This window comes from Aulonocara sp. 'chitande type north' Nkhata Bay, linkage group LG18 (genome assembly GCF_057382095.1).
Source record: "Aulonocara sp. 'chitande type north' Nkhata Bay isolate Kocher_YH1m ecotype deep benthic linkage group LG18, A_spYH_male_GT1.1, whole genome shotgun sequence".
NCBI classification, from domain to species: Eukaryota; Metazoa; Chordata; class Actinopteri; order Cichliformes; family Cichlidae; genus Aulonocara; species Aulonocara sp. 'chitande type north' Nkhata Bay.
In genome coordinates this window covers 2,858,097-2,967,101 of record NC_141361.1, presented here as the reverse complement: position 1 = coordinate 2,967,101, position 109,005 = coordinate 2,858,097, and the positions used below count along the sequence as shown (strand labels likewise).

General features: G+C 40.7%; 8 protein-coding genes and 1 pseudogene across 10 annotated transcripts; 2 read left to right on the top strand and 7 right to left on the bottom strand.

Moving 5' to 3' along the window:
- Positions 1 to 3,261: 3,261 nt before the first annotated feature.
- vcpip1 (valosin containing protein (p97)/p47 complex interacting protein 1) lies at positions 3,262 to 14,812 on the bottom strand. The gene is made up of 3 exons (XM_086271677.1): positions 11,475 to 14,812; positions 7,743 to 7,829; positions 3,262 to 6,212 (listed from the first exon to the last, which is right to left on the bottom strand). The coding sequence occupies exons 1-3, from the start codon at positions 14,122 to 14,124 to the stop codon at positions 5,422 to 5,424; spliced, it is 3,528 nt and encodes a 1,175-aa protein (XP_086127803.1). The 5' UTR covers positions 14,125 to 14,812; the 3' UTR covers positions 3,262 to 5,421.
- A 9,902-nt stretch (positions 14,813 to 24,714) lies between these two features.
- Positions 24,715 to 31,728, top strand: LOC147307635 (signal-regulatory protein beta-1-like). Its single transcript, XM_086271905.1, has 5 exons — positions 24,715 to 24,880; positions 24,973 to 25,288; positions 28,758 to 28,828; positions 30,649 to 30,954; positions 31,062 to 31,728. Exons 1-5 carry the CDS (start codon positions 24,838 to 24,840, stop codon positions 31,235 to 31,237), a joined length of 912 nt encoding a protein of 303 aa, XP_086128031.1. The 5' UTR covers positions 24,715 to 24,837; the 3' UTR covers positions 31,238 to 31,728.
- A 3,393-nt stretch (positions 31,729 to 35,121) lies between these two features.
- LOC147307634 (uncharacterized) lies at positions 35,122 to 37,292 on the bottom strand. Of its 2 annotated transcripts, none has more exons than XM_086271932.1 (4): positions 37,157 to 37,292; positions 36,090 to 36,164; positions 35,460 to 35,711; positions 35,122 to 35,394 (listed from the first exon to the last, which is right to left on the bottom strand). In XM_086271932.1, the coding sequence occupies exons 1-4, from the start codon at positions 37,290 to 37,292 to the stop codon at positions 35,174 to 35,176; spliced, it is 684 nt and encodes a 227-aa protein (XP_086128058.1). In that variant the 3' UTR covers positions 35,122 to 35,173. The 2 variants fall into 2 exon arrangements, with proteins under 2 accessions (XP_086128058.1, XP_086128059.1); XM_086271933.1 differs by having other exon boundaries at positions 35,122 to 35,322.
- Positions 37,293 to 47,192: 9,900 nt separating this feature from the next.
- Positions 47,193 to 50,289, bottom strand: LOC147307633 (uncharacterized). Its single transcript, XM_086271924.1, has 4 exons — positions 49,770 to 50,289; positions 48,107 to 48,418; positions 47,900 to 47,974; positions 47,193 to 47,546 (listed from the first exon to the last, which is right to left on the bottom strand). The coding sequence occupies exons 1-4, from the start codon at positions 49,909 to 49,911 to the stop codon at positions 47,398 to 47,400; spliced, it is 678 nt and encodes a 225-aa protein (XP_086128050.1). The 5' UTR covers positions 49,912 to 50,289; the 3' UTR covers positions 47,193 to 47,397.
- Positions 50,290 to 55,365: 5,076 nt separating this feature from the next.
- LOC147307631 (immunoglobulin lambda-1 light chain-like) lies at positions 55,366 to 72,559 on the bottom strand. 2 transcript variants are annotated; one of them, XM_086271893.1, is made up of 6 exons: positions 72,244 to 72,559; positions 71,833 to 72,151; positions 57,993 to 58,039; positions 56,374 to 56,685; positions 56,167 to 56,241; positions 55,366 to 55,813 (listed from the first exon to the last, which is right to left on the bottom strand). In XM_086271893.1, exons 1-6 carry the CDS (start codon positions 72,284 to 72,286, stop codon positions 55,665 to 55,667), a joined length of 945 nt encoding a protein of 314 aa, XP_086128019.1. In that variant the 5' UTR covers positions 72,287 to 72,559; the 3' UTR covers positions 55,366 to 55,664. The 2 variants fall into 2 exon arrangements, with proteins under 2 accessions (XP_086128019.1, XP_086128020.1); XM_086271894.1 differs by lacking the exons at positions 71,833 to 72,151; positions 72,244 to 72,559 and having other exon boundaries at positions 57,993 to 58,257.
- Positions 59,398 to 60,105, top strand: LOC147307632 (uncharacterized; annotated as a pseudogene).
- A 2,077-nt stretch (positions 72,560 to 74,636) lies between the features above and the next one.
- On the bottom strand, positions 74,637 to 86,092 carry LOC147307630 (immunoglobulin lambda-1 light chain-like). Its single transcript, XM_086271889.1, has 6 exons — positions 85,814 to 86,092; positions 85,389 to 85,721; positions 77,239 to 77,286; positions 75,650 to 75,961; positions 75,443 to 75,517; positions 74,637 to 75,089 (listed from the first exon to the last, which is right to left on the bottom strand). Exons 1-6 carry the CDS (start codon positions 85,854 to 85,856, stop codon positions 74,941 to 74,943), a joined length of 960 nt encoding a protein of 319 aa, XP_086128015.1. The 5' UTR covers positions 85,857 to 86,092; the 3' UTR covers positions 74,637 to 74,940.
- A 3,681-nt stretch (positions 86,093 to 89,773) lies between these two features.
- LOC147307629 (immunoglobulin lambda-1 light chain-like) lies at positions 89,774 to 101,201 on the bottom strand. Its single transcript, XM_086271887.1, has 7 exons — positions 101,021 to 101,201; positions 100,620 to 100,928; positions 92,355 to 92,423; positions 91,116 to 91,199; positions 90,710 to 90,979; positions 90,503 to 90,577; positions 89,774 to 90,149 (listed from the first exon to the last, which is right to left on the bottom strand). Exons 1-7 carry the CDS (start codon positions 101,061 to 101,063, stop codon positions 90,001 to 90,003), a joined length of 999 nt encoding a protein of 332 aa, XP_086128013.1. The 5' UTR covers positions 101,064 to 101,201; the 3' UTR covers positions 89,774 to 90,000.
- A 2,377-nt stretch (positions 101,202 to 103,578) lies between these two features.
- Positions 103,579 to 106,079, bottom strand: LOC147307628 (uncharacterized). Its single transcript, XM_086271929.1, has 4 exons — positions 105,815 to 106,079; positions 104,576 to 104,659; positions 104,169 to 104,438; positions 103,579 to 104,029 (listed from the first exon to the last, which is right to left on the bottom strand). Exons 1-4 carry the CDS (start codon positions 105,954 to 105,956, stop codon positions 103,872 to 103,874), a joined length of 654 nt encoding a protein of 217 aa, XP_086128055.1. The 5' UTR covers positions 105,957 to 106,079; the 3' UTR covers positions 103,579 to 103,871.
- Between the last annotated feature and the right edge of the window lie 2,926 nt (positions 106,080 to 109,005).

The following is a 109,005-nucleotide window of genomic DNA, read 5'->3' as shown; positions in this document are numbered from 1 at the left end:
ACAATATATACTATTATACAGGTGGATTACAATTCATGTCATTAGTACAGCAGTCACAAAGAAAAACTTCAAGTCTGTTACAGCAGTGTCGTCTGATCTGAGCAAACTCTCCTCCTGATTCGTGCTGCCGACCTGCTTCCTCTCTGACTGATGATGATGATGATGATTCGGCTATGGGCATGCTATGCTAACATTCCCCGTTTTCCTCAAAGTGCTAAAGATTCATCTGAACGGCAAAAACAGAAGGACCGTGATTCTGAAACAGACTTTTTTTTGCTAAACCAGAAAACAAAAAGGCCAAAAAAGTGAAAATACAAAGACTCCAGTTCAAATTAAACACAGTCGAGATAAAAGAGTTGAAGCAGAACCTAAGTGTAAAACATTTTATGCACAGTTTAAGGCCTGATGATTCATTACAGAAGTAACATGCAGAGGTGGAGAAACATCTGTGTTGGCGGAAACTGCCTTCCATGTTTGTGATGGAGCAGAGATCGGTGCCACTCGCAGGTGTCCTGTTTTACATTTCACACGGATTTAACAAACGCGATACAGCGTCAGTGAGATTTAGAGTTCAGAGTCATTTCCTTTGTTAATGCTAAACTAACCAGCTGCTCCAGAGCACAATGAAAAACATCTGCACATTTCTACATTTCTACAAAAGCATCGAATCAGAGGACTGTGAGCAGAAATGACCCAGTTTGTTCCTGTAAAAATCAGATGGATGTTTGAGACCTCTGGTTTGATGAATCATGAAAAGAAACTGCTGTTTTTCTCAAGAAGTCCCTGAAAAATCAACATGCAAAATAAAAGTACACAAACACACACACCAAAACACTGTACACACCAGTGTACATCTCCTGTTAGAAAACACAGGAAACTCTAAACTGCTGCTGATGCAACAGTTTAGAGTTCACACTGAACGTGGACGTCCCGTCAAACAGTGAAGACGAACCTGCTGAAAACTGTGCCATCAGAGAGGATTTCAGGCAGCAGCGCCTCTGAATAAAAGTCCTAATTTTTAAACAAATCTTCAGCCAATCACATGTTTTTACAAATAATTCAGTACTACTACCCAAGAAAAGACTGAACCTCTGATGAAGCTCAAAGCTGTACAAAGGTTATGAAAACACCTCGAGTGTGTGGCCCAGAAATGATCTTGAACTTCTTGTTTTGGTGCCGAGCTGCACAAACTTTGCCACAGCTAACCTTGTTAGTTAGCTCTGTTAGCTAGCTGCATGACTAGGTTTGTTACTATAACGACGCCAGCAAAAAACAACAACAACAAAGCAAAACCCACCTCTGAACATCAAGCACTGAAGAAACACATACACGTGAAGCCTCCCTTATAGAGCCTGTCCATATGTGACAGTGGCAGCATTTGCATTAACGTGCTCCTCTGGCTTCAGTCTGCCTGCCAGATGCTGAAGAGTGAGCTCTAACATCTGGATCTGTTTCACTGTTTCATGCTGAAAGAGGGAAAAGTTTCCTCTGCAGCAGGAAGAGCAGACACTGACTGAACGTAGAAACCACAAGCCTGGAGGCCAACTTAGAGTTGTAAAACCCTTTCTGCAGTGTGTGGTGAGCAGCTCTGAACGAGCTCCTCGTGAACTAAAACTAAGATCTGCATGTATAGGTGACAATAGCTGCTTGTAATTCACAACTAAGACGTCCATCTTCAGTGAAACCAAACACTCTGTGTGAACAATGAAAACATTTAAAAATGTCCAAAATCATCTTCATCAGAAACCTGGGACCCTGCTTCTGTGAGCTTATTCAGCAGCTGCATAAAGAGCTTTATGTGATAATGCTTTCTCTGCGGATTTGTCTTCAAACACACATTTACTTTCAGGTAATTCTGACAAAAACAGCAGCTTCTTTATGATTCATATAGAACGAGCAGACATGTGGACAACAGTGTGAAAGACACATGAAAAATGAGAAGAGTCACATGCTGCGACTCTAACCTGCCTGATGTTCCAGACGTGGAAACACAATCCACAAAAGCTGATTTGACACATCTAAAGATACTTTTTCTTCCTGCAGCGTTACAGGAATAAAGGAGCGGTTAAAGCCTCGGGGAAATAAAAATAATAAACTCTTGTTCTCTAATCTGGTGTCGCCACACTGAGGGAAGATTTAATTAAATCTCTCAGTTCCTGTTTGTGGTTTGGTTTTTACAGACGAGAGCTGAGGATCGACGGTCACTTTGTGTCCCGTCGATCCTCAATTTGTACAAGTGAATTCTTTCTCATTCAGAGAGTGAAAAACTGTAATATATGATTCCCAAAAGCTGTTGTTTTAAAAACAATAGTTTAACTTGATTTCCACAATCAGTGCATCTCTATGAGACGCCTTCACTGACAGCAGGGCCACCTGGTGGTGAGTCTGGGAGGTTCAGCTGAAATGTGTAGGTGGTGTTTAGACCTGGAAGTTCAGTTAAGATGTTTGCATAGGACAGAAGCACAGAGGCCCAGCGAGGACTTCCTCCAACCAAAACTTAGATCAATCACGAGAATTTAAACTCCAGTGAAAACTTGAACCCGGTTTTTCTTTGGCTGTGTTCTGCTTTTGAAAAGAGAAAAAATGAAGCGAGAACCAAACCTTAAATGTTAGGAAGGAGCAGAAGGTTCATCTTCAGAGCAAAGAAGAAGAAGAAAGCCTCCCGAGGCCACACCAAAGCACCACTGAGACATGAATCCCACCTGAATGGAGCTTTAGGTTTCTTACTTTGATATTTGGGCCTTTTATGAAGTAACCTGATCAGCTGATGAGCACATGTTTAACTTTTGGGATGTGAAGATCAACTTGTTCACAAAGTATTTTCAGAGTATCTCCATAAGGAGGAGCCGTTCGCTTTAACCTGCACAAACCTCCGCAGCTCATTTTGGATTTTCTATAAATTCTACAAGCTAAACGCTTTTTGATTTCGCTGACTCCCATAATACTTTAACTGTGCTCCTGTGGCTAAGACTCATGGGAAAGGTAGTTGTTGAGCATAAGATAACAGTCCAGTGCAGAGTTATTTTACAGTGTTTTCAGGTAAACCGAGGAGAAGCTTCGACCTCCAGGAAGTTCATTACTGCTGCACATTCAACACGGCGCCACCTGCAGGCAATAAATACAATTTCTCTTCGTTGCACTGCACTCAAGTTCATATTCATGCTCACATCTCAAGGCATTTCATCTTTAGCTTCTAAAGCACCAGATATTTGCTTCATGTTTATGTCCCTCTAAACCTCAGACAAAAGTCTTTTCAGGTACTGATTTCAAGAGTTTTAATAACAAACACAAAATAGTCCAGAGCAGAGTGGATCGTAACATTTATGTTCAAACACGTCGTGTCGAGGTCGTCTTGGGAATTTTATAGTAAAAAAAATCATAAGTGACTCTTGTTGACTACATGTGCATCTCTAACACATCTTTGGCATTTTATTGCTACATTTACACAGATTCTCATGAATCTGCAGTGTTTGGAGATCAGATGAAACTTAAATTTAGGTGTTAAAAATTTAAAATATTTAACCTGGGATACATAAGGTGAATAAAAATACAGCTGGAACAAATATGTGAGAAATAAATTAGTTCTTGTTTTTAACACGTAACACTTTTTGTCAAACCCACATTTACACACTGGCAGTGAAGTGGGGTACACAGGAACCCAAACTAAGATCTTTTAAGAAGCCCGACCAACCAGAAACATCCATTAATGAAGCTAATGGCCACTCGAGCTTAGCCTTTGCAGACCCGCAAGTAAAAATATTAAAAATTTGATGAACTGTAAACAATGTTAATCGTATTTAACTTATTCATTTGGACACTGATAAGGCTTAAAGTTTGCATTAATGGGGGCGTGGCCCTGACAGGTGGGTGGTGACACAGGCAGGTGTAGCTGTTAGGCTTCAGCTAATCAGAGTCACTGAACGGGACCTCTCGACTGTGTTTGTGCTGTTGGAGCATTCTGGAGAATTTTTTAATGACGTTTAAAATTGTGACGAGCGACCCATCAGCTAAGAGACCGTTCCAGTATTTTATTTGTCTGTTGATTAGCATTAATCACCAGACATCTGTGCCTGTGTGCAGCTTATGGATGCAGCTTTCTGCTCAAACCAGCTACTGTTAGGTGGTAACTGAGCAATAAAACTTCTCATTTAAATATGGTTACACTCATCTGATGCTCAAAAAGCCATAAAAAGAGCACAAATACAACAAGGCCGTCTTTTCCATACAATCAACCTAAAAAGCAAATCAAATGTCAAGTAAACAACAAACAAAACAGAAGAAAAAATTAAAAGTGCAAAACACAACGGTCCAAATGGGACGCGGACCACCAAACAACTTGTACTAACAAACCAGCTCATGTGGACTTTGGAGGTCTCGCACAGCACATGTTCAATACTGCTACAGGCACAGATATCGACAGACGCCTTATTACTGATGTTGAGGCGCAGGTGGCATCACACAAAACTGCAATATGTCACACGTGGAGATGAGAGCGTGCGGTTAAATTTTAGATACAACAAATAGAAACTGCAGTTAGTTCTCTGCCTGGAAGTTGTGAGGGGCTTCATTCTGATTTTTCTAGAATATAAACCATTAAACTGGTGATGGTTAGAGGGGCAAAAAGGTAAAGTAAAAATATAAAGTCATCAAGGAGGATTCAGACAATCAAGCAAACACAGATCAGAGTTCTCCCTGCAGAGCTCAGACAAACGGAGGGTGGAAAGCAGATTCTGAAGGCGTTGATGCGTACGGAGGCCGGCGCACTTTTCAGAGCGTGCACTTTGACGGAAGCATGTTTGCAGGACGCGACGCTGGCGGCGGCCAGCTACTCTCCTTCCTGGTGGCAGATTAAGACTTCTTCTATCTACAGGAATGCGTCTCACCGGATTTTCCTCCTCGGAGATCCGTAAGTGTTCACAGCGAGAGGATTAGACGTCTGCAGGTGGGAACCGCAGGCCTAACGACAGAATCCCGTCACCTTATGGACGACTCTGCGATATACTGTGAGACAGTTGTTCACGATACATCATCAACTTAAGAGAAAAACTTATTTTGAATCAACGTGGGGATCACATCGTTGTATTTATTCATTACTGTGTTAAATTTTCATAGAGCGGTGCTGACAGGCGAGCTACAGTGGATACAGTGTAAACACACATGGCAACGGCTTCTGCAACAGATCTGTGAAATGGGTGAATCGATGACATATCGCAGACAGCGCGTCACAATATATCGCTTCATCGACGGCTGTCCCACCTGGAGTTCGCAGCGGCGAGGACAGTCGGCCCGCTCTTAGTCATGCAGTAAAGACAACGCAACACGATGAAGACCAAAGCTTGAGGATCCGACCTGAGGTGTTATGACCCACAGATGCCGGTCAGGCGGGTGCGGGGGTGGGGCGGTGCTGGGGCTCAGGCGTGATCAGGAGTGATCCATGGGTTCGGTGGCGTTACTCTGCCCGGCGTCCTGGCTGTCCATCTCCTCCGGTTCCTCCACCTTCTGCTCAGGTTTGATGGCTGCCGTTGTCGACACTGCAGCTGGCGGTTTGTGGTCGGCCGTGGACACCGACTGGTCCTCACCCGCCTGGCTTCCGGCCGTCGGCTCCTGGGCAGCCCTACCCCCGGAGGCGGTGCTCTGCTGCTCTTTCAGGTGCCGCTCCATGGAGGCCTGGATGGAGGACACCATTTCCTGCAGCTTCCTTCGCTGCTGCTCCATCAGGCTGGGGTCGAGTCCACGGCCGTCCTTCATGGTGACGAAGCCCGGAGCCATGCGGACCAGCTCCCTGGTGGTGTCCTCGGGGATGTCCGACAGGTCCGGGGGTCCTCGGGACACGCTGGCACTCAGGTCCACGCCACTGCTGTGCTGTCGTGTGATAGGGCGGTGTTCTGGTGGTGAGGAACCTCCGGCGCTGCCCAGAGAGTGGCCTTTTCCCTGAAAGGCTGTGACACTCTGCAGCTGCTCCTTTTTACGAACAACGCCACCGCTGCCCAGCCGCAGCACGCCATGAGAGGGACTACCCTCTCTACTGCCCCTACCGGATGCCTCAGAGCGTAGCTGCACCAGGGCCTCCTTCACCAGTTCCTCGACATCAGGCCCAACAGGGAAGTGACCGGCAGCGTCCACGCAGAGCTCCAAACGCTCCTCTGCTGCATTATAAACAAAGGTTTTCCCTGTGAGGTGAGGCAGCGTGCAGTGCTTCCCGTCCATCAGGCCTGAACGAGAGAGAGAGAGAGAGGTCATTCCCAGCTTGACATGATTCACAGTCTAAAATAATCCTTATTAATCTCATCCTGGGTCTTGGTCTGAAACAAGCCTTCAGCTCTGCCAACTCTGATTGGCTGCCCCTCACAAGAAAAGGTTTAAATCAGTAGGCAAGAAACTTTTATTCTCACATTCAGACACAATTGATATAGAAAAAAAATCTGAACTGCAATTTATGGGAGACTTCTCAGATACTACAGATGGCCAGTGTCCTCCGCCTTCCCCCAAAGAGCCAATCAAGTTGAAACAGGAAACATATTCGTGTTATTGCATTGATGCCTGTGTATAAGCTCACAAACATTTCAGCAGCTGTAACGTTGTGAAACTGTGCAGTGCAGTGGGAGCAGAGCATGTGAGGGCTGTCAAACTTTATTGTTTTAGATTTAACTTGTAATTTTGTTTTTCTTTAAGCTCTCTTATTATCAAACTAAGCTCATGCTTTTAGTTACGCGCTCTGAAACACCTGCAAAGATTCAAATGACCATATTAGCGATATCCCCTCTTAGCGCCGTCACACAGATCCAAGAGTAGAAAAACAGTGTTTGGAGAACTGCAGTCGGAGCGTTTGGCTCACAGCGAGTTCGCGGCTGACTTGACTATCCACCATTGTAACAATATATCTATGACAGGTAAACAAAAGCACAATAGGTCAACTTTAATAACACAGCTGTTCTCCCTCCCTCGGGTGGGATGTACCAAATATATTGACAAAGGTTCAAGGGTTTGCTTTCATTTATGCTGCGGTTAGCTCCAGAGCATCAGATAGAAACACAGCAACAGTCTGACAATCTGATAACAGGAAATAAGAAGTCGCCATAAAGGATCCTGTGTTATTAGTTTTTGGTTTGCAATAACTTACAATAAAGAATATGACAGATAAAAACAAACTGATCCTTTAATCACACCAATCTGCTTTCAGACATGTCTGAGGAGTCACGTGCATGTGACAAGAATCGATATATTTCAATCAAACTTCATCTGACTGTAAACTCTGACATATATTCCTCTGTGCTGCAGAGGACCAGAGCTCAGCACACATCAGTGAGCCACTCCACGTTCCTTTATTTACCAGAAATCTGGGCACTATCATCTAATCGAAATCCTCTCCACATGTTTACAACAGACCCCGTTTTCTTCTCTGGGAAGGAGTTCCTGTAAGGTGTGTGCTGGGAACCCGGAATATGGCACAAATGTGGACCACTGGGAGAGCGCATTGATCATCAGGTCTGGGAAGAAACATTTCATTTCCTGCAGCCTCGTGAATTTTATTCACTGAACTTTTCTGCTCTCAGGCGTCACCTGATCAGTCGCGTGTGTTTCTGCTACATTTCTGCACATGTTTAAAATCTGTCTAATAATTAGTTAGCAAAGAAGCCTTTAAAAAAAGTAGCTCACGTATGATAAGCTCCGGTTCACAGTGATGCAGACACACAAACGCACATGTATAAATGTACCTGCTCTGTTACACAGAGCCTGCTTACCCATGTCTTTCTTAACGATGTTGTAGAAGACGCCGCCCTGCTGGAATAAGTGTGGCAGCTTCTTTGCGTACGACCAAACATCCTCACCTGAAACAAAGACAAACATTTTAAAAGGATCCAACGAATGAGACGAGGTCCTAAACACAACACAAGGTTAAAATGTGTCTGTGTGAGCAGGACGCTACACAGGACAGCACAATGTAGGACCACAGAAGTCCTCGGTGTCAGAGTGCAGAGGCCACAGCTTTGGCAGGAACGTGAGCGGTCAGAGCAGCACAAAAATAAACAGAGACCGAAACATCTGAATGTAAGACACAAGAGTGGAAATACAGTTGATACTCTGACCTCGCCATTGTTTGGCGTACAGTGAAGCCGCTGATATGTAAAAATATATTTAAAACTGAAAGCAGTGGTGGACAAACCTACGAAATGTTTCTTGATAAAGGTGTGACATCACATTTATTTCTACATGATGAATATGAAGCTGCAAGCAGCAGCTATCGTCAGTCATTTATAGAAACCTCTGTGGTTCCAGTATGTTTGCTTTCACACTCAGTGAAGCTCACACCACATACAACATCTACAGCTTTGATGCTGATGGTAAAGCCAGGCTAGCGATTCCCCCTCGTTTTAACCTCGCACTGCTGCTCATGCTGCTGCTACTCTGTAGGAACATTCACATTTTTATATTCTACATTTCATCTACATTTACCGTCTCTTGTTTTAGAGGTCCTCTAATAAATGCCATTGTCCTTCAGCTGCTTCATATTTAGTCTCAACAACCTCGACAGAAAATATCAATCCACTTGTACTCTCCTGCTGTGATTAAAATGATCCATCTCATCTGAGACATAAACCCTTTTTTATTGCAATAACAGTCATCTAAGCCAATAAATAAATGTCCAGTCTGTCACTGATCATTGTCTCCATTAATTCCCAAATCTAAAACTTAAAGTGGAATGTGTCGATGTGGGTTTTTCTGCTGAGAAAACCTAAAACGGTTCATTAATGATTCAGTTTCAGGCAAAGTTATTATAGTGAACCAAGAATAAATTGGCTACAGTAAAAATAAAAACTAGACTTTGCAATAAAGCTACTGTAAACAATATTTTTTCACTTTATTTTTCAACACAACCAGCCTGAGGAACATCTGGTGCATCTGTTTAATGAGTCTGGGACTTGAATGTGTATGAAGTGTGTTAACCTTTAAAATTTTGCACCTGACAAAACCTCCAAATATATAAGAACAAAACTAAAACTACCACCAAAACTCATGAAAACTAAACTGAAACTCATCATTTCCAGACAATGAAAATTGAAAGTGAAATGAGCAAAAACAACAACTTAAGCTTAAAATGAAATAAAATCTGGTTTAAGGTTAAATTTTATTTGGTGTACAAAACCACTGTCAATAAATAAAGGCGATAAAACCATATTCAGGTGTTTATTTAGCTTCAAATATCCTGTCAGTAAAACAGGGACTTCAACACTGCACTGATGCACTGAGTCCATTTGAAAGTGCGTGACGGTGCATTTCCTTTTGTTTGTGTGTTTATATGTAATGCACGTCGCACATATTCAGCTACAGGTCTGCTCCATTCAGCTGTGTGAACTCTGAGCTCTGGGTTGGAGGCACTGTCTGGTGAGCGGATGCTTTGTTTCATCCTGGCCGGGGCCGGGCGGGGGGATTATTGAACACGAGCTCGGTGCTGACAGGAAGTGCAGCGTCAGGCCTGCGGAGCGCTCGGAGCGCAGCCGAAACCTTCCTGAATATCGACAGACGCTCTGTGTGTGTCACACGGCCCGATCTGTTTATCCTAACGCAGTTGTGACCTTTGACCTGATTGGCAGGTGAGACGGGGAGGGAGCGAGTTGCTCGAGTCAGCAGATTCTCACACTCACACACAAAACAAGTCTCTTGTTTGCTCATGGCAGCTGATCAGAAACCTGGGAGCTCAATCAGCTGCTGAGAGCAAACGGCAGTTTTTTGATCACCTGCCTGCACCAGCCAATCAGAAACCAGCAGGCATGTGCGCTGCACACCTGGAGCTGTTCTCTTTATTCACACACACACACACAAACACACTTCAGCTTACTCTGCAGTCTTAAGCAAGCAGCAGCATCATTGCAAGAAGACAATAAATTAAACACGACGATGATCCATCATCATCATCACCACATTCAATAATATGAGTGAACACAGAAAACAAAGACATCCCCATGCTGGAGAAACTGGAACAGGAGATGTTTACTGTACAAATCGTTATCATTCTGACTGATTATTAATCAATAAAATAAAGTGCTGTATGATATTAACCTGACAGCACTCTCTATAAACACACCGTCAGCCCCAGCACAGTAGGTTTGTATCGTCAGGAGCTCAACCTGTGAACAAACATTGACTATAGAGATGCTAATTATAATGAAAATATAAACAAGAGGTCAAATTAATGAAAGGGCAGACAGCAGAACGAGTTCAATCGTTATCTTTGAATGATTAATGATCAAAAGTTGAACTTTAAAGCAAACTGAAGCACCAGCACTGTCATGTTTGAGGAAATGTTATTTTTTCCATACCAGGGTTTTCTCTGCATGTACTAAAAACACATTTGACGCCAATCGAAGCTGGCTTTCAACCAAAGGAAAATCACTGCGACAGAAGACATTAAAACATACGTCGGGTTTAGTTTTACTCAAGGTTGAAGACATCTTTGCTAATAAAATGGCCAAAAAGACTTAAAGTCAGTCGACACATTCTTTGCCTCAACTACAGTCATGGATAATTGCATGTTCACCCCCAGAAGCCAGGACACATTTTTATCATATTTTATCCTGCTTTTATTAAGTCTAATTGAACCTTTGTGCTTCTTTGTATATTTACCTGTAAATAACTCACTGCTAAGTCACAGATTAACTCTGTACAGTAACAAGCAACAGCCAAGAGCCGGACTGAATGACTGATTCAAGTTATTATAACTGAAATACACGTTTCCTTATGCAAGCATAGGAAAAAGAGGACTGTTTTCCTTTAGCTTTATTGTAGAAAGGAATGTTTCTAAAATCAAACTAAGAAGTGAATTATTAAAATAAGAAAGTAGCAGCAGCCACTTGGCTCTGTTAAACCTGACGAGCGGGTTTTAGCTCCTGAAGTGCAGAACAACACAGGAGAAAAATAGTTTTCTCCTGGCAGCCTTCAATCAGACCAACAAGCTTTTATATCTTAGATCAAATGTGACAAAATCAAAGCCTGAGGATCAAATCTGGCCCTTTGCAAAATTGAATCCAGCATGGATTTCATTTAATAAGGCAGACGATTTCAAGACAGGCCCACTATCTGCTGAAAACGGAGACGATCACTGATTTCAAAGAACGTAATCAGTGTCTCGGCTGTGATATTCGAATCCACACGTCAGCAAAGAATTCAGGATTCACAGCATCTTTAAAGTGAAAAGAAGCTGCAGCTCCAGCACAATAACTTTCCTCTAGTGACATCTCAAAGTGACACAGCTTGTTTTTATGTGCAGCCAGTTTCGCTTCAGAAGGCCGTACAGTACAGGTAAGCTGTGCGACCAAAGATCTTTTGCTCTGCTTTATATCAGGATGGATCTTATGCTCTGAAATATCCTAAACTTACACTTCCTGTCACATTCAGTCTTGTGGCACAGGTTGCTGTGATAATACATTACTTTGCTTCACTCACTAACTTACTTGGTACCCTACATGTAACCTTACCCATCAACGTTGCTAGGAGACAAAGGGAGGACATCTCAAGGTCGATGCTGTCCTGGAGTTCCCGGCTGCTCATTCTTCCGGGCGTCACGGCGTCCTCGCTCTTCACTGAATGCAGGGCGGAGTGCGAGCTGGAGGCTCGGGGAATGGAGGCCGCAGGGCTCTTGTCCTCTGGGCCTTTTAGGATCTCCACAGTCACCCTGTCACCATGCTGCAGCGCCACTGGCTCGTTTTCCTCGCCATCTTTTGGTGGGACCAACTCCTTAGGTGGGAAACCGTAGCGGATGCATTGCTGCGCCGGCGGCACGCTGAACTGGTTGCTGATGCTCCTCTGCAGCTCAGAGAAGGTCGTGTGGGCCTGCAGAGTCAGCATGGCCTGTCTGCCGTCGCTCGTAGTCACACGAATCTTTTTCTCCTTACTGGACGAAGACGGGGAGGAGGACTTGGTGGGTGTGGCTGGAGCTGAAGAGGAGGAGGTTTCTGGAGAGCCTCCGGGTGAAGAAGTCCGGCCCTGGCCTTTCTGCTCCTGCTTCAGTTTGTCAGTCCGACGCTTCTGGGTGACGAAGGCCTGCTCGCTGATGCTCTGCTGGATGCTGCGCTCTGCTCGGCTCATCGTTAGCTCCTCCTTGTGCAACGTCTTCGCTTTCTGTCCCGTCAGGATGATCTTTGTGGGCGGCTGGGGGTCCGCCGGCTGCTGAGACTCTGAGGCATCAGTGAGGCGCTGGACATGAGCCCCGTCGATGGACACGGGGTTGTATTCGTCCGGGTTCTTCTTGGCCGTGTGATGGAGGATAGTGTTGACCACTTTCTGCACCAGGATCTCACTGCCAAACTCGCCCGGGAAGTGCTTTGTGACGAGCTTCATGGCCACGTCGTACACGTTGCTGTTCAATGAAGGGTCAGTCTCATACTGGAACCAGTACACTGTCTCTCGCACCACCCGACCCCCCCACTCCAACGTGATGGGGAAGGCCTCGGGGAGGTTGTCATACTCCTTCCCCTCCCAGTAGTGTTTGAAGCCACACCCACACTTCCCTCCCTGGGAGCGGGTGTTGGTTCTGTCCCCATCCAGATAAACCACCGAGCCGTTTCCACGGATATGGCGGACTGACGTGCCGTGACACCAGTTGCAGGTGTTGAGGGAGCTCAGTTTGTAGTCTGGGAGGAGAACATCCCTTTGGGGGTCGTAAGAGCAGACCACATTGTTGAGGGGGAAACTGTAGTTCTTATCCGGCCGCAGCTGGCCGTGTGTGGATTTGGCTAAGTTGTAGAGCTTACCGCCGGGAATCAGCCACTCCGGTGGGATGTGGAGCTCAGAAAGGGCGCCACAGATCAGGCAGCGATGCAGCCGATTTTCCATCACTGACTTCTTTGCCGCCTCTGTGACCTCCTCTGGATGGATGCCAATCACGCCAGTCCTCCTGTAGACATACTGGTGAACGTCAGCCACCAGCGACGGGTGGATGCTGTGCTTCTCCATAAATACCTCCTCCATGGCGTTAACTAGCCTCATCAGATATTTATCCTGCAGGCTGCGATCTCCGCCAATCACGCAGCTCCCATCCGCTTCTAACTTGATGTACTTCTTGATGAGGTCCTGAGGGACGCCCCAGGCCTTTGGCAGCAGACGGGGTGGCAGCTTTGGCAGCACCGTGTTCTTGATTCCCACCAGAGGGATGTAGTGGTTCCTGCTGGAGCTGCTCCAGGCGATACAGATGGGTTTGTTCAGCTTCCCATCTTTCCCCTTGCACTGCTCCTCCGGCACCAGTCCAGGCAGGAAGGTGGCAGAATAGTCCCCGGAGCTCCTCATCCCACTCAGGGAGTCCAGGAGAATTATGGGTCGGTGGAGGACGTTGGCTAAGCCAAATATGTGGATGTTGCGTAGTCCAAGGGGTACGCCTTCTGGTGGGATGAAAAGAGGGTCGCACTCGTTGATGATGTCCTCCCACTCTGCAGCATCTATAAAGTCCTGAAAAAGTGCCTTGTAGCGTTCCAGATTCTGCTTGAAGTTCTGTTTGAGGTTTTCACGGAGAGCATGCCAGAACAGTTCTCTCCCCACCAGAGCTCTGGACACAGCGTGGACCAGGCAGTGCCCGTCTCCGTCCACATGCACCGGGATGAGACACTCTCTGTTGCCGTTGGCTTTCTTCACCTCCTCCAGAGTGTCGTGGAGGTATATAAGGCTGCCTGACCTATCTTTGCCATAGCCTATGGTGGAAACATGGTCCGGCTCAATGAGAAAAGCTCTGTCTCCCAGGATGGAACAGTCAAACATCTCCCCTTGGTTCATCTCCCTCAGAAGCTTGGCTTTGCCGGTTTGTTTGTCCATGCCATACCTGGTGAGCACGGGCGACAACAGCTTGCAGTGGTAGTTAGAAAGCCCCATCACTTTCACCAGCTCGGTCCCCTTCTTCGGGGCCCCGGTGACGCCGAGCAGGGCGTTTCTGAGCAGATTGTGAAGCACGACATCGGGGTCGGTGACTTCCTCAACGTTCTGCAGGTTCTTCTGCTCGTGGCGCTGACCACACTCGGTACACTCGATGCTAACGGAGCCGTAAGCAGGAAAGAAAAGCCTCGCCTGACATTTCGGGTCTGGGCAGGTACCAGACAAAATACGCTTGTCTTTTTTCTTTGAGCTCTGCAGCAGCGACATTTTGGCTGAAAAAAGGCTGACGCTGTGTGTCAGCTTCACAAAACCATGATATTCACACTCCGGCGAGGCTGTCAGGCGAGCTTTGACTCCGCTAACGACAGTTATTTTACAAAATAACACAAGAACAACACGGAAGCGGCTGTTTTTTCCTTTAGCTGTTCGCCGTTGCTAGACGTACATACGTAATGACGTCAGTTACTGGGATTTGTAGTTTTTTTCTCTTTATCTATGTTTAAACAACTACGCACCAGCATCAAAATGACTGCATTTTTATCTTCTCCCTGTTCGAACATTAGCTGGAAACGCGAGAAACTCAAACAGTAAAACGCGTATGTCGGGTTAAGTCGTGTACATTTACGACCTTAAACCCAGGTTAACTGCATTTACCAGAATGCAACGCGTCACAGTGACGTGTGTTGTGTAAGGAAGTCAATTCGGCAGAATCATGTCAATTTGGACTGACTGGGTTTGCTTTTCTTCTTCTAACGTATAGTTTTGGTCCCCACAAAATCCAGTGAAATACAGTTTTCACTTACGTTGTTTATAGACTTTTATTGTGCCCTGTGGTTTGCACGATCTGGGGCACAAAACCAACAGAGTTTGGATTAAAGACACTGACAACACGAGTTTACCGGTTAGCTTAGCCGTTAGCCATCTGGGAAAATTAGCAGGGTGCCGAGCAGGGCTCGCATTGAATATTTATCATTCCATTTAAATGTCGTTGCTGTAACCAGCGGTAACTGGATCTGGGACGTTTAGAGAAACCAACCGTCGCCGAACTCCATTTAGAAATATGTGGATTTAAGTTTCCTTGTGCGCCGGTCAATACACTGAATTCACAGAGCTATATTAAAAGCTTTGTACACATTTTAAGCTAGTTGTGACCAATGCGTCTTAAATGCGATGCATCAGAATGCACTTTATTTCAGGGAGAACCAACGCAGGCTTGATGCTGCCGCCTGGTGCGACTCCCTGGCAGGTGACTCGGGGAACAATGACATAATGGTTTTGGAGCAGTGACCAAGCAAAACAGGACCCTCTGAACACTGAAAGGACAGAAACACAGTTCATCTTCTGAATGCTAACTGTAATATTTAATAAGACTTAAATAAGATTGTCTCAGTGTCACGTTAAGCACAAATGATTAAAATGATCGTAGATGTTTACAAAATCACCAGTAGAGATGATGCATTACAGTGTAGCCCTGCAAGGTAAGGAGCTTTGCATTGTAAATGAGTTGTAAAGTATGTTTAACTCAAGTATATCAGAGTCTAGCTCAACCCCCTAAATAAAAAACAATGTTGAGCTTTGGAGCTCTGAGATGCCCGTTTTCTAAATAAGGTTGCATGAACTCCTGCACTCCTCTAAATGAATCTATTAAACCAAAGAGTGCCTGTGAGATTGGACCCAGGGACATGGCTAGAAGGGGCTGGGAACGGCTTTGCAGGTGAACCACAGTTGGACAAATTGCTGTCACTGAAGGGAAGCAAATACTAATATAGCGTACTAATAAAGAAAAATTCTATATGTCCAATTTGAAGGCACATCTCAAGGTGGCTTATGAAAAACCAGACCTGTGATCCCGTTTAAGCCAGTGTGACATATTTTTATTAGTCTTTCCTGTGTGCGTTTTGTTGTGCTTTTCCTTACAACACAAAGCACCTTGAGGCGACTGTTGGTGTCAGTTGGTGCTATATCAATAAAACTGAATTGAATTGTGCTGTATCTATCAATGTGACCTGCCCAGGGGCGTCTAATGTAAATAGCAGTTTACTTAAATTTTTTATATTGAGGTCCAGTAGGTACCGTACTTGTTAAATAAACAACCAGAACCAGTGCAAACACTCATCCACCCTTTGTAAAGCAAATAAAACAGAAGCTTTGCAATTTGGTGTAGTACCTGCGATACTATTTGTAGTATTACATTGTACTATATTCGTATTACTCTCTCCCACAGTCTAATTTTTTCACTCCTCTTTAGCACAGACTATGATGAAAGATCTCTTACCTGAGTGGGCGCCGTGTGCACATTCAGAGCAGTGGGCCAGTCTGAATGCTTTTGTGTGACATCAGGAGAAAATATCCAGCGTGAAACTTGCCTTGAACAGGTTCATCTGTTTTCAGTTCACAGTAGATTGTGGGCCATGTAAGAACTTGAGTAGCTTCTGCAGCAAAACGTGAGAGAAAGGTCATTTTGACTTATACTAATTTTATAAAGTGTGATTTTGGTGCTAAAGAGAAGGCGTCTCTTTGTGATCATCTGCACACCAAAAACATCTAAAATAAAAATTTCACACCATCTTTTGGCAGTAAATTATTCTTTGCTTTAAAAATGCTGCAGAAACAGTTTTATTTTTGTGAATTCGCAGAGGCACTGCCCCTGGGACTGTATCAGCATGAGCGCCCAGTTCTGTGGTGACCCCTTGTGGCAAGAGCTGAGAGTAGCTTCTTTTTTTATTGCATGGTTGAATACGGTTTTGTTTTTCTGCTTTTACTGTCAGACGTAACAGAAACCTGACACCATTTTCTGTGCTGCTGCTGTCCGGCCTGGCTTTGGATCTGGATTTAAGACTGCTAAATGCATTTTTCTGAGAAACAGTATACTGACAAGTGTCAGGGTTTATTTATTTATCTCATTCAGTAACAAACAAACAAAAACACACAGATATGTTTTGAAATTCTGTGAGATCCTCTACATGCCAAATAACTTTGTCAAATGAGAAGTGTTCATGTTTATGTAAAACATTTGTACATGATAATAAATGTCATATATGAGTAAAGATAAATAAGTTCTCTACGTACAAAGAAACAGAACAAGACCAAATCTTTTTCTTTGGTTTCAACAGTTCTGACCACAGACGACTGGATCTTTTTAAAATGCTATAAATCCAGCTTTGGCAAAGAAATGTCACCTTACTAATTACTGTAAACTACTCCCCCCCAAAAAAAGACCAACACAGAGCACCATTATATGATTATATAATTCACCTTTGTTCTTCATAGGAATGCCCTTTGATTTTGAACTACTTAGTTCTTTTGAATAACCACATGATGGCGGTCTTATCCTTTTCGTTTTTAATCTCAGCACTAGCAGCAAACTCAAATCCACAAAACTTGTCATCATATGTTTGTTTCAAACGAACCACAGAGACCTTATTGAAACTTTTATTTACTGTGGTAAGAAAGAAGGGAAACAAACTGCCAGACAAATGTGGAAATCCAGCATCACCTTCAGAGACGTTACTTAAGTTTAAAGCAAAAAAGGAGACACTGAGGTTTTAAAATCTTTAGTTGTTAATATTTTTACAAGGCAAAAAGTCACGAAGACACTTTGCAAATGTAACATAATTGTGAAATTGACCAAACTATTAATTAAAACATTAAAATATGAACAAAGTTATCAGTAAGCTTTAAATGAGCCCATAACCTGCTGTGTTTATGTTTTGAATTAACAAAACTAAAAGGGGCCAATAAAAATATTGTTTTAGATGATAAAAGCTTTTACCAAAGGAAATGAATAAACTTCAGCCCAAACATTCAGACTGCACAACAAGATTTTAAGACTTTTTTATTAAAAATAAAATAGTCTGATCTGTTTAAGAGTAAATCTACGTATAAACATAAGATACACTAAATTATAATGAAAAACTGGCAATACACGATTATTAAAGGCCTTATAAAAACACTGTTTTCACTGTTTACTTGAAAGCACAGTATAGAGCCTTTGTTAATTTTATTAGTACCAACAGTCAGGATTAATACAAGATGCATACACAGTATTTCCACTCACAGGTAAATATTTGTATGCAGACTGACTATTTTTTCCCAGAAGTACACACTGTGTGAGTGTTACGAGTTTAACAACACTCCGTCTACTCACCTGTAGTCACACAGAAGCCTCTTCTGTGAAAGCCCATTTGAAATGGTGCTTATAATCAGCAAATACACTAAAGTGTGCTCAAGTGCACAATTACCTCTCTGGCTTTGCAACAACATCACTGATCTCTTTATAACTTTTATTTTATTTTGGAAGCACAGTGTGGATCTCCAAAAGATCGGCTGCTTTGGCTTCAAAATAAAAGTAATAAATCAAATTGTATGTGGACTGTAGGGGCTGTTGGGAACTTTAAGGATATGTTAGAAATCACGTGGCCCTCAAAATATATAACACCGTCCAGTCATTTTTAGGATTCATGGGTTTGCAGCTTAGCACCTTTAAACGTGTTAACAGAAGAACTTTCAGGTCAAACATTTAACAGAAAGTCTGAAGTGTTTCAAAATACTTCATCCTCTAGCTGGGTTTGAAAAAACAGACAACTGATCAAAATATTGCAGCAAAAATAATAAAACAACATAATAAATGAAATTGTACGAAAGGCTTTTTAAACATGTCTAATGTGCCCACTGCAGGGGCTGATGGGAGCTTTGAGGACCTGTTAGAAACCACGTGGCCCTCGTCTGATCTCACAGCTCGTCCTTGTTTGGCCTCAGCTGCATCAGAGCGCCACTTCTCCCCAGGTTCACCAGAGGAAACACCACTGCACAAAATGCTTTTCCTCCCAGCTGCTGCTCTGAGCTGTCTGTGTTCAGGTGAGTGTTTCCAGCCAATCAGGAGCCAACAAAGTCAACCTGTAACAAACACTGTCACACTAACCTTCATCTGTCTGTCTGTGTCTCTACAGCACTGGTTACCATGGCAGCAGAACAGCTGATTCAGGAGCAGTTATCGCAGACTGGGAGAGTTGGTGAAACAGTTGCCATAAGCTGTAAAAGCACTGACCAGTGTGACAAAAAACAGATTTACTGGTACCAGAACACAGAAAAAGATCCTCTTAAAGTGATTCTGCGCATTGATCTGGCTGATGGGGCAGTTAACTCACGCTACAATCACCCCCAGAAACAAGATTTCAATGCTTTAAGAAAACCAGGTGGCTGTGAATTGGTCATCAAAGATATTAAACCCCAACATACAGCCACTTACTATTGTGTTTGTTGGAAAGGTTCCCACAGTGAGAAATGATCCCTGCAGCCTGAACAAAAACCAACAGATGAACAGATGTCAGACAGTGTGACAGGAAGAGAGCAGTAAACCACAGCCAGCCTCTATGTGATCAATAAAAAAGAAGAAATTAAAAGTTTCAAAGAAAATTGTTTCCAGGTACTCTGTTCTCCTTCTCTTACAAACAGCACAAATTTGTGGTGAAATAAATTTTCTTTCCCTCCTAATGTGATATTTTTTTGTTTAATTTTTTTCTTCGAAAATCAAGTTAAATGAAGAGCAAAACACATACCGACATACTATACATACAAAGACAATAAGATAGTTTGGTCTCAGTATCTGTATCACTAGCTTGTAAATAAATCTAAAGATGGACTAGAAAGGACGCTGAGTTGTTGCTACATTTTAAACTAAACTAAAGAGTTTATATGTTCATGTGAGAACGTGCTGTTTGGTTGAAAATGTAATATAAACTTTTTTTTTTTATTGATGGAGGACGTTAAAGTGATCTTATCTAAAAGTTTATAATACTAAAAATATTCTGCAACATTGCTCCTGAATCCATGTGCTGATCTCTGCTGATGACTGTTTTATATATACATGGAAAGACAGCAGGACGGCGTACTTGAAAACCTAAAACTAAGTGCTGATGAGAACTTGTTTGAAGTGAGTCGGGAGGAGATCATATTAACAGACAAAGAAATGCAAATTAATTTTCTACATGTTACATCTACAAATATTACCTTTATTATTTCATTTTATTTTATTTAAATTGCAGGGAAAATGATGGATATTGGCCCTGCGACGGACTGGTGACCTGTCCAGGGTGTACCCCGCCTCTCGCCCTATGACACCTGGGATGGGCTCCAGCGCCCCCCGCGACCCTGAAAAGGATAAGCGGACGCAAATGGATGGATGGATGGATGGATGGATAATGGATATCACAGTGTTGGCTGCAAAATGACCATTTGTTGACTCAACCACTCAAATAGCTGATGTAGCTGTGGCAAAGCTTTAGTTTCCATTTTATAGCAGATTTACAGCTGAGCACTGTACAAGTCTTAGTTGATGACGTTGTTTTCTAGACACATGCAATGACATACAAAACACAGAGGATATGGATGTTAAAAGCCATAAATCAATAAAAACAGAAAGAACAGCTCAAAAGACCAAAAAGAAAGAAACATAAAAAAATTAAAAGCAACTCTCGTACTGTATAACACTGGAGAGTGTCTATATGGGTCCACACCTCTGAGTGTTAGATACAACACTGTTGAGTGTTAAATTAACACTTTGACAGTGTTATGTGTTTAAAAGTAACCTAGTCAGTTTTGAAGATTAACAATGGCTAACACTGAGCAGTGCTGATTTTCTAACACTGGAAAATAACTCAAAATGTTAGAAATATTCCAGTGTTAGAAAATCAGCACCGCTCAGTGTTAGCCATTGTTAATCTTCAAAACTGACTAGGTTACTTTTAAACACATAACACTGTCAAAGTGTTAATTTAACACTGGAGATTTTGCTGTGTATTGGGGCAGACTGCACGTAGTTCAACTGCAGAAGCAGGCAAAGGCACAAAGGCGCAGTAGGTTTCTTTAAATGTGTCAAATGTGTCCACTGCAGGGGCTGATGGGAGCTTTGAGGACCTGTTAGAAACCACGTGGCCCTCGTCTGATCTCACAGCTCGTCCTTGTTTGGCCTCAGCTGCATCAGAGCGCCACTTCTCCCCAGGTTCACCAGAGGAAACACCACTGCACAAAATGCTTTTCCTCCCAGCTGCTGCTCTGTGCTGTCTGTGTTCAGGTGAGTGTTTCCAGCCAATCAGGAGCCAACAAAGTCAACCTGTAACAAACACTGTCACACTAACCTTCATCTGTCTGTCTGTGTCTCTACAGCACTGGTTACCATGGCAGCAGAAATGCTGATTCAGGACCAGAAATCAAAGACCAGGAGAGCTGATGAAACAGTGTCCTTAGCGTGTACAGGCATTAACCAGTGTGACACCAATTTTGTGTACTGGTACATGAGAAAAGATAGAAAAGATGAGGGAACATTAACAGCGATTCTACGTTTTGATCGTAGTGGTGAAAAAAAGCCCACAGCTTTCAGTCATCTTCTAAAAGACACATTTTCAGCTATGAGGAAAGAAAATAGTGGTGAGCTGGTGATCAGCAGATGTACGATTGATCATTCAGCCACTTACTACTGTGCCTGTTATAAAGGAGGTGCCCACAGTGAGAAATGATCCCTGCAGCCTGAACAAAAACCAACAGACGAGCAGATGTCAAACAGTAAACCACAGCCCAGGCTTCACCTCCATCACAGATGGAGTAATAAAGATGAAGAAATAAGAAAGTCGAGGTTTACTCACAGAGCAAGTCAGACTAATATTATCACATAACTTATAATATTAATCATTTGTAATAATAATGGATTGCATTTATATAGTGCTTTTCTAGACACTCGAAGCGCTTTACAATACCACTATTCATTCACTCTCACATTCACACACTGGTGGAGGCAGCTACAGTTGTAGCCACAGCTGCCCTGGGGCAGACTGACAGAAGCGAGGCTGCCATATCGCACCATCGGCCCCTCTGGCCAACACCAGCAGGCGGTAGGTGAAGTGTCTTGCCCAAGGACACAACGACCAAGAGTCAGAGTCTGAACCAGCAACCTTCTGGTTACAAGACGAGCTTCCTAAACCCCTGAACCACGGTGTAAGACTGCTGCTGCATAAATGTGATATTCTACGCTGGTTACAATTTTTTATATACATACTAAAATCAGCAGGGCATGTCACTCGAAAACCTAAAGCAACTTACAGAAAAAAAGCAGTTTGAAATCCTGTTTACAGACGAGATGCTGTGATAAGGTTTCATTAACTTTATTTTTACATTTTTGTATTCACTTTATTTCATTTTATTGTACTGAAAAACAGAATATTGGCTGCATACTTACATTTATTCACTTAGCTATGTGGCAAATTGAATCACATGGAAGCTCAGCTGTTATTTGGAATCCAACCAAAAAACGATCATGAACGATTGAAGATTGTTGTAACGTTTGAATGATACGTGTAAGTTTTGTTTGGCTGGAGCAAACATCGAACGATGCCGTTACAAGTTCAATAAGCTAAACGTGACTGTTACACTGAGCATTAAACACTGGGAACCGTGTGAGTACACACGCCAATAGATATATGACAATAAATAAGCTGTTTTTAGATTTGTTAACTGGACATGTCGTATATTATACTTTTAAAAGTATCTCCTACGTTGGCAGGTGAAGGTTTGGAACAAAACGGGTTCAGGACTGATAATAATTTTGGTATTTTTCGCAATTTTGCATTTTCCAGTTATCAGCCACGGACTCAGTTTCTGTACATCCACAGAAACTGCAAAATAAGGTCATTTAAGAATAGAAATGAAAATAACTGCTCAAAGGACAAAAAGGAAATACAATAATAAAAAGAACAAAACTATAGCTTTTAAAAAAGTGACTCTTTTACTGAGTTTAAAACCACGTTATAACAAAAAGTGTCCATAGTAGTGCAGACTGTATGAAGTTCAACTGTAGAAGCAGGCAAACTCACAAAGGCGCAATAGCTTCCTTTAAACGTGTCTAATGTGCCCACTGCAGGGGCTGATGGGAGCTTTGAGGACCTGTTAGAAACCACGTGGCCCTCGTCTGATCTCACAGCTCGTCCTTGTTTGGCCTCAGCTGCATCAGAGCGCCACTTCTCCCCAGGTTCACCAGAGGAAACACCACTGCACAAAATGCTTTTCCTCCCAGCTGCTGCTCTGTGCTGTCTGTGTTCAGGTGAGTGTTTCCAGCCAATCAGGAGCCAACAAAGTCAACCTGTAACAAACACTGTCACACTAACCTTCATCTATCTGTCTGTGTCTCTACAGCACTGGTTACCATGGCAGCACAGCTTATTCAGAACGATTTGACATCTACAAAGAAAGCTGGTGAAGCAGCATCCCTAAAGTGCACAGGGTTCGACCAATGTGACAATAATTACATGTACTGGTACATGAAAAAAGATCGAGGATCATTCACAGTGATTGTGCGTTTTGACCGCATTGAAAAAAAAACTTCAAAGTTCACTCATCATCTAAAAGAGTCATTTTCAGCTATGAGTGACAAGGATGATATTGTACTGTTGATCAACAAATGCAGTGTGGAACATTCAGCCACCTACTACTGTGTCTGTCACAAAGAAGTTCCCCACAGTGAGAAACGATCCCTGCAGCCTGAACAAAAACCAACACATGAGTCTGTGACAGGAAGAGAGCAGCAAACCACAGCAACATCCTAATCCATTCATACGTGCTGCAAATTTTATCTCTGTTATACGTTTATTTCTTCATTGTCTTCTAAATTATTGCAAAATACACTCTGTAACAAACGCTTGTTTTTCTAATCAAAGATATTTAAGGTATTATCTTTTGCAATCATACCCTGATGAGCCTGATATCAGTGCAAAATTACAAATAATATGTAAGCCAGACATTGTTGCCTGTCATCTCAAAAAATCTGATTGGATTTTTACTACTTGTTTGAGATCTCTTACACTGTATGTGAAACTATACTTATTTAAATATTAATTTATACAACACTAAAAATCTTCTCCCAATCATGTCAAGTTTCTCTGAGCTCTTTTGAAATATGAGTCTTGCACAAAGCTTTTAACCTTTGAAAAGTCAAAAGAAGGAAAAGAGAAGATTCTCTCTCTCTATATATATATTTATATTAGCAATTTATAACCAGACATTACAAGTCTTTGTAAAATCAAATTTAAAATGTTTTTCTTATACATTCAAAAACTATTTTTCTGTACCTTTAAATGGGTCTGGAGGCTGTTTGAGCTTTATTAAGAGAAATGTTCACTGTCATGCAATTATTTTCTGTAAGCAACAAACAACACATGAAGGATATCAGCACAAAACATGTTTCAAGCATAGAGCTGTAATATTTAACACAATGAAAAAGTTAAAAATATATATGTTTTATAAAATGTTAAAATGACCTCAGTGGAATGAATATTTCTAGATCTGCAGTAACAACACAAATTCAAATTTTACTTCTCAATGAAAACAAATTCCAACTGATGCTTTGTGTATATCGCTGACACTGATTCTTGTACAGTTGTTGTTTTTATGCTGCATTCACTTGAGATAGGAACTTCTGCTACTATAGCTCTTTAGATGTTGACTTACAAAATGCATGTTTTCAGATCGTGTCTATTGATGCTACAGCACTTGTTGTAGCAGCAGTTGCTGTCATTCTGTGTACCCTGAATGGTGACCTGGATGATTCTCCACTCTCTGTGATTCAACAGAAGTAGAGCTGCTTTAGCTGAACGATGTAGAAACTTTTTCCTGCTGTGCTGACACGTCTTCATATTTAACAGAAATTCACTTGTGTTAATACATAAAATGGATTTAATTTTAAAGCTGTCCCACTGTGAAGAAATATTTCTTTTTTGATCACATCTATTTTTTAAGATATTCAACAATGTCCACACACCCTATTTAAAATCTAATATTACTAATCTACACACTGCAGGGGCTGATGGGAGCTTTGAGGACCTGTTAGAAACCACGTGGCCCTCGTCTGATCTCACAGCTCGTCCTTGTTTGGCCTCAGCTGCATCAGAGCGCCACTTCTCCCCAGGTTCACCAGAGGAAACACCACTGCACAAAATGCTTTTCCTCCCAGCTGCTGCTCTGTGCTGTCTGTGTTCAGGTGAGTGTTTCCAGCCAATCAGGAGCCAACAAAGTCAACCTGTAACAAACACTGTCACACTAACCTTCATCTATCTGTCTGTGTCTCTACAGCACTGGTTACCATGGCAGCAGAACAGCTGATTCAGGAGCAGTTATCGCAGACCAGGAGAGCTGGTGAATCAGTCTCCATCAGCTGTGCAGGAACTGAGTTGTGTAGCAAAAATACTGTGTACTGGTACCAGAAGAAAGAGAGAGAAAAGCTCACAGTGATTCTGACTGTTAACAGGAATAATGGTTATGTTTATTCAGATTTCAACCATCCACAGAAAAATGATTTCTCAGCTGTAAGGAAACAGAATGGCTGTGAGTTGGTAGTTGCAAGAATTAGCTCTGCTCATTCAGCCACCTATTATTGCTCCTGTTTGAAGTCGGGTACCCACAGTGAATAATGATCTCTGCAGCCTGAACAAAAACCAACAGAGTAGCAGAAATCAGACACCTGAGCACTTTCCTCATTTCTTTTTCCTTTAAGGGTTTAGAAATTCACTGTAAACAAATACAGGTTTGTGCCAGCTTAATCCTTATTTTCCTTAATTATCCTTATTTTTTATTTAAACACATCTTTTTTTATTATGTCATTAATAAATATTGTATACATGTATATTTGCTGTATATACATTTTGCTCTTTATTGCCGTGGCCTTTCCCTTACCGCATGAAGTGCCTCTAGGTGAATGTTGTAGTGATTCAGAAGTGTACAGATATAATTTAACTGAATAATATAAATATTTTTGCATTTTTGTTGATATTGCAAAATAAAACTAAACTTTATATAATTACCCCTTTCCAACAAAATCTTTTTTGTTTAAATGTATTTAAGTGTAATTGCAAAAAGTCAGAGCACTGTTGAGCCAACCATTCCTTTAACATTAAGTAGTCTAAGGAGCTTGGAAAGAAAAGCGTCTGGACTTCTTCAAGTTACTTGAAGACGTTTCACCTCTCATCCGAGAAGCTTCTTCAGTTCTAAGGTCAAATGGTGGAGAGTCCCAGATATAAACATAGTGGGAGTTTCCCCCCACAGAGGGACAAAAGGACCCCTGATGATCCTCTAATCGCCTGAGCCAAGGTGTGAAACTGGGCGTGGGTCCCAATCAGCCAGAGTTTCGGGTATGTTCATTGTGAAACCTGGCCCCACCTTATCATGCGAATTCCTGAGGTCAGATGGCCCAGGATGTGAGTGGGCGTTAAGGCGTCTGGGAAGGGATCTCAAAACTGGATTATAGATGGCAGAGAGTTGGTGTCGTAAACCCCGCCTCTGTTCAAAGATGGTCGCTCACAGTGGACATAGATGCTTCTTTCACTCCTCTTTCAAACCATCTGTCCTCTCTGTCCAAAATGTGAACATTGGCATCCTCGAAAGAGTGACCTTTGACCTTAAGATGCAGATGGACTGCTGAGTCTTGTCCTGTGGAGGTGGCTCTTCTGTGTTGTGCCATGTGCTTGTGAAGTGGCTGTTTGGTCTCGCCAGTGTAGAGGTCTGGACATTCCTCGCTGCACTGTACAGCAAACACCACATTGTTAAGTTTGTGTTTTGGAGTTTTGTCTTTGGGATGAACCAGTTTCTGTCTGAGCGTGTTGCTGGGTCTGAAGTAAACTGGGATGTCATGCTTCGAGAAAACTCTCCTGAGTTTTTCTGATACACCGGCTACATAGGGGATGACAATGTTGTTGCGTCTGTCCTTCTGATCCTCTCTCGCTGGTGTCTGATCTTCTTTTCTCCTCCTCCAGTCTATCAATGTGTCTTTTAGATCCCGTTGCTAAAAGGCTGCTCAAGGTTCCACCATTACTTACTGCTTCAATCTTAAATATCGCCAGTCTATCTCTAATAATGTACCACAGGCCTTCAAGCTGGCTGTAGTTAAACCTTTACTCAAAAAGCATCTCTAGACCCAGCAGTCTTAGCTAATTATAGGCCAATCTCCAACCTTCCTTTCATATCAAACATCCTTGAAAGAGTAGTTGTCAAACAGCTAACAGATCATCTGCAGAGGAATGGTTTATTTGAAGAGTTTCAGTCAGGTTTCAGAGCTCATCACAGCACAGAAACAGCTTTAGTGAAGGTTACAAATGATCTTCTTATGGCCTCTGACAGTGGCCTCATCTCTGTGCTTGTCCTGCTAGACCTCAGTGCAGCATTCGATACAGTTAAACATCATGTTCTATTTGTCACAGCTGGCGGGGCGAGCCATGTATTGAAGGACCCAAGATGCAGGCACTACTGATGTGAGTGGGCTTTTATTGAGGAGGACGATGTACAACAAAAGGCAAAGGATGGCAAGAACAGAACTGACAAAACCTAACTGGACAAACTAAGAATAAAACAAACCTGAAACCTAGAGACACAAACGGAGACGCAGGGAAACGTAGACAGATGCAGGGGAACCACACAGGATGACAGAGGGCGATAACACAGACAAACCAGCAACAGGCAGGAGAACACACAGGGCTTAAATACTCACAGCAGTAATCAAGGGATGGGAGACAGGAGGGGAACACACCTGGGAGAAATCAGATCTGACGAGACACGGGAAACGTAAACTAAACACACTCACATGAGACAGAGACTTTCAGAGTAAAACAGGAAACTCACAGACACAGAGAACCAGACGAGACACTGAACTTAAAAGACAGATTCACGAGCAGACAGTGTGACACCATAGACAGACAGAGGGAACTCAGAGAAGTGGCACCAGGCAGATGACAAACAACTTGTTCACACCTGCATTTTTAACAAGTTAGACAGTGTGTTTGTGTTGGTCACTCACAGCATGCTGATGACAAGGTGTTTAAAATCAGAACTGACAGGCCATTTCATCTTCTCCACTCCACCGCCTACTGGTGTTGGCCAGAGGGGCTGATGGCGCGATATGGCAGCCTCGCTTCTGTCAGTCTGCCCCAGGGCAGCTGTGGCTACAACTGTAGCTGCCTCCACCAGTGTATGAATGTGAGACTGAATGAATAGTGGCATTGTAAAGCGCTTTGGGTGCCTTGAAAAGCGCTATATAAATCCAATCCATTATTATTATTATTATTATTATTAGTGCTTCCACTTAAAGCTGCTAAGCTATTGGTACAATCAGAATAGTGTTCCCCTCATCATCTCCACACTTTAACCTTTCAATCCAAAATCTGGACTCATCACTGAACTGAACATAACATTCGTCCAGATGTTCAGGTTCCAGTGAACATGCTGACACTCTGAATCTTTCCTGTTCTGATGCTCAAGTTCATCAAGGACATATGTAAAACCTGCAGGATACAGGCGCTCGAGACCCGGAGTTCGACACCTGTGCCCCTTAAAAATGAATGCCTAACCCTAAACCTAAACCTACCAATAACTTATTTGCAACCCTGACAATGAAACCACATTCTGAGCCTCAAAAATTCCTTCAAATTTGTGAGGACCGGTATGTGTGTCCTCACAAGTGACTGTTTGTCCTCACAAAGATCGGTAGACAGGAACACACACACACACACACACACACACACACACACACACACACACACTTAGTGATTCTCCTATATATGAAATCCCGGAGATCATCCATATTATTATTTTTCAGGATTTGAGGAAATTGGTGATGATAAATAATAATAACCCACTAATCTGTAATTTAAAAAAAACAAAAACTTTTATGGTTCAGAAAAGGTAAATAAAAACAAAATATAAAAAGTTACTTGTAGTTTATCCAAGAGAAGCACAGTTTCAAGGCAGTTAGCAGCCAAAATAATAAACTCCATGTGACCTTTCCTGGAAGTGAAATATGATACTTTACGCTCATTCACCTCAGCTGACAAACTCAACGGCAGAAAGGTTTTTGTATCAGTGTGTTTCAGTGTGGGAGGACCCGGTGCTGAGTCCAACAGCTATCTCATCTTTGGCTCTGGAACAAAGCTCTATGTAACAGGTAAGGCTTAAAATGTATTTCACCTACTTGATTTTACTGTTTTTGTTTGTTTTTTTTACTTAAAAGTTTATATTCTGTGCCTTTAAATGTTTTAAATGTTTGTAAAATAGTTTTAAAAAAGCAGTGCACTTAGTCTAACTTTAAAACGACAATCTAAAAGCTGTCAGAAATGTATTTAAGCTTTTTTATGTAGTGTGCTTTCCATCTTAAAACCCTGCAGACATTTAAAGAAGTGTAAGAAATAATTTAGTAACTTGTTCTCTGGTCTCAAACAGCTCCGCTCTAATGAGACGTAAGACTCTGCTTTCTCTGTCTTTCTCTTATCAAAAGAAAATTAGATTCACAAGGACTGTGGGAGATTTTCTTTCTCTCTTCTTTCTCTTAGTGTTGCACAATGTCTAATGTTAATTAAATCAAATTTAAGATATGATAGGAATTTTGGAAATTATGACAGATTAGAAGCATATCTGATCACAAATCTGTGTCACTGGGTGTTTCTTAATTGTTATTTGTCTCTGTGTTGTGTATCTATCTATCTATATATTATTGAGTAGTTGAATTGTTACATCTAACCTGAAGGTTATGCACCAAAATACAAATGGGCTTTTAAAAATGTTTCTATTTTTTTATCACTTTGCATTTAAAGGTTTTGCTGATGGAACGATGAGCCACATTTAAGCAGCTTGTTAAAAAAAATCAAACTGTGAAGAATCCTGTGATTAGAAGGTGGTGTAGTAACATCTGTAAAATGATGTGGCACAAAAATATTCCACACATACATATAATTACATTTTGGTTCATGGTGTTAATATATTTCTTCAATTTTATATGTTTAACATGACCAAATAAAACAACTGTATGAAGGATGCGACAATTAGGAAGAGCCTGCTGCCGGTGCCGTACCTCAGCCTTCATTAGAGAAGGTTTAAATGATTTATTACTAAATATTAGACTTAACAGTTAAAGCGAGTTAAGTGCTAGAAAATATCTCTTGGTAGTTGTTGTGTATTGTTTCAATGATTTTTCATCAAAACAGCATAAATGTGAAATTTGCTATTTAGAATGAGAGGAAGTTATCTTTGAATATATTTGATTAGTGATTGTGCAGCTATGACAAACATGAAGCAAATATATTCAAAGATAGCAGAGACAGCTGGTTTGCTGAACGGTTGTTTTAAAAAAGTAGATAAAGAAATAAAAAGAATTAATAGTGAGCCGGTGAGCAGGAAAACATACACATGAGCAGAAATTACTTTGCACTTCTAAAGGTGCAGCAGAGCAAGTCAAACATTGTCTTGTGGATTTAAAAGACGTTTCCTTTATCTTTGACGACAATACTTCATGACCTCAGCTGCAGGGGATTCAGATAAAACCACAAACTAGTCTAATCTGGAAAAACAGGCCAGTGATTTCCCAGGATACACATATAAACTAATATGTATCTTTATGTCATTGTAGACTAGTAATGCATTTATCATATACTTAGTATTGTGGATTCTTTAGCCATAATTCATAGTAATATTTCACTGTAGCTATTATACCAACATAATCTGTATATTTCCATTTATTCACAGGGAAGTTTGGATAATAATGATTATGAATGACATAATTTTAATTTTCTGTATACATAGATAAAAATTAAATTCTGTTATTAAGATGCACGTATAAAACTGCAGAAGATTTGTGATAAATCATGGTACATATGTGCAGTACATAAGTGGGTGAACATACTGTGTATGTGTATATGAGTGGTTAATGATTATGGTCCATGCTGACGGTGTGAATGTGTGTCTGTGCTGCTTGTTGCTGTTAAACTTTAGATAAGCCGACAGTGAAGCCGGAGGTGACCGCTTACAAAGCAGCAAACAGTACCAGCCTCGGGGGGAGGAGCGCCCTGGTGTGTCAGGCCTCAGGAATGATTCCTCCTCTGGTCCAGTTCTCCTGGAAAAGAGAGAAGAACGGCCGGCTGGAGGATCTGCCCCCTGCTGAGGTGGAGCAGCTGGAAATCAAAGAGCCAGGACGCATCACTTCCATCACGGTGCTCGATCAGGGTGATATCTACTCATATAAATACCTCTGTGAAGTCCACCATGAGAAAGGCAAAGTGACAGGTCAAAACAAAATAGGTAACTAACACTTCATGACTGAGTGATTCAACATTCAGAGAATATTCAGAGAGCAGAGGAGAAGGTCATTGACATGACTTTGTTAATTCTTTCCTTTTCTTTTACAGAGATTAGAGGACCTTCTCCTCCCCCACCGCCTCCCCCACGCTGGTTTAAAGAGAGGCTGCTGTGTCTGATGTACACAGTGCTGATAGCGAAGAGTCTGGCGTACTTCTGTGGACTCTCTCTGCTCGGGATCACGAGAAAGAAGGGATGTTCAACCAACAGCACACCTGCTAACTGACTGTCTTTATACAGCTTTTATGTCTCAATTACATTAAAATTAAACTTCCGCTATATTAAACATGATAAATTTATGCTACTGACAAACTTGAAATGTTCACTGTCAGCAATACTTTGCATTTGAGTGACATATTCCTTCAAAATGAATGTGATTTATTGTAGATAATTAGAGTTTTGTACACAGTTGTCCTCATGAGAAAACTTCCTGTCATCTATCGCACACATGAAACATGAAACTTTGCTTATGTTTGCAGTTCAACAGCTTGTTGTGTTTTATAGACAGCAACGAACTGTGCCAAGGAAAACCCATTGGTACAAAAGCAGCTTTTAGTAATTTTATATAATTCCTATTTTAAATATTGTTTTATTAATAATACTTTTTTGTTACTGTAAGAAAAAACATCTTCTTTTTTATTTTTTTCAGCTGTTACAGATTCACTTCTGTCTGTTTGAATTATTCTTTTATAGTGTCAAATTTTAATAAATCTATTTCTGCACAAGACTTTCTTCAAGAAAAAATTATTTGAAATATCGTTTTTCATTTTTTATGTCTTCTGTAGCAAAGTAAGCTTACAAAAATAATTATTGTGGAGTAATTCCCTATGAAAAATCTATGAAAAGCTTTATAGTTTGTTGTAAACACCAGTAAAATATTTCTTTAGAATCAGATTTTGATACTTTTGACTTAACCAAATATAATAACTGATTCATAGAGAAATAAAATGGCCAAAAATAAACAGGAAGCTCAAAAAAATTGAGTCTGTAATACTTGTTAATAAAGTTTTTCATATATGGTTTATTTTTGATTCCTATGCAGTTTCTCTGAGTTCGCTTTAATGTGGCAGAAACATTACAACATTTAAAACATCAGTAACAGTGAACAGAAAATTATTAACCCACATCTAACAAAAACAGTTCTGTAAGTACAAAAATATTTTATTTACTGTAAAACAAAAGCAAATTGAGAACTCACTTAAGTTTTTTTTAAGAAAGTTACCGAGTCTTTTCAATGAGATTAACCTTTAGACCAAGGGTGTCAAACATGAGGCCCGGGGGCCAGAATTGGACTTATTTAGACTAACCAGAAAAACATTTTTAATTTTTCCTCTAAAATTTAAATTTACAATTTTAAGTTAAGAAATAAACAAACTTTAAAGTAGTGAAAATATTATACAGAAAATAAACCGTCCAAATCTGTGATCTGGTTCAAATAATAAATAATAAATCTTGAATGATGAATTTATAAACAGATTTTACAGACTTAATCTGAAATGTTCAAATAATTCAAGTTTATTTATGCAACGCCGTTTCACAGCAGTGGTCTCGAAACAAAAGGCTGCTGGAGGGAGAAGTCATGACCGAGCACAACACATCCTGAGTCAACAAACCATAAATATGACAGATATCTTAATTTATTTCATGATAATTTAACTTCTAGGTAATTCATATTCTCAGTATTCGACTATATTCAGATCATAGTATGTACGGCGGGCTTGTTGGTTTCGTATCACTTGGTCAAAAACAACTGAAAGTGGGTCATTAATATTGTTTGTTTGAGTGTAACTCTGAGTGGGTGGAGGGGGCTCAGTGGAAGAAAGAGCTCTTGCATGTGAATCTGTTCTCAGTGCATCAGCACTTCCTTCCTCGTGCAGCAGATGGGCTGCGTGGGTTTCGGCGCTGCAGCCGCCACACCGTTAGCTGCGGTTTTTCACTTTAATGATATGTTGACAGTTACACGCACTGGTTAAAGAACGATTCCAGGAACTCGGTCTGATTTCAGCTGCGTCTGCAATGATCAGTGTTTTTAATCAGTGAGAGAAACAACTCACAGATGAGTTCAAAACAACTGTGATGAAATAAAAGAAGAGGTGAAAAATCCACTCAAGAGTTCGTTGGTGACCATTTACAATGAAAAAAAGTGACACATTAAAAAAACCTTGCACAATAATAACCATTGTGCACATATACAGCTGCGTATAACAATCAACACATGTCACAATTTATGCAAGATATCACATTTGTCCAACTTTTGTTTTTTAAACTAGTGCAGTCGTTTGTGTTCTTGTTTATTTAATTTAATTAATTAATACATTTTTGTGTTATTATCTTCATATGGGAGGGTTTACAAAAAGGCCTCCTGTACATCTGTTCCTGTTATCAGATCAACAGAACATGAAACCCCCGATACAGAATCACAAAAGTCCCGTTGTTGCCTCATTCTTAGAAAAACAAAGACTTCTTCGAGCTGAAGAAAACATTTGTGCGTCTTCACCAACAGTCTCTTTGTTTCCGTTCATAAATATTTAAAAACATCTTTTGCACCTTATTTACTGAAACATATTTACTTCTTCTAACATGAAGTGTCGTTAATATGACACATGCAGACAGATACAGGAAATCCTTTATATTATTATTATTATTATTGTTGTTGTTGTTGTTGTTATTATTATTCGTGTTATTATTATTATTATTATTATTATTATTATTATTAGTGTTATTATGTAATAAGGACAGTGTGTTTTTGGTAGCACTAGTGTGTGTGTGTGTGTGTGTGTGTGTGTGTGTGTGTGTGTCATTCTGTCCCTAAACAAAAAAGCTTAACAATTAATTAACAATTAAAACTTATTTTTCAGCTTTGTAGAGTAAAGTCATGTTCAAGGTCAGCTTAATGATTTATAAAATACATAAATAAAAAAATAAAAATATTTACATAAAGCCTCATAGCCTACAAGAAACACAGGTGCCGTAGAGTGCCAGAAAGTAGAGTGTAAAGGTTTAAAATATCATAGTTGACCTCTGACCTTCAAAGTCAATAAATTGATCTGAAGGTCAAAGTTATGATAATGGTATGTAAAGTTATTTAAAACTATGTCTCTTAATGTCATTTTTTGCACTGACAGCATATAGAGAATATTTATATATATATATATGGAGATCCTGAATTTCACATTACTTTATTCCTCTGAGCTCTTCTTCAAGGTCAAATAATGTCAAACTTTCATAAAATGTCTTTCAGCTCTAGGATTAAAGCTTAAAATGCTGCTGCCTTTGTGTGTATTGGCAACATTTAGGAAGTAATACGAGCATTCTGCACCTCACATGTGGCCTGCATCCAAATGTCATGTCACATTTGACCTCTGACCTCATGTTTACATTTCACATCTGCCAGTTATGTCAAGCATTTTAATATATACCAAACAAAAAACAAAAGTAAATGTTGAGTGTGAGGTGTTGTGATCATAATTATTTCATTATTGTTTTAAAATATTTTCAAAATTGTATTTTGAAAAAAGTATCACTAAGTATTAATGAACAGGTCTGGTTTTCTCTGACATACAAAACAACTCCAGGTGTCGCTGTTGACCAACTTTTCATCCACAGAATGTAAAAACCTATTCAGTCACAGTTCAGATGATTTAGGTTAAAATTTGTGTTTAAATCTTTTACATGTTTTAGTACATTTGGATCATTCATTTGACTTTTGTCTTCTTCTGATGCAGGAGTTCTGTTTGGAAATGGATATAATTTAAAACTAAAGATGTAAATGTGATAAACAAGTGTTAACATGGTTTCATAAATCACAGATTCTTTGAAGTTTTTTGAATGCATGAAAAAACTCACTCTGGACAATAATGTAACTATAACAATGATAAAATATGAAGCTTTATTTTTTTGTTTTAGAATACATGACCAAATTAAAAATCAAAATAACTAGACAATAAAAATCACATTTATTTTGATCAGTTTATTATAGGAATTTCCATTTGATCCATAACTGTCCATATATACATTACTTTAGAATACAGTGTGCATAAAAATGCAATATAAAAGCAAAATAGAAGCGGAATGAACTACATCATAAACACAACACTGATCAAAGTGATGAATGAGATGAATTGATGAGATGTGATGGTGAGAAAAGGCGAGCAGGAAACAGTCAGTCAGCATGTGTGCAGTTGGTGGACGCTCCCTTGTTTGTGAGCATCATCAGCAGAGAGAGTCCACAGCAGTACACCAGACTCTTCACTATCAGCACTGTGTACAGCATGTAGATCGACTTCACCTCGAACATAGATGGCACATAATCTGCAATGAAAAGAACAAAAACATAAATGTTTGGAGCTGCAGTGAGAAATGTCAGTCCTCTGCTGCTCTGCTCTCTTTGACAGCATCTCCACATGAAGCTGAATCACTGCTGAACACAGTCACCAAGCCTTCATTACCTTGTTGTGTTCGGAGCTTCCCCCTGTGCTTTATGTAGCAGTCACATTCATAGGTGCTGCTTTCATGGGTCATTAAGATGGGAGAGTAGGGCCTCGACTCTCTGAGCTCTGACTGCTCTCCGTCAGCAGTGGGCAGCTGCTTCAGTCGGCCGTTCCTTGTCTGGTTTCTACATGACAGCTGGACCAGAAAAGGAAAGATGCCTGGGGGGACACACAGCAGGGAGCTGTTCCCGTCCACGTGGACTCTGGGTCCTGTTGGGTAGAAATAGAAGTTTGACAGCAGCAACAAGCAGCACAGACACACATTCACACAGTCAGCAGCAGCTTCCAGCACTGCACTGCATTCAGTCTGATCCTGGAAACTACATGGACTCTGATCACTAAACTACTCATCAGCACAAAGTTCACTACATACACTGGATTCAGCTTCATATCAAACACAGTCATCACCTCATGTCATCATGGCTCACACGAGGAAAACAAAATACTTTTGAAATGTTAAATAAAATTACATGTCAGTTTGGACCATTTTTTCCTGTTATTAAATTTGAATAAAATAACTGAAAAGATGAAGGGTGATATTTTGGTGTGGTGGTTAGCACATGAAGTAAGAAAGTTCTGGGTTCAAACCTGATGGTGGTTGCTGTGTGGTCACATGTATACTTGGTGCTTGTGTCGTCCTTTTCTGTCCACTCAGGTTTCCTTCTACATTCAAAAGACAAGTATGTTAGACTGACTTCTAAACTGGCTGTAGGTGTGGGCTCACAGCCTTTTCATAACATACACCACACTTCTCCTTGTCCATTACCAGCCTGGAGCTTCATTCTTTTAATACATGGCGGGGTGGCTGTGGCTCAGGAGGTAGAGCAGGTCACCTACTGATTGGAAGGTTGGTGGTTCGATCCTCCAGTTTGCATGCAGAGTATCCTTGGGCAAGATACTAACCCCGAGTTGCTCTCCGATGCATCCATCGGAGTGTGAATGTGTGTGATTGTAGTTAGAAAGCACTAAGTATAGATAAAGTGAATGTGGCATGTTGTATAGAGAGCTTTGAGTACTCCGAGGGAGTAGAAAAGTGCTATATACGAATCAGTCCATTTACGATATACTTTATGAAGTCATGTTGTTAGGAGAACAGATGATTGTAAAGAACAAAAACAAAAAAACAAAACTCAGCAGTGTAAATAAACTTTTTTGTGTCTGGATTTTGTTTTACATATTTTATAAACTTGTAAGCAACAGTTATTCTAACAAACACCTATGCCATATATGTTTAAAATGAAAATGAACATTAAGATTTGCGTGTTAGAATTTGTAATGTTATGTCTTAAGTTAAAAACAATTATGTAAAAGTTGTGTTTAATATAATTTTCCTTTCAGTTTTCATATTTATTAAAATTGCTTCAATAAATTCTTAAAAAATCTTTATGGTGCAGAATCACTGAGAGGATCAAATCCTAAATATTTGTAACATCACTAATATTTGCAGAAATAAAGAATAACTTTAGTTGTTCAGTGAGATTTCAACATGTTTTCAGAGATTATTGAGCTTTTCTTATGTAACAATGGCTGCAGATGAATTCTCTACTAATGATGAAAAACTAACATGTAAAGCCTGAAGCAGCACAAACTGACTTTAAACACATTTTCAGCTTCTACAATAAAACAACTGAAGGAAAATAAATGTTTGTTCTTACCTGTTACAGACAGTTTAGTTCCAGAGCCAAAGATGTAGTAACTGTTTCTCACAGTGAGACAGACTGCTACAAAAACCTGTCTGCTGCTGAACGTGTCATCTGAGGTGAATGTGTTCAAAAGATTAAACAGGATCATCTCTCAGCTCCATGATTTCAGCTGCTTAACATTCATATCAACATGAATGAAATATATATATATTTAAAAACACGACTCCTTTTTTTAAGCAACGCTAGCGGCAAAATAATAATGAAAGCAAATAACTACATAATAATTTCAGTTATACTAACATCTGCATTGCTGTTGGAGCCTTTATGCTTTAAAATCTTAGATTGAAATTGACTGTTCTAATAAAAGTCTAATATCAAACTCAACTTGTACTACAGGAGCAGGAGGACTGACCCACAGGAAGAGACACGGCAAACAATCAACAAGGGGTGATGTACTGAACTAACATAATGATTGAAGGAAGATTGTAACGTTGCATGACCCAGTTTGGGCCAAGCTTTAGCTGTTGGACTGATGGTCTCACATCTGTCTCTAGGATACTTTTATACTGAGGAGTTCATTGTTAACTCAGTGACAGCAAGGTGCTCAGGTCCTATACCTGCAAAACAACCTCAAATCATCACCCATCCACCACCATCCTTTCAAACTTGTATGAGGTGTTTGTGCTGATGTGCTGTGTTTGGTTTTGTCCAAATGCCAAAATATGTCAGAATGACAAAATATAGTAAAGTATAATTCTAATCGATAATATCAATGATAAAGGTAGTTTGAGTAATGAAAATGATTGTAATGTCTGGATTTGTGTGTGTTGGTATGATTCACCTTTGACCTTAGGAGATTAGTCTCTGTGTGTGAGACTGGCTGCAGGAATGTGGAAAATAAGAGTGTGGAAGTCTCCGGCCCATCACCATGCACAATTTTGAAAAAGGGAAATCATAATAAGTAGGTTATGATTGATAAACACAGAGGCATAATTTACTTTTGCTGTCAGTCATACAATACGTTAAATGTCACCGTTATTATTGGCCGACCCGGAAACAGCGGGGGTGTCCAAATTCAGAGGCTGCATCCACCTGAGGACCCGGCCTTTGCGGTCTAAAGAAAGACGGGTAGTACGTCATGAGCTCCCTCGGTGGAGTGAAACTCTGCCGTCTGCTCCTTGCTATCTAAAATATAACCGGGCGCTGACGTAAACTCTCGACCGTCTCACACTTTGTTTAATTATTTCTCTGTTTGACGTTCATTCAGCTGTGTGAAAACCCCGGAGGAACCCTCCCGAGGGATTAATAAAGTTAGATTTTATTTAATCTAATCTAATAACTTTAATCTCAGCCAAACCGATTTACTCACGAACAAATAAAACACTAAAAAAGCCCAACTTAAGAATGTTATTACATTCTTAAGTTATCAGAGTGACTTATATATCATGTTTAACCTGAGTAGTGAAAGCCCGCGGGGGTTTGAAGACGATGTGTCGGCTCAGATGTTTGAACTTTCCACAGCTACATTCTCACCTGAAAATATGTTAAAGGTTTTTTTGCGACCCAGAAAGAGAAATAAGAGTGATATTAAAACTAAGTCGCTGCCGCCGTTGTTGGAAACTGGAACTGGCTGGGCCGTGCTATGAATTCTGTGATATGGTTTTTCAATTTTTTTGCCCGGGTGGAAAATCGGGAGAAATTCGGGAGAATGGTGGCTCCGGGAGATTTTCGGTATTCTCCCGGAAAAATCAGCAGGGTTGACATGTATGGTTGTGGCAACATCATTAACCTCGTCAAACACCTCAGAGTAAATCATATCACAGAATATGACGAGCGTATGTTGAGGCGAACTGAAGAGGAGGACAGGGACAGGTGCTGCTAGGGCGAGACAGACGTCCCTCACGGAGTCCTTTAGTGCTGCAGGCAGGCAAGCTGTTCAAATAGCGCACAACTTCAGTTTTTTTATTTCTATATGATGAACTCTGCATTATTAAGTGATAAGAACAAGTAATCTGATGTCCTGTAATCATTATGATGCTATAATTTGAGATACAATAAATAAAATAAGGTTTTGTACAAAGAATTGGTATCGGATCAGTATCGTCGATACCACCCTGAATATTACTTGGTATTGGATCGGAAAGGAAATCAGTGGTATCGCACATCACTATTTACATTGAGAAAATGTACCATTTCATGACAAATACTGACCTACTTGGAATTTTATGGCAGCAACATGTGTTAAAAAAAACTGGGAAAAGGCACAAAAGAGGGAAAAGAAAGTGGTTAAAAAATGTAGAGGAATATTTTGCAATTAATGAAATTAACTGGCAAAAGGTCAACAACACAACTGAATAAAACATCTTAGATATGTTTTGGATGTTCTGTTGTGAATAAAATATGCGTTTATTAGTTTTGCAAATCATTGATTTTTCATTGCCATCTGAACTGAGCATGTTAACTTTGATTTTATAGAGCAGGAAATTATCCGGTTTTGCTAAATCAGAAAGACTTATCATGAGAAAATGTTGTCACTGTTCTGGGCCTTCTTGATGACCGCTGAGACATTGTCTGTCCAGGAGATGTCAGCGGAGATGACGACACCAAGGAACCAGAAGGTGTGGACCCTCTCCACACACTCCCCACTGAAGTTTAGGGGGGCTAAGACAGTGCTGTGCCTCCTGAAGTCTACAATGACCTCTTTGGTTTTCTTAGCATGCATCAAGAGGTGTGGTTGGCATCCCGAGAGAGAGATATTGACTGACAAGGTTACCTAATTCATGTCTTGCACACTAAAAGAACTGTAGAAACTACTGGGCAATAAGTATGTAGGACTAGCGTGTACCACCCCCAGAGTAACAGGCTGGTCGAGCTCCTGAATAAGTCTATAATTTTTAAATTCTTTCACAAGGATAAACCAGACCCAGATCACTGGGTCTAACCAAAGAGGTGCCTGTGGTCTCTCCCTTTGAGCTGCTGTTTAGCAAGAAACTGCGGTACGTGTTGGACCTACTTAAAGAAAAACTGGAAGGAATGTCTAAGCCTGAGTAAAAATTAGATTCAGTACGTTCTGGACCTGACAGTTAAACTACACACACTATATAGGGCATCACAGAAGAACTTTCTCCAGGTCCAGTGACATCACCAGCAGCTGTACAACAGCAGCTGCCTATATCCAGCACCTCATGCACCGGTGCTGCATCCGCACAATGCATATATTGCCACCTACCTGATGTCATCATGGTAAATGGCCTGTATTTGTATAGCCCCAGGGACCCCAAAGCACTTTACACACCCAGTCATCCACACACTGGTGGAGGCAGCTACAGTTGTAGCCACAGGTGCCCTGGGGCAGACTGACAGAAGTGAGGCTGCCATATCGCGCCATCGGCCCTTCTGACCAACACCAGTAGGCGGTAGGTGAAGTGTCTTGCCCAAGGACACAACTGTCCGAGCCGGGGCTCGAACTGTCAACCTTCCGATTACAAGGCGAACACCCAACTCTTGAGCCACGATGATCCACAGTGACACCTGGGTAGACTGTGTGCAGAACCTACAGTGCTGGAATCTCTGAGGCAGGCGGTGCTCATGGCCAACCCAAAGAAGTTTGCAGTCAGACAGAGGAAGGTGCAATATCTGGGGCACCGCTTGGGAGGTGGGCAGGTGGGCCCTCAAATGGAGAAGACAGCTGCAGAAATGGTCATCGTCCTGTCCATTGTCCCAAGAGCAAAAAAGAGATGAGGTGGTTCTTGGGGCTGGATGCTTATTATTGTAGGTTCATTCTGAACTTTGAGAGACCAGTGTTGGACTGTAGAACTGCTTTGAAATTCATATGAGCTGTTCGCACTAAAGTAAAAAATACCATCACTTATGCGGATACCCCTTTGGCGCCAGCTGCAAGGCCAGAGCTGAACAACAACACCCTGATAACGACTGTGTTTAGTCTGTTCCTTCCCATTCCGTGCACGGTCACCTGGGTTGGCTGGAAGACTGTTTACTTAGCCTGGCAGGGCGAAGGACACTGTCTCAGCTGAACTATGGACACACACACACATACATATACTGATACTGATAAGCACTCACTGACGCATCACCCTCCCTACCCTGGATCCAACGCCACCTCCGACGCTTACCTCCCCTCTGATGTGGACATCGGGTCAGTTGGAGGCGCAGTTGAAAGATTGCAGCGGTCCCAGATCAGATGTCCACACTGGAACTCTTTCCCATGTTGCTGTCTGTGTTTATTGTGCTATGGTGTGTTGATATCTGTGCATTCATGTATTATCCTTCTGTGTTACACATTTCGATGTTTTTTTTCCTCACTACCTAGCCTGACCTGTCTCCCCAATGTGATGTTTGTGTATTGTATGTACGGTCGGCAAGGTCTGTCATCTCGGTTGTGGGCAAAAGACCTGCAACTGACAAATAAAGGCTATCTCATCTCATCATCTCTCATCTGACCAGTACCTTAACCGACCTCACCAGAAAGGGTTCCCCAGTTCAGTGTTGGGTCGCATTTGACCATGTGAAACAGGCTCTCTGTGGGGAAACCCTCCTCGCCCCTCCCAACTTTCCCCTCCCTTTGGTTCTGTAGATTGGTGCTTTGAGCAGAGGGCTGGGGAGCATTTTCTCTCAGCTAGTAAGAGGGATTGACCGTCCAGTCATGTACAGCAGCCGAAAGCTATCAGAGTGTGAGATCTGTAGCAAAAGAGTGCAAAAAATGTTGCTGCTATTATAAACCCAAGAACTACCAAAACAGAGATAACGCAGACGAACCAGCAACAGGCAGGAGAACACACCGGTCTTAAATACTCACAGGAGTAATCATGGGACGGGAGACAGGAGGGGAAATCAAGGCTGATGCCGGCATAAAGCTGAGAACACTCACATGAGACAGAAACCTTAAGAATAAAACAGGAAACTCACTCAGATTCACAAGCAGACAGTGTGACACCATGGACAGACAGAGGGAACACAGAAGTGGGAGCAGGCAGAACAGAAACCTAACAAATGGCAAAACTTAACAAAACACATAACCAGAATTAACAAGAACATAGAATAATACAAGGAAACACAAAACACTGAGTTGTCAGACTCAGGACCATGACACTCTGCTTGGATTACTTCCTGCTGCAACCAGATTTCCTCTGGCCAATTTACTCTCCCAGCCTAAATCAGGTGATGGGGATAGTTTCTCGGGTCTCAAATCAGAATCAGAATCAGAATCAGAATACTTTATTAATCCCAAAGGAAATTAGGGTTACAGCAGGCAGCACGCTAATGGCGCATGCGCACTTACAAAGGAACCTTCTGACCAACTTTACACAAACATCACATTGGGGAGACATGTCAGAAAGGTAGGCTGATAGGAAAAAAACAACGAAAATACATAACATGAGGTAAGAGGAGGAGAAAAAAAACTCCACTCAGACTGAGCTCCTAGTGGGAGAACAGTTTGATAACAGAAAAAACACCTCAGCACAAAAAGCACATGACTATCAATACACCATAGAAACACAAGACAAGCAACAGGCGCGGGTAAAGGGTGAGAGAGAGCCGGTGTAGACAGCGCATCCGGTCCTGCAGCATGTCTGCGCTGGTCCAGTCGACTGCCATCTTCCCCGGTAGGGCACAAGGCGTTTGGAAAGGGAGGGGGGATCAGTGTGTGCATATCAGTGTATGTGTGTGTGTGTGTGTGTGTGTGTGTGTGTGTGCAGAGTCCAGCTGAGACAGTGTCCTTCGCCCCGCCAGGCTAAGTAAACAGTCTTCCAGCCAACCCAGGTGGCCTTGCATGGAATGGGAAGGAACAGACTAAACACAGTCGTTATCAGGGTGTTTTGTTCAGCTCCAGCCTTGAGGCCGCAGCTGGCGCCGAAGGGGTCTCCGCATGAAGTGATGATGGTTTTTACTTTAGTGCAAACAGCTCATATAAATTTCAAAGCAGTTCTAACAGTCCAACACTGGTCTCTCAATCTCCCGTTGGAGAGCCGTGAGCTTTCTATGATGTTATCCAAACGTACGTTCCGTGATGTTGTCATTCTTTTTGCTCAAAGAGACGATTCTGAGAACTCACGACCGCAGTGAGCTGCTCCAAGATGTGATCGAATTTGCGCTCAAAGGTGTTGTTCGAGCTAGCCCCTCCAGATGTAATCCAGTTTTTCACTCAGAGATCTTATTCTGAGTATTCACGGCAGCCGTGAGTTCTCCAAGATCTTCTCCGTGCTGCACTCAATGAGCCCATTTTTAGAAACTCATGCCTCGTCCCATCATTTCAATCCCAGCAGGCAGCCTTGTGGGGGTTTGAACAGCCAGTTCCGCTTCCTTAATTCTTCGATAAGTCAGGGCCAAGCCAGCTCCGATCAGCAAGAACCCTGTTATCATGGTTCCGAATAGGTAGATATCTTCAGCAGTCAGGCTCCCCTGAGCCCAGACTTCTCATTGAGAAGGGGTGTCAATTGCATTCAGGGACCAGTTGATCCAATCCATAATTCCTCTTTTAGGTTTTAGAGAACACACTGTGAGAGAGTGTTCCAGGGAAAAAAAACACGAGACAAGCACACAGAAATAGAGCTGTGCAGGAAGTGGAATTTTATTGTGATGGAAGCAAGACAGCAAAAGTAAGTGGGAATTCTTTACAATGTTTTTCAAATGTGAAGCACAGTTCTATAATGTTCTGCTGCTGGTTCAGTGAATTTTGGTGGGAGAATAACGAAACCTAAAGTTTTGGGATCTGTGTGACGTCGGCTTTAGGCACCTGTCGGCATGTCTGTGTGTTTTCTGCCGGGTTAATGGGGGAATCCGCACTTTGTTTTTATATGTTTTTACGGAATCAGTTTACCTGCTCTTTAATCAGCTACAACAACAAACAGCTGTTTCAGCTGTTGCTGAAATAGTTTTGTGAGCTCTTAGCTGAGATTCTGACATTTTGTGGAACCACACGTGTCTATATTTAAATAAGAGATCTGGTATTACATCCCATTAAACCAGATGTTCTCCCCTTTGTCTCTGGTACCAGGGGCATTGGTTAATTGTTTATTGCTTAATTACTTTGTTCCCTTTCAATAAAAACATGCCATGGATTTTGATGGGATAGAAGCCAGAAAGAATCAATCCTGCATTGTCCAAAAACTTACAAACCTAAATTCATTAATTTCTAAACCTTTGTGATATCTAGAATTTTCTCTGTGATTTCTTTTAAACTTTTAAATGTAAAAAAGAAAAAAGTGACTCTGAGATGGAGGTGAAACATGTGAAGCTGGGCTGTGGTTTACTGCTCTCTTCCTGTCACAGACACTGTTTGACATCTGTTCATCTGTTGGTTTTTGTTCAGGCTGCAGGGATCATTTCTCACTGTGGGAACCTGCTTTGTAACAGGAACAGTAGTAGGTGGCTGAATGAGCGAGTTTAACATTGTCTATCTTCAAGCGTACAAAGCCATTCTGTTTATTCACTGCTGAGAAATCATCTTTCTGAGGATGACCGAAATCTGAAGAAACTGCACCATCTCTCCTATTAATACGCAGAATTGCTTTGAATGTTTCATTTTCTTTCTTCTGGTACCAGAACACATAGCTACTACACTGTTCAGTCCCTCCACAGCTGAAGAAAACATTTTCTTCAACTCTCCTGGTCAATGTTAAACCCTCCTGAATCAGCTGTTCTGCTGCCATGGTAACCAGTGCTGTAGAGACACAGACAGATAGATGAAGGTTAGTGTGACAGTGTTTGTTACAGGTTGACTTTGTTGGCTCCTGATTGGCTGGAAACACTCACCTGAACACAGACAGCACAGAGCAGCAGCTGGGAGGAAAAGCATTTTGTGCAGTGGTGTTTCCTCTGGTGAACCTGGGGAGAAGTGGCGCTCTGATGCAGCTGAGGCCAAACAAGGATGAGCTGTGAGATCAGACGAGGGCCACGTGGTTTCTAACAGGTCCTCAAAGCTCCCATCAGCCCCTGCAGTGGGCACATTAGACACGTTTAAAGGAAGCTATTGCGCCTTTGTGAGTTTGCCTGCTTCTACAGTTAAACTACATGCAGTCTGCCCTAATATGGACACGTTTTGCTATTCGGTGGTTTTAAACTCAGTAAGAGAGTCACTTTTCTTTTTTTTCAACCCTTTAAAACCTGAACCATGAAATAACTGCCTGAAATCTTTAATGGAGTTTTTGTTGAACCTTTAGACAAAATATATATAAAATATATAAAATTTTAATCTGCATATATATGAGTTTCTAATTTGTATCAAATTTGCTACATTAACTATATTTTGGCAATTTAGTCCTTAAAAATGTGTCATGCTATTTATCATTTTTTGAGGGTAAAAAAAAAAAGCCACGCTGATGATGTGGAAGTCTCAGAAACTCACAAAAACAGATGCATGAAGTACGATATGCTGGGCTTGAAAGTGTTAAAGCTTCAGATTTTTTCTGTTTTATTATTGTATTGCCTTTTTTTCTTTTGACCGGTTAATTGTATTATTATTTTGAAGTGTCTTTATTTTGCACATCTCTCACATCTCTGGGGAAGACACTAACCCTATGTTGCTCTCCAATACATCTATTGGAATGCAAATGTTAGCTAGTAAGCACTTAAAACACAGATGAAAGTGCTTATGTGAATGTATCATGTTGTATGAGCACTTTGACTGCTCTGGGAGAGTAGAACTGTACTAAATAAGAATCAGTCTACTTTCGTTGTTTTTTTCAGCTTGGAAATGTCTCAAAGATATTTGATTGTTCATAGTTTACTAGTGTTTGAACTTATTGGCCACAGTTTGAAAGAATCAAACTTGTGCACAGACTCCTCTGACATGTCTGAGAACTTTTTGACTGCACTACTAAAATAATGATGTGCTGGTGTTTGTTCTGTTTGTGTTTCTGTCGCTGTGTGTTTTGTGCTCTTTTGGCCAGACATTCAGTGACTTTGTGTTGCTCTCTTGGCGTCACAACTTACTTGTGTTAGGGTTACTTTTAGTAAAAAGTTTCTCAATCAGATTTCTTTCAAAGGAAATTTCATTCATGAGTCTATCTGACAGTCTTATGTTTTTCTAATAGGGTGGCTGTAGCTCAGGTGGCAGAGCAGGTCAGCCACTAATCAGAAGGTGGTTCGATCCCAGGCTGCCTCCTGGCTGCATGGCAAGATACTAACTCCATGTTTGCCTGTTGGTGGTGGTCAGAGGGCCCGGTGGCGCCAGTGTCCAGCAGCCTCGCCTCTGTCACTGCGCCCCAGGGCAGCTGTGGCTACAATGTAGCTGCCATCACCAGTGTGTGAATGTGTGCGTGAATGGGTGGATGTAGTGTAATGCGCTTTGGGGTCCTTAGGGACTAAGTAAAGCACTATACAAATCTAATACTCACCTGAAAACATTAACAATCCAAATGCATTCCACTAACTACAAGTAATGAAAATCTAAAATAACAAAATGTGTGTATTGTAGTATTGTCATTGACATTATAAAAACCATTCACCACTCAGTTAATGATTAATTGCAACTAAATGCCAGTGTTAAGAAGAATAAACACACTACATTGTGTTTTTATTGGCTCTAATATATACAACAATCATAACCTATTACAATTATTTATACAGTAGGTAGCAGTTATATACATTTTGGTTTGGTATTGTCAATGGAAAATTGTACTTAGTAGTCAGTATAAGCTTTTAATGATATAAGTTTACATGTGATAGAATACTGCATGATGACCTTTTCCTTGCTTAGAACTGATCTTTATAAAACTTGTTCTGATATTTTTATCTGAATCTTCCCACAGCGATAGTAAGAAGCTGAACAAGCAGTTCTGACCTCACACACACACACACACACACACACACACACACACACACACACACACACACACACACACACACACACACGCACACACACAGTTTGTGCTTCACTCACACGGGTTGTTGTTGATCACACAATGAAAGTAGAATCAAACTCTTCATCTTCAAATCTTTATTGTTCACACAAACACAACTACACTGTTTGACATTTGAAAATCAAACAAAAACTTGTGCTAAAAATATTCCTGATGGTTCTTGTTACTACAATAAAAGTCACAATAAGAACAAAAAGAATTCTAACTCAGAGCAACAATACATGTAAAGATGTATTTATTTCAGACGATCTTCTAACTGTTGAAGAAAAAGGCAAAATAAGCACAACACATCATAACTAACATTTGTGATCAAAGTGATGAATGAGATGAATTGATGAGATGTGATGGTGAGAAAAGGCGAGCAGGAAACAGTCAGTCAGCATGTGTGCAGTTGGTGGACGCTCCCTTGTTTGTGAGCATCATCAGCAGAGAGAGTCCACAGCAGTACACCAGACTCTTCACTATCAGCACTGTGTACAGCAGGCAGAGCAGCTTCACCCTGCACTGAGACTGGAAGGACACTGAAGGACAGACAGACACAAAGAGACAGACAGACAGTCGGGTTATTCCTCTCAGATCAAGGAGAAAAAGTCCAAATAGAAACAGTCACAGCTTCTTCTTCAAGTGGATGAATTGATGTAGTGTTTGTGTCCACTTGGGGACAGAAGAACTCCACAAGCAGCTAACAAACTGATCTCTGACATATTATGGTCTGTCTGCTGTTTGGTGCTGAGCAGCTAGTGTACAGTGGCTTTATCAGAGCTTGTTGGATGAAGATTTGATCAATTAGTGCAACTTTAAGAGCCTAAACTTGTTCCAGCTGCCTCATTGGACATTGGAGCTGTCCATGCAGAGAGGCAGCAGGTGATCTTACAGTCAGCTGGCTGCAGAGCTGGCAGGTCTGCTGGCTCTCTCTCTGGAGGACAGGAGGCTGCTGGAGCTGGAAGCTCTGAAACAGAAAAGGAGTCAAATGTTTGGAGCTGCAGTGAGAAATGTCAGTCCTCTGCTGCTCTGCTCTCTTTGACAGCATCTCCACATGAAGCTGAATCACTGCTGAACACAGTCAGCAAGCCTTCATTACCTTGTTGTGTTCGGGCCTCCACTGTGCCCCCCTCGTGCTTCACCCAGCAGCTGTATTTATATGTGTCAGAATGGCTCCCATCAAGCATCCTGATGGCAATGGTGCGTCCCGCCTCTCTGAGCTCCAGCTGCTCTCCCTCAGCAGGGGGCAGCTCCTCCGCTTCTCCGCCGTTCTTCTTCTGTCTTTTCCAGGAGAACTGGACCAGAGGAGGAAACATGGCTGAGGCCACACACAGCAGGGAGCTGTTCCCCTCCAGGTGGGCTCTGGATGCTGCTGGGTACACGCTCACCACGGGCTTCACTACCTGCTCATCTGAAGTTTGACAGCAGCAACAAGCAGCACAGACACACATTCACACAGTCAGCAGCAGCTTCCAGCACTGCACTGCATTCAGTCTGATCCTGGAAACTACATGGACTCTGATCACTAAACTACTCATCAGCACAAAGTTCACTACATACACTGGATTCAGCTTCATATCAAACACAGTCATCACCTCATGTCATCATGGCTCACATGAGGAACACTCAGCATGGTTTTAAAAGTCCAATTAAATTCAGTTTAATTCGTCATGTGTTTGCTTTTTATTGTTTTATAGAAATTTAGTTCAGTCCAATTTTAAAATATTTACATTTGTCTTTATACAAGTGAAAATGTATTTTTCTTATTAGTCCTTAGACACGAGTTCTAACAGAGATCCTCTTCTGCCCAAAAATAAATTCATCTTCTTTCATATTGTTTTGTACTATTAATAAAATTAAATATCATTTCACAAAATTCAGTTCAGCAGATAAAATTTCCATTCTTCTTGTCTTTGATATATTTTACCATAAAGACCATATTTGTCTTTCAGACTAATTTATTCTTAAATATTTTTGTGTAAAATTGGAAAAGTAACGCAGTGATTATTTTAATTTATGTTTTTATTCAAATAAAAAACTGTAGCAACTATTTTAAAACACTAAAACTGAAATGTTGAATAAAACGTTTTCAATAATATGAGATATACTTCATGATATTTTTAGTCATAAAATACAAATTATTTGACAAAGTATATTTAATAAAAATTTGTATGTTAAAGTATTTTGGAAAATTAAAGTATTATTAACTTTTTATTGTCACGTACAAATCCACACACACGACTTCATCTCAGAAATAAATATCAGAGTTTAACGATGTCAAATTCATCCTAAATTTATCTGTCATATCATTTCTGAGTTTTCTAATCAGTATCTGTTTTTATAATTCTATTTACCTTTTTGAAGCAGCTACATGAATGTTTGACTATTAAAAAATATTTGTTCCACAACATAAAGCAAATATTTCCTGAAACCATATTTGTTGTTAATCTATATTAATTTAATTTTAACATCAAATATGATCTTGTGTTAAAAACCAGCAGAATCACTGAGAGGATCAAATCCTAAATATTTGTAACATCACTAATATTTGCAGAAATAAAGAATAACTTTAGTTGTTCAGTGAGATTTCAACATGTTTTCAGAGATTATTGAGCTTTTCTTATGTAACAATGGCTGCAGATGAATTCTCTACTAATGATGAAAAACTAACATGTAAAGCCTGAAGCAGCACAAACTGACTTTAAACACATTTTCAGCTTCTACAATAAAACAACTGAAGGAAAATAAATGTTTGTTCTTACCTGTTACAGACAGTTTAGTTCCAGAGCCAAAGATGAGGTAGTACCATCCTCCTCTCACAGTGAGACAGACTAATACAAAAACCTGTCTGCTGTTGAACGTGTCAGCTGAGGTGAATGAGTCCAAATGAGGAAGCAGGATCATATTTCAGCTCCATGATGTGTTTCTCTAATGTTCATATCAACATGACTGTCTCTTCTTCTCTTTTCTTTTAGCCACACTAGCAGCACGGCTCTGATGTTAATGTCAGTCTGTTGGTCAGTCCACTACTTTAGTCCACATGAAAACAAAAAATCACTATATAAGCACCAGTCCATTTATCCCATCAATGATGCACCACTACAATGAAACATGCTGCTGATAGGATCATGGTTTGGCCCATCTGGCTCACCATCATTAATCACACAATCAATTTTGAATTCTAGCAGCAAATTGTAAAGAAAACTATCAGAACATCTGTCTGTGAACTGAATCTCAGGAGAAAGTGGGCCATGCAGCACCACAATGACACAAACCAGTCACGTTTGTTCTCTTTGTTCCAAATAATGGTGACAGAAAAATAATCCAGTGAATCCAGCGAGTGATGTGATGAGTCTCTGATGTCTTTCTGATGGGGTTTTGTTGCGTCCTTCAAACCACACCTGGTGTATTTTAGAAGAGCTGAAGAAACTGGCATCTGGAGCAAAGTTGCAGCAAGAGTGCCACTTCACCACCGTGCAGCCATGTCTCAGTTAAGAACATGACGTTCAGCTTATGAGTACCGAAAAAGTCCAGATCTTTTATTTGATATAGATCTTGCATTTAAAAGAGCTAATTTAACTCTCTGTCCATCCATGGTAGCAGGTTGGATATGCAGTAATTGCAAGTTGTTTAATTTCTCCACCTCCCGTTGTATCCTGTCAGCATGGCAACCAATAAAACTGCATCAGATGTGCATGGTGTGATGACATCGGCTAAACAGGAAGAAGGCAGGGCTGTTTGAGGGCAGCTTCCCAGAGTGCGTGCCACGTACATGTCCACGTCCCCAGCGCTTCTGTTTAGAAGGATTCCAGGGTGGATCACAGCGATGCAGTTCCTCTGGTACCGGTGCCAGAGGCAGCGGGAGTCCTCCAAATCACTCGCTAATGCTGGGGAGCATCAGCAGTGAGTCATGGATGTTAAGAAGAAGTATGGCAGAACGCTGCTGCAGGACTGCTCTCCCCTCCTTTCAGAATATCTACACCAGGAGATGCTGGGCTAGAGAAGCCCAGATATGGAAGGACCTGTCCCGTCCCTGCAACAATCTGTTCCAACCTGTGCAATCAGGCAGGTTCTGCAGCATCTGCGCAAGGACAGAGGGACTCGAGAGGAGCTTCTATCCCCAAACTAAACCAGAACATGAAAGGCTTTAAAAGCAAATTAAATCATTTTAAAATGAATTCTAAAATGAATGGGCAGCCAGTGAAGTCAAGCTGAAATGGTGGAAATGTGCTCAAACTTTGGAGAGCCAGTTAAAAGACGAGTCGCAGCATTTCGCGGCCTCTGTGGATGAGGAATGTATGAAGCACTGGCTCCTATATAAAGTGCATTACAGTAATCCAGCTAATGCTAACAAAGGTGTTGACAACTGTCTCAAAGAGCTGCAGTGAAAGAATTGCTTTATTTTAGCCAGCTGCATGAGCTGAAAGAAGCCTGACTTTATGACGCCCTTAATCTGAGTCCACTTTGACTCCCAGGTTTGTGTTGGCTTATTGTGCTGGGCCAAGGTATCTAAATATACATTGGGGATCTCAGTGGGGCTACCAAAAACCATCACCTCGGTCTTTTTGTCATTGAATTTTAATCCAGTGCCCACTGAAAATGATTTTGATAAACTAGAATCGTATTTATTGTCTTCTATTTCAAACAAACCTCTGGCACAACCAGGTCAAGGCGGCCATGACCTGCTGGGTTTGGACAACCCGGGAACCCATTGATTAGTCTGCTGACTTAGCTTCAGGATACAACAAGCAATTCTTCTTGGCTTCTGGTTTGTCCAGCAGATATCTGGACAAAGACTTCAAATTCTTGTTATTGCTCATTGTTTATGAAAACAGAGAATTTAAAAACAACTGAATAAAAAGTCATGTCTGGATTATATTTGATGATGTGATGCATTTTCAGCAGATGGACTCTTTTGTTCTCCTCACAGACTGTTTACCTGCATGAAACCAAAGCTGCATGTAATTAGTCAGAAACACAAACAGAAAGCAGAAATCCTGTCCTGTGATTTCAGATTTGACATATTCAGATACAAAATCAGTTTTTTTTAATCAGAGAGAAAAGACGGTGACAGAAAGATGAGGCACCGTGACTGATTCATCCTCTATAAACATCCACAGGAAACTGATGGAAACCTGTCCAACAACATCAGCGTCCTAATGAGCCGCTGCTAGAAGGACAAGATCCTGACCTGACATCAGTCCAAGTGTCTGGTTAAATGTACTGAAAGGTGTTAAACAACAAGTGCTGCTGGAAGAGTTTTCATGAAGAGAACATTAACACTGTGAATGAGGGATGGACTTTGACTCAGTTTGACACAATCTGTTTTTCTTTCACTTTGAATAAATGTTTTTGTGGGACTGAGGATACATTTGTTGACATTTGGAAGTTTGATGTCATCTGTTCCTCTTGTTTCTGTCTTAAAACAGGATGAAAAATCTGTTTAAACAGAAATAAATCGAATTGAATTTCTGACAGCAGTAAATAAAAATGGTCCCTGAGCTCAGTATGTTTGTGACTCTGAGATGGAGGTGAAACATGTGAAGCTGGGCTGTGGTTTACTGCTCTCTTCCTGTCACAGACACTGTTTGACATCTGTTCATCTGTTGGTTTTTGTTCAGGCTGCAGGGATCATTTCTCACTGTGGGGATCATATTTATCACAGGAGCAGTAGTAGGTGGCTGAATGATCGTGTTTAACTTTTTCTATTTTCAACTCACAGCTGTTTTCTTCATTCTCAACTATGAAATCATCTTGCTGAGGATGAGGAGGCTTGGAAACTCTGTAATTACCACCACTCTTATAACTATACAGAATAATTCTAAATGTTTCTTTTTCTTTCTTCTGGTACCAGTACCGATAGCTGCTGCTACACTGTTCAGTCCCTCCACAGCTGAAGGAGACACTTTGTCCAACTCTCCTGGTCAATGTTAAATCGTCCTGAATCAGCTGTTCTGCTGCCATGGTAACCAGTGCTGTAGAGACACAGACAGATAGATGAAGGTTAGTGTGACAGTGTTTGTTACAGGTTGACTTTGTTGGCTCCTGATTGGCTGGAAACACTCACCTGAACACAGACAGCACAGAGCAGCAGCTGGGAGGAAAAGCATTTTGTGCAGTGGTGTTTCCTCTGGTGAACCTGGGGAGAAGTGGCGCTCTGATGCAGCTGAGGCCAAACAAGGACGAGCTGTGAGATCAGACGAGGGCCACGTGGTTTCTAACAGGTCCTCAAAGCTCCCATCAGCCCCTGCGGCCCACAGATAAGACTGCTGCTGCTGATTGACAGCTCAGCTGAAGCTGCTGTGGTTTCATCGTCTTCATTTCAATCTGACAGCAGATCCAAAAATCTGGGTCACATGATGCACAAACACTCAGAAACATTCATGTTGCTGTGAATTTACTAACACACACTGTTATCTGTGGTTTAACAGCTGTGATGAAAACACTAAATATACAAACTAAATATAACTAAACTATAAATAAATAGAAAAAAAATAATATGGTTAAATATTTTAGAAGTTCATAAATTGCACTCAAAGTAGTTAAAAACAAAATCATATTTAACAACATTTAGAGTAAAAATCTTATTTGAAACAAACACATGTGGTTCTGTTGTGTGTTTAAATATGTGCACACTGTGGTTCTGTTGTGTGTTTAAATATGTGCACGCTGTGGTTCTGTTGTGTGTTTAAATATGTGCACACTGTGGTTCTTTCCCACATCTTCTAATGTGTTTTGTTCCAAGTTGGTTTCAGACTGAAGGATTCATTAAAGCCTTTTTAAGAATCATTAAAATGATGATCATCAATTCTAATATCTATAAACAGTAATAAAAACAGGGCTGTGTTTCACGTCAGCTTCATTTATTTGTAGCCATGGTTAGATTTCATCTGCAGCAGGCAGTCATCCACCTTTACACACACATTTACACAACAGTACAAAAGTACTTTTTGATTCCTGAAAGAGAAATAAGACAAATGTTGCCTTTGTATCATCTCTGATATGGAAGGGATCATTTGAAGATGTGAGTGAAGGACACAAATATTTGGATCTGGTGTTGTTCTACATTTTAGGACTAAAAGACAGAAGGAAGAAAGTGAAAGTGACTGTGCGAGGCGTTGAAGTCATGAAGTCAAGTGGAGGCCGCTGACTGCTGTTACTTTCTGCTGTACAGGTTCAACAGGGACTCACAGTCAGCCTGCTAGAACATTTGGATGAAGAGAAAAAGGAGGAAAAAGACTTTGAGGGACAAATCCAATAAGATCAGCATGTTTTGAATGTGGGAATACAACAGTTTCCTCCACCATGACACACACTGGAGCCTCTTTTTGCTCACAGCTTCACTGTTTGTCTCAAAGTTCAGTTTGGAGGCCAAAATTGTTGCAACACATTTGTAAGTTTGCACTAATTTCACTGTGTGACCCTTAATGGATGTAATGAAAGAATCAGTCAGTGAAATATGAAGCTGTGCTGTAAGTTTGGAGGAGAAAAGTGTCTGAGTGACTTTAATGAGGTGAACACATGAATACAGAGCACTGACTGACACGTACACACTCCTTTAATGAGTCGCACACATTTTTGTGACTTCATGAAATGTCAAAAATGACACAACAAGCTGCGAGCACATTATTGTGTGTTTGCTGTTTGTGTGCTTTGTTTGCTGTTATGATAGCAGGCATACAGCCATGTTCTCAATGTCTCAGCTATCATTGATTATTGCTGCTCTTCCTCTTCTATTAGGCACTTCAACTCAATGAATGACACACAGAAAGATTTCATGACTGTGTTCTTCACAATAAGGAGAATATGTTATCTGCATCTGAATGACTCATGTTGCCTTGTTTCTACTTTGTTTGCATATTTCTGCTTGTTGGAAAGGATTTTCTGAATCATTCAGTAGTTTTTGTAATAATAACGACATTTAGCAAGACTTCAAAATGATTCTCCAACATTTGCTGTTCAGACTTGATCTGTTCTTACGTGTGTGATATCCAGAATGAAAAACTCAGCTCAGGTAATAAAATGGGAGCTGAGCAGACTGCAGGGGCTTCATGGTCTCTCCTTTGATTCCATTAAAGTTCATTTGTCAGCTGTGAGTTGAGGATTTGAGCTGTTTCTCTCACAGGTGAAGAACACAGATCCTTCCTGGAATCATTCTTGAAGCAGAGTTCCTGCTTGTAACTGTCATTGTGTTATTAAAGTGAAAGCCACAGCTAACGGTGTGGAGGCTGCAGAGCAGAAACCCACACAGCCCGTCTGCTGCAGGAGAGCAAGTTTGGATACAGTCAGTTTGTGCTTCACTCACACGGCTTGTTGTTGATCACACAATGAAAGTAGAATCAAACTCTTCATCTTCAAATCTTTATTGTTCACACAAACACAACTACACTGTTTGACATTTGAAAATCAAACAAAAACTTGTGATAAAAATATTCCTGATGGTTTTTGTTACTACAATAAAAGTCACAATAAGCACAAAAAGAATTCTAACTCAGAGCAACAATACATGTAAAGATGTATTTATTTCAGACGATCTTCTAACTGTTGAAGAAAAAGGCAAAATAAGCTCAACACATCATAACTAACATTTGTGATCAAAGTGATGAATGAGATGAATTGATGAGATGTGATGGTGAGAAAAGGCGAGCAGGAAACAGTCAGTCAGCATGTGTGCAGTTGGTGGACGCTCCCTTGTTTGTGAGCATCATCAGCAGAGAGAGTCCACAGCAGTACACCAGACTCTTCACTATCAGCACTGTGTACAGCAGGCAGAGCAGCTTCACCCTGCACTGAGACTGGAAGGACACTGAAGGACAGACAGACACAAAGAGACAGACAGACAGTCGGGTTATTCCTCTCAGATCAAGGAGAAAAAGTCCAAATAGAAACAGTCACAGCTTCTTCTTCAAGTGGATGAATTGATGTAGTGTTTGTGTCCACTTGGGGGCAGAAGAACTCCACAAGCAGCTAACAAACTGATCTCTGACATATTATGGTCTGTCTGCTGTTTGGTGCTGAGCAGCTAGTGTACAGTGGCTTTATCAGAGCTTGTTGGATGAAGATTTGATCAATTAGTGCAACTTTAAGAGCCTAAACTTGTTCCAGCTGCCTCATTGGACATTGGAGCTGTCCATGCAGAGAGGCAGCAGGTGATCTTACAGTCAGCTGGCTGCAGAGCTGGCAGGTCTGCTGGCTCTCTCTCTGGAGGACAGGAGGCTGCTGGAGCTGGAAGCTCTGAAACAGAAAAGGAGTCAAATGTTTGGAGCTGCAGTGAGAAATGTCAGTCCTCTGCTGCTCTGCTCTCTTTGACAGCATCTCCACATGAAGCTGAATCACTGCTGAACACAGTCACCAAGCCTTCATTACCTTGTTGTGTTCGGGCCTCCACTGTGCCCCCCTCGTGCTTCACCCAGCAGCTGTATTTATATGTGTCAGAATGGCTCCCATCAAGCATCCTGATGGCAATGGTGCGTCCCGCCTCTCTGAGCTCCAGCTGCTCTCCCTCAGCAGGGGGCAGCTCCTCCGCTTCTCCGCCGTTCTTCTTCTGTCTTTTCCAGGAGAACTGGACCAGAGGAGGAAACATGGCTGAGGCCACACACAGCAGGGAGCTGTTCCCCTCCAGGTGGGCTCTGGATGCTGCTGGGTACACGCTCACCACGGGCTTCACTACCTGCTCATCTGAAGTTTGACAGCAGCAACAAGCAGCACAGACACACATTCACACAGTCAGCAGCAGCTTCCAGCACTGCACTGCATTCAGTCTGATCCTGGAAACTACATGGACTCTGATCACTAAACTACTCATCAGCACAAAGTTCACTACATACACTGGATTCAGCTTCATATCAAACACAGTCATCACCTCATGTCATCATGGCTCACATGAGGAACACTCAGCATGGTTTTACATCATGAAATAAAATGTATTTCTTCTCTTTTATTTTCTTGGCTTTACTTCACAATGTAATTTATCACAACTCTAAATGTATATATAGAGATTTGTCTTTAACTTTTTAAATATATTTCCAATCCCAAACACATTTCAACAGAGTTGATCTTCTTCCATAAAACCCATTAACCTTTTTTAACTTTATTCTGCACTGAAATTATGTAAATTTTAAATAGTCTTTAAAGACATGTTTTATATTTGTTACAATAAATAACATTCTTCTTTCAGAGACTTTAAAATTCTTAAATCTTTTACTGCAATAATTGGATCAGCTTTAATTTTATTATTTGGTTTGATTATTTTCTTCCATATGTAAATGAATTATTAAATAAAATTAAATGCAACTTAGCTGAAATTTGAAAGATAATTAAATCCTTTTTTCGGCCATTTGATTTAATTTATTATTATTTTTAATTAAAAAATTACATTTTGTGAATGATTGTGTATTTACTTGTACATATTTTTCAAAGTAGTATTTACAGTTGACATTTTTGAACTTTCATTATTATTTGTCATTTTGACTCATAAAACCTGATTAACAATTTCATATTTTATCCAGTATTTTTCATCACATTTTAGACGTTTAACATTTCACTGATCAGTATCTATGACAATTAATAAAATAATGTTTTTCCAAAAAAGACTCTTTGGACCAACATGCTATATCGTTCACTATTAAAAACATATCTACATTTTCTTCTTAGCAAAATTCATATTTACAAATCTGCTACTGTATTAATTTTAACATCAAATATGATCTTGTGTTAAAAACCAGCAGAATCACTGAGAGGATCAAATCCTAAATATTTGTAACATCACTAATATTTGCAGAAATAAAGAATAACTTTAGTTGTTCAGTGAGATTTCAACATGTTTTCAGAGATTGAGCTTTTCTTATGTAACAATGGCTGCAGATGAATTCTCTACTAATGATGAAAAACTAACATGTAAAGCCTGAAGCAGCACAAACTGACTTTAAACACATTTTCAGCTTCTACAATAAAACAACTGAAGGAAAATAAATGTTTGTTCTTACCTGTTACAGACAGTTTAGTTCCAGAGCCAAAGATGAGGTAGTATCCTGTTCCTCCCACAGTGAGAAAGAGTAATACAAAAACCTGTCTGCTGTTGAACGTGTCAGCTGAGGTGAATGAGTCCAAATGAGGAAGCAGGATCATATTTCAGCTCCATGATGTGTTTCTCTAATGTTCATATCAACATGACTGTCTCTTCTTCTCTTTTCTTTTAGCCACACTAGCAGCACGGCTCTGATGTTAATGTCAGTCTGTTGGTCAGTCCACTACTTTAGTCCACATGAAAACAAAAAATCACTATATAAGTGTAACACACCCAAAGAAAGATTCTAGGTCTGACCAACTGTCTCAGTCGTGGGCAAAAAGATGACAGTCAATAAAATTCTAAAAGATAATTTATTGACAAAAAAAAATCAAGAGATAAAAGATAAAACAGTCCAGTGTCCCATTTATGAATCAAATAAAAACACAGTCCCAAGGCCAGAGCCAGCTATGCCACACGTCCAGTTGCACTCCACGTGTTGCTTTTAACAGGGTTAGAAGTTTTCCTCGGAGACCCACCACCCTGCAAGCATATAGCCAGTGGTCACTCCTGCCTCGGCAACTCTGCTGCCTTTAGGCTGTGGCATATAATAGGCCCTGGCCTGCACAGAGATACAAAATGACACCTTCAGTATAAAATCCATAGCGCAAAACCCATCCATCCCAAACATATCTGATTTCATCACATTACAAACCTGCACAGAGAGACAAAACGACACAGCAGTGTTTGTAGTGTGGGCTATAAGTAGACCAGTGTATCAGTGCAATCAAGTACACCTGCCTCTAGTCCAACCCCATTCCAGCCACTGGCTCACCAAAAATGTGACACACAACCACTCCCAACCCAGTGCAACTTCACACAATAATATGGAGCTGAATTAACACAGGCACATTAGTCTACCATGTTACATAAGCACCAGTCCATTTATCCCAGCAATGATGCACCACTACAATGAAACATGCTGCTGATAGTATCATGGTTTGGCCCATCTGGCTCACCATCATTAATCACACAATGAGTTTTGAATTCAACCAGCAAATTGTAAAGAAAACTATCAGAACATCTGTCTGTGAACTGAATCTCAGGAGAAAGTGGGCCATGCAGCAATGGAGCTGTCAGCAACAGGTTCTCTGAGCAGAAACATTGGCAAACTTAACATATCTCCTGAAAACGGCAGCTCTCCGCGGATACTAAACTTTGAGAGCGTGTGTGGGAAACCGTCCAGAAGTGGTGGCTCATCATTTGCGACCTCTCGAAAACTCAGAAGTTGATGTTTTTGAACCGTAGCGGTGAGAGAGAGGAAGGACGCTAGCATCAACTAGCTAGCCGGTCGTCACGGCAACGCTACAAGAACGTCTCTCAGCATGGGCCCGAAAAAAGTTCTCTCAGCCGAGGAAGGTGACGATATTAAGAAGTCGCTGGAGTTTATGACAGAGGAGATTTCTGCTGTCAAACTGCAGCAGAAAGCCATCCTGGACCTGGTCGAGGAAGTTAAGGCTCTCCGCATCCAGAACGCCGAGAAGGATCGGCGGCTGGCGTACCTGGAGAACAGAGTGGCGGATTTGGAGCAGTACACCCGGATAAACGATGTCATCATCACGGGGCTTCGCATCAAACCCCGGTCATACGCCCGGGCGGTCGCCGCTGACAATGTAGGAGGGCCAGGAGAGGAAGATGTCAACTCCATGGAGCATCAAGTGGTTACCTTTCTACGGTGTGGAAGTGGATTATAACAACATTGAGGCTTGCCACCCTCTACCCCGAAAAAATGACAGTGACAAACCAGCCATCATTGTGAGATTTGCAAACAGAAAACAGAAAACAGCACTGTTAAAACAAGGAAGGAAACTGAAAGGATCCGATGTCTTCATGAACGAACATCTGATAAAAAGAAATGCGGACATTGCCAGGAAAGCACGTTACTTGAAGAAACAGGGAAAAATTCAAAATACATGGACCACCAACTGCAAAGTATTCATTAAACTCAATGGAACACCGGAACAAGCCAAAGTGTTGGTCATCAGAAATATGGAAGAGCTGGACAAATACTGAGGTCAACTTACTCTGGAGGTATGAATACACGTGTGACGTGACACACGACACGACACATGGCACAGTCCAGAAGAACTTCATCTGCAACCGGCAACAATATCAACATAACTCATTGGAATTCTCTTTATGATAATCTGGAACTGGGAACATTTCGATACACAGACCATAATGTTCTAGACTTAGAAAAGGATATAGACCCGGAAAATAATTTCTTCTACAACATCAGCAGTAACTGCTGCTACTTCACTGATGAACAGTTTAAGCACACCATCAACACAGAAAATAAATGATCAATAATCCATTTTAATAGCCGAAGTCTGTATGCCAACTTCAACAATATAAAGGAATATCTAAATGAGTTGACAAATCCATTTGGAATTATTGCCATTTCTGAAACATGGATCAATGCGGACAAAGGACTGGACTTTGGACTGGAGGGTGTAGAATGTTTAGCTTATTTTAGAGTTTAGAAATGTGTTATCATAGAATGTAGAACTATTGTAGAGACACTGCCCTCAATATAATAAAGGCTGATTGTGTCGTGAACTTAGGAGTAGATTGTAGGAGACCCCTCCCCCACTTGAGCTGTGAAAGTAAAACAGAGAAGAGTTAATGCTGAGTGGAAATTCCCCAGAGGATGTATGGGTGGGGGTCTCAACATTGTAACTGGATAACTGTAGTCTGGAAGGGAGAGGGGTTTTATGACCTCTAGGGAGTTACCTACACCCACAGTGTTTTAACTGTCACGCACACACATCCACACGCACACTCACTCATGTGCACTCACACATACACACAGGCACACACTAGCACTCACATAGACACATGGGAACGTGCACATGTAGGCATTCATGTGCTCGTGCACATAGACACAGACAGAGTTTGCGGCACACCGTAGGGGTTTTATGATAGGGTCGCCCCTATAAAACTGTGTTTCACAGACAAAGGGGTGAAGATTTTTGCAGAGGGACACCGGCCTCGTCTTCCCTTCTAGAGGTGCATGCTTAAATGAAGATAAATGAAGATGAGTAAATGAAGATAAATAAAGATAAATAAAGATTTTGTGAAAATGACTACTGAGTCCGGTGCCATCTCTGGACGCTCGAGGAATAAAAAGAACCGGGTAAAACTGATTTCTCAACAAGGGTTATGAAGTGAATTTTGTAAATAGAAGGAACAAGAGTGGAGGGGGAGTAGCTGTGTATGTGGATAAAAACCTAAATTACAAGGTGGTAGAAAGTATGACAACTGTAATTGATAATTTATTAGAATGTATAACAATTGAAATTTATAAGGAAAATGAGAAAAATGTCAAAATTAGCTGTATATATAGAACACCTGGCTCTAGTATTCAAGTATTTAATGACTTCATAGAGGAAATATTCTCTAAAACAAATCAAAAAGTTACGTTTATCTGTGGTGATTTTAATATTGACCTGTTGAACCTGAAAAAGCATAAAATGAGCGACGAATTCCTAAACACTATGTACAGTTTGAGTTTACATCCTAATATAAGCAGGCCCAGCAGAATTACACCACATTGTGCCACCTTACTTGACAATATTTTCACTAACAATATGGAAAACAACATTGTGAGCAGAATATTAATTAATGACATCAGTGATCACCTACCAGTTTTTGCAGTTTATGACACTAATTATAAGAAAAATCAGCATGAAGAACAACTGAGATACAGACGTGTAAGGACAGAAGAAACTATGACTGCATTTAAGAACGATCTATTAAATCAGGACTGGGACAATGTGCACAAAGAAGCTGATATTGATATTGCATATGGCATATTTTTAAGAATGTTCATGGAGTTATACGATTAAAAACTGTCCAACAATAAAATACAACAGAAAGCACAAATATTCAGATAGACCATGGATCACTAAGGGTTTACAAAATGCATGTAAAAAGAAAAATACACTCTATAGGGAATACCTAAAACAAAGAACAAAAGAAGCTGAAAATAAATATAAAAAATACAAAAATAAGTTGACCAATATTATACGTGTATGTAGAAAGGAGTATAAAACATTGAACAACAATAAAGATAATATGAAGGGATATGGGATGTTTTAAACGGTATCATTAAAAATAATTCTGGACAACAAAGTTGGCAATATTATGGAAAACACTGCTGATAAGGTCAACAGCTTTAATCATTATTTTGTAAATATTGGACCAAAACTGGCAGAACAAATTCCTGAGTCACTGCCATCAGTAGACTGTAGTGAAAACCTGATTGATAGGTGTTAGGTGTGGCTGTGTGCAGGCAGGAATAGGACCCAAGGTGCAGACTCCGGAGACAGACGTGACCTCAAAAAAGGCTTTAATTTAATACTCAAAATATAACATAACTGAAAAAACTCAAAACAAACTTAAACTAGAGAAATGACAGAACACACAGCTAGGAAAACGGTAGATCACGACACGGACACAGAGAAACACAGGGCTTAAATACACAGAGGGAGCAATCAGGGAATGGGTAACAGGAGGGAAACACAGCTGGGGCAAATCAGGCCTAACGAGACAAGAGGAAGCAAAACCAGACACATTAACATCAGACATGGACTTTCAAAGTAAAACAGGAAACACATAACACAGACTGAACAAAGACACAGACTCATATGCAGGCACTACAAAGGGAACAGAGACGTGGGAACAGGGCAGACACAAACACTGACTGAACAAGGGGATATAGGAACTTAAGATACACATAGACGCGAACTAGACAAGGGGATGCAGGTGATAGGGGAGACAGAGCAACTAAAGAAGACAGAGACATAAACCATAAGACAGAACTCAAAGAAACCAAAAACTAGGAAGCTTAAATCTAAGTAAAACTAAAATTATCTTATTTGGGAATTCCCTTAGAAATGCACAAGTGCAGATTCATATAGATGGTGTGGAAATTGAAAGAATACTTGAACATAAGTTTCTTGGTGTGATTATAGATGATAAATTAAACTGGAAGTCTCATATAAATCATATACATAACAAAATTTCAAGAAGTGTCTCAATCTTGAGTAAAGTAAAACACATTCTGGACCACAAATCACTCCACATTCTCTATTGTTCCCTGATTGCACCGTATTTGAATTACTGTGCAGAGGTTTGGGGCAATACTTACAAATGTTCACTATCATCAATCTTTATATTACAAAAAAGGGCCATAAGGATAATCCATAAAACTGGTTACAGAGATCATACAAATCCACTATTCTTAAAATCAAAAATTCTAAAATTCACAGATCTGGTTCATTTTCTCACAGCACAAATTATATATAAAGCAATAAATAACCTGCTTCCTGACAATATTCTAAAAATGTTTTCTAAAAGGGAACGGGGATACAATTTGAGGGGGGAATTAAATTTAAAACATCCTCGTATCCGTACAACATTAAAAAGTTTTTGCATCTCTGTGTGTGGAGTGAAGCTGTGGAACAGACTAAGTAAAGATATGAAGCAATGTCCGAGCATGGCGCAGTTTAAAAAGCGGTTTAAGGATATGGTTTTTACAGGGTACAGGGAAAAGGTAGAGATTTGATAGGGTGTTCTTGTCTAATATTTTCATGTGTGTGCGCATGCACGGGTTTGTTGGTATGGGTATATATATATATTTGTAGGTTGTGTATCCTTTGAGGTGTTACTGGGGTTATTGAAAATGTGTATATGTGCGTATGTATATACACATACGTTATGCTTCTTCCTGCTCCTTTTTGAACATGAAAGTTATTTGTAGTTGTGGTTGCTCGTTTTCCTTTTGTTTTGCTTGGTTCATTTGTCTCTTTTAATTCTATGTTGTTGTACTTTTTCAACATGTTCAAAATAAAGATTCAATCAATCAATCAATCAATGACAAAAAAGGAAAGATCGATGGTGGGTAGGCAGCAGAGGATCAGGGGACCATAACACCATCTTACACAGTTATTAACTAATGAGCTCATTGACTAATCTGAAACATCACTTTGATTTTTCTAACAGCTTCATTGGAATTTCAGCTCACAGTGGATCTGCAACATGAGCAGCTGAAGACCTTCAAGAGCTGAACTTGAGGTTATAAACACACAGTTGTACAGAAACTTTGGCAAAATGGTTTAAGGGAAACAACATGAAGTTATCAGAGTGACCGTCACAAATCTGATCTCAGTTCATTAAAAAAACAAAAAGTTTCTGATGGAAGAAATGTGACAGAGAGGCTGAAGTCTCCTTCACTTTCCCCTGTCATCACATCTTTGAGGGGGTAAAAGGATTTAACATCCAGCCTCATGTGTTAGACCCAGATTTGTGGTATCACTGTAAGAAAAGAGCTTTTTCCCCATGTGCTCGTAGTAAATCAACTTTATTTCTATTCAAAGTTATAATCAAAGTATGATCCTGATCAATATGTTAAATAATAAATGTAGTAAGTAAAATAACTGCTGATCTTCTGTAAACACAGTGATTGGTGACGACCTGCCAGAGGGAGGAGAGGTGGGGTGAGTGAGCACTTATCAGAGCATAAATTGGAGCCTCAGAGATGTTCAGGTTCTGTTTCCAGCAGTTCTGTGTGATGAGCAGTTCAGATGATCGGATACCAGAAATTCACCTTTGGAAATTCTGGCAGAGACACCAGAGACATCAAGCAGCTGCCCAGACAGTGGACATAGACATTGGATTTGGCTCCATCCATCTCTTTGGACTCCCATCATTCTACTGGTGGATTGCAGCTTCTCCCAACACTGAGAAGATCTGGCGTCTCGCTGTTTTCCTGAAGTATCGAATATTCAGGATTCCTGCTTTCCTGTTGGATTGTTTCCATTAGCACAAAACACTGAGATGAAACAAAATTCAGCACAAGATCAGCTCATTCTCTCCTCCAACCTCTCTCATCCTTTAAAATCAGCATTAGCTCAGAGTAGGTTAATGAGATAAGTATGATTGATGTGATTTGCTTATTATTCTGTGACTGTTATTATCATTTAATTCTGCCTCTGCTTCACTCCTGCCAAATAAAGTAAAATATCCTGTAATTACAGTCTAAATTGTGGACATACCCTTTTTAAACCTTTGTGAAACAGTAAAGGCAAATATAAGAATATTAATCATTTTATTATAAAGAGTTCTTAGAGGTTACTCTGGGCCTTTAAATATAACTCTCCCTTGGGGCTGACTGTTCAGGCCTCTGACATCAACCCTGTTACTAACAAGTTCCACGATCTAGGGGGGGGGCTGTCATACTGAGGGGACTGGTAGGATGTGACCTGCAAGGCTACTCAGCTCTTTGTTTCTTGTCAGTGGACAGAGGGACAACACCTGGACTTTGGGCATTAGAGCTGGGCGAGTCCCCTCACCCACACCGGCTCCATGTGAACTCTACAGACCAGCTTAACTATAAATCAGCTGTGCAGATGTGAAACTGGTGATCGTTGCATCTCCACTTTTTACATTATCTATAAGGCGCCTTGAGGCAACTTTTGTTGTGATTTGGCACTATATGAATAAAATTGAATTGAATTACTGTGTGTGGCTGGGGTGTGTTCGTTACCTTTGTGGTGGGGAGCCTTTGTCAGCAGCCTCCCAAGTTTCTGTTGCCCCGATCCACAATGGAAAAGCTCTTCTGCGGTGACTAGCTGCAGGTCGCACACTCGGTGCTTGCCGAGGGTCCTGCAGCCAGCGTTCCCCTGGAATATTGCTCGTGGCCTCGCAGGTTCACGTATCCAGTGGATCCGCTGTGGATCACCTGCCCAGTGTGTGGGAGTTCTCTGGTGGACATGGAGCTGTTCTCACAGTCTCACGAGTTCGTGCTCGGTGCCCTCTCCATGCTCGCTGCTGGGAACATGCCAAGCAGAGAAGGGAAGCTCTGCAGTCCTGCATGGACTGTTTCATATTGCCAGCACATACCAGAGAGGCTCGTGCTCGCTTTATTTAATCTAAGCGTACCAGCCAACCACTTCCCGACATGCCTAAGGCTAATGTAGGGAAGGTGGATGCCTCACAGGCAATGGCAGAGTGTCCTCAATATGCTGTGTAGCCAGCTCCCTCTCTCGCCAGCCAGGGGCTACTGGAGGACAGCTATCAGGAGGACTTTGAGGCTGAGTCCATCCTCTACTCCGCAGGCTGCTACCTAAACCAGCTCATACTTTTTGAGGTGGATAGGGCATTCACAGCTCTGGATATTAGGTTGGGTTGGCCTCCACCTCTGTGGAAAGTGTGGGGCGGCCAATCAGCTCTAGGATGGATCCTTGGTCACCTCACGACAGCCTTCATCTCCCGGTCGGTTTAGCGTCTTGCTGGCTGATCATAGCGACCTGCTCCGTAAAAATGTTTTGTATGTAAAAGATTTTAATGAATGGTTCAGTATTAGTGCAAATGTTCTCACTGTAACTGAAACACTTTAGAAGATTTTAATGATCACAAAAACCAGATGTTGGTGGTGATATGATAATAAAGATAATAACACTCACCTTTCTCTGTGGATGTCCAACCAGGGTCACACACAACAATCCCAGCATGTGGGAACATCATCTGTGGGATGTTCTCCTTAAAAATCTCTGTGTTGATGAGATGAATAATGTTTACACTTGATCTGCCAAAGAAGCTCAACACAACATCATCAATGTGACCCCTGGTGTTGTTAACAGAAAATACAAAGTTACTGTCACATAAAATATAAGAAAGGTTTAGAGAAAGTTCAGAGAATAAGATCCACACCCACTTGCTGGCACAAAAACACAACCTGACATCTAAGGTAAAATTCTGTGATTTAGAAGTGGAACTACAGAGAACAGTGGTGATATCACGGCCACTGAGCTGTGATTAAATACATGTTTTAAAGAACAAACAGTGTGCTCTGTAGAGCTGTTTGATAGCCAGAATACACAGAAGTCCTGCTCTCACACTGACAGCAGTGATGGACACGTACAGCTTCATGATGGCTGCCAAACACACAAAGAACACGACAGGATCAACAACCTGTGAAACAGTTTTAGCAGTTTTTATACAAAATGTCATCTCTGTCATTCTAACTGTAAGCGATCATTAGCTAGATTAGCCACACGGTATTAGAGGGTTGTTGCTAGCTAGCGATGCTGCACACCTGTTACTCCCGTAGTCTTTATGCTTCAATGATTCCACAGGTCTCATTTTTTCTTATCCTGTTTTAGACAGAGATGACATCAGCAGCAGACTCCACAGAGACCCAGAGTTACTGTTAGTATCTGAATTATATGGATTCAAACAGTTTTAGATTCAGTTCACACAGAGCGCTCTACAGCCTGCTAACATGGAAAGTTAAATGAAATAAAGCACACTTACAAAAGGTTTGATAGAAGTGTAGTTTGTTCTTTTCATTTAATAACAGGGTCCAAAGTCCACATCATTATCAACAGCTACATTCACCCTGGGGAACAACAAGTGAACGTGACCATGAGGACCACGCTGGGTTTCCTGGGTCCAGAGGTTTGAGAAATGTCCTCCCTTTCATTTATCACAGCTTCTGTTGACCCACGGAGGAAGACTCCTGATGTGTCATTTCAGAAACATCAGGAACTGAAGGTCACCGCAGGGATCAAGCAGAACTCGCAATCTTCACCAGCAGCTTCCTCAGAGGGAAATCTTCAGACCTCCACTAGACGCCCAAAATAGAAGATGGACAAATCTGCATTTCATGAGCAGTGTGATAGAGACCTTTACTTTGTGTGATGTTAGAAGTTTTCACATGATCCTCAGATGAAGCACAGAGACTCTGGACTTTTACATAATGATGTTATATTCAGTCCTGTAGAAAGTTATATTGTATCAGAGAAAATCTCACGCCCGCTTTATGCAGCTGACTACATTCATGTTTAAAACAGAAGCTGTGCAGGTCTGAGATCAGCAACTTTCTGAAACACCAAACTGAGTTAATATTTATGCTCCTATATAGTGACACAGTTACATGGATGTTTAATCCCTTTGACTTCTTGTCTTTAACTTTATCAATCAAACAGCTGCAGCTTCCACTGACAAAGAGAGAACATGTAGGAAAAGACAAAGTCTTATATACTAACATTACATGTAACTTTGTGAACAAGACCTCATTAAGAATAAATCAGACTGATCTTTAACCTGAATATTTCAAACAAATTCAGTAGAGTAAAATCTATAAATAAATATACAGTCTGTGCTAAAAAAGTCTTCAAAGGAAAAATTAAATATAAACTCTGACTTCAGCTCCAAACGTCTGTAATATGTTCCAGTGCATCAATGTTGGGCTTTGTTATTTTAATGGTGTTTCTTGTATTTTGTGGACATCAGCTGTGTCAGTAACAAACACATCAGAAACTGGAGCTGATGTTACAGTCTGTGAGTGAAGAACACTGTGAGAACATTTTCAGTCCTCAGTGATTCATCTTCAGTTCAAACTGTTTAATCTGCTGTTAATGATTAATGAGGGATTATTGAAGTGCAAGTTTGGTGCTACTGTCCTTACAGATGTGGAGGCAGAAACATGCTGCTGTTTATATTTAATAATCAGTTCTGCACAGGAGCTGAAGGAGAGTCCAGCCTGTCGCTCTTACAGTCTAACACTCATAATAAAAGTACAGTAACGTTAGTCAGAGACTGATCTGTGACTTTTCTGTTTCTCATATAAACGTTTCAGTGCCTCATGTTCAGCTGCAGGTCTGAACATCCTTCAGTTCAGTTCAGTCAGAGCAGCAGAGCTAATGTCAGAACTACAGCACTGACTTTAATCAACATTCAGGCTCACAGTGATTTCTTTAGTCAGGGTAAATTCACTCATGTGCACTGACAGCTGTCACTGGATTACTTTAATGCTGAAGAAATCTTAAAAAAATGAGGATTCATATAGTTCTGAAGCCTCAGCGCTCCTGTTCCATTACTCTTGAACAATATCACCTTTTATGGTTAAAAACAATTATCATCACGAGGAGCACACATCATTCCTAGTTTTCATCCTTCATTGTACAAACTGTGAGCAAATGTAAGAGATGCATATGTTGTTGCCAGAGGGCCACTCAGTAAACATCACATCTGTTCACATCTGGCTGTAGAGCTCCACCCACTGTGGGTTCAGGCTCCACTGTAATAGTTCATGTGATAATATTACAGGTTCTCTGAACAGGCAGGATGTGACAGGCTGTCCTTTCACAACACAACCTGACAACAGTGAGTGGCTCGTCTGTCTGATCTGAACTAGTGTCTTATAAAACAGTGAAGGCTGTTGCTGCTATTCTCTGTAAATCTAAAGGGTCTCATAACTATAATACAAACCATCCTTGTAGCTGCCGTGTGCTACGTTTTTTTTGTTTTTTTCCCTTTTTTTCCTTTTAGTTGTCTAGATGCATGCAGGAGGTCAAAGATCGGTTCCTGAGTAATTCTCTTGTTTTGAATGATAAGAAGACTGAGACTGTGGTGTTCAACAGTAAAATCCCTCGTGCCCAACTCGGTGCTGCCCTGGGTTCTTTGCTAGCTCTTCCTGTGACTATGTCAGTAACTTGGGTGCACTGCTGGATAGCTCGCTCAAACTCGATAAGCAAGTGTCTGCTGTTGTGAGATCTAGCTTCCACCAACTGCGCCTTATCTCTAAGGCTAGGCATTATGTTCTGCATGAGAACCTGGAGAAGCTTATTCACGCTTTTGTGACCTCCAGGTTGGATTTTTGTAACTCTTTGTACTACGGTCTTCCCTCTTCTCTTCTTCTTAGACTGCAAACAGTCCAAAATGCAGCAGCCCACCTCTGGACTGGTACCAGGAAATTTTGCCCTATTACTCCTGTTCTAGCTAGCTTGCATTGGCTGCCCATAAAGTACCGTATTCAATTTAAAATATTACTCCTTACATTCAAAACTATTAATAAATTAGCGCCAAGTTATCTTAGTGAACTTCTCAAATCACATACTCCTGCTAGAACACTCAGATCTGCCACTCAACTACTTCTGACCCAACCCAGATCTCGGCTGAAGTCCCGGGTGACTGTGCGTTTGCTCTGGCTGCCCCGGGACTGTGGAATAACCTTCCTCTCGACCTCCGCGCATCTGATTCCATTGCACTGTTCAATCACGACTAAAAACCCACTTATTCAATCTTGCCTTTCCCTCTGGTTAATATTTCTTTTATGATTTTATATCATGCACTTTTATGCTCATTTAAATGCTTGTTTGCTCTGTACCTGTTGCTTTCCTATGTATCAGTGACAGCTACCTGCTTGCATACTTAGTACTTGCTTTGGTCCTATTTCTATTATCCTCCTCCTATTCTCTATCTTACTTGTTAAGCACCTTGGCATACCCTTGGTTTTTAAGTGTGCTTTATAAATAAAGTTTATTATTACTATATTATTATTATTATCTCTGTGCAGCTAACCTTGGAGGAAACACTGAGGACACCAGAAACACTAGAAGAAATAATAAAATCAAAACAGGAACCAAAACTAAATGAAAACACAAGAATTATAAACTCAGCACATAAACAAACAAACAAAACAAACAGGCTAATGGCCGTCATATCATAAATGTGTGTTCATTCTCCTGTATATGGACAGACTCTGTTTTGAAAAGTGCAAATCAGTCCCAGAACAACAGCAAAGGAGCTTCTGAAGATGCTGAAACAGGGACAAGGTATAAGTTTACTTCACAAGGTGGCATGAAGAAGAACACTAATGTGTTCTAAGGTCATCATGAGGAAGTGGACAAATAGACAAAAACTGCAGTTTAAAGAAAGCAAAGTCAAGTTAGTAGCGCGACCATCACATATCTGATCTCAGTTCAGTAAAAATTTATGGAGAGAAGCAAAATTGAACAAAGACTCATAAAAGCTGATCCAGTTCCAGCATTTCTGTCAGGAGGACTGGAACAAAATCCCAGAAACTTCCTGTGATTAAATGACTAAGATTCAATTTGAGGAAATGTGAAGTTATGTGAGTTAAAACTGGTGAACGAGAGTGTTTTACATGGAATCACTTTTTCTGCTGTTAAATCTGTGTGTTTGATCCAGTCAGACTCTGATTCTTCTTCAGCAGCGATGCTGGAAATGAAATTAAGCAGCCAAAGCTGCTCAAATGTGATTGGTCAGAAACACAAACAGAGAGCAGAAATCTTGTCCTGTGATTCCAGATTTGACATATTCAGATACAAAATCAGTTTTTTTCTATCAGAGAGAAAAGAAGGTGACAGAAAGATGAGGCACCGTGACTGATTCATCCTCTATAAACATCCACAGGAAACTGATGGAAACCTGTCCAACAACATCAGCGTCCTAATGAGCCGCTGCTAGAAGGACAAGATCCTGACCTGACATCAGTCCAAGTGTCTGGTTAAATGTACTGAAAGGTGTTAAACAACAAGTGCTGCTGGAAGAGTTTTCATGAAGAGAACATTAACACTGTGAATGAGGGATGGACTTTGACTCAGTTTGACACAATCTGTTTTTCTTTCACTTTGAATAAATGTTTTTGTGGGACTGAGGATACATTTGTTTACATTTGGAAGTTTGATGTCATCTGTTCCTCTTGTTTCTGTCTTAAAACAGGATGAAAAATCTGTTTAAACAGAAATAAATCGAATTGAATTTCTGACAGCAGTAAATAAAAATGGTCCCTGAGCTCAGTATGTTTGTGACTCTGAGATGGAGGTGAAACATGTGAAGCTGGGCTGTGGTTTACTGCTCTCTTCCTGTCACAGACACTGTTTGACATCTGTTCATCTGTTGGTTTTTGTTCAGGCTGCAGGGATCATTTCTCACTGTGGGGATCATATTTATCACAGGAGCAGTAGTAGGTGGCTGAATGATCGAGTTTAACTTGCTTAACTTCTAACTCCCAGCCTTTATTTGTATTTACAGAAGAGAATTCATCTTTCTGACGATGAGAAGAGTAACTTCTATCTATATTACCATTATTTTTATTAATATCAAAAATCACTCTGAATGTTTCTGTTTCTTTCTTCTGGTACCAGTATATATAGTCATCATAACACTGTTCAGTCCCTCCACAGCTGAAGGAGACACTTTCTCCAACTCTCCTGGTCAATGTTAAATCATCCTGAATCAGTTGTTCTGCTGCCATGGTAACCAGTGCTGTAGAGACACAGACAGATAGATGAAGGTTAGTGTGACAGTGTTTGTTACAGGTTGACTTTGTTGGCTCCTGATTGGCTGGAAACACTCACCTGAACACAGACAGCACAGAGCAGCAGCTGGGAGGAAAAGCATTTTGTGCAGTGGTGTTTCCTCTGGTGAACCTGGGGAGAAGTGGCGCTCTGATGCAGCTGAGGCCAAACAAGGACGAGCTGTGAGATCAGACGAGGGCCACGTGGTTTCTAACAGGTCCTCAAAGCTCCCATCAGCCCCTGCGGCCCACAGATAAGACTGCTGCTGCTGATTGACAGCTCAGCTGAAGCTGCTGTGGTTTCATCGTCTTCATTTCAATCTGACAGCAGATCCAAAAATCTGGGTCACATGATGCACAAACACTCAGAAACATTCATGTTGCTGTGAATTTAGTAACACACACTGTTATCTGTTGTTTAACAGCTGTGATGAAAACACTAAATATAATGAAACTATAAATAAATAGAAAAATCTAAAAATAAATAATATGGTTAAATATTTTAAAAGTTCATAAATTGCACACAAAGTAGTTAAAAAAACAAAATCATATTTAACAACATTTAGAGTAAAAATCTTATTTGAAACAAACACATGTGGTTCTGTTGTGTGTTTAAATATGTGCACACTGTGGTTCTGTTGTGTGTTTAAATATGTGCACACTGTGGTTCTGTTGTGTGTTTAAATATGTGCACACTGTGGTTCTGTTGTGTGTTTAAATATGTGCACACTGTGGTTCTGTTGTGTGTTTAAATATGTGCACACTGTGGTTCTGTTGTGTGTTTAAATATGTGCACACTGTGGTTCTTTCCCACATCTTCTAATGTGTTTTGTTCCAAGTTGGTTTCAGACTGAAGGATTCATTAAAGCCTTTTTAAGAATCATTAAAATGATGATCATCAATTCTAATATCTATAAACAGTAATAAAAACAGGGCTGTGTTTCACGTCAGCTTCATTTATTTGTAGCCATGGTTAGATTTCATCTGCAGCAGGCAGTCATCCACCTTTACACACACATTTACACAACAGTACAAAAGTACTTTTTGATTCCTGAAAGAGAAATAAGACAAATGTTGCCTTTGTATCATCTCTGATATGGAAGGGATCATTTGAAGATGTGAGTGAAGGACACAAATATTTGGATCTGGTGTTGTTCTACATTTTAGGACTAAAAGACAGAAGGAAGAAAGTGAAAGTGACTGTGCGAGGCGTTGAAGTCATGAAGTCAAGTGGAGGCCGCTGACTGCTGTTACTTTCTGCTGTACAGGTTCAACAGGGACTCACAGTCAGCCTGCTAGAACATTTGGATGAAGAGAAAAAGGAGGAAAAAGACTTTGAGGGACAAATCCAATAAGATCAGCATGTTTTGAATGTGGGAATACAACAGTTTCCTCCACCATGACACACACTGGAGCCTCTTTTTGCTCACAGCTTCACTGTTTGTCTCAAAGTTCAGTTTGGAGGCCAAAATTGTTGCAACACATTTGTAAGTTTGCACTAATTTCACTGTGTGACCCTTAATGGATGTAATGAAAGAATCAGTCAGTGAAATATGAAGCTGTGCTGTAAGTTTGGAGGAGAAAAGTGTCTGAGTGACTTTAATGAGGTGAACACATGAATACAGAGCACTGACTGACACGTACACACTCCTTTAATGAGTCGCACACATTTTTGTGACTTCATGAAATGTCAAAAATGACACAACACACAACAAGCTGCGAGCACATTATTGTGTGTTTGCTGTTTGTGTGCTTTGTTTGCTGTTATGATAGCAGGCATACAGCCATGTTCTCAATGTCTCAGCTATCATTGATTATTGCTGCTCTTCCTCTTCTATTAGGCACTTCAACTCAATGAATGACACACAGAAAGATTTCATGACTGTGTTCTTCACAATAAGGAGAATATGTTATCTGCATCTGAATGACTCATGTTGCCTTGTTTCTACTTTGTTTGCATATTTCTGCTTGTTGGAAAGGATTTTCTGAATCATTCAGTAGTTTTTGTAATAATAACGACATTTAGCAAGACTTCAAAATGATTCTCCAACATTTGCTGTTCAGACTTGATCTGTTCTTACGTGTGTGATATCCAGAATGAAAAACTCAGCTCAGGTAATAAAATGGGAGCTGAGCAGACTGCAGGGGCTTCATGGTCTCTCCTTTGATTCCATTAAAGTTCATTTGTCAGCTGTGAGTTGAGGATTTGAGCTGTTTCTCTCACAGGTGAAGAACACAGATCCTTCCTGGAATCATTCTTGAAGCAGAGTTCCTGCTTGTAACTGTCATTGTGTTATTAAAGTGAAAGCCACAGCTAACGGTGTGGAGGCTGCAGAGCAGAAACCCACACAGCCCGTCTGCTGCAGGAGAGCAAGTTTGGATACAGTCAGTTTGTGCTTCACTCACACGGGTTGTTGTTGATCACACAATGAAAGTAGAATCAAACTCTTCATCTTCAAATCTTTATTGTTCACACAAACACAACTACACTGTTTGACATTTGAAAATCAAACAAAAACTTGTGATAAAAATATTCCTGATGGTTTTTGTTACTACAATAAAAGTCACAATAAGCACAAAAAGAATTCTAACTCAGAGCAACAATACATGTAAAGATGTATTTATTTCAGACGATCTTCTAACTGTTGAAGAAAAAGGCAAAATAAGCTCAACACATCATAACTAACATTTGTGATCAAAGTGATGAATGAGATGAATTGATGAGATGTGATGGTGAGAAAAGGCGAGCAGGAAACAGTCAGTCAGCATGTGTGCAGTTGGTGGACGCTCCCTTGTTTGTGAGCATCATCAGCAGAGAGAGTCCACAGCAGTACACCAGACTCTTCACTATCAGCACTGTGTACAGCAGGCAGAGCAGCTTCACCCTGCACTGAGACTGGAAGGACACTGAAGGACAGACAGACACAAAGAGACAGACAGACAGTCGGGTTATTCCTCTCAGATCAAGGAGAAAAAGTCCAAATAGAAACAGTCACAGCTTCTTCTTCAAGTGGATGAATTGATGTAGTGTTTGTGTCCACTTGGGGGCAGAAGAACTCCACAAGCAGCTAACAAACTGATCTCTGACATATTATGGTCTGTCTGCTGTTTGGTGCTGAGCAGCTAGTGTACAGTGGCTTTATCAGAGCTTGTTGGATGAAGATTTGATCAATTAGTGCAACTTTAAGAGCCTAAACTTGTTCCAGCTGCCTCATTGGACATTGGAGCTGTCCATGCAGAGAGGCAGCAGGTGATCTTACAGTCAGCTGGCTGCAGAGCTGGCAGGTCTGCTGGCTCTCTCTCTGGAGGACAGGAGGCTGCTGGAGCTGGAAGCTCTGAAACAGAAAAGGAGTCAAATGTTTGGAGCTGCAGTGAGAAATGTCAGTCCTCTGCTGCTCTGCTCTCTTTGACAGCATCTCCACATGAAGCTGAATCACTGCTGAACACAGTCACCAAGCCTTCATTACCTTGTTGTGTTCGGGCCTCCACTGTGCCCCCCTCGTGCTTCACCCAGCAGCTGTATTTATATGTGTCAGAATGGCTCCCATCAAGCATCCTGATGGCAATGGTGCGTCCCGCCTCTCTGAGCTCCAGCTGCTCTCCCTCAGCAGGGGGCAGCTCCTCCGCTTCTCCGCCGTTCTTCTTCTGTCTTTTCCAGGAGAACTGGACCAGAGGAGGAAACATGGCTGAGGCCACACACAGCAGGGAGCTGTTCCCCTCCAGGTGGGCTCTGGATGCTGCTGGGTACACGCTCACCACGGGCTTCACTACCTGCTCATCTGAAGTTTGACAGCAGCAACAAGCAGCACAGACACACATTCACACAGTCAGCAGCAGCTTCCAGCACTGCACTGCATTCAGTCTGATCCTGGAAACTACATGGACTCTGATCACTAAACTACTCATCAGCACAAAGTTCACTACATACACTGGATTCAGCTTCATATCAAACACAGTCATCACCTCATGTCATCATGGCTCACATGAGGAACACTCAGCATGGTTTTACATCATGAAATAAAATGTATTTCTTCTTTATCTTCTTGGTTTTTAAAATTTAAGTTATAACAAATTTAAATATATATATATATATTTGCCTTCATATAATTTTTAAAATATATTTCCAATCTGAAACACATTTCTACAGAGTTGATCTTCTCCCAACAAATCATGATGTAAATTTTAAATAGTTTTTAAAGACATGTTTTATATTTGTTACAATAAATAACATTCTTCTTTCACAGACTTTAAAATTCTTAAATCTTTTACTGCAATAATTTGATCAGCTTTAATTTTATTATTTGGTTTGATTGTTATTTTCTTTCATATGTAAATGAATTATTACATAAATTTAAATGCAATCAAGCTGAAATTTGAGAGATAATTAAATCCTTTTTTTTGGCCATTTGAATTAATTTGTTATTATTTTTAATTAAAAAATTACATTTTGTGAATGATTGTGTATTTACTTTCACATATTTTTCAAAGAAATATTTACAGATAACATTTTTGAACTTTCATTATTATTTGTCATTTTGACTCATAAAACCTGACTAACAATTTCATATTTTATCCAGTATTTTTCATCACATTTTAGACGTTTAATATTTTATGATCAGTATCTATGACAATTAATAAAATAATGTTTTTCCAAAAATGACTCTTTGGACCAACATGCTATATCGTTCACTGCTAAAAACATATCTACAGTTTCTTCTTAGCAAAATTCATATTTACAAATCTGTTACTGTATTATTTTTAACATCAAATATGATCTTGTGTTAAAAACCAGCAGGATCACTGAGAGGATCAAATCCTAAATATTTGTAACATCACTAATATTTGCAGAAATAAAGAATAACTTTAGTTGTTCAGTGAGATTTCAACATGTTTTCAGAGATTATTGAGCTTTTCTTATGTAACAATGGCTGCAGATGAATTCTCTACTAATGATGAAAAACTAACATGTAAAGCCTGAAGCAGCACAAACTGACTTTAAACACATTTTCAGCTTCTACAATAAAACAACTGAAGGAAAATAAATGTTTGTTCTTACCTGTTACAGACAGTTTAGTTCCAGAGCCAAAGATGGGGTACCACCATCCTGTTCCTCCCACAGTGAGACAGACTGCTACAAAAACCTGTCTGCTGTTGAACGTGTCAGCTGAGGTGAATGAGTCCAAATGAGGAAGCAGGATCATATTTCAGCTCCATGATGTGTTTCTCTAATGTTCATATCAACATGACTGTCTCTTCTTCTCTTTTCTTTTAGCCACACTAGCAGCACGGCTCTGATGTTAATGTCAGTCTGTTGGTCAGTCCACTACTTTAGTCCACATGAAAATAGAAAATCACTATATAAGCACCAGTCCATTTATCCCATCAATGATGCACCACTACAATGAAACATGCTGCTGATAGGATCATGGTTTGGCCCATCTGGCTCACCATCATTAATCACACAATCAATTTTGAATTCTAGCAGCAAATTGTAAAGAAAACTATCAGAACATCTGTCTGTGAACTGAATCTCAGGAGAAAGTGGGCCATGCAGCACCACAATGACAAGAAAGGAAAGATCGATGGTGGGTAGGCAGCAGAGGATCAGGGGACCATAACACCATCTTACACAGTTAATAACTAACGAGCTCATTGACTAATCTGAAACATCACTTTGATTTTTCTAACAGCTTCATTGGAATTTCAGCTCACAGTGGATCTGCAACATGAGCAGCTGAAGACCTTCAAGAGCTGAACTTCAGGTTATAAACACACAGTTGTACAGAAACTGTGGCAAAATGGTTTAAGGGCAACAACATGCAGTTATCAGAGTGACCGTCACAAATCTGATCTCAGCTCAATAAAAAAACAAAAAGTTTCTGATGGAAGAAATGAGACAGAGAGGCTGAAGTCTCCTTCACTTTCCCCTGTCATCACATCTTTGAGCGGGTAAAAGGATTTAACATCCAGCCTCATGTGTTAGATCCAGATTTGTGGCTGTAAAAAAGTTATTTTCCCCATGTGCTCGTAGTAAATCATCTTTATTTCTATTCACAGTTATAATCAAAGTATGATCCTGATCTGTTAAATAATAAATGTAGTAAGTAAAATAACTGCTGATCTTCTGTAAACACAGTGACGACCTGCCAGAGGGAGGAGAGGTGGGGTGAGTCAGCACTTGTCAGAGCATAAATTGGAGCCTCAGAGATGTTCAGGTTCTGTTTCCAGCAGTCCTGTGAGCAGTTCAGATGATCGGATACCAGAAATTCACCTTTGGAAATTCTGGCAGAGACACCAGAGACATCAAGCTGCTGCCCAGACAGTGGACTTACAAATTCAACATGGGTTGGCCTCCACCTCTGTGGAAAGTGTGGGGCGGCCAATCAGCTCTGGGGATGGATCCTTGGTCACGTCACGACAGCCTTCGCCTCCACGGTCAGCTTAGCGTCTTGCTGGCTGATCATAGCGACCTGCTCCGTAAAAATGTTTTGTATGTAAAAGATTTTGAGGAATGGTTCAGTATTAGTGCAAATGTTCTCACTGTAACTGAAACACTTTAGAAGATTTTAATGATCACAAAAACCAGATGTTGGTGGTGATATGATACTAAAGATAATAACACTCACCTTTCTCTGTGGATGTCCAACCAGGGTCACACACAACAATCCCAGCATGTGGGAACATCATCTGTGGGATGTTCTCCTTAAAAATCTCTGTGTTGATGAGATGAATAATGTGGACACTTGATTTGAAAAGAACACAACAGTCAGTCGTCTTTGTCAGGTATGGAGGAAGGACGGCAGCAGAAGTCTTGGCAGAAGAGAATATCCAAGCTAATGGACATCATCCCAGTGGCTCCTGGTGTTGTTAACAGAAAATACAAAGTTACTGTCACATAAAATATAAGTTTAGAGGAAGTTCAGAGAATTAGATCCACACCTCTTCTAGTGTCACAGTTACACATCCTCATCTTTCAGAACAAGAACTCAGCCTTCAAGGTGGATTTGAAACTGTTGCATTTAATGACACAGATCATATTTAAAATACACATACAGGTAAATTTATAACAGAAAGTTTAACCTCCACAAAAAAGTTCAAAATAAATGACCAAGACTGTGACAAATAAATCAGCACAGCATAGAAAGTTAGCTGTTAATATGAGAGCCTCAATTTTAAACTGTTAACTACATGTTAACATGTTGCAGCTCCAGCATTTATTGATTTATCAATTAAACTATTAAATAATTAATCTTACAGTAATGAGTCTGTGTCCTTTACGAACTCTTAGTTTATTAGATTTATATTTCCTGGAGTGTTATTCCCAGGAAAGATTAGGATGTCAGCCTCTCTGACTTTGTCTCTGATGAACTCATTTCTAATCTTGTCCAGTGAAAGTCTGAACATCTTCCGTTCGGCCTCCTGTCTTTTTGTCAGAGCCACAGGATCCAAACCAGACATCACAGCAGCTCTCACCAACATCCTGTAAACCTTCCTTTCACTCTGCTGCTGTCCTTCTGTCACAAATCACCTGACAGTCATTTAAAGTTAGCAGCACAGTGTGGCTGTGACAATGCTGCTCAAACTTTCCTAAATTACATTCCAAGTTATATACTGCTCAACAACATAAAGGGAACACTTGGAGTTACATTGTGTTGTTTAAGGGTTCCCTTTATTTGTTGAGCAGCATATATTAAGATCATTTAAGCAGATTACTGTGAAGGACTTTAATGGTTCGCTGATGGATTCGCCTCCATCTCCTGTGTTCTTGCTGTCAGGTGGATCCTTGTGATCCTGTAAACAGTGATGCACCTGAGAGTCACAGACAGACATGTGGGACACAGACAGACCTCTTCCACAGCAGATGTCTTTAGTTCACTGTAGGAAAAATACAGGTGTGATAATGACGGCTGCATTCCAGTTAGCAGAGGTCCTGCTTTGTGGATCAGAGTCAGTTTCAGCCTGCTGTGTTACAGTGGACAGCTACAAATAACAGGTGTAGCCTGAAAGGTCGATCAGATGAAGGTTATTGGTTTGAATCCATGTTGAGAGGTTGGTATCTATCTCTCTGAGATTACTTTTTTTTGTTCATAAAGTTGTTCTGAGACAAACTGCTGCTGCCTCCAGCTGACTGGTTCCAGGTGTTGCAGGTATGAATCCTCCTGATGGTTCAGTCTGAGAAGAACTGAAGTCAGAACAGTTTTAAAATGTTTGCTGGCACAAAAACACAACCTGACATCTAAAGTAAAATTCTGTGATTTAGAAGTGGAACTACAGAGAACAGCGGTGATATCACGGCCACTGAACTGTGATTAAATAAATGTTTTAAAGAACAAACAGTGTGCTCTGTAGAGCTGTTTGATAGCCAGAATACACAGAAGTCCTGCTCTCACACTGACAGCAGTGATGGACACGTACAGCTTCATGATGGCTGCCAAACACACAAAGAACACGACAGGATCAACAACCTGTGAAACAGTTTTAGCAGTTTTTATACAAAATGTCATCTCTGTCATTCTAACTGTAAGCGATCATTAGCTAGATTAGCCACACGGTATTAGAGGGTTGTTGCTAGCTAGCGATGCTGCACACCTGTTACTCCCGTAGTCTTTATGCTTCAATGATTCCACAGGTCTCATTTTTTCTTATCCTACTTTAGACAGAGATGACATCAGCAGCAGACTCCACAGAGACCCAGAGTTACTGTTAGTATCTGAATTATATGGATTTAAACAGTTTTAGATTCAGTTCACACAGAGCGCTCTACAGCCTGCTAACATGGAAAGTTTAAATGAAATAAAGCACACTGACAAAAGGTTTGATAGAAGTGTAGTTTGTTCTTTTCATTTAATAACAGGGTCCAAAGTCCACATTATTATCAACAGCTACATTCACCCTGGGGAACAACAAGTGAAGGTGACCATGAGGACCAAGCTGGGTTTCCTGGGTCCAGAGGTTTGAGAAATGTCCTCCCTTTCATTTATCACAGCTTCTGTTGACCCACGGAGGAAGACTCCTGATGTGTCATTTCAGAAACATCAGGAACTGAAGGTCACCGCAGGGATCAAGCAGAACTCGCCACCTTCACCAGCAGCTTCCTCAGAGGGAAATCTTCAGACCTCCACTAGACGCCCAAAATAGAAGATGGACAAATCTGCATTTCATGAGCAGTGTGATAGAGACCTTTACTTTGTGTGATGTTAGAAGTTTTCACATCATCCTCAGATGAAGCACAGAGACTCTGGACTTTTACATAATGATGTTATATTCAGTCCTGTAGAAAGTTACATATTTAAAATATATATTATCCTTTCTGGTTACTCTGGTATGAAGGACTCTGAATGACTTCATGGTAAAAAACACAATATTGGCAAAACACAGTGTGAGTGAATTCCAGATTAAAGTTTTTAGTTCAACATACAAGTGACGACCTTTGACCTTCATCAGGTTTTACTTAATTGTGTCAGAGAAAATCTCACTTTATGCAGCTGACGACATTCAGTGTTTAAAACAGAAGCTGTGCAGGTCTGAGATCAGCAACTTTCTGAAACACCAAACTGAGTTAATATTTATGCTCCTATATAGTGACACAGTTACATGGATGATTAATCCCTTTGACTTCTTGTCTTTAACTTTATCAATCAAACAGCTGCAGCTTCCACTGACAAAGAGAGAACATGTAGGAAAAGACAAAGTCTTATATACTAACATTACATGTAACTTTGTGAACAAGACCTCATTAAGAATAAATCAGACTGATCTTTAACCTGAATATTTCAAACAAATTCAGTAGAGTAAAATCTATAAATAAATATACAGTCTGTGCTAAAAAAGTCTTCAAAGGAAAAATTAAATATAAACTCTGACTTCAGCTCCAAACGTCTGTAATATGTTCCAGTGCATCAATGTTGGGCTTTGTTATTTTAATGGTGTTTCTTGTATTTTGTGGACATCAGCTGTGTCAGTAACAAACACATCAGAAACTGGAGCTGATGTTACAGTCTGTGAGTGAAGAACACTGTGAGAACATTTTCAGTCCTCAGTGATTCATCTTCAGTTCAAACTGTTTAATCTGCTGTTAATGATTAATGAGGGATTATTGAAGTGCAAGTTTGGTGCTACTGTCCTTACAGATGTGGAGGCAGAAACATGCTGCTGTTTATATTTAATAATCAGTTCTGCACAGGAGCTGAAGGAGAGTCCAGCCTGTCGCTCTTACAGTCTAACACTCATAATAAAAGTACAGTAACGTTAGTCAGAGACTGATCGGTGACTTTTCTGTTTCTCATATAAACGTTTCAGTGCCTCATGTTCAGCTGCAGGTCTGAACATCCTTCAGTTCAGTTCAGTCAGAGCAGCAGAGCTAATGTCAGAACTACAGCACTGACTTTAATCAACATTCAGGCTCACAGTGATTTCTTTAGTCAGGGTAAATTCACTCATGTGCACTGACAGCTGTCACTGGATTACTTTAATGCTGAAGAAATCTTAAAAAAATGAGGATTCATATAGTTCTGAAGCCTCAGCGCTCCTGTTCCATTACTCTCTTGAACAATATCACCTTTTATGGTTAAAAACAATTATCATCACGAGGAGCACACATCATTCCTAGTTTTCATCCTTCATTGTACAAACTGTGAGCAAATGTAAGAGATGCATATGTTGTTGCCAGAGGGCCACTCAGTAAACATCACATCTGTTCACATCTGGCTGTAGAGCTCCACCCACTGTGGGTTCAGGCTCCACTGTAATAGTTCATGTGATAATATTACAGGTTCTCTGAACAGGCAGGATGTGACAGGCTGTCCTTTCACAACACAACGTGACAACAGTGAGTGGCTCGTCTGTCTGATCTGAACTAGTGTCTTATAAAACAGTGAAGGCTGTTGCTGCTATTCTCTGTAAGTCTAAAGGGTCTCATAACTATAATACAAACCATCCTTGTGCTACGTTTTTTTTGTTTTTTCCCTTTTTTTCCTTTTAGTTGTCTAGATGCATGCAGGAGGTCAAAGATCGGTTCCTGAGTAATTCTCTTGTTTTGAATGATAAGAAGACTGAGATTGTGGTGTTCAACAGTAAAATCCCTCGTGCCCAACTCTGTGCTGCCCTGGGTTCCTTTGCTAGTTTTTCTTGTGACTATGTCAGTAACTTGGGTGCACTGCTGGATAGCTCGCTCAAACTCGATAAGCAAGTGTCTGCTGTTGTGAGATCTAGCTTCCACCAACTGCGCCTTATCTCTAAGGCTAGGCATTATGTTCTGCATGAGAACCTGGAGAAGCTTATTCACGCTTTTGTGACCTCCAGGTTGGATTTTTGTAACTCCTTGTACTACGGTCTTCCCTCTTCTCTTCTTCTTAGACTGCAAACAGTCCAAAATGCAGCAGCCCGCCTCTGGACTGGTACCAGGAAATTTTGCCATATTACTCCTGTTCTAGCTAGCTTGCATTGGCTGCCCATAAAGTACCGTATTCAATTTAAAATATTACTCCTTACATTCAAAACTATTAATAAATTAGCGCCAAGTTATCCTAGTGAACTTCTCAAACCACATACTCCTGCTAGAACACTCAGATCTGCCACTCAACTACTTCTGACCCAACCCAGATCTCGGCTGAAGTCCCGGGGTGACCGTGCGTTTGCTCTGGCTGCCCCGGTACTGTGGAATAACCTTCCTCTCGACCTCCGCGCATCTGATTCCATTGCACTGTTCAATCACGACTAAAAACCCACTTATTCAATCTTGCCTTTCCCTCTAGTTAATACTTCTTTTATGATTTTATATCATGCACTTTTATGCTCATTTAAATGCTTGTTTGCTCTGAACCTGTTGCTTTCCTATGTATCAGTGACAGTTATCTGCTTGCATATTTAGTACTTGCTTTGGTCCTATTTCTATTATCCTCCTCCTATTCTCTATCTTACTTGTTAAGCACCTTGGCATACCCTTGGTTTTTAAGTGTGCTTTATAAATAAAGTTTATTACTATTATATTAATAATATTATCTCTGTGCAGCTAACCTTGGAGGAAACACTGAGGACACCAGAAACATTAGAAGAAATAATAAAATCAAAACAGGAACCAAAACTAAATGAAAACACAAGAATTATAAACTCAGCACATAAACAAACAAACAAAACAAACAGGCTAATGGCCGTCATATCATAAATGTGTGCTCAGTCTCCTGTAAATGAACAGACTCTGTTTTGAAAAGTGCAAATCAGTCCCAGAACAACAGCAAAGGAGCTTCTGAAGATGCTGAAACAGGGACAAGGTATAAGTTTACTTCACAAGGTGGCATGAAGAAGAACACTAATGTGTTCTAAGGTCATCATGAGGAAGTGGACAAATAGACAAAAACTACAGTTTAAAGAAAGCAAAGTCAAGTTAGTAGAGCGACCATCACATATCTGATCTCAGTTCAGTAAAAATTTATGGAGAGAAGCAAAATTGAACAAAGACTCATAAAAGCTGATCCAGTTCCAGCATTTCTGTCAGGAGGACTGGAACAAAATCCCAGAAACTTCCTGTGATTAAATGACTAAGATTCAATTTGAGGAAATGAAGTTATGTGAGTTAAAACTGGTGAACGAGAGTGTTTTACATGGAATCACTTTTTCTGCTGTTAAATCTGTGTGTTTGATCCAGTCAGACTCTGATTCTTCTTCAGCAGCGATGCTGGAAATGAAATTAAGCAGCCAAAGCTGCTCAAATGTGATTGGTCAGGAAACAAAAGGAGAAAGCAGAAATCTTGTCCTGTGATTCCAGATTTGACATATTCAGATACAAAATCAGTTTTTTTCTATCAGAGAGGAAAGAAGGTGACAGAAAGATGAGGCACCGTGACTGATTCATCCTCTATAAACATCCACAGGAAACTGATGGAAACCTGTCCAACAACATCAGCGTCCTAATGAGCCGCTGCTAGAAGGACAAGATCCTGACCTGACATCAGTCCAAGTGTCTGGTTAAATGTACTGAAAGGTGTTAAACAACAAGTGCTGCTGGAAGAGTTTTCATGAAGAGAACATTAAGACTGTGAATGAGGGATGGACTTTGACTCAGTTTGAGCTCAGTATGTTTGTGACTCTGAGATGGAGGTGAAACATGTGAAGCTGGGCTGTGGTTTACTGCTCTCTTCCTGTCACAGACACTGTTTGACATCTGTTCATCTGTTGGTTTTTGTTCAGGCTGCAGGGATCATTTCTCACTGTGGGGAGCTCTCTTCCAACAGTTACAGTAGTAGGTGGCTGAATGATCGGGTTTAATACGTTCTATTCTCAACTCATAGGTGCTATCTTTCTTCTCAGCTGAAAAATCATCTTTTTGTGGATGTTTGTAATAATCAGAATCTACAACACCACTACTCAGATCTATATCAAGAATCACTCTGAATGTTTCTTTTTCTTTCTTCTGGTACCAGAAGACATAGCTGCTGCTACACTGTTCAGTCCCTCCACAGCTGAAGGAGACACTTTCTCCAACTCTCCTGGTCAATGTTAAATCATCCTGAATCAGTTGTTCTGCTGCCATGGTAACCAGTGCTGTAGAGACACAGACAGATAGATGAAGGTTAGTGTGACAGTGTTTGTTACAGGTTGACTTTGTTGGCTCCTGATTGGCTGGAAACACTCACCTGAACACAGACAGCACAGAGCAGCAGCTGGGAGGAAAAGCATTTTGTGCAGTGGTGTTTCCTCTGGTGAACCTGGGGAGAAGTGGCGCTCTGATGCAGCTGAGGCCAAACAAGGACGAGCTGTGAGATCAGACGAGGGCCACGTGGTTTCTAACAGGTCCTCAAAGCTCCCATCAGCCCCTGCGGCCCACAGATAAGACTGCTGCTGCTGATTGACAGCTCAGCTGAAGCTGCTGTGGTTTCATCGTCTTCATTTCAATCTGACAGCAGATCCAAAAATCTGGGTCACATGATGCACAAACACTCAGAAACATTCATGTTGCTGTGAATTTAGTAACACACACTGTTATCTGTTGTTTAACAGCTGTGATGAAAACACTAAATATACAAACTAAATATAACGAAACTACAAATGAAAATACAAATATAAAAAATAATATTCTGTAAAAATCATTTAAAAGTTCATAAATTATAAACAAAGGACCTTAAAAGAATAAAATCTCATAAAACATAATTTACAGTAAAAATCTTATTTGATTTTTTTTTTTTTTTGGCCTGTCCCGTTTGGCTCTTTTGCATCAGAATTGTTGTCTAAAGGCAAAGAAAGATGCCCAACGGATTTACTTTACCAAACTGACCATCCCAGCCTTGCCGTAATGGTCCATTTGATTCACCTTTTATTGTTTATTTTATTTTCACTTACTGAATACGGGACAGACTTGACTGGGGGAAAGAAGGGGAGAAAGAAAGAGGGAAAGAGAAACAGCTGAGAAGAGGGACGGGGGAGAAGGGCAAAAGACAAAAACCAACAGAACGGGCAGAGGAAAAAAAATGCATATATCAATCACCTGGATCACCTGCTGAGAAAGAAAAAAGAAAGCAAGCAGAAGAGAACAAGAGTAATAGAATAAACAACATCACAATGATATATGTGAATATGACAGTAAATACTAAATATTAAACATTATTGTGCAGCACATAAGATCAACAGAACACAGTGTGCTTTGAGGTAGGAGCCAAAAAGGGTGTAGTTTGTGGGTGTGATCACCCGTGTGTACACCTGTGAGCATGGACGCGCTTGTTTTTTGTTTTTTAAAAGGTTCCTTCATGTAATAATCTGCTAGAGGGTGTGGGGGGGCCACAGCCCCGTCCTCCAGGGCATGAAGCAGGTATGGAGGAGATCAAAACTCCAGACATCCAGAGGCCCCCAGAACACAAGAGACCAAGGAAGACCAACAGAGGGGCAGCCGCGCCACTGTCCCAGAAAGAGCTGAGGAGAGTCCCAGATGAGGGCTCACCCAGCAGCCGCGGAGCCGAAGCCAGGGGGAGTTGCAGTGACGCGCCCGTGAGCTCCGCCGGCAGCCAGCTGCGCCTGAGTGACCGAGCCCCAGGCCGAGAGGCCAGGGGCACCCCACCTCCGAAGTGGCCCGAGCGAGCCCCAGGCTCCAGGCCCCGATAAGCGGCCGCCAAGGAGTGAGCCGGCATGTACCTGGACGCCCACCCCCAGACACAAAGAACCACCAACGCACCGACACCTGAGGGAGTCCGCCACTGGCAGGGGAAGTGGTGGTGGGTGGAGATAGGCCTCCAAACCTTGGAGGGCCTCAGATGTCCCCAGAGAGGTGGCGTCTGATACCCAACCTGACATATAGACACAGACATACAGGCACACACAGACACAAACATCCATTCCCACCCTCATGCTCTCATATGCACTTACTCCACACTCAACCAACGTGGAGACAGACATAAAGAGACGCTGTACACACGATCACACTCCCCAAGCGTACTCTACAAACCGGGTCTAGGTACCCTTGCCCCTGGAGGGGGGAACTGCACCCAGACCCAGGTGGTGTTACCCTTTTCCCTGCGGTGGGGAGAGGCAGACCGCCCCGACTCCACAGCAGCAGGAAGGCTCCACACTCCAGACCGCAGTCGGACGGCCAACTCCTCCTCCTAGCCCCCCCGCTCCAGCAGGTCGCAGAGAACGGAGGTGAGAGAAGACTCCAAACCTCCCTCCACCCGCTCATTGTAGTGTTGATGCATGTGTGTTCTAAGGTGCATTTAAAACCCAGGAGGGCATGGAGCTACCTGCCAGAGAGCAGCAGGTAGGTATTTGAAAAACAAACACATGTGGTTCTGTTGTGTGTTTAAATATGTGCACACTATGGTTCTGTTGTGTGTTTAAATATGTGCACACTGTGGTTCTGTTGTGTGTTTAAATATGTGCACACTGTGGTTCTTTCCCACATCTTCTAATGTGTTTTGTTCCAAGTTGGTTTCAGACTGAAGGATTCATTAAAGCCTTTTTAAGAATCATTAAAATGATGATCATCAATTCTAATATCTATAAACAGTAATAAAAACAGGGCTGTGTTTCACGTCAGCTTCATTTATTTGTAGCCATGGTTAGATTTCATCTGCAGCAGGCAGTCATCCACCTTTACACACACATTTACACAACAGTACAAAAGTACTTTTTGATTCCTGAAAGAGAAATAAGACAAATGTTGCCTTTGTATCATCTCTGATATGGAAGGGATCATTTGAAGATGTGAGTGAAGGACACAAATATTTGGATCTGGTGTTGTTCTACATTTTAGGACTAAAAGACAGAAGGAAGAAAGTGAAAGTGACTGTGCGAGGCGTTGAAGTCATGAAGTCAAGTGGAGGCCGCTGACTGCTGTTACTTTCTGCTGTACAGGTTCAACAGGGACTCACAGTCAGCCTGCTAGAACATTTGGATGAAGAGAAAAAGGAGGAAAAAGACTTTGAGGGACAAATCCAATAAGATCAGCATGTTTTGAATGTGGGAATACAACAGTTTCCTCCACCATGACACACACTGGAGCCTCTTTTTGCTCACAGCTTCACTGTTTGTCTCAAAGTTCAGTTTGGAGGCCAAAATTGTTGCAACACATTTGTAAGTTTGCACTAATTTCACTGTGTGACCCTTAATGGATGTAATGAAAGAATCAGTCAGTGAAATATGAAGCTGTGCTGTAAGTTTGGAGGAGAAAAGTGTCTGAGTGACTTTAATGAGGTGAACACATGAATACAGAGCACTGACTGACACGTACACACTCCTTTAATGAGTCGCACACATTTTTGTGACTTCATGAAATGTCAAAAATGACACAACAAGCTGCGAGCACATTATTGTGTGTTTGCTGTTTGTGTGCTTTGTTTGCTGTTATGATAGCAGGCATACAGCCATGTTCTCAATGTCTCAGCTATCATTTATTATTGCTGCTCTTCCTCTTCTATTAGGCACTTCAACTCAATGAATGACACACAGAAAGATTTCATGACTGTGTTCTTCACAATAAGGAGAATATGTTATCTGCATCTGAATGACTCATGTTGCCTTGTTTCTACTTTGTTTGCATATTTCTGCTTGTTGGAAAGGATTTTCTGAATCATTCAGTAGTTTTTGTAATAATAACGACATTTAGCAAGACTTCAAAATGATTCTCCAACATTTGCTGTTCAGACTTGATCTGTTCTTACGTGTGTGATATCCAGAATGAAAAACTCAGCTCAGGTAATAAAATGGGAGCTGAGCAGACTGCAGGGGCTTCATGGTCTCTCCTTTGATTCCATTAAAGTTCATTTGTCAGCTGTGAGTTGAGGATTTGAGCTGTTTCTCTCACAGGTGAAGAACACAGATCCTTCCTGGAATCATTCTTGAAGCAGAGTTCCTGCTTGTAACTGTCGTTGTGTTATTAAAGTGAAAGCCACAGCTAACGGTGTGGAGGCTGCAGAGCAGAAACCCACACAGCCCGTCTGCTGCAGGAGAGCAAGTTTGGATACAGTCAGTTTGTGCTTCACTCACACGGGTTGTTGTTGATCACACAATGAAAGTAGAATCAAACTCTTCATCTTCAAATCTTTATTGTTCACACAAACACAACTACACTGTTTGACATTTGAACATCAAACAAAAACTTGTGATAAAAATATTCCTGATGGTTTTTGTTACTACAATAAAAGTCACAATAAGCACAAAAAGAATTCTAACTCAGAGCAACAATACATGTAAAGATGTATTTATTTCAGACGATCTTCTAACTGTTGAAGAAAAAGGCAAAATAAGCTCAACACATCATAACTAACATTTGTGATCAAAGTGATGAATGAGATGAATTGATGAGATGTGATGGTGAGAAAAGGCGAGCAGGAAACAGTCAGTCAGCATGTGTGCAGTTGGTGGACGCTCCCTTGTTTGTGAGCATCATCAGCAGAGAGAGTCCACAGCAGTACACCAGACTCTTCACTATCAGCACTGTGTACAGCAGGCAGAGCAGCTTCACCCTGCACTGAGACTGGAAGGACACTGAAGGACAGACAGACACAAAGAGACAGACAGACAGTCGGGTTATTCCTCTCAGATCAAGGAGAAAAAGTCCAAATAGAAACAGTCACAGCTTCTTCTTCAAGTGGATGAATTGATGTAGTGTTTGTGTCCACTTGGGGGCAGAAGAACTCCACAAGCAGCTAACAAACTGATCTCTGACATATTATGGTCTGTCTGCTGTTTGGTGCTGAGCAGCTAGTGTACAGTGGCTTTATCAGAGCTTGTTGGATGAAGATTTGATCAATTAGTGCAACTTTAAGAGCCTAAACTTGTTCCAGCTGCCTCATTGGACATTGGAGCTGTCCATGCAGAGAGGCAGCAGGTGATCTTACAGTCAGCTGGCTGCAGAGCTGGCAGGTCTGCTGGCTCTCTCTCTGGAGGACAGGAGGCTGCTGGAGCTGGAAGCTCTGAAACAGAAAAGGAGTCAAATGTTTGGAGCTGCAGTGAGAAATGTCAGTCCTCTGCTGCTCTGCTCTCTTTGACAGCATCTCCACATGAAGCTGAATCACTGCTGAACACAGTCACCAAGCCTTCATTACCTTGTTGTGTTCGGGCCTCCACTGTGCCCCCCTCGTGCTTCACCCAGCAGGTACATTTATATGTGCTTTTCTCCTGCTGATGGATCAGTAAGATGGAGGTGTTGCGTCCTGACTCTCTGAGCTCCAGCTGCTCTCCATCAGCAGGGGGCAGCTCCTCCAGCCGGCCGTTCTTCTTCTGTCTTTTACACGACAGCTGGACCAGGTGAGGAAACATGGCTGGGGGCACACACAGCAGGGAGCTGTTCCCCTCCACGTGGACTCTGGGTCCTGCTGTTTGAAAAAACAGAGATTATGTTCTGTTGTTTCCTCTTCTTAGCTTCATAAGAAATATTTGAAAACATAATGGTGACATGGTGATGTGGTGGTTTGCGCTGTAGCCTCAAAGGGTGAAGGTTGTGGGGCAGACCTGCTGGTCGGGTGGGGCTCTGCTGTGTGTTTGCAGGAACTCTCGGTGCCTGTGTCGTTCTTTTCTGGGTGCTCTGTTTTCCAACTACAATCCAAATACAAGTTTTTTCAGTTAACTGGTGATTCTGAATTGTGTGAACCACTGGTCCTGTTTGTGTTTGGACTCCCAGTGTGTCAGTGATGTTCCCTCTATTATCCACTGCCAGCTTGAACAAGCTCTCTCCTTTTAGGACTTTTATGGGTAATTTCATAATAATGACAAAGACATTTAACATATATTTTTTTATTATTTAAAACTTTAATAAAAAAATTTCAGAGCTCACAGCGTTGAGATAACATCTTAAATATTTAATATTACACACTTTAATTTAATAAAATTAACACCAAAATAGAATGTCAGTGTTTTCTTTTCACAAGTATGTTCATAGTTTTTATGTATGAAATGAAATATTTTTATAATTAAAAACTTGAAAATATTGATTCAAGTATACGGAAATGTTCGCCGTCTGATGCTGTTCTTGAGAACGAACATTTAATTTTGTCAAATATGATTTAAATAAATTTAAACAGTCCATCAGGATTGAAACACTTAAGTTTGCACCGTTATATGTAAAGTTAGAATGTTTTTTATTTTCTATAAAATTGTAATTTTATTTATTTTTTCTTTTATTTAAAAAATATTCTTAAATAATACATTAATTTAACCGTTAAAAGTATTTATTATTTTGCTCTTGAACACATAAATATGTTTATTAAATCATTACTTGCTAAATAAACATGATTCTTTTTATTGTTATTTTTTAACAGTATCAGTTTTAACTCACATATTCATATATTCTTTAGAAAAAAGACTTTCTGAACAAACACATTTCTCAATGTTTTTATTTACATTTAGCCAAAGCTGACATTTCTATGTACATTTTAATACCAAACATATTATTTTTAACATCAAATATGATCTTGTGTTAAAAACCAGCAGAATCACTGAGAGGATCAAATCCTAAATATTTGTAACATCACTAATATTTGCAGAAATAAAGAATAACTTTAGTTGTTCAGTGAGATTTCAACATGTTTTCAGAGATTATTGAGCTTTTCTTATGTAACAATGGCTGCAGATGAATTCTCTACTAATGATGAAAAACTAACATGTAAAGCCTGAAGCAGCACAAACTGACTTTAAACACATTTTCAGCTTCTACAATAAAACAACTGAAGGAAAATAAATGTTTGTTCTTACCTGTTACAGACAGTTTAGTTCCAGAGCCAAAGATGTAGTAGTAGTCATATCCTCCCACAGTGAGACAGACTAATACAAAAACCTGTCTGCTGTTGAACGTGTCAGCTGAGGTGAATGAGTCCAAATGAGGAAGCAGGATCATATTTCAGCTCCATGATGTGTTTCTCTAATGTTCATATCAACATGACTGTCTCTTCTTCTCTTTTCTTTTAGCCACACTAGCAGCACGGCTCTGATGTTAATGTCAGTCTGTTGGTCAGTCCACTACTTTAGTCCACATGGACTGGATCTGGACTAAAGACATTAAACTTTGTACAGATATTCTTAGTCTCTAGAGGATCGACTTCATTAAATGACTTTGTCGATTCTGACTTTTTAATCAGACAGTTTCGATTTTGGATTTTCATGGTTCCCTGGGTTTCCTGGTCCAACTTCCTTAGCTCAGCATGGTTTGTGGTTCTCCAGCAGTTCTTCCTGCTCAGTGTCAAATGCTCACTTACTCCTGGGTATCATTTAGTGTTAATGGTACTTGTAATAAATGTAACCTCTGAAAATAATCCTATAGCTAGCCAGGCTCCTTTAACCACTGCAGCCCAAAGTAACACAGCTCCTGTCAGCTGAGCCGGAGCAGCAGGGGTGACTGTACCACTGTGAGGACGAGGTGTTGTGTGAAACAGAAGCCCCAGGTTTACCACGAAACCATTCGTGTTTTAAGTCTATTTTTCACACAGCTACAACACAGCTGTTGTTGGCTCTATTCTTAGAAACATGAAGCTGCAGCATCTGGGGAACAGAGTCAAATTCATTCCAGGGAACAGAGCGAGCTGCACTGAGGAGCAGCAGTGGCAGGAATCTTTACTTCTGATTTATTAATAACCCACAGACAAAGTTATCATTTATTTGAAAGTCTTATTCTTAGCCCTGCACACCCTAACCGAAAAAAACCCTGTTTTATTTGTTGTTTATTGTCAGTCTGGCTCTTACTCTGAGTTTGATTTGTCCGATTTAGTGATCAGTTCAGATAAAATAATTAGTACCTGACTTTAACATTCATGTGGAAAAATGAAAACAAAAACATGAACTCTGTTTTCATTCTTTATTAAACTAAATTGGCTTCAGCTGGGTTCTTTATCAGTTGAGATTGCAGCAGTTATTCTGTCTGCTCTCAGTTTTCAAACACTCATCTCCTCAATAATTGGCTTGGCGGTAAGCGCTCTCAAACTCAGCGAGTCTGTTGCAGGCTCTCATCGTGTGGATACAGTCTTTTTATATTCAGCAGTGGGGAGCTCAGTTTCTACAGTCATGTAGGCACCAGCCTGATAATGAAATTGTTAATTGCCCCTTGAGGATAAATAAAGTCTTTCTGATTCTGAATGAAGACACACATAGTGTGTCATGAAATTGAACACAGCTCACAGTTGTTTTCTCATCTTCACACTCAGTCTTTGTACAAGAAAGTTACAATTACATGTCCAAATGTCCAACCTCCAAAAAAGCAGCACCTTCAGAAAGCCTGTAGAACTCTTGTTCAAGACCACTCTGAGTCTTGTGAAATGCACTTCACACACGTACACACACGCACAGTTGTTTGTCGCCAGACGTTTATTTCTAGTTTTCATTTGCTATGACCGTGCACAGTCTGACAGCTCCGGTCTCAGCTGATGTCCAGCTCCCCCTCCACTCCTCTCCCATCTCACTATAAAAGGGGAAGGAAACCATCATCAGTCCGAACGCCATCAGCTGTTCTCACCTGCGTCTCCAGCACCGCCCCGTTGAGCTCACTGCACCACTCCTCCCCTGCAGCCGCGCCCGGGACCACACCTCCGCCACAGTCTTTCTCCTGGAGAAGAAAAACAATCAGGTGGGTGCTCAAGACTTTTGGACAGTACTGTGTATTTTACAGCAAACAGCATAGATAGAGACTGGATACAAGAGAAACAGGGGGAAGGGACACAGGGAAACAGTTACATGGTATTAATTTCTCATAGTTTATTAGATAAAAGACCATACATACATAAGACAGATGTGTGACAGAAAGGCAAACAGAGACAACTGCAGATTGAAACATAGTGTTTGTGCTGCCTCTCTTTTATTGTTTTAAATATGCTGTAAGCCTCCTGCAGCGTCTTTAAGTTTCTGCCTTCCTTCCTGACTGAAGAATTATTAAAGAATTGTAAGAATATAAATATAATATATGAATATATTATTTAAACACCTCAGTACACATAAAACTGTATTACTGCAAAGTAAAAAACAATTGTGCAGAAAAATGTTCCCCATCAGCATCAAATGAATTAAAATTACTGCTGAATATGTTTAGGGTAGAGCTCATTTTAAATACTTTATATTCTGTTTAATGTCCACCATCATATTCTATAAATCACGTTTGTAGTGGCTGCCCTGTGAGGACCACATGTATGACCTGAGCTCAGAAACACAGGCCTACATCTGGATTAAAAGTCTGCAGCAGTATGTGACCTGGTTAACTGTCAGTGTCTACAGGGAGGATTCAAATATGAATGATCAATGAAGGTCAGTCTTGACAAAGCAGCGAGTTAAAGTTATTGCAATCAGACATTGTAACAGTTGCAGTTGTGTGGTGTTTCGTTAATATAGCACCAAAGGTCTCTTTGAGCTTCCTGCTCAAAAAGCATTTTTATCAGCCGCATTTGGAGCAGCCTTCGAACTGGGAAAGCCTTCGTCGCCTGGCTGTGACGGAATCGGCCGTCAAATGCGGCCTCTGGAGGATGCGGCCTAGGAATTGGGACACAGCTGTGGTGTCTGTCTACGTGTCTTTAGCTGGGTCCAAAATGGTGGTTGTTGACAAAAGTGGCTTGGATGCTTCTAGTTAGCTCTCCATTATCAGTAGCTATGCTGGCTATCGGCTAACAGTGAAAACTGCGGAAGGGACGGAAAGCCAGTTTCTGTTTTAGCGCATTTGCCCTGCTGTGCGTTTTTGTGGTCTTCCTTTGTGGCTGGTTCACTGACTTTTGGTTGAAGCATGGTGGAACCTGGTGTTTTGGAATCTGTGAGGTCTCTGTGAGCTAACGAGCCATTGTTTACCTGGTTACATGAAGTCTGGCAAATTCTGGGCTCGGTTGTCTGTGTTTAGCGGACTTATGTGCATTTACGCAGCTGCTCTTTTAATCATTGCTTGTTTTTGCTGTGTTTGGTGGCTGTAGAAATGGTTTAAATGAGCATTTAGCTGAGATTCTAAGGTTTTGTGGATACTACACATGCTGACATTTGCAAGAAAGGCTTGATGCCATGGAGGGTTTCATGACTCTTGACCTTTAACTGGTTAAGACAGCCTAAGTTAATGTTTGTGATGTCACAAGTATGTGCCACTGCCCCCTGTAGAGTGCGGGGGAATTGTGCTTTCACTTGGACGCATGGACTGAGATGGACTTTATATTTTTACCTCCTTAACTCAAAGTAACATTACGGGTTGTATGAACACTGCTCACTTCATGTATGATAAGACAGCAACTGTTCAACCAGGCCGTGTGAGGTTGGTGAAGATCATGTTTCTTGTTCTTGTTGTGAAGTTGTATTGTCATGTCTGCCTCTCATGTTTCCTGTTTTATTTTGAAGATCTGTGTCCTATGTCAGTGTAGTCGGCTTTGCTTGTTATTTCAGATTAGTGTCAGCTGTTTCCCCATGTGTTTCCATTTCCCCTAATCACCCCTGTGTGTTTCTGTTCGGTCCTTGTCAGGTTATCTGTTGTTCTCGGCATGTTCTCCACGTTATGTTTCTAAGTTTCATGTCAGGGTTTTTCATGTTGTTTGTTTAGTTCACCCAGTTTAGGTTAATGTTAGTTTTGCTTCAGTTTGCCTTGCCCTTTGTTTGTACCTTTTTTTTTAACCAGCCTCATTTAACAGCTCGCTTTTTGTTAATACGAAGTTTTGGTTCCACGTTCCTTTTGTGTCTGCATTTCAGATCCTCTCCTCACATTTTTTTTTTTTTTTTTTTTTTTTTTTAAATTCATTTTCAGGCACAACAAATACCTATATTGAACATAAAATACAAAAAACAAAACTTGCCTGAAAAAGGAGTGGGACGAAGAAAACTTATTAAATCCCACCCCTATACTCACTCATCAACAAAAAAAAACAATAAACTTCCCGCAGCTACGCCCATCATTGCATACAGACCCATCAACGGCCCCGGGCAGATACAAGCATCTAAGCGGCAGCTCGCAACCAACAATTAGAGCCTTCATAACTGAATACAGAATATATAAATTATAAATTGCATTACCACAGGTAACAGGCAGTAATAACTACAAGTAACAGACACACATACATATATATCTACACACACAAGTACATATATGTACATACATACGCACACTTTATTTTTTATTTTTTATTTTGGAATCCATACCAGCAATGGTAAGAGGACAGACATTACAGAGCACACTAAAACCCATCATTGAGTATACTGTGACCAGACCAACTGTTTGTAGAGGAATTTAAATCTATGAATATTTTTGCATTGTTTCAATTGTAAACTCAGACTGTTCCAGATTTTCACACCACATACAGACACACAAAAGCCTTCATACAGTCTGCCTCAGCCAGACTGTGACAACTGTTTTATTAGACCGGACATGTTCAGAGCTGTTGTCCCTTTTCCATTATCATCAGATTTTTCCTTTGCTTATGCACTAAAGGAGTTATTATGATGCTGTATCACTTAAGCTTGTTAACTTGTTAATATTAGTTGTGTTTTCAACAAAGTGCAGATTATTATTTTTTTCATGCACGACAATTAGAGGTCACTTAAGCCAATAGAATCACGGTAACATCACCACCTTTACACCAGTTCCACCAAATCAGAAGTTGCATGCTGCAAATCCACTTATCCTTATCAGGGTCATGGGGGGCGCTGGAGCGTACCCCAGCTGTCATAGGGCGAGAGGCATGGTACTCCCTGGACCAGTCGCCAGTCTGTCACAGGGCTAACACACAGAGACAACCATTCGCACCTATGGGCAATTTAGATTGATCAATTAAGCTATCCCCACTAACTGCATGTGTTTGTATTGTGGTAGGAAGTCGGAGTACATGAACATGCAAACTCCACACAGAAAGACCCCGGCCTGATGGTGGACTTGAACTCAGGACCTTTAGCAACAGTGCTAACCACCCTGCCACCATGCTGGAAATACAAATGACCCTAAATTGAAGGCACATGCCGTCGTCCAGTCACGTGTCTGTAACTGGGTAGAAAATGGCAATTGTTGGCTCTGAAGTATTGTTTATCAAAACATGAAGTTTATTAAGCATGAAGATTATGTTTAGCCTTCTTTTGCAGCTGGTTCAGTGCATTTTGGTCAGAGCACAACAAAACCTGCAGTTTTAGAATCAGTTAGATCTCTGCTATTAAAAAATGTGGTGTTTGCTTGGTTACATGAAATCGAGAGTATACGCGGTTCGGTTATTTGTGTGTACATACATTTTGTGAAGTGACATAACTGTTCTTTTAATTGTTTTTTGTTTTTGATGTGTTTGGTGGCTGTAGGAAAGCTTTATATTTTCTTTGAGCTGAGATTTAGAGGTTTATATGGATACCACACATGATATTATTTATATTTACATAACCTACCGGACCTCACGGTGAAATAAATGATTCAGTTTGGTTTTCAGACTCTTCTAATTGTGTCTGTTCAATTCAGTTCAATTTTACTTATACAGCGAAACAACAGTCGCCTCAAGGTGCTTTACATTCTAAGGTTGACCCTACAATAATACATACAGAGGAAAACCCAACAATCATATGACCCCCTATGAGCAAGCACTTTGGCGACAGTGGGAAGGAAAAACTCCCTTTTAACAGGAAGAAACCTCCGGCAGAACCAGGCTCAGGGAGGGGCGGGGCCATCTGCTGCGACCGGTTGGGGTGAGAGAAGGAAGACAGGATAAAGACATGCTGTGGAAGAGAGACAGAGGTTAATAACAGATATGATTCAATGCAGAGAGGTCTGTTAACACATAGTGAGTGAGAAAGGTGACTGGAAAGGAAAAACTCAATGCATCATGGGAATCCCCCGGCAGCCTGCGTCTATTGCAGCATAACTAAGGGAGGATTCAGGGTCACCTGGTCCAGCCCTAACTATATGCTTTAGCAAAAAGGAAAGTTTTAAGCCTGATCTTAAAAGTAGAGATAGTGTCTGTCTCCTGAATCCAAACTGGAAGCTGGTTCCACAGAAGAGGGGCCTGAAAACTGAAGGCTCTGCCTCCTATTCTACTTTTAAATACTCTAGGAACAACAAGTAGGCCTGCAGAGCGAGAGCGAAGTGCTCTAATGGGGTGATATGGTACTACAAGGTCATTAAGATAAGATGGGGCCTGATTATTTAAGACCTTGTATGTGAGGAGCAGGATTTTGAATTCTGGATTTAACAGGAAGCCAAAACAGGAGAAATCTGCTCTCTCTTTCTAGTCCCTGTCAGGACTCTTGCTGCAGCATTTTGGATTAGCTGAAGGCTTTTAAGGGAGTTTTTTGGACATCCTGATAATAATGAATTACAGTCGTCCAGCCTGGAAGTAATAAATGCATGAACTAGTTTTTCAGCGTCACTCTGAGACAGGATATTTCTAATTTTAGAGATGTTGCACAAATGGAAGAAAGCAGTCTTACATATTTGCTTAATATGTGCGTTGAAGGACATGTCCTGGTCAAAAATGACTCCAAGGTTCCTCACAGTGTTACTGGAGGCCAAGGTAATGCCATCCAGAGTAAGAATCTGGTTAGATACTGTGGAAGACATCCAGATAACCTTCTCCCACCAACGATGTGGAGATCCAACCCTTTTAGATCCAATTAAAATCAAGACACTCAAAAAGATTCTCTGGAAAAGAGCAGAATTCTTGGAACAGAGTTTAATACACTGAATCATATGAACAGCAGGAAAAATACATACAGACATTTAGCAAGAAAATTACAAAGCAGAAAGCAAGCAAAGCAAAACCCCGGGGTGTATAGCCTTAAGCCCAGACAGTAGAGCAACACAGAGACGGACAGAGAGAAACAGCAGAGGGGAAAAAAGTGCTGGGGTGTCCTCTGGTCCCCTAATATATAGGGACCAGTATCCCCGCCCCCTGCTGCTGGGTAACTTTCCCTCCCGTCCTCCAGCCAAACACAGCTGCAGGGGTCAGGTAGCGGCCAAGGACTCCGGCTACCCTTTGGCTTATCACAACAGGTCATGACACGGTGTCTGTGAAGGTTCTCAGTCATCCAGGTCATCGTAGTCTAAGGAGCTTGGAAAGAAAAGCGTCTGGACTTCTTTAAGTTGCTTGAAGACGTTTCACCTCTCATCCGAGAAGCTTAGCACCTCGGAAGAAGTGAAACGTCACATTGACTGCCCTGTTACTGCACCACCTTAATAAACCGTGGTGAAGCAAAATGTCTTGTGCTTAAGACTCTACATGAAAGTTAAAATATATATGTTCAGTGCACACAGATATATAGTGTATATAGTTACATAGTTGTACATATCATACAAACATCTACCACATCACCATATTTCTAAGATTTTCAGGGCCAAGTACAATAACCTCAGTTTTATCTGAATTTAGAAGTAGAAAGTTAGAGTTAATAATGAAGTTATCAACTGTTTTCAGAGCCTCCCTTTCAGCTGCTCGTCAGTGGCTTGACTGAACCTCATTCCCTCCTTTCCTTTTTGGTGATTCTTCATCCCAGTTAAAAAATTCAGACAAATCTTGACATTTGATCGGCTCTAGTTTTCTACAGTCTTCAATGCAAGACAGACACTTTTCTCAGGCCTGTGAAGAAAGCAGTGAAGTTTGTGGCTCAAAAGCTGAGCAGCTGATCTGTGGATGTACTTAAAGACAAAGATGATGAAAGTTGATGAAATAAAAGTGTACAGTTTTAGAATAAGAAACAAAATAAGAAACAAGAGATGGACTTCATTCATCATGAAAAACTGTCACCCTCAGCTGTGGTTTCTTTTCAGAATTAAATTACAAAAGTTGAGGTGGAAAAGTTTTCCATTATTCTCTTGGACATGCTGATCTAATGAAGATGAATCTGAGGGAAACTGAATTTCTGACAGCAGTAAATAAAAATGGTCCCTGAGCTCAGTATGTTTGTGACTCTGAGATGGAGGTGAAACATGTGAAGCTGGGCTGTGGTTTACTGCTCTCTTCCTGTCACAGACACTGTTTGACATCTGTTCATCTGTTGGTTTTTGTTCAGGCTGCAGGGATCATTTCTCACTGTGGGGAGCAGACTTATCACAGGAGCAGTAGTAGGAGGCTGAATGATCGAGTTTAACTTTCTCTATCTTCAACTCACAGCCGTTCTGTGTTTTCACAGCTGAGAAATCATCTCTCTGAGCATGACCGTAATTTTTATCTATGCCACCACTATTCTTGTTTATATCAAGAATCACTCTGAATGTTTCTTTTTCTTTCTTCTGGTACCAGAATACATAGCTGCCATCACACTTATTAATCCCTCCACAGTTGAAGAAAGCACTTTCTCCAACTTTCTTGGTATGTGCTAAACCATCTTGAATCAGCTGTCCTGCTGCCATGGTAACCAGTGCTGTAGAGACACAGACAGATAGATGAAGGTTAGTGTGACAGTGTTTGTTACAGGTTGACTTTGTTGGCTCCTGATTGGCTGGAAACACTCACCTGAACACAGACAGCACAGAGCAGCAGCTGGGAGGAAAAGCATTTTGTGCAGTGGTGTTTCCTCTGGTGAACCTGGGGAGAAGTGGCGCTCTGATGCAGCTGAGGCCAAACAAGGACGAGCTGTGAGATCAGACGAGGGCCACGTGGTTTCTAACAGGTCCTCAAAGCTCCCATCAGCCCCTGCGGCCCACAGATAAGACTGCTGCTGCTGACTGACAGCTCAGCTGAAGCTGCTGTGGTTTCATCGTCTTCATTTCAATCTGACAGCAGATCCAAAAATCTGGGTCACATGATGCACAAACACTCAGAAACATTCATGTTGCTGTGAATTTAGTAACACACACTGTTATCTGTTGTTTAACAGCTGTGATGAAAACACTAAATATAACTAAACTACAAATAAATAGAAAAATCTAAAAAAATAATATGGTTAAATATTTTAAAAGTTCATAAATTGCACTCAAAGTAGTTAAAAAAACAAAATCATATGTAACAACATTTAGAGTAAAAATCTTATTTGAAACAAACACATGTGTTTCTGTTGTGTGTTTAAATATGTGCACACTGTGGTTCTGTTGTGTGTTTAAATATGTGCACACTGTGGTTCTGTTGTGTGTTTAAATATGTGCACACTGTGGTTCTTTCCCACATCTTCTAATGTGTTTTGTTCAAAGTTGGTTTCAGACTGAAGGATTCATTAAAGCCTTTTTAAGAATCATTAAAATGATGATCATCAATTCTAATATCTATAAACAGTAATAAAAACAGGGCTGTGTTTCACGTCAGCTTCATTTATTTGTAGCCATGGTTAGATTTCATCTGCAGCAGGCAGTCATCCACCTTTACACACACATTTACACAACAGTACAAAAGCAGTAATATTTGGAAACATCTCTGTGATCTCTATAAGACAAAAGGATGGGAGAGGCTGGTGTGGTCTCAACACTGTTCACAGTGTTTCCTTCAGTGCTGCTGACAGCGTCTCACAGCGTGCTGTGATACCTGATACCTTGTAAATGAGTCATTTACCTCAGAGCCGATTTTTAGGCTCTCGCCTTTAGTTCATGTTTGTTTTCATCACTCGTTGTCGTCACACCGAACCTCCTGTAACAAACTTCACTTAATTCTTCGCCATCGAGCGTCTGAGTTTGTCTGCGCCTGAGTCCACTCCTCCATGACAACATCTGTTTCATATTTGCTCTTTTTCACTTCATAGTAAATCACTTAACTTGTTATAGATTATTTACCCTGACATAAAACACAAATCTGTGGAATAAATCTCATCAGATTTTATATTTGCATCTAAGATTTTAAAATCACAGATTCTTTAAAAGCGTCACTAAAGTTCAGCGAATTTCTAATTTGTCCTCCTGCACTTGTGTCAAATATGGACACGCCTTTGTCCTCATGAAGGTTTGCCTTCACTCAGACCCATGCCCTGCTGTTCCTACCATGCCAACATACAGACACATGTCAGGCAATGAGTTGGAATAAAGTTGAATCAAACCTTGAAACACAGAGATGGATGATATTTTATACCTTTCATTTATAAACAGTCAAAGCAGACGGGGTCATTTTTGAGCCCAAAGGAAAACCTGATTATTTGCTGCCAGTAAAAAACTTGAAGTCGTTTAAAAACAGCTTCCTACATTAACTTTGACATAAAGCCGTCTGTGATCATCTGTTAAAGCGACCGACTCTGGTTGTGAAACAATGATCACAATAACTGATCATTTCATGTATTTTTTACACTGAATTGATCGACAATTTATACTTTAAAAACACTGAAATGAAGTGGGGACATTTGTGACCCTGAGGACCACAGGTGTGTGGAAATCGGGACATTATGAGGGTTAAATCTTAATATTCATATCAACAGAATTTACAGCACAGCGTGGGTGAACTTAATAAATATTCAGCACTGGTTCAATCATCAAATTGATGAATGTTCTTTGTTTGACTTTGTTTCTCTGTGCTGCTCTTAATTATAATAATTATGTTTTATTTCAATTATATTATTTGTATAAATTGTACTAGTCTGAATAATTAAGCTGATTAATCAATGACACATTTTGATTAAACATTTTACATATTTATGATTATTAGAAAAAGATGGAAAGATGCTCAACATCCATCTGAACTGATGGTGTTTTGTGAAATTGTTTTTACAAATCTTGTCTTAATTTATTCCCTTTTTCAGTGTTTTTAAATCATAACGGTTCAACTTGAGTTCTGTGGGATTTAATGTTCAGACTTCATCTTGTATTTGTCTTTTGTGATCGTACTAAACATCAACTGTGTAACAGCTCTGAGTTCACACTTTGTTTCTCTCACACACATGAACACAGATGCTTCCTGAATAACTTGAAGCAGAGTTCATGCTTGTAACTGTCGTTGTGTTATTAAAGTGAAAGCCACAGCTAACGGTGTGGAGGCTGCAGAGCAGAAACCCACACAGCCCGTCTGCTGCAGGAGAGCAAGTTTATGATCTGTGAATGCTGCAGTCACACAGGTTATGTATCACAGAAGAGATGAGAAATGCATTCTTAAAATCACAATCTTTATTTTTACTTCAGACAAATAACTACACTGTTATTTTGTTATGGTGGGATCTGAATGCATCAGTTTTTCTGCAGAGATGTACAAAAGAAATCTTCACATAAAGAATCTACACTTTTACAAACACATCAAACATGTTTATCTGTAAATTTATGTTACACAGTTTAAGATGATTAAATGAGAAAAGGTCAAATGCTCAGTAATGAAACATTGAACCAACCAGAAGTTAATTTACATTTCTGACTGCTGACTGGAGGAAATCTGATGGTGAGAAAAGGCGAGCAGGAAACAGTCAGTCAGCATGTGTGCAGTTGGTGGACGCTCCCTTGTTTGTGAGCATCATCAGCAGAGAGAGTCCACAGCAGTACACCAGACTCTTCACTATCAGCACTGTGTACAGCAGGCAGAGCAGCTTCACCTCGTGTATAGAAGGAAGAGAAGGAAGATAATCTGTGGGTGGATAAAGAAAAGGAGTCAAATGTTTGGAGCTGCAGTGAGAAATGTCAGTCCTCTGCTGCTCTGCTCTCTTTGACAGCATCTCCACATGAAGCTGAATCACTGCTGAACACAGTCACCAAGCCTTCATTACCTTGTTGTGTTCGGGCCTCCACTGTGCCCCCCTCGTGCTTCACCCAGCAGGTACATTTATATGTGCTTTTCTCCTGCTGATGGATCAGTAAGATGGAGGTGTTGCGTCCCGACTCTCTGAGCTCCAGCTGCTCTCCATCAGCAGGGGGCAGCTCCTCCAGCCGGCCATTCTTCTTCTGTCTTTTACACGACAGCTGGACCAGGTGAGGAAACATGGCTGGGGGCACACACAGCAGGGAGCTGTTCCCCTCCACGTGGACTCTGGGTCCTGCTGTTTGAAAAAACAGAGATTATGTTCTGTTGTTTCCTCTTTTTAGCTTCATAAGAAATATTTGAAAACATAATGGTGACATGGTGATGTGGTGGTTTGCGCTGTAGCCTCAAAGGGAGAAGGTTGTGGGGTCAGACCTGCTGGTCGGGTGGGGCTCTGCTGTGTGTTTGCAGGAACTCTCGGTGCCTGTGTCGTTCTTCTCTGGGTGCTCTGATTTCCATCTACAATCCAAATACAAGTTTTTTCAGTTAACTGGTGATTCTGAATTGTGTGAACCACTGGTCCTGTTTGTGTTTGGACTCCCAGTGTGTCAGTGATGTTCCCTCTATTATCCACTGCCAGCTTGAACAAGCTCTCTCCTTTTAGGACTTTTATGGGTAATTTCATAATAATGACAAAGACATTTAACATATATTTTTTTATTATTTAAAACTTTAATAAAAAAATTTCAGAGCTCACAGCGTTGAGATAACATCTTAAATATTTAATATTACACACTTTAATTTAATAAAATTAACACCAAAATAGAATGTCAGTGTTTTCTATTCACAAGTATGTTCATAGTTTTTATGTATGAAATGAAATATTTTTATAATTATAAACTTGAAAATATTGATTCAAGTATACGGAAATGTTCGCCGTCTGATGCTGTTCTTGAGAACGAACATTTAATTTTGTCAAATATGATTTAAATAAATTGAAACAGTCCATCAGGATTGAAACACTTAAGTTTGCACCGTTATATGTAAAGTTAGAATGTTTTTTATTTTCTATAAAATTGTAATTTTATTTATTTTTTATTTTATTTAAAATATATTCTTAAATAATACATTAATTTAACCGTTAAAAGTATTTATTATTTTGCTCTTGAACACATAAATATGTTTATTAAATCATTACTTGCTAAATAAACATGATTCTTTTTATTGTTATTTTTTAACAGAATCACTTTTAACTGACATATTCATATATTCTTTAGAAAAAAGACTTTCTGAACAAACACATTTCTCAATGTTTTTATTTACATTTAACCAAAGCTGACATTTCTATGTACATTTTAATACCAAACATATTATTTTTAACATCAAATATGATCTTGTGTTAAAAACCAGCAGAATCACTGAGAGGATCAAATCCTAAATATTTGTAACATCACTAATATTTGCAGAAATAAAGAATAACTTTAGTTGTTCAGTGAGATTTCAACATGTTTTCAGAGATTATTGAGCTTTTCTTATGTAACAATGGCTGCAGATGAATTCTCTACTAATGATGAAAAACTAACATGTAAAGCCTGAAGCAGCAGAAACTGACTTTAAACACATTTTCAGCTTCTACAATAAAACAACTGAAGGAAAATAAATGTTTGTTCTTACCTGTTACAGACAGTTTAGTTCCAGAGCCAAAGATGCGGTAGTACCATCCTCCTCTCACAGTGACACAGACTGCTACAAAAACCTGTCTGCTGTTGAACGTGTCAGCTGAGGTGAATGAGTCCAAATGAGGAAGCAGGATCATATTTCAGCTCCATGATGTGTTTCTCTAATGTTCATATCAACATGACTGTCTCTTCTTCTCTTTTCTTTTAGCCACACTAGCAGCACGGCTCTGATGTTAATGTCAGTCTGTTGGTCAGTCCACTACTTTAGTCCACATGGACTGGATCTGGACTAAAGACATTAAACTTTGTACAGATATTCTTAGTCTCTAGAGGATCGACTTCATTAAATGACTTTGTCGATTCTGACTTTTTAATCAGACAGTTTCGATTTTGGATTTTCATGGTTCCCTGGGTTTCCTGGTCCAACTTCCTTAGCTCAGCATGGTTTGTGGTTCTCCAGCAGTTCTTCCTGCTCAGTGTCAAATGCTCACTTACTCCTGGGTATCATTTAGTGTTAATGGTACTTGTAATAAATGTAACCTCTGAAAATAATCCTATAGCTAGCCAGGCTCCTTTAACCACTGCAGCCCAAAGTAACACAGCTCCTGTCAGCTGAGCCGGAGCAGCAGGGGTGACTGTACCACTGTGAGGACGAGGTGTTGTGTGAAACAGAAGCCCCAGGTTTACCACGAAACCATTCGTGTTTTAAGTCTATTTTTCACACAGCTACAACACAGCTGTTGTTGGCTCTATTCTTAGAAACATGAAGCTGCAGCATCTGGGGAACAGAGTCAAATTCATTCCAGGGAACAGAGCGAGCTGCACTGAGGAGCAGCAGTGGCAGGAATCTTTACTTCTGATTTATTAATAACCCACAGACAAAGTTATCATTTATTTGAAAGTCTTATTCTTAGCCCTGCACACCCTAACCGAAAAAAACCCTGTTTTATTTGTTGTTTATTGTCAGTCTGGCTCTTACTCTGAGTTTGATTTGTCCGATTTAGTGATCAGTTCAGATAAAATAATTAGTACCTGACTTTAACATTCATGTGGAAAAATGAAAACAAAAACATGAACTCTGTTTTCATTCTTTATTAAACTAAATTGGCTTCAGCTGGGTTCTTTATCAGTTGAGATTGCAGCAGTTATTCTGTCTGCTCTCAGTTTTCAAACACTCATCTCCTCAATAATTTGCTTGGAGGTAAGCGCTCTCAAACTCACCGAGTCTGTTGCAGGCTCTCATCGTGTGGATACAGTCTTTTTATATTCAGCAGTGGTGAGCTCAGTTTCTACAGTCATGTAGGCACCAGCCTGATAATGAAATTGTTAATTGCCCCTTGAGGATAAATAAAGTCTCTGATTCTGAATGAAGACACACATAGTGTGTCATGAAATTGAACACAGCTCACAGTTGTTTTCTCATCTTCACACTCAGTCTTTGTACAAGAAAGTTACAATTACATGTCCAAATGTCCAACCTCCAAAAAAGCAGCACCTTCAGAAAGCCTGTAGAACTCTTGTTCAAGACCACTCTGAGTCTTGTGAAATGCACTTCACACACGTACACACACGCACAGTTGTTTGTCGCCAGACGTTTATTTCTAGTTTTCATTTGCTATGACCGTGCACAGTCTGACAGCTCCGGTCTCAGCTGATGTCCAGCTCCCCCTCCACTCCTCTCCCGTCTCACTATAAAAGGGGAAGGAAACCATCATCAGTCCGAACGCCATCAGCTGTTCTCACCTGCGTCTCCAGCACCGCCCCGTTGAGCTCACTGCACCACTCCTCCCCTGCAGCCGCGCCCGGGACCACACCTCCGCCACAGTCTTTCTCCTGGAGAAGAAAAACAATCAGGTGGGTGCTCAAGACTTTTGGACAGTACTGTGTATTTTACAGCAAACAGCATAGATAGAGACTGGATACAAGAGAAACAGGGGGAAGGCACACAGGGAAACAGTTACATGGTATTAATTTCTCATAGTTTATTAGATAAAAGACCATACATACATAAGACAGATGTGTGACAGAAAGGCAAACAGAGACAACTGCAGATTGAAACATAGTGTTTGTGCTGCCTCTCTTTTATTGTTTTAAATATGCTGTAAGCCTCCTGCAGCGTCTTTAAGTTTCTGCCTTCCTTCCCGACTGAAGAATTATTAAAGAATTGTAAGAATATAAATATAATATATGAATATATTATTTAAACACCTCAGTACACATAAAACTGTATTACTGCAAAGTAAAAAACAATTGTGCAGAAAAATGTTCCCCATCAGCATCAAATGAATTAAAATTACTGCTGAATATGTTTAGGGTAGAGCTCATTTTAAATACTTTATATTCTGTTTAATGTCCAACATCATATTCTATAAATCACGTTTGTAGTGGCTGCCCTGTGAGGACCACATGTATGACCTGAGCTCAGAAACACAGGCCTACATCTGGATTAAAAGTCTGCAGCAGTATGTGACCTGGTTAACTGTCAGTGTCTACAGGGAGGATTCAAATATGAATGATCAATGAAGTTCAGTCTTGACAAAGCAGCGAGTTAAAGTTATTGCAACCAGACATTGTAACAGTTGCAGTTGTGTGGTGTTTCGTTAATATAGCACCAAAGGTCTCTTTGAGCTTCCTGCTCAAAAAGCATTTTTATCAGCCGCATTTGGAGCAGCCTTCGAACTGGGAAAGCCTTCGTCGCCTGGCGGTGACGGAATCGGCCTTCAAATGCGGCCTCTGGAGGATGCGGCCTAGGAATTGGGACACAGCTGTGGTGTCTGTCTACGTGTCTTTAGCTGGGTCCAAAATGGTGGTTGTTGACAAAAGTGGCTCAGATGCTTCTAGTTAGCTCTCCATTATCAGTAGCTATGCTGGCTATCGGCTAACAGTGAAAACTGCGGAAGGGACGGAAAGCCAATTTCTGTTTTAGCGCATTTGCCCTGCTGTGCGTTTTTGTGGTCTTCCTTTGTGGCTGGTTCACTGACTTTTGGTTGAAGCATGGTGGAACCTGGTGTTTTGGAATCTGTGAGGTCTCTGTGAGCTAACGAGCCATTGTTTACCTGGTTACATGAAGTCTGGCAAATTCTGGGCTCGGTTGTCTGTGTTTAGCGGACTTATGTGCATTTACGCAGCTGCTCTTTTAATCATTGCTTGTTTTTGCTGTGTTTGGTGGCTGTAGAAATGGTTTAA

Bases quoted from the DNA above. Each gene is read 5' to 3' on its own strand.
- vcpip1 (XM_086271677.1), bottom strand. From the start codon at position 14,124: ATGTCGCTGCTGCAGAGCTCAAAGAAAAAAGACAAGCGTATTTTGTCT. The intron at 7,830-11,474 runs GTAAGGTTACAT...TCTTTGTTTCAG, and splicing joins TCTCCTAGCAACGTTGATGG to GTGAGGATGTTTGGTCGTAC. The intron at 6,213-7,742 runs GTAAGCAGGCTC...TCTCTCGTTCAG, and splicing joins CATCGTTAAGAAAGACATGG to GCCTGATGGACGGGAAGCAC.
- LOC147307635 (XM_086271905.1), top strand. From the start codon at position 24,838: ATGCTTTTCCTCCCAGCTGCTGCTCTGTGCTGTCTGTGTTCAG. The intron at 24,881-24,972 runs GTGAGTGTTTCC...GTGTCTCTACAG, and splicing joins TCTGTGCTGTCTGTGTTCAG to CACTGGTTACCATGGCAGCA. The intron at 28,829-30,648 runs GTAAGGCTTAAA...GTTAAACTTTAG, and splicing joins AACAAAGCTCTATGTAACAG to ATAAGCCGACAGTGAAGCCG.
- LOC147307634 (XM_086271932.1), bottom strand. From the start codon at position 37,292: ATGATCCTGTTTAATCTTTTGAACACATTCACCTCAGATGACACGTTC. The intron at 36,165-37,156 runs GTAAGAACAAAC...TTTTGAATGTAG, and splicing joins AACTAAACTGTCTGTAACAG to AAGGAAACCTGAGTGGACAG. The intron at 35,395-35,459 runs GTAATGAAGGCT...GCTGTCAAAGAG, and splicing joins GAAGCTCCGAACACAACAAG to AGCAGAGCAGCAGAGGACTG.
- LOC147307633 (XM_086271924.1), bottom strand. From the start codon at position 49,911: ATGATCCTGCTTCCTCATTTGGACTCATTCACCTCAGCTGACACGTTC. The intron at 47,975-48,106 runs GTAATGAAGGCT...TTTCTGTTTCAG, and splicing joins GGAGGCCCGAACACAACAAG to AGCTTCCAGCTCCAGCAGCC. The intron at 47,547-47,899 runs GTAAGATCACCT...TCTGTCCTTCAG, and splicing joins AGCTCTGCAGCCAGCTGACT to TGTCCTTCCAGTCTCAGTGC.
- LOC147307631 (XM_086271893.1), bottom strand. From the start codon at position 72,286: ATGCTTTTCCTCCCAGCTGCTGCTCTGTGCTGTCTGTGTTCAG. The intron at 58,040-71,832 runs ATATGATCCCCA...TGTGGGAGGAAC, and splicing joins TACTACTGCTCCTGTGATAA to AGGATACTACCTCATCTTTG. The intron at 55,814-56,166 runs GTAAGATCACCT...TCTGTCCTTCAG, and splicing joins AGCTCTGCAGCCAGCTGACT to TGTCCTTCCAGTCTCAGTGC.
- LOC147307630 (XM_086271889.1), bottom strand. From the start codon at position 85,856: ATGCTTTTCCTCCCAGCTGCTGCTCTGTGCTGTCTGTGTTCAG. The intron at 75,962-77,238 runs GTAAGAACAAAC...GTCAAACTTCAG, and splicing joins AACTAAACTGTCTGTAACAG to ATGAGCAGGTAGTGAAGCCC. The intron at 75,090-75,442 runs GTAAGATCACCT...TCTGTCCTTCAG, and splicing joins AGCTCTGCAGCCAGCTGACT to TGTCCTTCCAGTCTCAGTGC.
- LOC147307629 (XM_086271887.1), bottom strand. From the start codon at position 101,063: ATGCTTTTCCTCCCAGCTGCTGCTCTGTGCTGTCTGTGTTCAG. The intron at 91,200-92,354 runs GTAAGAACAAAC...TTTGGATTGTAG, and splicing joins AACTAAACTGTCTGTAACAG to TTGGAAAACAGAGCACCCAG. The intron at 90,980-91,115 runs GTCTGCCCCACA...TTTTTCAAACAG, and splicing joins GAGCCCCACCCGACCAGCAG to CAGGACCCAGAGTCCACGTG.
- LOC147307628 (XM_086271929.1), bottom strand. From the start codon at position 105,956: ATGATCCTGCTTCCTCATTTGGACTCATTCACCTCAGCTGACACGTTC. The intron at 104,660-105,814 runs GTAAGAACAAAC...TTTGGATTGTAG, and splicing joins AACTAAACTGTCTGTAACAG to ATGGAAATCAGAGCACCCAG. The intron at 104,030-104,168 runs GTAATGAAGGCT...ATCCACCCACAG, and splicing joins GGAGGCCCGAACACAACAAG to ATTATCTTCCTTCTCTTCCT.